Consider the following 140,937-nt stretch of genomic DNA (forward strand, 5'->3'; position numbering starts at 1 on the left):
AGAGATGTTTGGGTGCTGGGGTAAAGCAGAGGAAGCAGCAGCAAAGCAGCAATTTGCAGCACTGGGGGGAAATTAATGACTGCTGAGCAAAGCTGTGAGCATTCTCCAAGCTCTGCTTATGTAAGAGAAAATATCTTAGAGAGCTGAGTGTGTGTGTATAGCTGCAACCCACCAAAAACCCCTAAAAGACAGCTTGGGAGCAATGGTCTGCCTCTCTAGGACACAATGAATCGGGAGAGATTTGTTTATAAACCTCTGAAATCATTCCTCTGCTCAAGTGACTCCTAGACACTTGTCATTGTCTGATCTAAAAAGTCAGCAAGTCAGGCTTGTGGTGTAGGGAAGACTAAATTTGAACACCTTCTACATTGTCTTTGAGGAGCTGCCTGTGAAAGAAAAGACCAACAGATTTCTATAAAAGCTAGGTCTAGTCTGAAATTCCATCACACAATCTGTTGATTTTCATAAAATGAATTAGCAATCTGACTGGATTGGCAATAATTTTTGGTAGTAGTGACACTTTGTTCTCCTGTTACCAGCATTTTTGGAAAATCATGGTACTGAGTCATGAGCTCACCATAAAGTGCTTTTCCATCCTCTGTGCCTGGTCTCTGCAGATCTGCTCTGAGTGCCTTGATCTTTGCACAGCACTGACATCTCATGATCTCCTCCATCATGTATTGAACACCTCAAACACCGAGAACCTGCCTCCCCAAAATGTTTCTTCTCATTTTGCAATATTTTGGGATGGGGTATGCTTTCTTCTGTCCTGAGGGGTAGAGGGCACCAGAGAAGTGGTCACATGAAGTGTGTGAACCTTTCCTTGCATGGTTTTTCTTCTCTCCATCTCTGTTCCACTGGCATCTCTTGGGGCACAAACTGTCTTGAACTGGGAGAACGAAGCACAGTAAAGAGAAAACAGGTACTTCCCACAGGAAAAAAAAAAAAAGGCACATTAATAGTACACAGCTGAACTTGAAAAATGTTATACAAATCACTTTGAAACACTTCAGTGGATTTGTAGCTGTTCTGACCAGTCTTCTCCATCACGGAGTCTTCCCCTACACATTGTTCATTAAACAAAGGTTTTAATTAGAGCAGCATGTGGCATAGATAACATCTCTGGTGCAGAGGAAAGAAGCCCTAAGGAGCCTTTAGAACACACCTTGCTTTTGCGTGAACAGCAGGTACAACACATGCCTGAGGCCTGGGTGCAGGATTCCCCTCATGGGAGCAGGTAGGAGGCAGCCAGTGCCCTGCAGCAGCTGCCACCCACCTCACTGATCTCTGGCTGCTGCTCCTGGGATGCTTTTCCCTCTCATTTACCTGGAATGCTCCATGCAGCGAATGCTCCTCGAGGGTGGCTTTTAAAACCACTATCTTTCACTCCTTTCCTTGGGCACTCCCGAGTGTCTCTGACTTTCAGGGGTCCACCCAAAGGTACAAACACAAAAGCCATCCTCCTGGCAGGCGGGTTTTCATTCAGCATGTAGGAGGCTGCAGAGTCAGTCACTTGGAAGATGTCTCAGTTACAAAGCTAACAGGAGGTTGAAAAACCCAGATTAGGTAAGAGCAGGAAGGTTATACATGTAATTGCGTATGTTTTGGCTGCTGGAATGGTCATAATATGGATCCAAGGCCTTCTCCAAAGAAATCAAATTACGCAGGCAGCATTTCTGATGACACACAGGCTTTTCCTTCAGTTATTTAGATAGGTTGTTCATTTTTTGTACTGATACACATTTTTGTCTTTTAAATTTCTGTGAACTTCTCAGGATATCAGCACAAAAAAGCCACCTTATTAATAAGGATGTTTCTCTCACCCAGAGCTGTTCTTTGCAAATGTCCTGATATTTTGACCAGGAAGCTGAGCTGTTCATGACAGCAGAGTTGTCCTTTAGGCAGGAATGCCACGTACTATCTGTGTATGGACTTATCTGCATGGATATGACTTGGCTTCTGAAAATATGAAACCTACAAGCTTTGGATCTTGATGGAGTATTGAGCTACCTACTGGCATTCTGGTTTTTACATCATCCCAGGTCTTCAGCTCCTTCCTGAAGGCAGTAATGTTCATGAGCAGCTGGAATTTTCCCAGTCTTCCATTATTTCTCCTCTCCCTCACGGTGAGTTGTTCCAAGGTGTCTGTGTTGATGCCTCACTGCTTTATGGAGCCAGCAGATGCCAGCAGCTTAAGCTCAAAAAACTTGTAACCTTCAAATATATAAGGTTCGTATTTGCTGTTGGAGAAAGGTCAGCTACAGGTGCTACTGCAAACAAGTGTTAGCCAAAGGATAAATGAGGTAAAACAGCTCTGAACGGTTCTGGGCAGCCAGTTATTGTGGGAGTAATATATCTGGATACATTGAGAGTAACAAAACCCCTGTTTTTTTAATTTGAAAAAAGGAGTGTCTGTTCAAAGACAAACAGGATATGCTGTTGAAGACTTACAGAAATTTCAGATCTTTTATGGTAATTTTTTGAAAGAATTGTTTCAATAAACAGCAAATATGTAAGGATTTATGATTTCATTGCTTTTAGTCTACTATCAGAGTAATAATGTCATTTATTGAGGTAATTTTGGTGAATGGACTTTAAAGAAGATATTATCATTCCCTATGCCATTACTAGTACACTGCTATTAATACTTAAAATCTATTTTATAGGGCTACTGTAAGTTTGTTCTTCAGGGTACTAAAAACAGTACTTAAAAAAGAAAACAGACTCCCTTAAGGAAGAGCCTTAGCAGCAATAAACAAATTGATCAAAAAACAAATCAAAAATAGAAAATGAAAAATATTAAAGTATTTTTGGAGAAAGTTGAAATCCCTGCAGATGATGCATGTGGACTCTTTAGGCGAAGAGACCACTAGCATTTAAACTTTTAATGATATGAGATGTAGGAATCCTTTTTTGTAATCAGGGAAATGCAGCCAACACTGGCATGGAAAGCAGCAACCCCTTAGCAGCAAGGTCAACAGCAGTCCAAATTTATTAATCACCCAAAATCTTAGAAAGATGCCCAGAGAAATCCTATAAGCAATTCCCTGGACCTGCGTAAGTGACAGATTTGGAAGGGCAAGAGCATGACAGCAAAAAACTACCTGCATCAGTATGTGCAGCAGAGCCCTGCAGAAACAGTGGTGTGTGCAGCTCTTGTGCAGCGTGAGGAACAGGGACCCTCTCTGCAGAGGCCCTGCACGATGGGGGCAATGGGGTGAGAGGGCAGCAACAGCTTCTTGGGTAGATTCCTTGTGCTAGGGACCCCTGGGATTCACACTGCCACTGTGCAGTGTTCTCATGTCCAACAGGAAGGTCACGGGGCAAGAGCCTGTTCCTTTGCCCAGTTCATAGTGAACAATCTACACCAAAATTCATAGTTGCAAAGAAAAGACAGAGATGGATCCTCCTTCAAGCAGCCAATCACTGTTGTAGTTTTGTTCCTACAGACGCTGTGTGGGACCTGCCTGCAAATTCAGCAGCTGAATCAAAGCAGGAACTGTGGGTCCCTGGCATTCTGTACAAACATCCTCAGCCCTCAGGTGCACTGTGTATTCTCAAGGTAAACTCACTGACTGGGATGAAAAACTTCAGCTCTTCCTAAAGAATGCTTCACTCAAAAATTACCCAATGGTAAGTAACCTTATGTTCATTTTGATGTTTTAGCTATTGCAGCTATTTTGCAAAATATTTATCAGCTAGATGCTATGGCATCTAGTGAAAACTAAATATTTGGTGAAAACTAAATATTTCTCACACCAAGACACCATATTGGGATGGTATTTCACCTACCTAGCATAATCACAAATTAATCCAGCAAAGTGAGGCTCTGATGCCATAAGAGGTTCCTCACAGAAGTTTAGTTCCTCGATGTACCATCACCATTTAAAGTCCTCCTACCTGGAATGCAAACTGGATCAAATAGTTCCAGTAAATGGTGATGACCAGCTGGCACTGGAAGACTATGAAGCATGAGCAGTCCCTGAGACTGTGTAGGTTGAAACCCATGGTACTGTGACAGATATAGTGGCAGTAACACGCAAACACAGCTGGCATTTGAACTCGCTTATTGGCACTGTCATTCCCTCAGGCAGGACAGCTGAAGGAGGTATGAGAGCAGTGCCTGCCAGATAGCCCAACCAAGCTACGACTCGATGTGGCTGAAAGTCAAGGTGGAAATGATTTTATAAAACTTCCTTTGGTTTAAACCCTTGCAAGGTGTACCTAAAATCGCATAGCTCAGATCCAAGCTACCCCTCCCAGCCGCGGCCAGAGCAGCAGTTTGGGATGATTCAGGGGAACTGGAGCACGCTCCGGCCAGCCCCAGCACAGCCCTCGCCGGGACCGCTGCATGCCGGAGAAGGGTGTGATGTTTCCTAGTGGCCTCCCAGCTCCTCCAGCACCGGAGCACCTGGAGCAGCATCGTTTCTCCTTGGCACGCGTGAATGCGCTGCTGCCTACACCTGCCCCTTTCTTGTGTCCGTGTGTCTGCCCGGTCGCTATCCCTTGTTCCACTGTGGCTGGGGCCGGGGAGGGGCCCGGGGCCGGGTTGGTTCCGCAGGACACACCGGGGCCGCACGGCAAGGGCAGCGGTGCTGGGCCGGCCTGACGCCGCGCCCCGGGGTGCCCCCGGCGGCCCTGCCGGGCTGGGCTGGGCTCGGGCGGCTCCAGCGGTTCTGGGCGCTGGTTCGCAGCCGGGTTCCGCCCCCGGCCCGCCCGTGCCCGCCCCGCCGGCGTGGCTCCGCGGCCGCGCATTGTGCGCCGTGCGCTGCCCGGGCGGAGCCCCGTGAGGGGTCGCGGCCGCTCAGCGCCCCCGACCCGCCAGGCCGGGCCTCGCCGCCTGCACTGCCCTCAGGGGTGCGGTGAGTGCGGGCCGGGCGCTGCGGGGGAAGCGGGTGGTGCGGGTCCGTCCGGCCGGGGCTCGCCCCGCGGAGCTGCGCGGAAGGGCCGCGGGTCTGTGCCCGGCCCCCCCCGGGCGGACACGGGCTGCGCTGCCGGGGGCTGCGGCTCCGAGCAGCCCCGCGCCGGGCGGCGGCCGAGGCTCGGGGCTCTCGGTGGCAGCCGTGGGCGCGGGGGCTCCCGGCTTTGTTCGTGGCTCTGAGCTGCGCTGGGTGAGACGCAGCCCTGGCAGCCTTTGGGAAGGTGCCTGGGAATGCTGGACGGAGCTCGGCCTCGCGGGTTTTACTGCCTTCAGCGTTTGTGCCGACACTGCTCTCCTTCTCTTCCAGTCTGTAATGGCCATCTCAGGTAACTGGACTTGGCTGTAAATGTGATTCCTGTGCTCTGACTACTGTAAGCCTTACTTACGCGAGTAAGACCTGAATGCATGAGTAAAATGTTCTTGCAGAATGATTTTGGATGTTTCCACCCTGAAATGCACAGTCTGCGATGGCTCATGCAGGAGATGGGCTTGTCCCTTTCAGTCTGTGTGTGTGTGCCGTCGTTGTTAGTTTTGGCAGCTCGTAAGGGATCATTGGTAAAGGTCCGGTGTCTTCGTGTTCTTCAGGAATGCATTAAGCTGTAAGCTTCTGCTTTGATATTGCAGAAGCAACAAGAGAGAACAGCCTTTAAAAAAGGTTAAAGGAAATTGTTTAGCTTTCCTAACGCTTATCGTTTCCAGCTGGCATACTTGTAAGCAAGTCACGGTAAATTGCAGGAAACAATTAGGTTTTGTGTTTACTAGCACGTTGATGAATAATAGAAGATAGGTCTAAAGCTAAATTTTGATGCTTCATTTAAAATAAATTCTTGTCATTTCTTCTCTGTTGCACCTGTTAGCTCTTAGGAAAAGACAATTATTAGGTGATGATTAGGCAGCTTTTTTACAACTTTAATTAAAGGAATACTTCAGTATAGGCCAGCTATAGAATAATGGACCCACTTGTCATCCTGTAGGTAGTTGAGTGTAGAGCAGTGGCACTGCCTGGCAAAACCGTTCTTTGTCTGAAACTTGCCTCGTAGCCAAAACAGAGCTAAAACTTCATTGTGGGAGTCAGGTGAATGCAGTGAATAAATCTAGTTCCTCTGTGGTAGACTAGCGATAAGTGACTTGTTATGAAACACGTATTGACAGGGGTTTCATGTCTGTAATATACGTCGTTGATTGACTTCATGCTTCATCTCATTGTTACTTATTAATAATCTAATTAGGGGAAAACTCTGGAAGGAATATGGAACTAAGACACAGTCCCAGTGGAACTCCATAAAAAAGACATTGCAGAGCAGACAGAGTATAAGAAAAATTTCCAGAGGTACTTACTCATCACCCAAGACATAGCCAGATTTTGAATACTTCTGGCTTGTATTTAGGGTCCAGAGTTAATTGCGAGATTTTCAGGTCTTGCTTTTCAGTATTCAGACTTTTATATCCAGAGTGCTTTGGGAGACAGTGAGGGAAATGTGTCTGTTGTAAGCCAAATTATCTACCTTCAGTGCATAAGAAAATCACACCCTGAGCGCTTTAAAAAATCTGATCCTTGGGTTGCGGTCATAAGTCCTAACACTTCCATTCTGGAGGCACTTTCATTTAATTTGTGTAGATAGAATTATGGTTGTAAAATCTGGCCACAATAAAGCATGCCAGTGAAATTACTTTAATTAATTTTTTTTGTAGTGTAGAAGCTGTTGGGATTGATGAACAGCTCTGTAAATACTGTAATAGTATGTGGCACTTAATCTCTGAACAAAAGTAATAGGTAATGGCTAAAAATAGTATTTCCTCTTTCAACTGTAGAGTTAAATATGGATATTAACTGCAGCAAGATAGATTGGTCCAGAGCTGGAGGCTCAGATCATTCATGCTTGCTGACGTGGCCTACTTCTTCATTTTCCTTTAAAGTATCACTTTTGTGAGTGTGTTTGAAAATAAATCACAAATGCAAATCACAAAGCTGTTCTTTACAGCGCAAACTGGAGCATGTCTTGCTGCAGCATGAAGGCACTGTAATTTCTAGAATGTGTTCTGATCCCATGTGGCTCAGCACAAACTGCTGAGCTGCACTGAGGCTGTGCCTCCATTTACATGAGTGGCTGGTCTCACATGTGGGGAACAAAATCTTTGGGCCAGGGAGAGCTGCTAGGATAGTTCTGATCATTTCAGCAGCATCCTTATGCCAGGGAGAATTGTTAGTCTGGTTCTGGTCATTTCAGCAGCATCCTTGTGCCAGGGAGAACTGTTACTCTGGTTCTGATCATTTCAGCACCATCCTTGTGCCAGGGAGAACTGCTAGGATAGTTCTGATAATTTCAGTGCCATCCTTGTGCCAGGGAGAACTGTTACTCTGGTTCTGATCATTTCAGTGTCATCCTTGTGCCAGGAAGAGCTGCTAGGATGGTTCTGATCATTTCAGTGCCATCCTTGTGCCAGGGAGAATTGTTAGTCTGGTTCTGGTCATTTCAGCACCATCCTTGTGCCAGGGAGAACTGTTACTCTGGTTCTGATCATTTCAGCACCATCCTTGTGCCAGGGAGAGCTGCTAGGGATGGTTCTGATCATTTCAGCAATGTCTTTGTGCCAGGGACAGCTGCTAGGATGGTTCTGATCATTTCAGTGTCATCCTTGTGCCAGGGAGAACTGTTACTCTGGTTCTGATCATTTCAGCAATGTCTTTGTGCCAGGGAGAGCTGTTAGTCTGGTTCTGGTCATTTAACACTGTTGGAAGTGGTGCAATGTCACTGCTCAATAAATGCCTTCATAAAAAGGTCAGTGAAAATTTGCCTCTCCAATAGCCCTGTCACAGCCTCTCAAGAAACTGTTGAATTATGAGAGCTGGTGGTTATCTGCCTCCATCTGTGGCCCGGGACTCACTGGCACTGAGCACAAAGAAGAGACAAAATCCCAGTGCTTGTCCTGCAGCACATCCTCTCGGAGGTGTTGGCTTTCCCTCAGTTTCACAGGATAACACTGGTGAGTTTGAGGTGTCGCTAAAAGAGTGATTAATTAGCCAGTGCATATTTAGCCCTTGGAAGATGAAAAATAACGCATGGGGATGATTTAAATTAAGTGCTTTTATTCGCTACTGTTAAAGAAATTCCTTGCCTGCTCTGTGTCTCAAGTTAGAGCTCTAGGCAATTTTAAAGCATTACTTAAGCTGTGGTTTAGGTTTCTTTAAACAGAAGAGTGAGGAAAAGTCTTTCAACAGGAAAAAATAGTAGATAAAGATTTTCTTGTTTAAGCCTTTTGTTTTTAGCAGCAGCAAATCTGTGTATATGGGAATGAGGAAAAGGGAGTTGAATGGAACTGAGCAAGGAGCTGTCGTGTGAGGTAAAATTCTGATATTGTTCTCTCAAGTCATCTTGGAAATGCATTTGCATTTAAAATTTCCAGGCGAACCAAGCCACAGGAGCAGTGCAGAATGCTAAATGGAACCTGACAGCTGACTGAAAATGCCACTCAGTGGTGCTGGGCATTCCTCTGCTCACACAATTGAGTTGAAGATTGTTTCTTTTAATGACTAGGGATCTGAAACGAAGACTGGTCCTGAAAACAAATGGGATGTCAATTTTATTCTGAGATATTTTTACTTGAAAGATGTTTATTTTCTGTCACATTACCCCGCAACAGCTTGAAAACTCCCAGAAGCTGTAAAGTGCAACTCCCTTTGTGCCCATCAGATAGCCCCAATATCCTCCTTTGTGCTGCTCAGGCTGAAATTCAGTCTGCCTGGGAGGCTGCTGAGTGGCTTGGGGCACAGCTGTGATCCCAAAGATGCTGGTACCCCCACTGAGGTACCTCCATGTTGCTTGTGTGAGCAGAGAAAGCAGCAGCTCTGTCAGGAGGTGTGGTGATGCATTTCCTCAGCAAGGGTAAAGCCTGTTTCTGCTCAGTAGTGGTGAGATGCAGAAGCCAGGATGATGGCCGCTGGGGAGGGAGTGTGCAAGGGACCATGAACGGCATCAAAGGGATGGGTGAGTTTTGCCTTTTCGCGTGTCCAACTCATGTGCCTGCAGTTACTGGCAATACACTGGCTGTGCAGGCACACCAGTGATGCAGAACGATCCAAGGAGACTGAGGGCTGGGAAGAGGAGAGAATGATAGGTGGGTTAATGTGTGCATGGGGTGTGCAAGGGCACCTGCAGTCACAGGGCTGGAGCACATCAGGGGCCTGTGCCTGGCTGTGGCTGCTCAGTGCAGCACTGTATGGACAGCACGGGGTCCAGGATATCCCAGTTATGGACAGAGAATAACAGCTCTTCATTTGCACTTTGGATAAAGCACATTTAGCTCCCTGCCATAACTGTAAACTACTTGCCCTTGGAAAGTTTCTGCAGGAACAGAAAGAGCTGATGAGGAGAGCAAAGGGATGATTTCTGAGGAATGATTAAAAATACTTAATATAGATAATCTGAGAAGCAAAGACTCCATTGATTTCAGGTGTGATTACTCAAGGAACATAATCTCTTAGCCTTTGCATGGGGGTGTGATTAGACATAATGGGCTGCAAAAGAGAAGGTACCTTGAACATCAGGAAAAGCTGCTTGCAACGAAGCTAAGTAATCTTCCATGGAAAATGGTGGTAACATTGTTTGGTGTTGTGTGACGCAAAGAGCTGGGAAAATGTTCTGCAGGGCTGGTCATTTGGAGTCACATCTTTCCTGGCTGGGCTGTGCCTGGGGATTGGGGTGCAGGATTGGAAACAAAGCTCCTCAATCTGCCAGGCCAGCTCCTCTGTTGGAGCTGGCTGCTAAGCCCCCTCTGTGGTCTGCTGCAAGGGCAGTCATGCCCTGGTACCTTGGGTTTGTATGGATGAATTAGTGGGTCTCGTTCCATCTTCAGCTTCTGATGCAGGAAATACATGAGCATCACCTGGCTGCTGTTATTCTGTGAAATAACAAATGCTGGAGCATCTTGAATTCTGTTCTGATCGTGTGGTGAGGGAATATAGGGGAGGCAAGTGATGGAAGGTGCTCCAGTGGTGAGCATAGCAGGCTGGGCTAGAACTACTACTGGGTTTGCATTGACGTCGTTAATTTGTGTTCCTGGACCCATGATGAATTCTCCTCTTAAAGAAAAGCTGGAAGGAAACAGGCCTGGGGTGTTTGCCTGTTTCAAGTTTCAGCCGTAACTGGCAAAGAAAACCTAATGGATAGTCTGGGACAGTAATGGATAACCCAATGGATAGTCTGGGACAGCAGCTGCCTCTTCCCTTGCTGAGCCCAGTAACAGGCACAGCTTGTTGGTGAAATGTGGAGAGCCATCTCAGAGGGTTGTGCAGCTCTGGGTTCTGCTGTGTTACTGCTCTGTTCTGTTTCTCTCCTCAGATCCGAGCTGGGTGAGTCCATGCAAAGTCTGGTCAGACCCCTGAGAAGTACAGTGTGTGATAACGTGTGTCTCCTTGTTGAACAGGCAGTCTCTCCTGCACTAGATTTCTGCTATCCCACAATAAACTAAGAGGTTTTGTAAATTAGACGTGCTCTTCCTGCAGAACTGGTGCAGTTACAGGGGCTCCAAGATGGCATTGTTGCTAGATAGGGAGGAGTATATTTATTCTGATTCATAGTGGCTACTTTAAAAATTGGAGACAGTTTGTCTGTCTTCAGCACAAACGGTTTATTGAAGGACAGGCAGGTAATACGTGGACAAGCATTTACAATGCTGGTTTAAGGATGAACCTCTTTTAATGAAGTGTGATTTGAGTCACAAAAGTTCCTCATCTGGTGATCTGGGGGAAGGGGGTCACATTTTCCATTCCAAGGTAGGTTCCCACCTTCCTTGGCAGATACCTGGGCTTCAGACCAGAACACTTAGCAGTGAAGTCTGGATCAATCCAATTCACAGTACCTGCAAAAATACCTACCTAGGGTAATTCTGGCATCCCTGATAACAGAAAGTATTGGAAAATTTGAGAAAGACTTGGTTCTTATTAAATATCCCAGCCAGTTTTGGGAAATCAGGAAGCAGCTTGCAGAGTTCAGATAAGAAGCCAGATGTTGGCCCGAATTAGTGAGATTTGCTTGCATGAATCAAATTTGGCATTACAGCATGCTTCCCAAATTAATTCTGTCATGTATAATTCCAATGTGAGTTGATTTTCTGTTGTATTCTCCATTACTTCTGTTCATTTATTGTTATTAAGCTATTTCCTGGAGATACTCAGGCATAAGCGTGTGCTTGTGTGACTACCAGAATTGTCTGCAGTTACACAGACAGAAAATATTAATCCAGGTTAAAAGGTGAATTTTTCCTGTGTATACTGTGTTTCAGTCACCATTTCTCAGTTTACCTGAACATTTGATTTGAAGAATTATCCCAGCCCCGAATAAGATACAAGGTTTACACTTAGAATTTACTGTATGTGAGTACAATAAGCTTTCTTTTGCTGGTTTTAACATTGGTAATACACTTCTGGTATCATCTCTTTTTTTTTTGCCGGGAAAAGACTATGCAAAAGAATATTTATTAGCTGATTTAAATTCAATTAACTTCATTTCCCTTTCATGGAGTTTTTAACAATGCCTAATGAGAAATGTAACTGAATTGCAGAGCTATTACTTCTGAATACATTAAGATCTTTACTGAATTCTCATGGAGGTTTCTTGATCATTCACACTTTAATTCTGGCCTTTGTAATTATTTTGTAGCACAAGGAAAGTCCCATGGATGCTAATTCTATTAGCCTTTGTCATGCCTATTTAACCAATAGCTTGAGTTCCTCGTTTATCTGCCTTAGTATCTATTGTTTATTGGTGATTATTTTCTGCCTTTGAAGCCCTGGGCTGAGGCACTGAGACCACCCTGTGGTAGGCAGAGTGTAAACACAAAGCAAAGTGCGTTCCCTGCCTTGCACATTCACACTTTGATTTTATGGCTGTGTGAGGGAGATTCCTCACTGCCTTGTGCTCAGACCTCTACAGACACTCAGTTGCCACTTCAGCCACATTCAGAGAGTAAATCTCCAGCTTAGGGGAAAAAATAATTAAAATGGAGCACCATTGTTGTTGAAAAAAATTCTTGTGCTTGCTGGAAGATGCAACAATTTAAGTTTATGAAGATATCATCTGCGTGCATAGGCAGAAATGTGAATGTCCTTCCTCTCTGCCTTGCCTTTGCTCTCACTCAGGCCAATGGGCTGATAAATGTCGGAAGTTGTGTATCCCCATCAGCTCCTGGCTTGCTTGCCTTCCTTCAACAGCTTCTCCATCCACAGTGTTAAACAGCAGGAGAAGAAAAACACTTAGAAAATGAAAATAATATCGAGTAATCCTGTGAAGAAGGGTGTCCTGCTGCCCCCACAGGTGGTCAAACTAGAGGTCATTTCTTGTCCCAAAGTCTGTTATGGCAAGAAGAATGATAAAAGCACCCTGAAATTGCAGATCATTGCATTGCTGAGCACAGACTCCTGTGTGTGGGCACTCTGAACTCTGCCAAGACTGGCGCCTGGGTTTTGTGGGCAGCAGGGGTTCAGAGGCAGAGCTGGTGGGTGCTAGGGCTGGTAACTGAGCCAGGCTCTTTCCTAAGCATTTCTTAAGCATTCCTTGTTTTTCCTTTGGCTTTCCATGCAGGGACACAGATGTACATGGGTAAACATGCAGACACAGTGTTAACAGACTGAGCATGACAGCTGAGCCTTAAACCAGCACCCTGCTCTGCTGGGTGTGCAGTGTGTCCCTGGGGCCTGGAGTAACCCTGTTTGGGGAATTACACTGCTCCAAAACCAGCACCCTGCTCTGCTGGGTGTGCAGTGGATCTAGATGGATCTAGATGGAAGTATTTCTTTATGGATCTAGATGATGCATTTCTTCTGCTGACACAGCTGCTGGAAAATGTAGATGAGGCTTGCCATCATTTTCAGCCAGGAGATGGCATGTCCGGGCAGAGCCTGGCTGGCCTCTCTGAGGGGATCCCCTCAGCTGCTGGGAGGGTTGGATGGTTGGATGCAGCTCCAAACTCTGGGACATGCCCTTGGATGCTCCTTGCTCCGTGCTGATATGGGGAATGTGGAGAACGTTGCACGGCTGTTGGGATTCCTGCTCAGTCCATCTGAGCTTTGCAACGCCTGGTGGAGCCTTGAGGAGCTCAGAATGGCTTTCTGTCCCTGCCAAACAATGTCCACATAACCTGGGGCAGTGCTCTGATCTGTGGCTGTGACCCAGCTCCTTATGGGATACAGTCGGGGGTGGGATGTGGTTTGGGATGGCCGCGGGGATCAGAGACCTCCTGGAGGGACATGGTGGAGCTTAGGCAGTCATTGCTGCTGCCTGAGCTGGCTGTACAGCTCTGTGCATGCATTCAAAATCCCAGATGGGAGCAAGTAAAAGCTTTTGCTTTGGCTCCCCCTTATTGGTGGGGGTTTTTTACCTCCTGCATCCACTGAGATGCACATTCTCCCACCTGCCTGTATGAGTGAGACAGCAGTGGAGCAGAGTTATTCAGCTGATAAAGAACAGGAAAAATCAGTGGATTCAGTGGAATTTAAGGACAGTTCATGCCACTGAGCAGCACAGAATGCTGTGCTGGAATGAAGTGCTGCAAGATGGTGCCCTTGGTCAGGATTTGCAAAGTCATAGGGGATATTTGAAGCTGTTTAAGAGAGACTGGCTTTGATTATGCTTTAAAATCACTTTCTTTTGCTGACTGCAGCAAAGCCCTTATCTTCCTACTGTGGGAACAGAAATCTCTAGGATGTGAGGGCTGCAGATCCTGCTCAGACCAATATTCAGTTTTGTTGTTAATTTATGATGGTTTTGGCTTACTGTGAGGAAGTGAAATGGATTGTGACTTTTTGGAAAGTGGCAGGAGATGTCTGGGAGTGGTGCCTCCAGCCCTGATGCAAACAGATCTCAGTGTTCATGCATTGACCCTGTGTGGAGAGCACAGCAGAAGGATCTGGCCCATCTTCCCTTGGGAGCTGCTGCCTGATCTTCATCTCAGCGGCGCCTTTGGAATCAGTGAGATGCTGACTCAGCATGGCATACATGGAGTCCACCAGCCTTTTGTGACATCTTGGCTTTTTCTCCCTCATTGCTTGAAAATGAAAGGATATAGGAGTTTCCAGGTCTGTTTTTGAGTCATCTGGCTTCCTGGTGGGAGATTTTGTGGAAACGCTGTCACTGTTCTGTAGTTACCCATAAATGATTGTGCCTAGAGTGTATCCTGGGAGAACACATGCTTCTATTTTTGCTTAATGCTTAATTATCTTTTGTTGTGCTGCATTCCCAGCAGCTCCCTCTGTCAAATTGTGGTCTGTGAGTCTGTGGCTGAGGCTCGACAGTTTGAGAATAATGAAAAAAAACCCACAACAAATAAGAATTCTAGACCTTTCAATACAACTGCTTTTATGCTATTTGGAAAATGCTTAGGAGCCTGCTCAGTAAGGCCTGGGGGAAGAAATTGCCTGACTTGCAGTTAACTTTTACTGAGTGTAATCACACCTTCAAGGTGGGATTGCCCTTGACAGTCAGAGAAAGTTTTTCCTGAATAAAACATCTAAGAAATGGTGCTTAGGTTTGTTCAGGCTTTTGAGCATTTTTCAGGTTTGGGGTTAGTTTTTGGGGAGTTTCCCCTCCTAGATGGCTTTGCCTGGACGCGTGGCAGGTTCCCGGCACTGACCTGCTGGGAAGGAGTGGAGAAACAGTGCTCTCCAATTGAACAGAGGTGATTTTGTGAAGGTTAGAGCCCTTACCGGTTGGTATTGTCCACCATCACAGATTCAGCAAGCTCCCCAGTATGCCCTGAAACACAGATTCCTCCCCCTCTTCAGTTATCACCTAAGTTTTGCTATTGTAATTTTCCAGAGTTTGGTTTCATGTGTAGCAAAATGTTCTGGTTGGGTTGTGCCACTGGATCTAAAATCTAAATCGTGTTGTTCTTCAGTTACTTGTCATATTGGATCTCTAGTGTTTCCTCTGTTTTCATGGTAACTTGAAAGCTCTTCACCTCTACCATCTTTTGTTGAAGAAGCAGTTTTGTCCAGGTTTCAAATGGTATTGTTTTTCTGTCAGCTCTTTTTGCTCTGTAGTGCCTGGTGAGAGGCTGATCCTTGAGGCTGAGTCTGTTTTTCATCCCCGTGCCCTTGTACAGGCTCACAAGGCTCACAGAGTGCTGTATTGGTATCAGGAGGTCATACTCCTCCTTTGCTGCAAACAAACTCATCCATCCATTTGTGTGTGAACATTTCAGTGCTCTTGAAAACTTTGGCAGGAGTGACAGCATGACAGTGAAAGTCTCTGTGGCCAACCTGGCAAATGAAAATGGAGAAACAAAAGACACCACCACTCAGACTGAAAAGGTTTTTATTGTAAAATGCTTGAAGCTGCACAGAACTTCAGCCAAGCTGGCAGCCTGTTGGGTGGTCCAGGATAACTTGTTGCTTTATTGAGTGAAGGAGAATGGGGAAGAAGTCTTAGGTTGTTCTTTACACTGATGAGTTGGGGTTCCTTTTATTACCTTCTTTTGTGGTAAGGTTATTTGTGTTTAATGATTCTAATACCAGTCTTGCCCCCAAGCTGCCCCTGAGGCATTTGTGTTTGTGTGTGCCCACCGCCCCGGCAGCTGGGTGCCACTGAGGCTCTGAGAGCCTCCCTCAGTCCTCCAGCAAAGGCCCAGTGCCAGCTGGCACCATCCAGGAATTAGTGGGCTCATCCATTAGGCTCTTTGCTGATTAAACCAGCAGCCGCCGTGCTGGAGCAGCTTCCAAACCACACTGCCCTCTGCAGCAGGCAGGGATTTCCTCCTGGATTTCTTGGCAGCTCATGAGCCAAACCAGCACCACACCTGCCTGCCCTGCCATTGATCTGCCAGCCTGCTGGTGCCAGAGCAGCTGTGCAGCTGCTGTCTATCTGTCTGTCTGGGTGAGGACAGATTGCCGCTGCAGAGATCCAGGAAGCAATTGCATCAAAAATATCATTTGCTCTTTCAGAACACTGAAGTCCAAGTGGATCTCCTTCCCCCCACTGAAAGAACTGGGTGGAGGAGAAGGGGGTTGCATAAAATAAGATAGGAGGGAAATAAAGAGAGGAAAGAACTGAGCTGCATCCTGGCCATCTGTGTGCTGGGAGTGGAGCAGCTGCTCTGCCACTGACAGGCTGCTGTCTCTCCACTCAGTGCACACAGACAAATGACAAATTTGTATCATGAACAAGACAGCTGAGGATTAATGCTACTAAATAGCCAGATCACAAAATCTACCCTGAGGAAAAGCCTCCAGCTGCTTGAAAACCTTCAGAATCCTCTCCCTCTCGATTCACACTTCTCTTCAGAAACTTACTCTGTTTGGGAGCCAAACAGAAAAAGCACACATGATTCTTCTGGATCAAATCCGGTGTCTTTGCAGCACAGTCAGTTTTGGAATGTTGATAGGTTATCTAGAAACAAAGAGGAATGGCCAGCTGGAGTTACAGTGGTACTACTACTGTGCTTCAGATTAGTTAAGGATGTGTTTAATGCTTCATTAGCTCAGGGTCTGTCTGCTCCCCAGGGCTGCACAGTTTCTCACAGTCCCAGGGATTTGTGGAAGATGCTCTCCTTTTTGAAGAAAATGCTCTTTGCATCAAGTGCTGTGGAAAACAGGCAAGCATGAACTGCAGGGTAACAGACACAAAACTAAACAAAAATGCCAAAGGTAGGGTGTGCTCTTGTGAATGGCTGTAAATGCCTTTGTTGAAATATCAGCTGGGCGCTCAAGGGGTATCTGAGGGATTCACCCGGGGCAGGGAATGCAGGGTTTACTTTTCCTCTCCCAGACCACAGGCTTTTTGAGGGGTCTCATGACAACCTGCATCCTGATCAGTGCTGGTGACATCCATAGAAGAATACATTGTGTGCCCAACCTAAAATAATAAAATCCAGCACAACACAATTGTGGATACTCCTCTCCTGCAGTTATTAATGATGATAAAGATTTTCCAGAGATGAGTCACTGGCAAGTGTCCCTTGCTGAGCCTGAAGGACCATTCAGGCAGCTGTTAAGCCCTGAGAATAGCTCTGCACCTGAGTCATTACAGAAAATCTGAATGTGGTTTAGGGGCTCAAGGTGTCTCTCAGGGCTGTTCAGAGAGGTCATGATGGGATGGCAGTCTTTACATCACATATATTTGCAGTGTGGGACTGTAAATTAGTGATAGCAGGAGCACAAAAAGATAGCTGAGTTGAATCCAAGTGCTTTTGTGATAGCCCTGTAACTGCTGCTGCTTCTGTTCAGCTCTTCTTTTTGTGTTAGTCTATCTCCCACAAAGCCATCCCCTCCATGCTGCCTGCAGCACAGCAAGTCCTGATTGTGGTGCACAGCTTCTCCAGCTTCTGGCTGCTTTCACTTGTGGAGAATCAGTGGAGCCTGAACTTGCCACCCTCTGCAGAGGTCCCAGGCCTGTACTCACCCCACCCCAGACTCTGTGAGCTGAGAGATGAGACACCTGCTCTGTCTGCTGCCACAGTAACTTCTTCTCTGATGTCCAGGCATGTCAGCCTCACTGCAGAGGAGGCACAAGCTTCTTTTAGATCCTTTTCTTCTGTTGTTCTCAAGGGCTTCAGGCTGGAGTGTGTGCTCTGAGAATGGCAGCAGATGCAGGCTGTGCTCTCATATTTCTGGGTTTCCTGGGGAAGCTTTTGACTAAGCAGCTGCCATCTCATGCAGAGTCAGAATCTGAGTCTCACAATGTGGTAGAAATGTCAGAGGAAATATAAGAAGTTGCTGCCCCCAGCTATTTGCTGCCTTTCTTCAAACTGCAAGGCTGCTGGAGCAGGAAGTTAGCTTGCTATTGCATCTGGCAGCTTCAGCAAACTTCACCTCCTGGGCAGCAGAGCTGATGCCACTGGATTTACACAGGAGACCCCGTGACCATCCTTGCTTTTTGGGCAGGAGGGACAGTAGTGGCATCATTGCTTAAATTTCTCTTTGCAGACTTGAAAGCAGTCTCTAATGAGCTTAGGATGAACTGCCTACTTCATATTCTTATTCAGTTTTTTTCCTGTTTCCCTCATACTATTAAATGCAAGTGACAATTATTTCTGTTTTCAGGATTCATGACAGTAGAGTGCTGTCCATATAAGGATTCAACTCTTTATTTTTTTTCTTTTTTTTTTTTTTTTGTTTCCCTGTAGTCATAGTGGCCATGGGAATTGAGAATTAAAATGTTTGCAATTGCTTTGGCCCAATCCTTGCCATCCATTCAGAGTTTTTGTTCGCCACTGGGGCCTTGTGAGCATCTCTTGTAAAACTCGGCTGCATTTCTCCACATGCCTGTACCTGGTGCCATTGCTGGCATTGTCTGTGATCCCCACCGTGGAAATGGAGCCATGTGAGAGGTGAATTCCTGAAAGGTGATGTGCCAGGAGCCTCGTGGTGTGAGTAGAGATGTTCATGACAACCCTGGTGATCCTTGGAGCATGTTCAGCCAAGTCTACACAAGTGTGAGAAGGGACAGATAAAATTGTCAAGGGGGTTTGTGAGTTGTGACTTAATAATTCCTGTTTTGCCATGCAGACTGTGCATTCCTGCTGCACTGGAGGTCGCTCCTGGCTCTGCTCTGCTGCCTCTCTCCCTCTCCTCATGCTCCTTCAAGGCTGGTTGCTGCTGCCGTGCCAGGAGCAGTGCCTTGGGTGAGAAGGGCGAGATCTGTTTCTCAGAGCTGGCTGTGAGTCCAGCTTGCCCAGGGCCCATCACTGTCCCAATCTCCTCAGAGGGTTGCTATTGTTCCTGATAGGAAGCTGCTGTTCCTGAAGGTGTTTTCCCCTGGGGTCTGACCCCTCAGCAGACAGGCTGGGCTCGGGGCGAGGATGGCTCTGAGCAGGCCCTCCCCAGCTATTCCTGGAGGTGTTTCCCACGTGGAGTCTGACCCCTCAGCAGACAGGCTGGGCACGGGGCTCAGGGCGAGGATGGCTCTGAGCAGGGCCTCCCCAGCTATTCCTGGAGGTGTTTCCCACATGGAGTCTGACCCCTCAGCAGACCCCTGGGCTCAGGGTGAGGATGGCTCTGAGCAGGCCCTCCCCAGCTGTTCCTGGAGGTGTTTCCCACATGGAGTCTGACCCCTCAGCAGACCCCTGGGCTCAGGGTGAGGATGGCTCTGAGCAGGCCCTCCCCAGCTGTTCCTGGAGGTGTTTCCCACATGGGGTCTGACCCCTCAGCAGACCCCTGGGCTCGGGGCGAGGATGGCTCTGAGCAGGCCCTCCCCAGCTATTCCTGGAGGTGTTTCCCACGTGGAGTCTGACCCCTCAGCAGACAGGCTGGGCACGGGGCTCAGGGCGAGGATGGCTCTGAGCAGGGCCTCCCCAGCTATTCCTGGAGGTGTTTCCCACATGGAGTCTGACCCCTCAGCAGACCCCTGGGCTCAGGGTGAGGATGGCTCTGAGCAGGCCCTCCCCAGCTGTTCCTGGAGGTGTTTCCCACATGGGGTCTGACCCCTCAGCAGACCCCTGGGCTCGGGGCGAGGATGGCTCTGAGCAGGGCCTCCCCAGCTATTCCTGGAGGTGTTTCCCACATGGGGTCTGACCCCTCAGCAGACCCCTGGGCTCGGGGCGAGGATGGCTCTGAGCAGGGCCTCCCCACCCTGCAGGAATTGTTCGTAAATAGGAGCACAAACTGACATGTTCCCATTTTCTTTTCCCACCTCCCACAGCTCCTGGGAATGAGGAAGGAAGCCAGTAAGAAATGTTGATGTTGGCATTTGGCATTTCAGTCAAAAGCAAAGATGAAGTAGAATGCTTTTTATGCTTTTATTTTGTGGTGGGCAGAAAAGTGTTGCTGCAGAGGTAATGCCAGGCTGCTGCCTGGATTTATTCAGTTCTCAGATTCAGGGGGAAAACAGTTGGCAGTTTCCGTCTCTGAGATCCCTGAAGTGACTGAGCCAGGAAAGGAGATCCAGCATGTTCTCAGCTGAAATTCTGAATACAGAATGACCTCGTTTACACTCACTGCATCCTCTAGCATGAAAACCCTTTAAATGCTACTTCAAAAATTCATGAGTGCTTTAATGGAAGCAAAGGAAAGACCTTTCTGTTTTGTCCTGAAAGGGCTCCTGGAGAGTTCAGAGGAAACTTTTAGTGCCTGGTTATGCCGTGCCCACCCGTCCAAGAGCTCATCTCCTTGAGTTAACCTGGAGCTTTAACATTTTATTGAAATCACTCTGGGACATTGACTTTAATGTAAGACTTATAAATGGGCAGCCTGTAAACCAAAGCAGTGATACATCAAAGGTGAATTTAACTTCAAATTATGCACACTAGGAATAGGATTTTCTGGCCTTTTCCTGCTGAAATTGTTCAATATTTTTCTATGATTTTCATTAAGACAGAGCTAAGACAGTGCCGAATGAGAGATTCTAAATATAAATTCCTGGAGCTGGGAGTGTGACGAGAGCTTTTAAGCAGGAGCCTTGAGTATTGAAAAAGTCATAATCTGAGATAAGATGTGGGATATATTGATGCTTTTAGACCGTGTCAATCCTGTAATTAGTCCCTTAAATTTACAATTTTGTTTGTAGTACATTCTAGCTTTCTCTTTGTCTCCAGAGTTAAATTTGACACTTTCTAATCCAGAGCTTTCTGTAACTTTTTCATCTGGCTTCTTTTAAGCGTAGCACAAAGGATTTTCAGGAGAATTATTTCCTTCAGGTTTTAATCTTCATTAGTTTATGTCCTCAGAGATATAAAAGCAGTCTCAGTGTAACTAATGCAAAGGAAAAGAAACTCAGAATGTATGCAACAGAAACGGGCTGCCAGGAGTAACATTTTGGTTTTGAACAAATTCACAAACAGCATCACTAACCACACTGCACCCTTTGCTCCTCTGCTTCACATGTAGAATTTACCTGGAAATTGTACTGCCTGTGGCTCAGAGCAGTTTGGGATGAGTTTGGATTGTGTGGCAGCTTCAGGGTCCAAAAGCCTCTGTAGTCCTGTTTGTTTCCATGCTGGTCAGGAGGTCTCTAAAGCTACAGAATTCCTGAAGGTAGTTTTGGGTCATGAACAGAGATTCTTCTGAGAGCCTCATGTGTCTGCTGTCCCTGGAGCCAAGTGTAGGCCAGCAGTGTGTGCCTGAGAAAACTGCCATGCAATTCTGAAATCGTGCTGCTGGGAAATGCTTGGCTTAAGGAAAGGCATCAATACTTGATGACAAGTGAAATCTTCATTGCTTTATCTGCCAAAGAATGCACCAACTGCTCAGCTGGAGAAAGGAATATTTCATTACAGTCTCCCAGAACTTCTATGCAGCAGCATCATGAGTTGGGTTTTTCTAGGCATTCTCTTTTTCTCCTGAACCTGTAAGTATTTTAGGTGTACTGAATGTTTAATAAAGGCAAGATAAATGTATTTCAACAAGTTTAAAAAAAAAAATTTACTTCACGCTTGCATTGATGGAATAGCTGGGCTTTAATCATCAAAGTTAAGTGTCAGTTTAAGTAAAAAAGGCAGTGCAATTTTATTTTGAAATGACCCCCTTAAATCCTAAAGAGTAGCACTATGATGTAGGTTTGTTATCCTGGCTGATCAAATTATCACTGATTATAGGCAAAATGGAGGATTTATTTTTTAGTCTGCTAGCATAGAAATGTTAAAGCAGGTTCTCCAAGAAAAAATGTTTTCATACCCATAAGCACTTCATTTTTTGGGAACAAATCAGCTATTATTGTGCTCTCTGTTGATAATATCTCTCTGAAGTCAGGAGGTGTTCTGCCATTGATAGGGGTGATTTAAAGGGCACAGACGCCAGTGGAAAGAATGGTCTCATTTTATTGTGAGTTTTAAGGCAGCACAAAAGTAAAGCGATACATCTGATAAAACTACATGCTTGGCTTTAGCAGCAAGCAGAAGTCAGAAAGGTAATGCACCTAGTCTGTACAAGAGAAAGATTAGTGATTGAGAGAGATGGAAACATCACCGAGTGCCTCAATACTCCAGCACCATGCGGAGCCCACAGTCCCTGGGGAGCCCTTCCTGGCAACTAGGGAAATGCTACCCAGTGCTTCCACCCACAGGAGGGGTCTCTGAACTCACCCCAAAATGGGCCCAGCGTTTATGGGCACAAACCAGCAATCAAAGTGGCTGGATTGCATTTTACCACAGAAACTCCTGGATCTGATAGCACACATCCCAACACAGGGACCAGGGCGTGGCTGGGAGAGTTTCCCATAAAATACCCCACAGCCAAGTCTCTGCTCATGTCAGCTGGGAAAGGTTCTTGAAATGCTGCGTTTCTTGCAGGTAACTGCACAGGTGATGTCAAAGTCTCTGAAGCAGTGGGTTTGGTGTTAAACAGAGAGCCCCAGCATCTCAGCCATGGATTTTTAGCTCAGTCATACTGGTGGTGTCAGCCACACATTGCCCAGGGTGCATCGTGTGAGGCAGCTCAGCACACAGTGGGATCTCTCTGGGTGACCATGTTTGTACCTTGGGTTTTGCACCACGTCCCTGTGTGGTTTGGTTGCTGTGTTATCTCCTGTGTGCTGCTGATGCATTTTGTTGCTGTGTTATCTCCTGGTTGCTGTCCTGACCCTGGCCCAGGGGCTCAGACCAGCAGTGCAGGGCTCTGCAGCTCCGAGCTGAGCGTGATTTCTGCAGTGCTCTGTGAGCTGCTGTGCTCGTGCTCCTCAATGCATTGCAGGCAGAATGCACTGACTTTGCCCAGTGCTCTATGTTCACCTACAATTAGTGGTAACAGAGTGAAGGAGCAGACAAAGGGGGAATATAAGGGGATTGTTTTGTTCTCTGAAGTGCAGCAAACATTAACTTTAAAATACATATTTTTAAATGCGTGCAGTCACGTCCTTGCAAAGTGAGTGTGAAATGTTACGAAACAAAACCCAGAGTGATTTATAGCGAGGACGAACTAAACCAAAAAGGACATACATGTATTTTAGTTAAATTTAGCAGTGTGTTAGAATTGGTACTAAAAACTGCAAAGTGCAAGGCATGAAGAACTGTACTCAGAATGTGGGTGCATGTGAATACCACTGTGTATCTGTGTGTATGGTATGTGCATGTATATATATCTATATATATAGATATATATAGATATATATACACATATATATATGTATATATAGATATATATATATATATACATATATATATATGTATATGTATATATATCTATATATGTGTGTGTGTGAGTATATACGCACACACATATTTTACTTGACTAATAGTGTTCTATATTTATTGGCCAGGTATTTGAAAAAAATAATCTTTTAATTATGAAGGTGTTTATGTTGGGGTTAGAAGTCACATAATTCTTAATTCTGTCCTATTTACCCACTCTGGGTTTGTTAGTTGTGTTAATAGTCACCACAGAGGGGCACTTGAGGACCAGCCCGGGGCAGGCAGGGATATTGTACCCATCATTTGAAGCCCTAAAGAAAGAATTCCTAGTATTTCGAAATTTTTCATGTAAGACTTTCTTGGGCCTTCCAGCACAGCTGCTCTCCAAAGCAGATCACAGTAGATCATGCAGCATATTTCAAACCCTCTTCTGTCACCTCCTTGATGTTGGGACACAAAACTGCTTGCACTGTCCTGTGCCGCCTTTAGAGGTAAGTGAAGCTTTTAATGATAGTGGCAACGAATTGTTCCCCATGAAGAAAATAAAACAGAAAAGGGAAAAGTGCAAGAAGAAATATTTGAGTCAGCAATGAAGTGGAACAGCACTGATTATTGTGCTTATTTTACTTCTGTGTGTGTCATTATGGGTTTATTAGTGCACTCCTGAAACATACTGTAGAATAGCAATATTTACAATACTGATTTTTTGTTGATCTTTTCTTGCAGAGGTGACTTTTTTGCAAGGGCCTGACTTTTTTCAACCAGTTTGTGTTGCCTGTCAAGAATTTCCATGTTGACTCTGGGAAACCTGCTGCAGAGTCTCCCCTGTTTGCTATTCAGTCCTGTTTACTTCTCCCTTTAGCAGGTAAGTATATATTTCTGCAATACTTATTCCAGCTGGAAAATGTTTCCCAATTCAGACACCTGGAGAGTTCATTTTGTTGGACTCTGTAGGGTTAACGTCTCTCCTCCAAAATTTGTGCCACAGGAAAATACCTGAATAATAGTGCAGTGCCTTGGAGTCTTTAGCATCAGTGCATGTCAGTCTGCATCCATCCGGCTTTAATGCAACTCAGAAAATGCTATGCAGGAACTTTCAGCTGGGAATCTATTTACAGCTGAATCAGGATTGTGAGCAAGCAATACAGAAAATTGCTTGAGTTGTTGCTGCCTGAGAGGAGCCTCTAAATAACTTTGTGTCCTTGAGGGAAAAAGGAAAGAGGAGAGGCAGAGTGGGTGATGGCAGGGCTGGGGTGTCACCCCCACAGTGCCCTCGAGGTGAACGAGAGGAGCATTCAGCTGCTGTTCACCAGATCAGGCAGTGCTGCAGAAATAGATTTCGCTGCCCTGGCTGGCCATATGTGAGATAGATATAGATATAATTTTATATTTTTACATATATATATAATTTTATATACATATATATATGGGTGTTGCAAGAAGGGACACGGAACAGCTGAGCTGTAGGAATGTCTTACACAGCTGCAGCTTTCCTGCAGGGGGGGCTGGCCAGACCCTCAATATTCATTGTTAGAATTGGATTTGTGTTTGAGATTCAAGGTTTTAAGGAAGAAACAGATTTTTAATGATTTCTTGAAATCTCTTTTGTTAAATGCTGGTTGTCAAAGGAGAGTGTGTATGGGGGTGTGCAAGTGCATTTATGTGAAAAGAAAGTTAATGTGCTTACTCTGTCTTTGATATTGTTCTGTTTTCCTTTTAACGTTATCATCGCATGTAGGAAATCTTGTTTTTTTGGAAAAAACATAGAAATTTTCCCAGAAAATAGTTGTCAGTTTTGTCCTGCAAAAGGATTTTCTTTCTGAATGTATAGCAATTTATTTACTTCACTAAACTGCAGAATGTAACCCTTGTCATGGCTTTGGCTTTTTTCCTTTGTTTTTTAAGGAATGAGGTGTTTTCTAAAGGGTTGGCTCTTGAAAATTTTTATTTTGATTTCCTTGGTAGTAATGCATGCTTTGTTCCCAATGTGTGTGGGGTGGGAATGGTGGGAATTACTGTTCTGTGCTACTTTATTCCAGTGGTAGCTGCCCTTTCCTACAGTGTCCCCATTTTTAAGTTCCTGTGGAAGTTCCATCACACCGAGTGCTGCAGGGTCCAAGTGCACAGGTAGATGTTGCAATTTGGGATTGTGTTTTAAATCTCTCTGGCAATTATTCTATTCAGAAACATATCCTTGGGGGGCAAAGGGAGAAGGATGAATTTTCTGAAAGAATCCATTTGTGTCGAGCACTAGGCTTTTGTTGATTCTTGCAGGGCTGCAGGATTTGTTCCACAGAGCTGTATAGCACCATGCAAATCACAGTAGAGTCAGAGATTGCCCAGGTTCACAGAGCTGGCTCCTGCACTGCTCCCTCCCTGCCGTGGGCACGGGAGGGGACAGGAATCTGTCATGTTCGTGTTCTAGCCATGCTCAGAGAGAACACTGCACAGGAATGTCATGGCTTTGAGAGAAAGGCAGGATATCCCTTGTGACCAACAGCTGCCCACCAGTGCAGCTCATCAGAAACCCAGTGAGTTGCTGCAGTGGGCTCTGTCTTGGTGACCTTCCTAGGCAATCAGAACCTTCTTGGGAGACCTTGAATCAGAAATGTTTGTATGTAAGAAAAATAGTACTGTGCAGCATGTGCTTCTGATCTCTCAGGGCTCACAGATTTGGAAGGCAGGGTACCATGTATAACTGTAGAGGACAGCACTGAGATACTGTGGCTGCTGCATTGAGGTCATGGTGTTCTGGGAGCCAACTGAAATTATGCAAGATGGCAATTTAGGAAAGAATTGACACAGATCAGGAAGGCAAAAAATCATGTGTATTATAAGCTCAATTACTTTGTAAGATTAATTTTCCACTGTCTCGTGATCCTGTAATAAGAGCACAGAGTATTTTAAATGTTTGATTTACTTACTGATCAGAACTCTTGAGACCTTGCTTTCTAAAGCAAAATGTAAGATTTGACTCCCGTTTAAGTGCAAAGTTGTGAGCTTGTGTTGGAGTATACCCTGGTTACTGGGCTAATGGGTTGTTAATTCACTGGGTGGGCAGCAGGAATTCCTGAAACAGGTATGTTTGGCACTCAGGACCCCATCCATCTCCTTTCCTGAGGCATGTGAGTGGAAGGTGGTCATGCCACAGGTGTGTAATCCAGAGCATTGGTCCTCACTCCTCCAGCAGAACCACTGCATTTTTGGGACCACTGCACTGTCTTTAATGCCCAGAACCTTTACAGAGATAACTAGGAGCTGTACTACAAGCCAGGAGAATTGATTTATCATGAAAGCTTGATATTTTGGATGGGGGTAGAAAAGGCCTATTCCTGTCCTGATTCTCTCCTGGTGCCTTTATCCTGAAGAACAAGACAAAGCAGATTTAGCTGTCTCCTGTATTTCAAGAACCGCTTGTGTTGCTGTGCTCTGTAAAGCCAGAACTGCTGGCAGAGAGGGTGGGATTTCATGGGTGCTTTCAGCAGGTGTTGCTCAGTTCACAGCCTGTGTTAGATTGTGCTGGGGACTGGGGTCTGAGTGCAAAGGGAGGCAGCTGAGGCCATGCAGGCATGGCTGGTCTCAGGATGCAGAGGTACAGGAGGTGTTCCAGAGGGTGGGAAGATTTCCCAGTAAGGCCAAGTCCTCTCTTACAAATCAGTACTTGGCTGTGGTGAGGGCAAAAATAAGATAAAGGTGTCCTAGGACTAGCCTGAATAAACAAAAGGCATCCTTAGGAATGCCTTTATCTCCAGAGGGTGCAGAGAGTCGGTGGGATGGAAGAGGAAGGGTGGAAGTAGACCCTGTTTGGTTTCATGCTTTCTTTGCTTTCTTCATTCTCTGTTTTCTGATGATAAAGGAGCTTTATTTAGATACTGTAGCAAAAGAATTGATGAGTCATAAGGTTTACAACTTCATTTCCTCCTGGCTGTTTTTATTTTTTCCTGGTGACTGCATCTCCTTCCTTTCTGCCTCATCCCTTGTCTGCTGGTGTGGCAGGCTGTGCTGTGCCTTTAACAGGGCTGTGCTGCTCTGTCAGGCTAATTCCTGAGCTCTGGCATGTGTCAAGGCATGCCCTGAGCTTTGTGGTGCAGTTCATTAAAAACTGAAATGCATTTCTCTAGGGAGATTTTTAACTCCTTTCTGCCACAGAGACACTTTACTATTCTCTTCTTTGGCTGCAAAGTGCACACCACTCAACAGCACTATGGGAAGTTCTGCTCTCTTCTCCAAAAGAGAGATGAAGGGAAGTAGTGGGCTGCTTTTTTCTTTTCCAGTTGAAATCTGTATTTATTGAGCTGTTTTGTTTCATGGCAGAGCTCTGAAGGGTGGATAAAGCTGAGAGGGCACTCTGTTACTGTTTGTATCTTCCCCCTGGTACTGATCCCACTGCAGTGCTCATCTGTCATTGCAGCAGCAGAGTGGTGTGGTCTAAAACATGCTGACCCACAGCAGTCACAGCTTTATTAGGGATTTCATATAGTGGGAATTTCTTAATGCTTCCCATTGTGAACATCACTTTTTGCTTCTTTTTCCCTCTCCTCATGATCAAAAAGAAACTTTTAAGTAGACAGTACAATTAAACTGTAAAAATTAACATTAGTGAATAAAATGTATGGTTATTTCTTTTTCCTTGATTTTTTTTCAGCAAATCTCATTCTTTTGAAATCAAATGTACGCTTGGGGATGACTGCCCAGATTTTTTTTTTCTGATGTTTTCTAGGCACAGCAGTACAGTCTTTAAAGCACAGGTCCCAGTAGGAATATTGCAGACATAAATGACATATCAGGAGGGAACTGTGGAGTAACCCTTGTGATTTTAAAAGCAGTGTCTAATACAAGGTCCTGGATGTGTATGTTAACATGGCTTTCTAGTGAAAGCATAAATCCTCTTCAACTTCCAGGTATTTACTTAGCAATATATTGTCTCAGGCCTTGAGATGGAAGTGAGTCCAGGTGAGCAGAAATTCCCCTGTGGCTCTGGGACTTGCTGTGCAGTCACTTGCAGGACGTGGGCCCCACAGATCAGAGAATTCTTTCTAGTAGAGACTGGCCTGTTTTTACAGGAGAAATGTTGGAGGGAAGAGAAGGAGCTCGAGCTGGCAGTGCCTTCCTCACTGAGGTAGCTGTGTGCTAAACTACTTAACCTTTGAGCTGCAGCTTTTGTGTGATCTAAGCAGTGGTGTTAGTACCATGTACAGCATGCTGGGTTGGAATGAGTTAACCCGCCAGTGCTTCACAGCCTCCGCTCTGGGATTGTGCTGAGTGCAGCTGTTCTGTTTAAGAAGCTTGTAGTACTCCTTACTGAGCCTTTGGGAGGTCTCCCCTCCCTCCCAGAAAGTCCAGCAGGGCTCTCATCCCTCTCCATGGCCAGTGGCGAGCAGTCTGTGCTGTGGAATTGCTCTGGAAGCAGCACTGCATGGAGAGCTCTGCATGGAGAGCTCTGCCCCAGGGCTGCATGGACGGAGAGCTCTGCCCCAGGGCTGCATGGATGGAGAGCTCTGCCCCAGGGCTGCATGCATGGAGAGCTCTGCATGGAGAGCTCTGCCCCAGGGCTGCATGGAGAGCTCTGTCCCAGGGCTGCATGGACGGAGAGCTCTGCATGGAGAGCTCTGCCCCAGGGCTGCATGGACGGAGAGCTCTGCCCCAGGGCTGCATGGATGGAGAGCTCTGCCCCAGGTCTGCATGGATGGAGAGCTCTGCCCCAGGGCTGCATGGACGGAGAGCTCTGCATGGAGAGCTCTGCCCCAGGGCTGCATGGACGGAGAGCTCTGCATGGAGAGCTCTGTCCCAGGGCTGCATGGACGGAGAGCTCTGCATGGAGAGCTCTGCCCCAGGGCTGCATGGACGGAAAGCTCTGCATGGAGCTCTGTCCCAGGGCTGCATGGACAGAGAGCTCTGCATGGAGAGCTCTGCCCCAGGGCTGCATGGATGGAGAGCTCTGCATGGAGCTCTGCCCCAGGGCTGCATGGATGGAGAGCTCTGCATGGAGCTCTGCCCCAGGGCTGCATGGACGGAGAGCTCTGCCCCAGGGCTGCAGAGGTGCAGCTCAGCACAAGCCCTTCCAGGAGTGCTGTTCTCTCCCACACTGCCCTCTGACCCCAGAAATCCCCAGCTACCTGTGCCCTGCAGGATCCACTCGTTCCTCTGCTGGGACAGGAAACAGGGGCCCAGGATCTCCTGGTGTCCCTGCCACCTGCTCATGGGGTGGCCTGGGCACATCACCCCACCTCTCTCTTCACTTGTAGTGCTGAAGTGCAGATTTTATCTTCGCCATTCGTACCCAAGAGCTGCTCAGGTCAAGTTAATGACTGACGTGAAGTCAGGCATGTCAATGGACTCATAGTTTAAGTATGAAGTATTAGTTTAAGTATGAAGCATAGTTTAAGTATGAAGTATTACTCTGCAGTTAGGGGTGGAGATAGCCCTTGTTGAAAATTCTTTATTTTGTCATTTGGTCAGGTGTAATCATAAAAGGAAGAAAGGAGTGTAGAGAAAGCCTGTCCCCTGTTAAAAATGTTTCAGGAGATTGAGATGCTGGCTCGCCTGTGGTTTTGGTGCATGTGTTGACTCTGAGTCTAGTACTGGTTACTGCAGTTGATGGGGTGGTAAATAAATAGAGTGATTTCTGCAGGTGTAGTATTTCACCATGCAGATGGAATCAAAGAGTTAAAAAGTCCAAGGATCTAATCCAGTATAATAACATTTTGCAAAACCTATCTAATTCACAGCAAGTGACAAGCAGAAAAGCTCCTGAGCTAGGTGGAAAATGAAATTAGAGAGAATTAGATTGCCCCTTGTTTATCTAACTCGTTGTTTCACTTAACAGGGCAAACAAACATTTTATCTGAGCCCTTAGCAGAAGCTTAGGCTGAGTTGTGTTCCGCTGCTCTCCCCAGCCATATTGTCCACAGAAATGGAGTACCCTGCATCCTGGTTGGATAAAGCAGTGTTCAGCTGGAGGTGTGTTTGCTCCCTCACTTATATGCTGTAGAAGGCATCTCATCCCTTACAATATGAAAATATATATATATATATATATATATATATATATATTTGTTTTCCTCTTGCTGCCATATACACAATAGATTGTTGTTTGTTTGAAGGATTTAAACATCTGGCAGAGACTGGGGATAGTAATGTCTTTGTCCATAGGTTAGATGTGTGAAATGTTACATGCCATTTACCGTGATGCTGGTTTGTATACTTGAGAATTTTGGTGTGGGAAGGGCAATTAATACAGTGCTAATTCAAGCAGCTGGATAAAACAACTATGGCTAAAACTGGCACGAGGTAAAAATATATTTATTTCTCTAAGTCGTTCTGCAGTTGGTCCCCATGGAGCTAACACCAAATTCAAATTTTGGAAGTAAATATTTATATGAAATAATCTTATCTGACCTCAATTGAATAGTGAGAGGAATTGTTTTTTACTAAAACATGTCAGTATATGATGCACATGGGGCAGATCTCTCTGTGAAAAATTGAGTTTTCCTGTATTGTAAGCTTTGTCTTGTTTAACACCAAATCTGGTTATAGCCTGAATCTGGACAACAGGCTATCACACATGAAAAGGGTAAGGAGAAAACAGAAAGAAAAAAAAAAGCAAAGGCTGTGTTCTTGTATTGCAGCCCCTTTGCAGTGAGTGCAGGTTACTCTGCAAGCAGCCTTTGTGGCTTTTACCAGACCGTTTGCAGATCAATGCAGTAGCCACAGAAGAGCCATTCTGATGTTCTGGCTCCATCTGTTCAAGCTTTCCCAAAGGTGAGCCAGGCACTCCTGGGTTTGAAACAGAGCTGCAAGTGAGTGACAGTGAACTAAGCATGGGCTGGAGTCTGGTGGCAGCACATCCTTCAGCTGCAGTCAGGGAGAGATTTTCCCTTTGAAGATAAGACACATGGGGCTTTTGTAGAAACACAGTGTGCCCCACGTCGTGCAGCTGTTAGCACAATTTAAAATAAAACCAGTAAAAGGCAGAGAAAGGCAAAGCATCTGGCTCTCGTGTGGGCCACCAAGAATTCCTGCAAATGCTCAAGCCCAGCCCATCGCTTTTCATTCGGCAGTTAAATTGCTGGTGAATCCTCTCTGCGAGGCTCTGAGCCAGAGCAGCTTCTGAGGGTGTGGATGTGTGAGTGTGAGCATTCAGTGTCCTAACGTGGCCAGGCACAGGAGTTACGAAACTTCACAGTAAAGTCTCAGTGCGTCAGTGCTGGTTCTTAGGTTTGCTGGTTTGGTTTGCTTTTGTTCCTGTCCGTGGCCCTGCAGTTTTGTTTCCATTTATGAGTGCAGGAAGAGGGGGAGAGGTTGGGAAGCACTGCAGGAGCCCCCCAGGCTGCTGGAGGAGCCCAGCAGTTGCTGTGACAGGTGGAGCAGCGCAGTGCTGAGCGAGATTCCCGGGACAGGGAAGGGAAGGGAAGGGAAGCCTTCGTTCCTGGGGCAGCTGCGGTTACAGGGGCCCCTTCAGTGCACTGTGGCAGCAGCCAGAAGTTTGACTTATTTCTTGAAAGGACTGAAGAAATGATTAACCACAGTTGGTGACGTCAGAGTTGATCTGATTAAAGGTTTGTATTCTTGCTGGCAGAGGTGTGCTCCGTAGAGACCGGTTCTCTCTTCTTTCTTTTTGAAGTTTGTTTTTTGCCCAGCAGCTGGAGGGAACCGCTCGCGCTGCGCCGCTGCCCCAGCCACGTGTGTGTGCGTGTGAACAGGATGGCGTGTGCGTAGCTGCCACACGCACACACACCTCTGACCATGAGGACTCTTCGCAGGTTGAAGTTCATGAGTTCGCCCAGCCTCAGTGACCTGGGCAAGAGAGAGCAGGCAGCCTTGGACGAGCGGGGGACGCAGCAGCGCCGGGCCTGCTCCAACGCCGCCTGGAACAGGTAAGGGCACGCGTGGGCTGGCTCCGGCAGGGGGACTGGAGTGCGAGGGGCTGCTCCGAGGGCTGCCTGGCTCCGGCAGGGGGACTGGAGTGCGAGGGGCTGCTCCGAGGGCTGCTCCCTGGGCTGCAGGCTGGCTGCCCGCTCAGATAAACACAGGAGTGCCTTTTTCCCCGTGCTCTTAATCTTTCTCTAAAGGCTTATAACAAACAGGGGTCCCTGCCTTCCCTTCAGCCTTTGTGACAACAACTTGTTTCATAGGGTCCAGCTACAAACATACCTTTGTGTCTATCTAGATATTCTCATTCAAAGTTTATTTGGCTTAGGTTTGTTTTTTTTTTTAAGTTACATACTTTTTACCTGCATATCTATGGCTGTCGCTGGTAGTTGATACACTTAGGACAAAGTCTGCTAAGTTTACTCATGCTAGTACAAATAGATCTGTGCATGTGTGTATGTACACATGCGAGCAGCTGCACTTTGGACGGGGAAAATAAGCCCTGGTTGTTTACTTTATTGTGTTTATACATTTTAATCCTGTGGCTGTTTTACAAGAAAACCTATGCAAACATATTGTGAATGTATCAATCATTCAGCTATTCAGAAAGTCCATTTTGGCAACAATCTTAAAAGATGAATCATTAGGAATTAAATTATTAGGTGATTTTTGAAAATGAAATGTCACCTCCTGGATCATGGCGTGGAAAGTGTCATCTGTAGTATTTTATAAGTGTAAGGTGGTTCAACTGTAGGAAGAAAAATACCAGTGAACTACAGACAAATTTGCTAAAATTCTGAGAAAAATAAAATATATTAAATAGCATATCTTCTGTCCTTCTCACCACTTGATTTGTGGTTTCATGTCTGTATTAAGAATTAGTTGTTTAATGCCAACAGTGCACTAAACTCTGAAACTGTGCTGGTCACAAAAGAGACTGATTTTCCTCTCAAATATAATGCTGTTTGTGTGACCCTGAGTTGTAGCTGATGTGCAGATGGATGGTGGTGGTAGTTCAAGGATAGATTGGGCCATCCTGAGTTGTGCCAGCTGGGACTTTATTTGGCCAGTAGCCCTAGGGGAGGCAGCAGGGAGTAAGAGACTCCTGGGAGGGGATCAGGGTGGCAGAACAGAGTCCCCAGAGCCTTTTTGCGGTGGTGTGCTGACAGCTTTGGCTGGCAGAGCTTGGTTTTTCCAGGCTTTGCATGTGGGGAGGGAGCTGTGGAGGCCGCTGTGAATGGAGAGCAGGTCAGGCACCCAGCTTGCTGGGAGGCACAGAGTTCCAGGCCTGGGCCTGCTGACACTCAAACTAGAGGATTTCCCTAGCTGGAATGCGTTTGCTAGCAAGAGGAGTTTGTAACTTTTAATTTTCACAGGACAGCTCTTGCAGGCATGAGCGGGGTCACTGCACGGGCAAAGGGAAGGCCCTTGGTTTCTTGTTTAACAGGGCAAGGCTTTCTTCTGAGTGAAAGAGTGAGGGTAATTCTTTTTTCAGGCTCAGAAAGACTTGTGTCATCTGTTGCTGTTAAGAAACTCAGATATTCTACAGACTGAAAAACTGGGTCTTTGTCCTGAGGAAGGCCAGGTCTTAAATGACACTGAATTAGATAGATTAGGAAATGATCTACTGTACCTTCTGCCTATAACCAGTGCATGTCCGTCTTGACAAATATAGCAGGGTCAAGTCTTGAGGGAACCTGTGTTCATCTCTCCTGGGGAGACTGATGTTCCTGGACATCTGAAGTTTGACTCACCAGAAATCTGGTCTGGCTTTTTTAAATCTTGGGCTGTGGAATTTCTTTTCTTTTTCTGCTGCAAAATTGAAACAATGCAACGTGGGACAGTTTGCATACTTTGGTTTACAGAAGTATTTTTCCTTCCCAATGAAATGATTGCTTGTGTTGTTTCATTCTGTGTAAGCATAACAGCCTGCTGATCAGGGAAGGCAGGCTGCACCAGCAGAGCTCTCCCTTCTCTCCAGGGCTGGCTGCTCTATATTAACATGCCTGCTGTGTTCTTGCCTGGTGTTAGCAGCTGTGCCTGGGTGTGGCACGTGTGTATCTGCTGTTCAAAGAGCCTTTGATCGAGTCTGAGAGAGCTGAGGTCGGGAGAGTGGAGGTGCAGCATGCAGCAGGTTCAGCCCCACACGAACAGATCCTGTGCTGAAAGGCAGATCTGGAGGCTGAGCAAGGATGCTGCCCTGGCCATGCAGGGACTGGGAAGCTGAGGTGCTGCTCGTGGGGTCTGTCCTGTGCAGGACAGCAGCTCTGTCCCTGCTGCTCGTGGGGTCTGTCTCTCACAGCACAGCAGCTCTGTCCCTGTGGGTGTTTTCAGAGGGGTGCATGCATGGCTGCCCCTCTGCACTCGCTGTGTGGCCACCATGGTCCAGTGGTGTCCCCTCCCCTGCCTCTGCCCCCTTCACACCAGTCCCAGCTCAGGCTGAATTCTCATACCTGAGGATTATTTCTGCATTTGCACACCAGGGCAGGACAGCGTGAAGGAGCCAGATTCAGCTTGCTGGGGGAGCAAGGAAGGTCACTTTGTCCCTGAGTGCTTTTCTTCACGTCTGAACTACAATGCAATGATGCTTCTCAGTACTGTAACACCAAAGGGCAATTGGTGCCAAGCTGCTGCCTGCTGTTAGGCAAATGAGACTTTGTATCATGGCTTTTCAGAGCCTGCTTTCCCGTGGACCCTGGATCTGTGCAGCAAACACTGACGGTGCAGTTCACTAGCAGCCAATGGCAACATAGCGGAACAATTTACTGAATTACAGCTCACACAATTTGCATTGCACTAAAATAGTTCCGATTTTTTTCACTAGCCCTGTCTTCAGTTCTTGTTCTCCCCCTCAGCCCCATTTCTGCTTCAGGGAAGAAATGAAGGCTGAATGCTGACTGAACCAATTGGGCTGAGAAACGCAGGGTTTAATCCTGGGCTCACACACCAGGGGCCCACTGAGGCCGGATAAATCCACGACAGGGTGTTCATTCTGACTGAGCCAGCACACGCTGCCTTGTGCTCTGGGAAAGCCTCTAGCCAAAGGCTCTCAGATCCTCTTGGATGTAAAAAAATATGGGAAATTCACAGAGACATGAAGGCATAGGAGATAGCAAAGGAAAGGTGAAGAAAACAGGTAAGTTTCTTGTGACATCAGTGAGATCAGCAGTAAATCCCAGGGGATGTACCATATCTGGAAGGATTTTATGGCCTGGGCTGATTTTTTTACAGGGTTGTAAAAAGCACAACAACTTCCTGTAAAATAACTTTTACAGCCATAAAACCCATATTTCGTCTCGTCATTTAAGATTAATGTTTTTTCAGATCACAGGAAGACTTTTCCAGTGGAGAAAATATTCCAGATCAGCATATTTTTCTCTTTCTTCCGTTATTCAGTTTTTATTTAGAAATATTTTAAAATATTTCTGCCTCCCTGAGGATAATCTTTTTTTCCCCTGACCCTTTATTTGAAGCCCTGTGTGGAGTGTTTGGCGCACTGTGTGCATGGAGGGCACACAGAAATCTCACTGTGGGGTGGGAGGGAGAGCAGGGCTGGTGAAGGAGACTTCAAGAAGGTTTTGATGCAAGTATATCAGGTTAATTATTGTTAATTAGCTGTTCATGTAACTGTGAAGAGGAAATTTGCCCTAACTAATGTAGTCCCTTTTGAAAGCGAAAATGTTGTCTTTAACTGCCTGGTAGTCAGAGGGTGTGATTATTCACACAGCATTGTTTTTTCTCCTGGACTTCACCTGGAGCTCTGGGAAGGGCAGAATCTGCAAGCACTGCATAAAAAATCACGGCGGTATTTTCCCTGTGCTGTTTGCACACAAAGGCTGTGGCTGCTGTAGAGAACTGAAATGATCTGTGTGATGTGTGATATGGAGTATCAACATTGGCCAGTGCTGCTGCTTTGCCAGGAAATGCCCAGCTGGGAGGGCCATGGCCATGGCTGAGACACACACAAGATCAGGACTTAAAGAGCTTGCAAGCCCAGCTTTGGAGTAATTCCTCATCTCTGGCCAGACTGAGTCTGACCTGCAGAAAACTGCTTTAATCCCAATAGTTTTTCCTTCTTGGCTTCCAGATGTCAGTGAAAGAACAGCTCTGGGTGGTACTGGAGGGAGCCAGCCTCCCACCTCAGAGGTGTCTGGATGGACAAAGAGCAGCTCAGGAGAAATGTCTGTTTTGGTGGTGATGAGCTCTGGAGGCAGCAGCCTATAATTGATAATACTGTGTAAATATCAGAATAATCCGCCCCGCCCTGCCCACCTGGACCCTGTTGGGCTGGCTGGGGGTGCCATCAGCCAGCACCCAGCTCTGTGCTTCAGGGGTCTGCACCTTCCAGTTCCCTTCATGTTGAAGCCAGTGGTGGGGAAGGTCTGTGCTGTGTGTGCTGGAGCTGCCATTCCCCACGTGTTGGTCAGCTGGAGCCACCCCATCCTCTGGAGTTCAGTCCAATGTGCAATGAGCTGTCTTTTGGATGAGATGAAGTTTCTCAGGCTGCTGAGTTGGATTTTGTGGCTGCGAGGGCTGCCTTGGGTGTTGGCAGTTTCCTTTGGCAATCTGTAGTGGGATAGATAAGTGCAGTACATTGCTGGAGCCATCTGACATTTTGTTACTCTAAAGGCAACCCCCAAAAAGGGTCTCTCCAGTTTCCACCTCCTGATTTCCCCTCCTCCAGCGCGCCTGCTCACTGAGGTTTTGGGCTCTATTGGACTCTGTTTTGTTTCCGGCAGCGCCATGTACCTGTGCACACACCCTTACACACACAGCAGGCACTCACAGCAATATTAGTGCATGAGGGCACTCATTATTAATTAACCCATTTAACACCATTATCTGTTGGACTCTCTTTGTTTCCTGCAGTGCCATGTTCCTGTGCACACACACACACACAAAGCAAGTACACAGGAGGCGCTCACAGCAATATTAGTGCACGAGGGCACCCATTATTAACTTCCATGTTGTAAAAGAGTTAGAGAAGAGAGTTTACAGGCATTTTCCATTCAGGTTAACTACTGCAGTATAAGTTTCATTGTGTACATCACTGCCTTAAGCCTCAGTGAAAGCTGGTTGCAGGCACAGGTTAAGCCATCCACCCACCTCAAGCATCTTGCAGGACTGCTGTGTGTGAGCAGCAGCTCAGATTTTCTTTACACCAAAAGGTTGAACTATTCCGACCAAACCTTTTAAAGCAATCACTTGTTATAGAAACCTCTTGATTTAATCAGGGTCTAGGTCTGTTTTATTTCACTAGTTTAAGGTAACTAGGAAGATTTAAGCAAACTTTTCATTATCCTTGCACAAACTGAGGCCACAGCAGCATCCCACATAACCTGCAGGCTGGGGGTGTATCCTGCACCTTCCATACCAGCACTGCTGTCTGTGATGAGAAGGAAAGGCAGGTGGTCAGATAATGAGACCAGGGCTTGTTTTCCAGACAAGGATCTTGTCCCTCACTACAAGGGACATCAGGGCAGATTGAAAGTTCACTGTTAGGATGTTTTATGTAGATGCTGTTCTGCTATACAGACAATAAGTTAAATGCTCACAACCTCTCCCTTTTAATTCTGGTTAAAATAGCTTGCTCTCTCTTATTTCTTTGAGGAATAATGATGGACCTCTTAAGCTGGGGAGAGAAGACCTCTCTCTCATTTAGAAAGGGGTGCCAGAGGGAAAGACAGGGAGCACGTTGCCTTTTAGGAGAGATATTGAGTCATTCTTCCCTGCAGATGTCTGGCAGGCAATATTGCAGAGTTCATTTCTGAATCAGAAGAGTGTGTAAGGACTGCTTGTTTCATTCACTGCATTGATCTTATTTCCCATATTACTCATAATGTTAAAATACCCACGTCACTTCACTGTGTACCAGGGACATTTATCTGCTGATTTTCAGGTAATTGTAAATTGAGTGTGTCTGTGTGAGCCAGCCAAAATAATCTGGGTTAGATCGTGGATGTTATCTGTGCTTGTGGGTGTAGGGGGAAGGAGGGACTGCTGCGGCACAGTCGTGTGTGAGGCCCTGGAAACATCTTCAGAGAAACAAAAGAGAGAAGAGGACAGTGGTTCTTATTTCTGGCTATGTCTTATTTCCCCACAGCTGTTCAGACCCTTCACTGCCACTTGCAGTTTCCTTCCTCCTCAGGTGAAGGTGGCTGAGCTTTTCTCATAGTGCATCTCTTTGCTGTTGTGTGCCTGGGGACGGCTAGGGAGCTGTCCTAGCATGGGCCTGGGCAATGCCAGTGCCCACGTTAACCTTCCCAAGGGAATCCCTGCTGCTGCCTGGCACAGCTCCTGCAGGGACAGCCCCTTGCAGTGGGAGTACTTGAAAATAAATACTTGCAGTACTTAAAAATACTGGCCCAAGTTTTTGAAATTGCTGATTTCAGATGTGCAGCTGTTGAAGCCACTGAGCTGGAACAGATCAAAAGGAGCAGATTTTCAAAGTTGTTATCTATTCTCTAGGCAGTAATTTCCTTTTAGGCATCTGGGATAGGGGGAGTACCAGAAGTCATCTATGACTTTTAAAAGGACCTGAAGTGTCTAGACAGAAATGCTGGGATAATTGTGGAGGTGTTACCTTCTCAAATCATGCTGGGCACTATGACTCTTCATGTCCTCTTTCAGCATCCACAATGGAGTGATAGCAGTGTTCCAGCGCAAGGGTCTGCCAGACCATGAGCTCTACAACCTCAATGAAGGAGTCAGGTAAGAGCTTGGGGCTGCAGGGCCTTCTCAGCCAGTGCTCAGTGCTGTGTGCCAGCCCAGGCACCTACAGCTGCTGCAGAGGGTTCAGGTTTGTCCCACTGCCAGTTTGTCTGCAACAGATTAACTGTAGGCCAGTGAGATGTATGATGGGAACTTTCTTCCCTTTAAAAAAAAAGTGAAATTTCTACCATTTGAGTTATTTAAGTTACAGTTGAAAAGAAAATATACCAAGATATAAGCTGATATCTGGATTTACAACACTTCACATGTTACTACTTTTTCAGCACTTATTATTACTTACCCAACCCTCTCACTGGCAAGGGCAAAGCAGCAGACTTCCTTATGGAAATTTGTCCAATGCTTTATAAAATAAATGGTGGGAAAGAATCTGCACTTACAAAAGACAGCTTATTATATTCCCTAGCTGTCTCCAGATATGATCCTCAGTTATTCCCTTTCCCTTACTGCTTATTGCTGCTCTGGCTGGGCACTGGAGGCAGACACTTCAGTATATTCCCCAGAATACACAGATATTCTGGCTTCATCTGTCTCTGTCTGATTCCCAGTCTAGTTCCTTTCATTGTGGAAATATCTTCAGAAAAGTCCAGCTAGATGATACTGGGCCTGTGTTTGCTCTTCTTGAAATGAACATAAACTCACTCTTCAGTTATTTCGTACATGGCTGGTGAGAAAATGACATACAAGGAGTAGCTTTTCTAGGTGTCTGTCAGCAAGCATGATCCATCAATCATGTTGAGTTACTTGCTGGAATAATGGTTAATCAGTGTTATTATTGTAAGTGCCTTTAGGATTGTTCAGCTTTATCTGACTGACAAAAAAGGGACTTTTGGACTGAGATTGCTTGGCCCAGTGCATTTCCCTTAATGTGCTCATCTGCTGCTGAGGGACAGAAGAGAAAAAAATTTCTGCTGATTTGTCAGACAAATATAATCTGGTATGAACCAACAAACAGACAGAAATGTGCCCAAATTTTGCTTTAATTTACTTGGCTATAAACCCTGCACCACAGTGATGCTTGGTGACATTGTTGAGTTGAATTTATTGCAGCATCTCATTTGGCTGAACATGCAAGCTGACTAGAAATGCACTGATGGAAAGCATGATTCTTTTCTTGCTCTTTTTAATACAGGCAATTACTGAAAACAGAGCTGGGATCATTTTTCACTGAGTATCTACAGGTAGGCCTGTGTTTTCTTTATTTAAAGACAACTCTGTTTTATGCTACTGAGAACAATAATTTTACCCACTCTAAATGATGACCTGGAGACCCTTGAAAGTATTCAGAGATGTCCAGTGACTCCTCTGTGGTTTTGAAATGAACGGATTAACGAGATTGGGATTTTGAATACACACGGATAGTTAGACGGGGAAAGCCCACCCTACCACGGGGTTTCTGTAGGTCACTGCTGTCTTTCTTTTGGTTTCAGACCTTGGTTTTTAGCTTAAAATTGAAGTCCTTGAGTAAACCAGGGAAGTTCATTGCAATAGAGTTACTAGGAAAGACTTTTGGAAGTCAGTACCACTGTCTGTTGAAGCAATATTGTTTCTGCTTCTCTAAGTACATGTTTTGTAGGTCAGGCATTTGAAGTTCGAGAAGCACTTTGTACTGCACAAAATAGATCCTTTGTCCTAATAACAGCAGGTGATTATAGCAGAATTTCACAAGGGTCCCAAGTGAGTTAAATAAGATGGACACAGCAAGAGCTCTTTGATTAATTTTTAAAATAAAAGACCCCCTTCACTGTCTAAAGTTAAGAATGAACAAAATGTGAAATATGATGGCTGTAGGGAAGTACAGGATTGAGTAAATGTAGTGTGTGCTTTATTTACAGAATCAGCTGCTCACAAAAGGCATGGTGATCCTAAGGGACAAGATCTGGTTTTATGAAGGTAACTTGGATTTTAGCATGGCTATGTGTGTCACAGGTGTTTTAGCAAATGCATTCTGAAGACACTGGCATGCTCTTCATCTCTGTTCCTGGCACTGTGGGTCAGCATGTCTCAGTCCATCCCTCAGTCCATCCCTCAATCCATGCTGTGCACTCTGTTCCTGGCACTGTGGTTTACCATGTCTCAGTCCATTCCTCAATCCATTCTCTCCACTCTGTTCCTGTGGGTCAGCCTGTCCCAGTCCATTCCTCAATCCATTCCTCAATCCATGCTCTCCCTCTCTTCTTGGCACTGCGGGTCGGCATGTCTCAGTCCATCCCTGCAGTCTGCTGTTGGGCCCTGCCCTGGTGCTCTCATTAATCTTTTCAAAGGAGAGGTGCTTGCCCAGAGCAGCACTGAGGGAGTCAGGGAAGGATTGTCTCCAGCAAGGACGCCTCCATCTCCTTCAGTGACATCCTGCTCAGGAGAAGTGAAAATAGACCCCTCCCAATTCCTTGTGTCCCCCCCAGGCCCTCACTGGGGGGTGGGAGAGGAGCAGAAAAGGTCTTGGCTCTGTGCACACCCTGCCCAGCAATAACTGAAACATCCCTGTGTCATCAGCACTGTTCCAGCCCCTGCCAGCTCCTGGGAAGAAACTGATCCCAGCCAAAACCAGCACATGTTTATTATTACTGTTACTACTACTGCCACCATTGTTATTATTGCTACTACTACTACTGTTACAGCTGCTAGAAATCTTTTAGTTGGTCTCCTGCTGTATTTCATTAAAACTAATGAAAAACAGATTTTTTTAAAATGTTTTAAAAATTAAAACAGAACACCCTTTTCAGTCTTGTGCAGGATGGAGAGAACTCCTGCCTGGTGGTGCTGAAAAACGATCTTGGTGTGTTCCACAAGCCAGCAGCTGGTGGAACACAGTATAGCATGATGATCCATCTGTCACTGAAAGCACTTAGAGTCATCAGCAAGGAAATCATTCAGGAGCTGCAGATTCACCACAGCTGATGTTATTCATCATGTGCTTAAAAAGGTAGAGGGATCAAGTATCCCATAGTGAAGACTGGCTAACTCTGAGTGCAGTCACCAGTGTCAGTGCTTTCATGCAGAATTGCATTGTGATATGTGTGTAATTCTGGACAAAATATTCCCTGGATGAGGCTCCAAGTAATGCTCTAATACAAAAATTGAGAATAGCATCACGTTCTGACACCAATAGCAATATTGATTGATTGCTACTGAATTTGCGTCCTGGTAAGTCCTATTGTCTTGTCTGAATAGGTCAAGATCTCTGATGTCTTCTCCTCCATAACACTTGCTGGTGGAGGTGCAGGCATTGCTCTGCTCTCACAGCTGGCTTGGGGTCACAGGCATGGTAGAGAGCTTGTCCAGGGTCACATGGGCCCTTTTGGGGAACAGGGATCTGAAGCCAGAGCCCACCTGTTGAACCATATCTCCTCTGTGGATCTTGGTCCTGCGTTTGCCTCTGTGTTGTGTAAAATGTTCTGTGAGGAGCTCAATATCCAGCTTGGTTGTACAGCCTGGCCAGAGCTTCTCCAGATTCTGCTGGGGAGGATTCCAGGTGGCTGCAGCTGGGGAAGGACATGGAGGGGGCCTTGTTGTGAGGATTCCAGGACATGGAGGGGGCCTTGTTGTGAGGATTGGGACGGAATGGGTTGGAGGTGGCCTTGTGATGAGGGCCGCGGGGAACTCTCCCCATAGCAAATTCTAACTGCATTGCATGAAAGTGAGAGTAAAAATTACAGCCCTAACACGATTGTTCTTTCCATGGACTTGGGTGAGTTTTTCTGTGTAAGTGAGAAAGGTAACAGTGGAAAAGCTGCAAGGGATCAGTTTGAGAGGATGCTTTGCAGAGCATCTCCACCGAGTGTGGTTTGCTCCACTGCCCCGCCACAGTAGAGAGGATGCCATTTGGGAGGATGCAGTTTGAGAGGATGCTTTACACAGAGCATCTCCACAGAGTGTGCTTTGCTCTGCTGCCCTGCAGTTGAAAGGCAGGAGGGAGCACAGTGGGGCGAGTTCCTCTGCAGGAATGCTCCCACACCTACTGTGCTGTGCTCTCAAACTGCATCCTCCCCCTGCTCCCCTCCACAGTCCTGTCCAGTAAGTGTTACTGCAAGAGGAAGATGTAACCTGGGCCATTACTCTTCATTCTTCACAGGGTTCTCCTGAGTCACCTCAGACTCTGAGTTTATTAAGAATATTAGGTGAGTCACCTGGAAAGACACAAATATGGAAGGATCCGATACACCACTGTGGAAAACTAACAAGTAGCTGCTGCATGGTTTATCCTAGCATATAGCAGGGTCACATTGTTTCCTGCACATTTTACTTTTTGCAGCCATCTGATTACAACCAAAACTCTTCACTAGTTTGTTTTGTGTTTTTGCAGGGCAGAAGCTACTGGATACCTTAGCTGAAACCTGGGATTTTTTCTTCAGTGATGTCCTGCCCATGCTGCAGGCTATTTTCTATCCTGTGCAGGTGAAAAAATTACTGTGTTATCAAAGAATCTTAGAAAACTGGAAAAAGCAGCTTTACAGGTTCATCAGCAGATTGATGCAATCCTTCAGTCTCTCTCCTTGGGCCAGCCTCCAGTGCAGCTGTTCTGTTTAGCCATGTCATACAAATAAGTTACTTATGCACGTGGTTTGAGGTGCTCAGATGGAAAAGATGAAGGGGAACTTGGAAAACAAAAGTAGAGTGCAGAAAGGCTGGTTAGTCCATCTGCCAATCACACTAAAAGTCAAAAAATGTCATGAATGATAAACTGAAGTGTTGCAGAGTGGAATAAATGGAGTTGTGTTGACTTAAATATATGCATTTCCTTCTCTGCACTGTGAATTTTGTCCTAGAAGTATCTCCATTTTTGAAAAGGAAGTGTGTTTCTGAGATCAGATTCTCTGCTATGGTAAGTGGACCGCAAAAGTCAGTGGAGTTTGATGAGCACAGATTTTGAGTGCAGTAATTTTAAATACACCATAGGTGCTTGATTTTCTAATGCAGTGATAGCCAGAGAGTATTGTTTGTCACTGAAGTCTCAAGGAAATCTGTACCACAGGTGCCGGTGATCGTTGCAGTTGCTCATAGATGCCCACAGGTTTTAGTGGGAACTGGGTGCCCGAATATATCGGGGGAAACTTGAGAAACCTTCTCCCATTTGTTCAAGTGGACTTCATGGCTCAAATGATTTCCCAGATGTAAACGATATTACTGTTTGCATCTTCAGACAGTCACAGCTATGAAGTCTGAATTAAACTCTGTTGTGTATCTGAGGCCTTTGACAATATTTCAGTAACACAAATCTTATCCCCTGTCAGATGGAAATAATTACTTGAATTTCCAAAGGAACCTTGAGGATTTAAGAATCCTAAGTCCCGTGTAAATTCAAATAGATCTTGTTGCCCATGTTCTGACATTTCTTCCAAAAGCCCGATTGGTGCTTATGTGCTCTTGTAAATTCTATTCATTAGCAACTGAAGCTGATATGGGACCTTCTTTACTTCAGTGTAAATAATTTAGGAAGTGAGAAGGAATGGGTTGGGTCAGGCTTATTTATTCCAAACTTAAGTCAACCCCAGTTGAACACCAAAGCTGCCATAGGTACAGCCAAGTATAGCCAAGGAAAAACCCCTCATGGCAGAGAGAGAAAGTTTCACAGCTCTGCATGAGCCCTGCAGACAGAGTTGGATTGTGTTCTTATATATCACAACTCCTGCAGACAGAGCTGGAGTTGTGTTCTGCAGCTGGAGTCCTCCTCAGTGAGCAGGCATTGCTGAACCAAAGACAGATGGCTTTGAAAATGCAGCAGCAAACTTCAGCTCTGCTCCTGCTTTATAGTGAATCTCTCAAACTGTACAGAGAGGAGCATCCGCAGTTGGGCTGAGTCAGGATTCCTGCCAAATTTGGAGAGAGTAAACAGAGAATACTCAAAATCTTACAAAATAATGGAAATTCAACTAACTTGCAGTTGTGCCTCTTTTTTTAACTTATGATACAATTAATTTGTGACAAACTGTTAAAATACAAAATATTCCTATCTCATGCAGCTCCCATCCCACCCCAGCCCTTCATCCTTTGCACGTGCAGTCAGACACAGTCACATCTGTAGAGTTCATTGGTGCCAAATCGAATTTACTGTGCAGCCTTGGGGGCTGCTCTCTGTCCTTTGGGATGTTTCCTTCATGTTTCATTTGGGTTTGCCATTCCTGTAATCCCTCAGGAGTGGAGGAAGGAGTTTGAACAGAGGATTTTGGAACTCATTTCACACTGCTTATAATCTTTCTTGCTGTCTTTGTGTTTCCAAGGGAAAGGAGCCCTCTGTTCGGCAGTTGGCTCTTCTGCACTTTAGGAATATAATCACCCTCAATATCAAATTGGAGGATGCATTATCCCGTTCCAGAGCCAGAGTTCCACCCTCTATTATTCAGATGCTGCTCATACTTCAGGTAAATTGGTTACTTTTCTCAGCCTGTCTTTCTCTACTGCATTGCTGAAGTCTTCTTAAACAGTCTCTGATTTTGCTCATTCGTTGGAAATATCCTACCCAGAGTGCCAGAGCTTCTGTGCTACCATGGTCATAATATCTAAATCCTAATATTCTAGTACCCAAATATCCCAATGTCTAGTGTCTAAAAAATCTTGTTAGCCTAATATCTTAATTATCCAATAGTTTAATAGTAATAATGTACTCTATATTAATATGTCATCTAGTATAGAATATCTAATAATAATGTGACATATAATGGTGTAATAAAATAATAATTGTAATAATTAAACTATCAAATATCTTAAAGTAGGGACATAAGATAAAGAGAGTGTGAGAGTACCGGCTTGTTTTGCAACTAGGCCCTGAAACATGAAGCTTTGCAAGCTGGCAGGTGTGTGGTGGTGCCATAGTTTCCATTGGATGCTCTGTGTTGCTGTACTAGCAGCTCAGGGTATGAAGGGTCACATCTGGAACAGGCATCAAGTGAATATGCAATTCATACAGCAATGGTTGAATCCTGGGAACCACATTCTATCAAAACTGATGATATAAAAACATTAGGACCAGATACTGGTATTTGACTTCAGTGTTAGATTTTTTTCTCTCTGTGTAGTAGTAGGAGAAACAAAATTAGAAAATCCAGGCAAAAGGCAATTTTAAGATATTTTCACTTGCTTAATTAAATAAAAGCATGAAGTATGATGTGGAGAAAAGGAATGAGGCAGAAGGGAAAGAGAGAACCAGGGGTGGATTTTTAAAGGGTGAGGGAATTGAGATTTTCATGGCTTCTGATTTTTTTATAAATCTTTCTTTGCTCTTCATCCCAGTATGAATTAGTTCTGTATCCAAAATTGTTTTGAAGAGCAAGATAATCTAATGAGGCCAATTTTGAAAATGACGGAAAGGAGCAAGATTCTGTCTGCTGGGTCAAGAAATGGGATTTCAACTCTCAGAGGAATTAGTGATATCTCAGTGTCCATTTGTTGGAGCGTTCAATGGTGTGTTTAGCCTGATTGTCTCAGGAAAAACATCCTTATCATGTAGGAATTGTCTGCTTGGTCTTGTCTCCCTTCTCATAGCCCCCACCTTCCAGAAGCTTCTGGAAACTGCTGGCTGATTGTGACACAGTGACAGCAGTTTGGGTCTCATGGAGACTGGTGTCTGGAGAGAGGAGAGGAGCCCCAGGGTGAAGCTGGAGCATGGACCTAAATGTGTAATGAGGCATCAAGGGATTGACAGGGACTGAGCCATGAGCCCAGCTGCCTTAGCAGACACCAGGGACTCCACACAAGGCAGTGCCAGTGCAGAAACCTTCTTCAGGGAGATGGTCTGAGGCCTCAGCCCCTCTGAGGTGTGTTAGCAGACACCAGGGACTGCACACAGGACAGTGCCACTGCAAAACCCTTCCTTACGGGGAGGTTCTGAGGCCTCAGCCCCTCTGAGGTGTGAGGTGAACTGCCCCTTCTCCATCAGCCTTCAGCAGCTGACAGCTCTGAAAGCTTCCTGTGATCATTTAGGAGTCAGTGCTGGCTGGGCAGGATCTGGCTTTGAGTGGATTCAGTGCTGGGCTGGCAGCTGAGTTCCATCCTGATTTCTTCTTTGCAAATCTGCTTTCTTCAGCAGAATGGTCGCATCCATTCTTGTTGCAAAGCTCTTCATGGAAATCAATAACCAAGTGAGAGGGAATTTGCCCCTGGGTGTTTATTTCTGCATACTTTGCCTATGGTTCCATGGTGGGGATGGTGGAAGTCTTTTCTTGGCAATAGCTCTGCTAATCTTGTGGTTTAAAACCTAATGGGAATTGTGGGAAAAGGTCAGAAGAAAATCTGGGAATTAGCTACTTACATTCTTAGTCGTGTTAGTGAGTAGTTGGAATTCAGAGCAAAGACTTTTTCTGAACTCAAATGTCGTGTTAAACAAAATCAAATTTTATACATTAGTGACATCATGGAATTTTCTCAATGTAGTCGAACTCCATTTGTTAATACGGCTGGAAGAGAGCAATTCAGCTGTCCAGTGAGCACATGGTGGTCTTGTGGGCTTTGATTTCCTGGACTGAGACATGGTGTCCTGATGGGAATGTTGCCTAATCCTGGTTTGTGACCACTGTGAATAGCTCTGCCATAAGAAACCTGGTGACTGGAGCAGACTCCCATGGATAGGAGATCAGCCAGTGATAGCATCTGGAGCAGGTGTTGAACTTAGTGCTGAGATTGCCTGTTTCTGTCCTGGACAGCCCCGTGCAGCTGTGGGATGTAGGTAAGGAGTAGCTCATGTTCTTTAAGGCAGCAGCTGTAATGTCAGAGGTTGGAGTGCACCACTCTGTTGGACTGGATTAAAGTGGCAGAGCTTTTGGAATTAGTGCAGGGTGCATCTGGTGTTATGTTTTGGCTTCTCAGGGTGCAGGGGAAAAGCTCTGTTACTTTGTCAGGAGAAGACACTTTCCTTATGGGACAGAAATAGAAATTTTTTAAAGAGGAAATGGAACTGCTCCATTTAAAGAAGCAGAGATCAGTTCTCAGGTTAATTATTAGACTTGGGTTCTGCAATTCAATAGAGCTCCTTCTCACCAGGGCTGTAACCTGGTGTAATTACAAACCAGCAATCTTTCAGCAAAGAGAGAACTCTGGGAGGAATAACGTTCGTGTTCTGGCAGTCAGGGGTAGCTTCATCGGGGCTTGCAAGAAGAGTGCTTGTATCACTCACACTGTGAGCTGCCAGCACAGCCTGCCTCAATTACAGAGCACAAACTGCAGTGTTGATCCTCTGTGGCTGCTCACAGGCAGCACAGGCTGCAGTGCCTCCAGGATGCTCCTGTTTGAGCTGCAGGGAGCTCAGGAGCAGAGTCATGGATGAAGGAAGGAAAAGAACTAACCCTGCTTTTCAGCTCTGAATGATGCACAGGAGCTGAGGCTGCTTTAAATGAGGCTACTGGAGAGAGGAGGGGTGAGTGGAGGAAGAGTTTAGAAAAGAACTTTCTGAACCAAAAAGCAAAACTATCCACTATCCAACCTGCTTCCCAAAGTATGTTGTCGAAGATTACCCTGGCTGCTGAAACTGGAATATCTTATCTGCAGGTAACTCTCCTGAGGCCTGAGAAAGCCAAAAGAGAGGAATTAGAGAGTGTTCACCTGCATCTTTCAGTTAACATCAGATTATTTGAATTCACAGAACCTCTTAGGGTGACCTGACATATTTGCACAATATCTCTTGTGCTGAGGGAGGAGGCCTCACAAACATAACACAGTTATCTCTCATGCTGGGGGCTGAGTCCTCACTAAATACAGGCTCTGAAGGAAAAAATGAAACCTGTGGTTTCCTCTGTGTCTCTCTGTGCCTCGTTTGAAGTTCCCTACCCATTGTCTCTCTCTGTTGAGGAAGACAAAATGAGCTGCCCAGTGTGACCTTTTTGTTATTTCTGCAAAGTTCCTTCCATTTTAAAGGAGTGGAAAAGTGCATTGCAGATCTGAGAGTAAAATGCAGAGGGTGCTGTTCTTCCATCCCAGCAGCCACATGTGACACTAAGGACAGCACAGTGGTTAAAAACAAAATAATCTTTGCTATCAGAAAGCTGCAGCTATGGAGGGGCTGTAGCACCCTGATGCCAGTTGTAGTCAGTTCTTTATGGCCACAGGTTTCCACAGCTGGTGAAAGTGCTTTTGGGAAGTTTTCTTACTAAGTCTCTCAGACCTGAAGCACAGGTTGAACAAAGTGGTGTGGGTGTGAGGTTTCCACGTGCTTTAATTTATCTTTATATTTGTCTGAGTTCCTGGTTTAAAAAACACAAAACGCATCAATCAGTAAATAAATGTATTGTAGACCTTATTTAAATGTAAATCACCATATCAAAAACCTGTACTTTTTCTGGGTGGTGCATAAATTGGGATGTTTTCTTCCTTCCTGGTGGAAGGGTGGTTTGTTGGTGTTGTTTGCATCATCCCCATGAGGTGTCAGGTAAGAAATCTTGCAGCCAGGACACAAAGGGAAGAGCCCTCTGTGGCATTGTGTTCACACGTGCAGAACTGAGAGTCTGGCCCTCACCATTCATGCTGCAGAGCGCTTTGTAGGTCCATTTAATTTTGTGCATTATTCTCTCTTTTTCTAGTTTGTTTATTGTCTCTATCAGCAAGTGCAGTTTGCAGCAGTTAAATTGACACAAATTTGTTATCGTGGAGTGAATTTGTATTGCTGGGATTTGTAACATGGCACAGCGTCTGATGAGGAGTACTTGTCACATTTGATTTTGAGTTTGTTCATGTTGCTGTGTCTCTAGGGGAGGTTGGGGGCACTGGTGGTCACTCCTGACCATTCCTGACTGCTGGGGTTTGTTCGGGAGTAACTCCAACACAGCCCGTGCTTCTGCACCACAGACCCCGATAGTTATGCACTCGTGTGCACCCTCCTTGTAACTAAGGACAGGGGAAGGCCATTGCCACCTGAAAAGAGGTTTTATTTTCAGATCCAGTACTCTCCAAAACTAGCTCTCAGCATATTTCCAGCACCATGTGTTGTTGCCAGTTTTGTAAACTTAGGCAGTGGAAAAACAGGGAAGCAACATAAAAAGATACAGTTCTCCTTTGATAGATGTGAACCTGTCTCATGCACACCATGTCACAGTAATTTAAATGTGCATCTTGTCCCTCATCTTTAGCAGAAGGATGGGGGGGTTTTTTGGTGTTTTATTGAACACAACTATAACTTTATCTGCACCAATTAAACACAATTATTTTTGAAGGCAGTTTGCAGTGTCCAGATTCCCTTTGGGTATTACAGTCATGGTGCATTTTAAGAGAACCTCATATTAGGTAAAGAATCACTTCTGCGAAGGATAACGGTTACTTAACCAAAGGTGCATCTTTGGGTAGAGTTGGTTAAACTAAAATAAATGTCTTCTGGAATTTGCCTCTAGTGATGAAACCAGTTGGTTAAAACCAGTACAAGTACATTGCTGGGCAAATCCTTAATCCCTACCAAAGTAAGAGTGAAATCAGTGAAATCATTCTTACCTTGAATTAGTGTGTTGTTGCAGACCCTATGACTTTGTTGAGTGAGAGAAGGAGAAGATTTTAACTAATTGCATTCATCTGTACAGATTCTTTTGTGGACCCATTTGGGCTAGTAGACTAAATCTGGCATAAAAGACAGCATAGAAATTTGAAGTGTTGAAAAACTCTGAGCAGGAAGTGTTCCCACAGCGCAAGAATCCTTTGAGTCAGGATGCTTTAACACTGTAATTCATGAGTTGTCTACAGGAGGAATAGAAGAAAGTTAATGCAGTATAATACTGCTGTATAAATGTGTATAATACTGGAGGGTTTGCTCTGCAGGACTGACATCCTGGGCATTGGAGGGGAGAGAGCCCAGTACAAGAGGAGTCCTCCTTCTTGTGTGTGAGTTCCTACAGTGGGTACAAGAGGGAGATCTTTGAGCTTTTCCTCAGAGTGCTGTGCATGGCCACTGGGGATGGAGGGCAGTGAGCAGGAGACTCCCAGGACGATGCAGTGTGCTGCAGTGAGAGCAGCAGCTCCTCTGTGCTAGGGGAAGGCTTCAGCTCTTGGGCAACACCTGCTTCTCCAAGAACCACTGTGATCCTGTCCAGAGCATGTGCTGGATGGGTTCAGACAACCAAACAGTGCTTAGAGCAAACTAAAGCTGTGCAGAGCTGGCAGCAGCTCCTGAGGCCTCTCCTCAACCAGGTAAACCATAACATAACTCGCTGCCACAGGTTTAGCTGTGAGCAGTCTGTGATTCTGTCTGGAAGATCGGTGCAAATTGGGTGATTGGCTGTGAAGTTTGTGCATCCATCTCTTCTGAGGAAGATAGAGGGCTGCAGATCTGCATCCTGAATGTGACCCACAGTGTACCTGGGAGCATGTGCTGTGCTGCATGTGGCCAGGACGAGTGACCCACTTGTCTCCAGCTTGTCCCCATGGTGGTTTCCTGCCTGCCCTGAGGCAGGGCTGGTCAGTGTTACTCAGGTTCCAGAAGGCTGGGATGCAGTGAAGGAGGGATAACAGGTACTCCTGTAAGGGCACTGGTTTCCAAATGCCTCATTCCAAATGCAAGGCTGCTGCTCTCTCTTTGGCCATGCCAAGCAGCACATCTTGCTGTCTGTGTGCTCACCAGGGTGTGCAGGCTGCACTGCACCAAAAGCCTCCACCACCAGTGTTGGATGAATGGTGTGTTTTCACAACAGATAGTATTCTGCGTCTGCCTTGTGACTTTTAATTTCAGTTTTCTGTGGGAGCGTCTGGGCAGTGATTGTTATCCAGTGTGTGTCAGATTATCACCATTGCCTGTGTGTCTCTTTCTGTCATATTGAGTTCTCCTTTGCTCTGAGGACTCTGCTGCTTTAAAGCAGAGAATAGTAACATTTCTTGGCTGTGTGCCTGTGTGGTTAGACAGGGCAATGCATGAGGCCAAGACCTCTGCTTTCAGAACTGAGCCTGTAAATGCCTCTGGCAGTGTTTCCTTTCACAGAGCACCAGGTCAGGACTGTTCCAGCATTTTGTGGTAGATAAGGGTGAGTGCAGCCATCACGGGTGCCCCTGATGTCCCCATGTGGAGGATGCTCCAGCAGACTGAGATCCAGATTGTTTATCTGGCCATGAGCTGAGCCATACACGGTCACTCCTTGTCTGTGGGCAGAGGGCTTTGCTCTCTGTTCCATTAAGTTACCAAGAGCGATCATTGCTGAATTACTTTGTTAAATAACCCAGAAGTTTGCCTTTTCCTCTTTTCTTTACCGAGTTCAGAAGTTGCAGCAAGCCCCAAGCCACGCTGTGTCTTTTACTGGCAGGGCCTGGGGCTTGGGTCCGCAAGGTCTGCTTTGTTTGTTCCCCTGGGTCTGGAGGAATACAGATTTTATTTATGTTTTATTTTATTCTTTTTCATTTTTTTTCATTTAAAAGCTATGGAGCAGTTTATCAGTTGAAGCAGAAGACAATCCTTTGCAGCAATATTACTCATGTACACATGCTGATCAACTGAAGTGTTAAAGCTCCAGGTGAGTGCTCCAGCCTTTAATCAATGGCCAGTCATTGATTCAGCACATGCACAAGCCTCAGGTGGGCATGAAGTGGCTCCTCCATTGCATCCAGTTTTAGGGTACCTTTAGACACTAGAGATACTTTCCAATGTATAATTTATTAGGTGAATGGTCTGCTAATAGCCTGTGCTAAAGAGGAATGTGAAAAGCAGCTGGGCAATGCTGCTATTTCTAGGTGCTACAGGTGGTGGGTACTGATAACCAGAACTGGAAAACACAGAACCTGTGACCTTTTATCAGTACTGAGTGAAACCCTGAGTTATTGCTGGTCAGTTAAAAGCTGTTTGGGTGTTCAGTAGTTGTTGATGATGATATTCATGTACAGATGAGGCAGTGTGTATGCAGCTGTTGAGCCAGAACTGAAGCAGCCTCTGGTAAAGGTGAATGCAGAGAGGAGCTCAGCAATGATGGGGGCTTGTTATCAAAATAGGTTATGTTTCTGGAAGCTTTACAAGTCAGGTAGCCTGTGCCTACATACAATGTTAATAAGGGCTTAGGGGTACTTTTTTGTCAGAATTTATGTACATTTAAAAACAGCATATAAAAGGTTAAAGTAATGAACATTGAATATGTTTTAAGGTTATCTTTGAGAGGGACCCTTTACATCCTTAAATGCCTGCCTGAGGTCACCTCTGCTTTAGGACTTTTAAAGAAATCCTATATCCAGAAGAAATTCTTCCCTGTTGCAGTGGTGAGGCCTTAGCACGGGTTGCTCAGGGAAGCTGTGGCTGTCCCGCCCATGGAATTGTCCAAGGCCAGGCTGGATGGGGTTTGGAACAGCCTGGGACAGTGGAAGGTGTCCCTGCAGGGGATGGCATGGAATGGGATAAGCTTTGAGATCCCTTCCAACCCAAACCATTCTCTGATTCTGTGATTGTACATACTGAAAAAGGAGACTGTGGCCTTATGTGCTCAGGTACAAATCCCCCAAGTTCTATTATTCTGAACATTCCTGTTTGCTCATTTATTCTTCCCTTTGTGCTTTCACAAGAAGCCCTTGTGCCCTCAAAAGCTCAGGAGGAGTTTGTAGTTAGTTTACACAATTAAGAGATGGAAATCTGGGCAGTTGGGTGCATCCCTGCTTGCTGGAATGGTTGTGGATGTGACTTACAGGGTTTTGTTCCTAAATACAAGAAGAGTTTTATTCCAGTGCCACACTCAAGCGTTGCAGTGGGCCCCGTGCGTGCGGCTGGTCCAGCAGATGGGGCAGTATCCTCATAAAGGAAACAGAGAAATAACTGTAGGCTTTAGGGATGGGGCCCTTCTAGAGTGCTTGCATGTTTACAACATATAAAAACATGGGGCAATGTGGTCATAAAGTAAATGTATAAATAACCTGTAGGCTTTAAGGATGTGGCCCTTCTGGGAGTGCTTGCATGTTTACTTATAAAAACCAGTCATGCATAGGCCCCTTTTAATGCATTTGAACTACTACAGGAAAACTTTGGTTTCAAAACCATTTAATTAAGGCTAATGAAGTTTAGGATTTGGGTACTTTATCTCATGCAGTCATACTGTCTCTGTTCCTGATAGGTGCCTTCCATATTCAGGACTGCGATCCCCATGATGCCCACGCCTTCAGAGCAGGACAGACTCTTGTCATGATATTACATTATGATCCTTTCCAAATGCAAGCACACTGAGGTGACCCTTGTTGGGTTTTGGAACAGTGTGATCAGCATGAGGATGTGATCCAGCACTTCCACTCTTCCAAAATACTAAAGTGCTTGCAGATATTTGATATTGAGCTATTTTGGCCCTCAACTGCAAAACAAATAGGTTAGGCAAGGCCTTTGAAAGGAATTTAATAGATACATCCCACAGTCATAGAGAAGCATAAAACTCTTCTGCTAAAATGAGACTAGGTTTATGAAAGGCCACAGTTATCTTTTAAAGTAAGTTCTTGCCAGTCTGCAGAGCAAATATTGCACTAAAGATACAGGTAGAATTTCTGTTTTACTGGTAATGCTTCAAGTTTTATTTTTTCTCCAAATTGTGATAGAGCTTCTTGTAAGCTAAGCATTCAGCCTTATGACTTTGGTTTTATTGCTTCATAGCAAAATACTGAGATAGTAAGGCATTGAGCAGTAAGTACAAGAAGAAGCATAAGCTGCTAAAATAACAGCACAATATTTCATTATCATTATTATTATTACTATTTTTTTATGACTTTTAAGTCCTGTCATCATTTTTTCAGAAACAGTTGTGACACAAATACCCATCCAAGTTGACTTAACTCTAAGGCTAAATTTGTTTGCCTTTATAAGCACCAATCACTTAGAAATTTGGGGAAGGGTCTAAAAAGGACTTTGTATAGAGACCGATGTAGGTGGGTGTACAGATGTCTGTACATACTCAGCCATCCATTTATCTGTCCTTACATGCAGATATATGAAACATTTATAGCTATACTTTCCTCCATTCCTAAGCCTCTACTAGAAGTGCTTTTCTACTGAATTTGGTGTTACACGAACAGGCCGTTGCATGTGTGGCACAGGAGATAGGTTAGAAACCTCTGGTGGGGAGACAGGAGTTCAAATGCGCTCTTGGGCCTGGCATGTAAATCAAAACAAGCTTCTTGCAGGCTCCCAAAGCTTGCTCTGAGCCTGCAGACACTTCTCTAGGCCACGTGGGCTGATTCATAAATAAGCAACATTGTCTTTATATCATATGGAAAGTTTAGACTGGGAAGGCTGAAATTGTCCTTGCTACACTTTGGGATGTGCTTGTATTTGGTAAGACAAAGGCCTAGAGGATGCTTGTCATTGAGAATCACATCAGGAAAGAAGCAGGAAAACTGCTGGTTTGTGGGTCAGGACGGGATCTGCACCCTGGTACTGCTCCTGCTCTGACAGGAGCTCCACAGCCAGTAAAAACTTTAAGGGGTTGCTCCATCAGCCCCCTGCAGAAAACCTGTGAACAATGGTCACTGCAGGAAGGATGTCACAGGTAACAGAGCATGTTTGTGCCAAGGCACGGTGCAGGGTCAGCACTGGCTCCAGTGAACACCACATATTTTATGAGTTTTCAGTATATGTTTTTAAAAGTATCCCGCCTGCGGCCGGGGAGCCCTGCCTGTGGGACCGCCCCTGCCTGTGGGGCCTCGCCCGTGAGGCCGCCCGTGCCCGTAAGGGCGGCCGTGCCCGTGGGGGCGGCCGTGCCTGTGGGGCCGGCTGTGCCTGTGGAGAAGAGCCTGTGGGGCCGGCCGTACCTGTGGGGCTGTGCCCGTGGGGCCGGCCGTGCCTGTGGGGCAGTGCCTGTAGGGCCGGCAGTGCCTGTGGGACACTGCCTGTGGGGCCGCGCCCGTGGGGCCGGCCGTGCCTGTGGGGCAGAGTCTGTGGGGCCGGCCGTGCCCGTGGGGCCGGCCGTGCCTGTGGGGCAGTGCCCGTGGGGCCGGCCGTGCCTGTGGGACACTGCCCGTGGGGCCGGCCGTGCCTGTGGGGCAGGCACAGCTCACACCCCACTGCCTGCACCTCGCAGCCACTTCTCGTCCTGCTGGCCTTAATGCCGCTTTCCCTCTCGGTCTCTCTCTCCCCACTAGACTTTTCAATTTTCCTTCCTCTTTCTTTGTCTTTCTAGCCCTCTTTAGTCGGTCAGCTTCTTTTGTTGTTCTTGGTTTTGGTTACCAAGGAACACTTCTCATGTGTAAGGTTGTCTCAGTTCACTTAATTTCGTTCTAGACCATCCATTTTTAAAAGAACTCCTCGCAGTGTGCAATGCAGCGGGGTTCTTTACCCACAGCTGATATTCAGCTACTTGTCTTTCACAAGTACAAAAAATACTAAAATGGTAGAAAAGTAAATAAAGTTCTGTAGCAAAGCCTGGCATGAGCACTGGCTTCTGCCCTTCATATATGTCATGTTTAGTTCCAGAGGTATTTGGTGTGGGAGCCTGCTGCGGGATGTCCCCAGCCCTGGCCTTTGCTTGATGTGCTCATGATGGGTTTGTGAATATGTGGTAAGGTAGTAGGCATGGTGCCTTTCTGAGGGCTTGGCTAAATTCCAGCAGATTTAGAAACCCTGAACAGATCTCAATAAGCCAGGAATGACTTGGAAATAATACATGCACCTTCATTAAGTCTTCTGAATTATTCCAGTGTTAATTTTACCTGGAGGAACAACTGTGGGCTCGTTCTATTGTTCCTTTGATGTTTGCAAGCTTTTGGATCCACTGGATATGTCTTTCTCTTCACATTTGTATTTGTGGCTGTCCCAAAGCTTTTCAGGACATAGCACATCACCAAAGATCATTATTTGTTATTTAAAAACTGCTGTACTGGAATTGAAATTCTGTCCAAATGTGAATTGTCTGTTAGCCATTATTCATTTTTCATTCGTAAACCTTTATCAAGTGATGAGGCCGGGCAGCGAGCAGGGTGTAGAGTCAGCCATTCAGAAACACATCTGAGAGTCACTCTGGACTCTGGCTGGTGAATCACACTGAGCTGTGAACACATCCTGAATGTCAGGATCCTTTCACACGCTGAAGGAAGTGTTGCACCTTTACTCATCTGCTCTTTATATTGCTCTCTGGAGCCTTTCATCCCAATTGGTTTCTTTGTACAGTAGCTCAGGAACACATCATAAAATCTCCTAAATTCTGGCAGAGTACTCGCTGAGTATGGCATTTAGGATCTTAATTCTGCGACATGATGTGTTGAGCACATGGGAAATGTGAATTTGCTCCATATTGCAAGAGGTGTCCTACTCAGGAGTGTAGAGGACTCTGCTCAGAGCACATGGAGCACACGCTCTGCAGCTGTGAGATGAAGGGAGAATGCAATTCTGCAAAGTTTTCCTGTCATCTCTGCACCTCTCTGGCTCTGCTCAGAGCACATGGAGCACACACTCTGCAGCTGTGAGATGAAGGGACAATACAGTTTTGCAAGGTTTTTCTGTCCCCTCTGCAGCCTAACAAGTGTGCTTGTGGGTGGAAGTGCAGAGTTAACAGCTAAAGGCTAAACATTCTGGCTGTGGATGATTCTTACCATGCTGATTACAATGTGACTTTTGCCTGGAACATGATGGGTGCCAGGGCATGGATGAGGAAAGAGAACAAATTTCTTTACTGTAAATATTGGTTGTTGAAAATATCCTGGAAGTATTTCTGAGGGTTTCCGTTTCAACTTTCTCTTAATGCTGTTGGTATTGCTGAGATGGCAGTGACACCCTGTGGTACCAGATGCCATCATTCAGGAAGTCACTGTAAGATTGCAACAGCAAAAAGTCCGGGGATTTAATTCCTCCTTACAGATCATGGCTCTGTCCTTCCCTGAGTGCTGTGCACTAGGTAGGATGTACTTTGCTGGATTTACATGTCCTGGAGGTAGCTCTGGTCTGATCCACATCTCTTGGTTTTACAGAGGAGGAATCAGCTGTAGCAGCACACCAGGCTCACATTGCAGGGCACCTTTGCTTTCATCAGTGAAAATGCTCGTTCTGCTCTGCCTGCCCAGGTGAGCCAGGAGAGCTCGTGATTGAAGAGGCAGTGCTCATGCTGGGTGTTCGCTCTTTTTCAGGGGGTCCATGAGTCCAAAGGTGTGTCTGAAGATTATTTGAAGCTGGAATCCCTGCTCCAGAAGGTTGTTTCTCCTTACCTGGGCACATACGGGCTGTACTCCAGCGAGGGACCCTTCACGCACTCTGCCTGTATCCTGGGTAAGGACAGTGCACACTCACTTGGCACAGCACACAGAGCTTCCCAAAACCTTCTCAGAACCTTGCTCCACGTAGGGCCAGGGCCTGCACCAGAGGTGCTGCCAGTACTCACATGAGTACATCAGCCTTCTTTTTTAACACCATTCTAGGTGCAGAGTCACAGTGAAACTTGCAGTGGCAAAAGATGGAAACATTTAGTAAAATTATTCAAGAGTGTTTAGCATTTCCACTCTACCTTTTAGCAAGAGGGCTTCAACACAGGATGCTTTATGGACAGTGAGAGGAAGAAGCAAGAGGCCACTTTTAAAGTACTCAGTAGTTCATTTTCATGAGTGTTCATGAGTACACAAAGATTGTAGAAGGCAGTTAAAATTAGGGAAGAGAGCCGGAATTTGTCTTAGAAAAGACCAACATGTAAGCCGTCAAGCATGTAAAAGCTTTCTGCAGAGTAGAAGGTTATAAGCTGTTCTCCATCCCAGTGGAGGTGAGCAATACAGAGTGGGTCTTACACAGCAGTGAGAATTCCTATTACATGGAAGGAAAAATCTCTTTATTTCCCATGCATTGCTCCTGGAGATTATTGACTCTTCCCTGCTGAGAAGCTTTTTACCTGTCAGAAACATCAGCATCCATAAGGAGCAAGGGGGAAACATGGGCTGGCCTGGTGGCAGCTTGAGTTCCCTCCAGCTTAATTTCTGATTCTTGGAGCTCTGGAGCCTTTGGTGACTTCTGTGATGGCAACATTTAGCCAGGATGAAGGTGCAATATCCTACATACCAATGCAATTTGGTCAAAATACAAGGGAGATACTACCAGTGTAAATGACAAAGGAAATGGGGTAGTACCTGAGTATTCTATTGTAAATACTGGCATGGTCTGATTAAATAGAGCAAACAGAAGGGAAGATCAGTTCAATTGCATGTTCTCTCTGCAGTCAATTCATCCTGTTTGCCTGTCAGAAATGGTCAGTAAAGCAGTTGTTTTTCTCTTGGAGCTGGATGGCAAAATGGTTGTGTTGCAGCAGGTGTTCAAGACACAAATGAGTTTTAAGTGACTAAATATAGGCTGGTTATGTCCTGAAAATGGTTCAGGATTACTGCTTTGTGTTCACTGCTTGCCATTAAAAGACCACAAGCATTTAAATGGAGCCTCAAACTGACATTTTTTAAATACTAGCTTTTGTATGTCAGGATAGAAAAAATGCACCCAAAGAGAACAAAGCATCAGTGAAAGGAATTGTTAGCAAATAAATGTCTGAGTACATGACTGCATAAGATAGGGAGGTTTTGGTGGGCTGGGCACTTCCTCTTGCTGTGGTCTGGGTTGTAGATGTAGCAATACTCCTGAAATGGGGCTCACTGTAATCACTGAGCCTGTATACTCCTGAAATTTCCTGTATACTCGTGAAGTGGGTCTGACTGCAGTCACTGAACCGGATCCAAGGGAGCTTAGTGTGCAAGTGGCTGCTGCTTTTGAACTAATTCTCTTCAACTATTTTGGTAGCATGTTGCATGTTGTTAGCAGAGTTCATAGCCCTAGGAACCTTTTCTCATTACCAGCTCAAACTCCTAACAATGAAAAAGTCCAGAAAGGAACTTGGATCAGATGATTTCACTGCTGAGGCAGACACGGCTGCAAAATGCAGTCTTAAATACAGAAACTGGCTTTTTTAGTAGTACAGCATGTGATTGGAATTTGTGTCTAGGTGAGCACATAACTGCACAATAGCATGATTTGAAGGGATTGGAATATGTTTGAGGGAACATGTACCAGCATCCTGATTTAAAGCAGACAGGTTATTTGCAGTAGCTGTGTGACTTCCAGAGGGTAATTTGATCCCCTGCTCCAGTTGTGCCTCCTTCATGGGATGGCAAAGTGAGAGCAGCAGGAAGAAAGCTCCAAAAGTGAGACCTAATTCCAGTACCTGTTATTCACACCACCTTTTCTTCTGATAGCAGGAGTAAATCTGAGCACTGAGACTGCTCAGAGTTAGAGTGGTGGTTGTTTTGCTCATGATGCTCATTTCATTCACACTGCCAGGACGTTCCAGCACTAAACTACTGCCAGAGAGGGAGCTCAGTGCTCACTTGCTGCCATCTGCTGCCTATTTTTTTGAAACTCCCACTTGGTTAACAGCATTCAAGCAATCGCTGCTGGATTTAAGGCAGATTTGCGCCCCCAAAAGAGAGGTTTCTGTGGGCACTGCCCTCTAGTTAACATTCTCAGTCACTCTTGGTGGTCTCCCCCATGTGGTCTCTGAACTTTGAAGGGTTTTCCAGAATCAGTAGAAAAACTGCCTGTCTTAATCCTCATGCTCCAAATTTGAAGAGACTTTATTTTCCCAGGATGAATGGAAAAGTTAGATTTCAGCTACTAAAAATGTTTATAACCTGAAAAAGAACAGAATTTCACTTTCTGTTCCTGTCTAAAGGAGGTACTTACAACTATCACCTCTCACTGTATTTACTGTTTTAGTTCAGCCACTGAAGGTATGTGAATATAAGGGAATCTCAGTTATCATTTGTAAAGATGGATTTGGGGTCTACAGTATGCTAAAGAAATCTAGGCAATCTGAATCTCCAAAATCAGCAACTTCTTCTAGAGAAGTTTCATTGCAGAAAAGCTTATGAATAATCAGGACTTCGCATTTCCTTTGAACACTGATAGTTAAGAGTACCATCCCAGGAGGCTGTGCAGGTGTGACTGTGGTTCTCTGTTCACAGAGAAGCGGTTCTTCAGGCGCTCCAGGTCGGGGGAGATCCTGGCCAAGAACCCTGTGGTGCGCTCCAAGAGCTACAACAACCCGCTGCTGACGCCCGTGGCCGAGTACGACAGCGAGAGCGCGGCCGCCAACGGGGCGGGCATCCGCAGGCACTCGGTGTCGGAAATGACCTCCTGCCTGCAGCTCCAGGGCTACCCCGGCCTCGCCCCCATCACGGACAGCGGCTCCAGGGGCTCCGTGAAAGGCTCGCTGCCCGGAGAGCCGGAGAGGCCCGGCGCCGCGCCGGGGCAGTGCTCCAGCAAACTGGGCACGGCCGAGCCCCAGAAGGGGCTCTTCCGCTCCACTGGCGACCCACACAGCTCCTTGGAGCTGGACACAGACACTGCCTTACTGCCAGCTCCCTCCTCCAGCCCTGAGAACATGGTGGATCAGATCTTGGAGTCCATCGACTCTGACTCTGAAGGCATCTTCATTGATTTTGGCCGAGGCTGTTCCAGTTCATCGGCGTACAGTGTGGATGTGAACAGGCAGAGCATTGTGTGAAGGATGTTAGGAGACAAACTCTGGAGTTCAATGATATATGACAGTTACCAAGACAGTGTGTTGGACTGTGGTCAATACAACTCCACAAACTGTGGGGTCTAATGATACATGAAAGTTACTGAGAGGGTGTATTGGACTGTGGGCAATACAGCCCCACAAACTGTGGGGTTTAATGATATATGACAGTTACTGAGGCAGTGTGTTGGACTGTGGGCAAGCTGTCTGTGCCTGGGCAGATTTCAGGCAGATTAGCCAGGGCACCATGGCTGTACTGAACACACAAAGTTTGGTTATAGCAGGTGGGAATCTGCTGAGGGGGAAGCAACTCCAACTGCCTTTCCCCACGCCTGGCACCCTGCAGATGGATTTCCTGTTTCTTTATAAACCTAGGGGATCACAAACTCACAAGTGTCTGCTAAAATGCTGTTAGTGCAGCTGGCAGTGATTGTTTAGGAAAACAGCTCAGCAATAGCTGTGCTCACTTCTGATTTTCTAAAGAGGTTTCCTGCAGATGGTAGGTTGTTCTCTGAAGTGAAACACCTCAGCCAGAGGAGAAACAGCTCCTTTAAAAACAAACAAACAAATACAAAAGGCTTTTGGCTTTCATGCCACAGAATACAATAATGAAGAAGTCTCTTTTAATCTTTTTCTTGTACATCCTTGTATGTACTCCTTTGCCTAATGGTGACTTGGAGTTCTTGAAGAAAGGCAAATAAACAGAAATTTGCTTCCTGATGTCACACAATGCCCAGTGTCTCCTTTTCTGTTTCACTGTGTCCTCAGCCAGTACCTTGTGTCTGGGAGGATTGTCTCAAAATTGGCTTCCAAGACCAAAATTCATTTGCTCTGAATGTGGCACTTGGAGAAATCTGTACTGTCAGCTCCTGAAGCATCTGTTGTGTGGAGAGATTCCACCATGTTTCAACTTCCTTGTTTCCTAAATAAGTGAAAATCTGGCCTCTCAGGAAAATCCTCAGTATATATTTATATTCTTACGGAAATGCCATAATGCATCTGCTGTCAGTGACGGTTTTGGGAAGTGCGAACCTTGCAGCTCTCCTTATCCTGAGCACACCCAGCCCTTGGATTCTCTCTTGCGGTAACACAGTGGGTAAGAGCTGGATCAGTGGTTTTGCAGAGGATTGGTGCATGTGCTCCCAAGGTGGAGCAGAAATTCTGCTGCACAGTCCAGTTTTGGTCAGGGGTTTGCAGTGAAATCCTGCTGCACAGCTTGAGCAGGGGTTTGCAGTGAAATCCTGCTGCACATCCAGGTTTGAGCAGGGGTTTGCAGTGAAGGCAGCTCCATTTTGTGTCTCTGCTTTGGTGGAAGGAGTCAGTCGATGCCTCCTGAGCTGGATGCCATCAGGAGCCTTCACTCACAGGGAACTCTTGGAAAGCACAGGAGAGAGTGGAACTCCTGCTGAAATTGGCTCCAGTACATGACAGGAGCGATGATTCCCAAAAGTGTCTGAGAGTGGTACAAGCCACCACGCTGGCACCATCAGTCCCTACCCTTGTTCTTTCTGACAAACACTGCTCTGTCTCCTAAATTATTTTTGTATTTGGAGAAAAGGAGTGTCCACAGCCTTGTTCTAAGGACACAGTGCAGGGAGGAAAAGATTCAAACCCTTCCATAAAAATATTACATAACCCCAAAGGAAACAAATACAGTGCCTCTACACACCTTCATCCCTCAAGGAACTTGAAATGCTTTAAGAGCCACGAGCATACCTAATTACTGGGGAATGGTTAAGCACAGGTCCAATGGAGGAGAGAAGAGACTGCCAGGACCCTTCCCACCGCAGGTTTTGTGTGCTTAGTGCCTTCTGCTCTGATGGAAGGCCTTGGTCTCCAGGATTGCTCTGATGGAATCCTCTGCCATGCTGGCAGTTAACGAGCTTTTCCCACCTTGCACACATGGAGATAGTGAATAAAGATCCTTCTCTGTTTGTTTTAGAAGATTATTTACAGACTGGGTTCAGGAGTGTGAATGCATGAGAGAAATTCTCCTATGGCAAAGGCATAGGAAAAGGCGAGAAAGGCAAGAAAAAAGGGAAAAAAAGGAATAAAAAAGGCAGGAAGAAAGGGGAAAAAAAGCCAGAAAAAAGGTAAGAAGAAAGGCATGAAAACAGGCAAGAAAAGGAATAAAAAAGGCAAGAAGAAAGGCAAGAAAGAGGCAAAAAATGTAAGAAAAGAGGCAGGAAAAAAAAGCAGGGAGAAAGGCAATTAAGACAAGAAAAAAGGGGAAAAAAGCAAAAAAAAAACACAAGAAAAAAAGCAAGAAAATGGCAAGAAGAAATGCTAAAAAAGGCAAGGAGCAAAGCCAGAAACAGGCCAAGAAAAGGGGAAAAAAGGCAAGAAAGGCAAGAAAAGAGGCAAAAAAGAGGCAAGAAAAAAGAGAAAAAAAAAAAAGAAAGGAAAAAGGGCAAAATGACCGCAAGAAAAAAGGCAAGAAAGGCCAGAAAAAAGGGCAAGAAAAAAGGGAGTAAAGGCAAGAAGAAAGGGCAAAAAGAAAGCCCAAAAAAGGGCAAAAAAGCCCAAAAAAGGCAAGAAGAAAGCCCAAAAAAAAGGGCAAAAAAGGCAAAAAGAAAGCCCAAAAAAGGCAAAAAGGCCAAAAACTGGCCAAAAAATACAGGGGAAAATGCCAAAAAATGGCCAAAATGGCCAAAAAAGACAGGGAGAAAGGCCAAAAAATGGCCAAAAAAGTCAGGCAGAAATGCCAAAAATGGCCAAAGAAGGCAGGCAGGCCCAAAAAATCAAGAAAGACCAGCCAGAAAGGCAAGAAAGAAAGGCCAGAAAAACAGGAGCGAAAGGCCAGAAAGGCAAGCAAAGAAAAAAGGAGGGAAGAAAGGGATGGCACTGTCCTGTGTGGGATTGGTGCTGATTATCAATTCCAGGCTGTGGCTGTAAAACACCCCTGAGGTGCCATGGAGCTCCATTCCTGGAGGTGAGGTGGGAGGTTCACACCCAGTCATTTCCTGCCATCAGTGAGTGCAGATGGCAGCAAACACATCCAAAGCACACAGAGCAGGAGCCCTTAGAGGAGAAACCCCAGATCCTGATGGCAAAATGCTGTGAAGGCTGCATGCTGCATCGAAGGGTGTGCTTCCTGCTTGCTCTGGGGCTGATCTCTGCTCATTGCTGGATTTTGTTTTACCTGGAAGGGCTCAGGGCAGGCCTGACCACCAGAGTCACTTGTGCCTGCACAGGGTCTCTCAGGCACCCTGTAATGCTCTGGAGAGATGAATTTTCCCTCTGGTTGTTCTTTGTACGCAGCTTCCCTGACACAGTGAGACACAAAGATGTGTGTACAGAATTTACCCCAACTTTGCATGGCCTGGTGGGCAGGATCATCCCTGTCTCAATAAATGGGAGCAGCCCCGTGCATTTCAGCTCAGGTAGATAATTCCTGCTGAGAGGGAATTGCTGGAGCCCTCTGTCAGCTGGAGTAGCCTCCGTGGCCTGAGGTCACAGTTTGTGGGGTAGAGCCAGGAATGGGTGCTCATGGCCAGGGGTGTGAGGGGTTCGAGTGCTGTGACACACCCTGGACTGTCAGTGCTAACACAGGCTGCTCTCTGCTTCTCTCCCATCCCCTCAGAGTGTGTGGTGGCCTGTCACAAGTTTGTGGAAGTCAATGCCCTGGGTCTCATCATGGCTGCCCTGAGCAGCTACGACCCCAGCATGAGAGCGGCGGCGTATTTTGTGCTGGCCTCTTTCCGCTGCCACCTGGACGGGGCTCGCTGTCGGGAGCAGAGCCAGGTGAGCAGTGCCAGGCTGGGCTTTGGGGAGCAGAGCCAGGTGAGCCGTGCCAGGCTGGGCTCTGGGCTGGCTGTCGGGAGCAGAGCCAGGTGAGCAGTGCCAGGCTGGGCTCTGGGCTTGCTTTGGGGAGCAGAGCCAGGTGAGCAGTGCCAGGCTGGGCTCTGGGGAGCAGAGCCAGGTGAGCCGCGCCAGGGTGGGCTCTGGGCTCGCTGTCGGGAGCGGAGCCAGGTGAGCAGTGCCAGGCTGGGCTCTGGGGAGCAGAGCCAGGTGAGCAGTGCCAGGGTGGGCTCTGGGCTGGCTCTGGGGAGCAGAGCCAGGTGAGCAGTGCCAGGCTGGGCTGGCTCTGGGGAGCAGAGCCAGGTGAGCAGTGCCAGGGTGGGCTCTGGGCTGGCTCTGGGGAGCAGAGCCAGGTGAGCAGTGCCAGGCTGGGCTCTGGGCTGGCTGTCGGGAGCAGAGCCAGGTGAGCAGTGCCAGGCTGGGCTCTGGGCTGGCTCTGGGGAGCAGAGCCAGGTGAGCAGTGCCAGGCTGGGCTCTGGGCTGGCTGTCGGGAGCAGAGCCAGGTGAGCAGTGCCAGGCTGGGCTCTGGGCTGGCTCTGGGGAGCAGAGCCAGGTGAGCAGTGCCAGGGTGGGCTCTGGGCTGGCTGTCGGGAGCAGAGCCAGGTGAGCAGTGCCAGGCTGGGCTCTGGGCTGGCTCTGGGGAGCAGAGCCAGGTGAGCAGTGCCAGGGTGGGCTCTGGGCTGGCTGTCGGGAGCAGAGCCAGGTGAGCAGTGCCAGGCTGGGCTCTGGGCTGGCTCTGGGGAGCAGAGCCAGGTGAGCAGTGCCAGGGTGGGCTCTGGGCTGGCTTTGGGGAGCAGAGCCAGGTGAGCAGTGCCAGGCTGGGCTCTGGGCTGGCTCTGGGTAGCAGAGCCAGGTGAGCAGTGCCAGGGTGGGCTCTGGGCTGGCTTTGGGGAGCAGAGCCAGGTGAGCAGTGCCAGGCTGGGCTCTGGGCTGGCTCTGGGTAGCAGAGCCAGGTGAGCAGTGCCAGGCTGGGCTCTGGGCTGGCTGTCGGGAGCAGAGCCAGGTGAGCAGTGCCAGGCTGGGCTCTGGGCTGGCTCTGGGTAGCAGAGCCAGGTGAGCAGTGCCAGGCTGGGCTCTGGGCTGGCTGTCGGGAGCAGAGCCAGGTGAGCAGTGCCAGGCTGGGCTCTGGGCTGGCTCTGGGGAGCAGAGCCAGGTGAGCAGTGCCAGGCTAGGCTGGCTGTCGGGAGCAGAGCCAGGTGAGCTGTGCCAAGGTGGGCTCAGGGCTGGCTCTGGGGAGCAGAGCCAGGTGAGCAGTGCCAGGCTGGGCTCCCTTTGGGGAGCAGAGCCAGGTGAGCTGTGCCAAGGTGGGCTCAGGGCTCCCTTTGGGGAGCAGAGCCAGGTGAGCTGTGCCAAGGTGGGAAGCATGAATGGAAGACTGGACTCGGGAATCAGGATGGTCTTCTTGGGTTTAAAAAGCCTGAATGGCTTTTAAAGGCATTTATATCAGACCTTGTTTATTTTTATTACCCTTTTTGTAAACTGAAAAACAAACAAAAAAACCAAGCCTAATCCATTGCTGCTGCGGCCACGTGCAACACAAACCCATCTTCCCTCTGCCTGGAACAGGTGAGAGATGGAACTGAACCCCAAAGGATTTTTAGCTCAGTGATTATCCGTGAGTTTTATTGGGAACTCTCAGGGAAATCTTGTTCTTTAGTGTGGCTGTGAGCGTGGTTGAGCAGCCAGTCTAGACCTGCAAACACAGCAGTGCCACAGTGAGAACCTTTGAATTGTAAACCAGGGTTTATTCAACTGAATCACAGCTGTGTGCTGTGCCCAGGTCCTTTGTACAAATAGTGTACGGGGAAAAACCAGAACTGCACATTGCTTGTGATATGGATGGAATTTTGGCGGGGTTAAATAAAATCGAGATGCATATGATGGAATTGCTTGTACGCGTAAATATTGTTACCCTAAAGGAGCTCTCAGCTCTGTCCCAAGAGATGAGTTAAAATTACATTTCTTTACAAACCCGCAAGCCTTTTGGAGGCTGCAGTTTGTGTCATGTAGAATTCCCAGGGGGTGCCAGCAGGAAATCTGTGGGCGGAATCCAGCTGGGCTCGGCCGAACCGAGCCGAGCTCTGCCGCATAGCCGAACCGAGTTGGGTTCAACTGAGCTGGGCCGAGTGCAGCCGAAACAAGCCGAGCTCCGCCGAACCGAGCCTCCTGCTTTCATGAGCATTAATTAGCGCGAGTGCGGTCACAGCCTAATGAACTCCTGTGCCACCCCGTGCTCCCGATCGTGTCCGTGCGATGGCCGGGCCGCCCGCGGGACGCGGCAGCAGGAGAGCCCCGAGCCGGGCTAGTTTAACGTGAGGCGGCGCCGCTTGCCCGCCCTCAGGGAGCCGAGCGGAGCCGAGCTCAGCCGAACGCGCAGAGAGCGGCTCCGAGTTGGGCCGAAGCCAGCCGGGCCGCGCCGAGTGCACTGAGCGGCTCCGAGTTCGGCCGAAACGAGCCGAGCCGCGCCGAGCGCAGAGAGCGGCTCCGAGTTGGGCCGAAGCGAGCCGAGGCGCGCCGAGCGCAGAGAGCGGCTCCGAGTTGGGTCGAAGCGAGCCGAGGCGCGCCGAGCGCAGAGAGCGGCTCCGAGTTGGGCCGAAGCGAGCCGAGGCGCGCCGAGCGCAGAGAGCGGCTCCGAGTTCGGCCGAAACGAGCCGAGGCGCGCCGAAGAGGCAAGTCCAGCCGAATGCAGCCGACAATAGCCGATTACAGCCGAGTTTAGCCGAGCAGCTGTGAGCCTTGCGCGCTTGAGGTGAGCGTGCATCATTGCCGGCTTGGGATTGAGTGAAATGCGCTAAGCAAACCAGCTCTGGGGAGGGAGGCAGGGAAATCCTCTCTTAACGTTTACCAATTCTTCCGTCAAACTCATCACGGCAGGACAGCGTGAAGACTGAAAGTGTAAGAAGATGTGGAGGGAAACAGAGAATCTGACAGGAGCATCGAATACGCAAGTCCACGAATTTTGCTTTTTGCTTGGATTTAAACTCAGAAGTTGTAAGGAATTTGGGAAGGAGAAGGGACATTTCAAGAGGGAGAAGAAGTTGTTGTTATAGGCCCGGCAAAATCTTTTGTTCTAGCTAATAAAAGAAGTTAGTTTAAATTAAAAAAAGAGACAAAAAGTGGGTTTTTTTCTTCACTATTATATTCATTGGTGGTATATGGTGTGTTATTTTATTTCTTGGTGTTACTAACTTTGTGTAAATTGTTTTTTGAGTGAAGCTGACTTTCTGGATGGGTTGGTTTGTATTTGAGGTAGGATTAATTTTAAAAGGTTTCTTTAATAGACTTCTGATAAGTATTACTGAGATTTTGGTTTTGTTTTACTGTATGTATAAACATAGAGATTTGGTAGGGCGAGCTGGGCTGCTGGAGTTTTGGGTGTGAATTTATTAGAGGGCTTTTGTTAATCACAGAATAATTATGTGAGTTAACAGCAAATTACCCAATCACCCAATTTATCTAGCTATGCTACCTAAACACAAAGTTTTATGTCTTATCAGTTTTCTGTTCTTCTGCTCCAGGTAGTTGTTGCAAAAACAAAGCACTGTTATTTTTCTGAAGAGTTTTCTTCTATAACAAGCCCTTTACTCCCCTTGAATTCAAGTCAGAGCAGCCAAACAGCTGCAGCTGCTCTGAGGGCTTTTATACCCCGTGGGATTTGCCCCCTCCCTTTTCCTGGGTGCCATGGGAACGAGAGGCGGGCACCATCAGGGGTATATTAACCCCAGCCGTGGCTGAGGGGCTTCATTCCCTCTCTGGGATGTGCTGGGGTAAGAGCTCTCCCCTCATTTTAGTGAAGAGGCTCTTTCAGCTCGTCTCAGCTTGTTTTCAGCAGGTGTTTCTGGCCATCTAAAGCACAGAGGCTTGGAAGATTCTGTGAAGAAAACAGCATAGAACACAGGGACAGGGAATATTTAGGTTTGTGGTTTTGGGTTTTGTGTTTAGGGGTGGTAAGGTGCTTTTGTAATTTTTGGTTTTGCTCTGGTTTTTTTCTTGGGGTGTTTTTTTTTTTTTTTTTTTTTTTTGGTGGGATTTTTTTTTAGTGGAATTTTTGGGTTTCTTTTGTTTTCTTTTTGGGGTTTTTGGGGGGTTTTGTTCGGTTTTCGTTGGTTTTTTTGGTTTTTGGAGGTTTGGTTTTTTGGGGGGTTTTTGTTGCTTCTTTTTCTGTTTGTGGGGTTTTTTGTGGTTTTGGGGTTTCTTTCTTTTTGGGGGTTTTTTGGTTTGGTTTTTTTTGTTTGTGGGGTTGTTTTAAGTGTTTAGGGGTTTTTTTGGGGTTTGTTTTTTTGTATTTGAGGAGTGCAACTCCCTGAAATTCCAAGCTGCATCAAGCAAAAATTTTTTCAGCAGATGCATCATATCACAAGAGGCATCTGCCCAGTGTGAAGGATGATGTTTGAGACTGGGACTTCAGGTGAGTTGAGGATTGTGATTAGGAGAGGGAGGGTGATCAGGTATCCAGTTAGGAGTTATTGTGGGCAGGGGGAGGTTTGAAGGCAACAGGGTGAGAAAGGGTGTTTATTTGTTATTTGAGGCCCCCCCCCCCCCCACAAGGCTGTTCAGAAGCCTAGCAGAGGCATTCCCATGTCTTAGAGCACACAAGGTCATCCACTGCACTCACAGCAATGCCATTTAACTTTGCCTTTCTCTTACACAGGTACCACCCCTAATGAAGGGCACAGCCTTGGAATCAGGATGAAGCTGGAGCCTGAGGGAGCCAGGCACACTCAGGAAAGGGCAAGTAGCTGCCTTACTGGGATTTGGCCCACATAACTCAGGACTCACACTTTGGCTTTGGTTTTCTTTATTGTAGGTGTCTGAAAGGCTCACAGGCCATCACAGGGCCCTCCGAGGCAGACTCATTTCAGGTGCAGCGTGGATTCCCTTCACCGATCATCCAAAAGATAAGTCGGGGGCCACAGCCTGGAGATGGGAGAGTAGCAGGTTGGGAGTTCTTGGGGCAGATTTAAAAATTGGCAGCAGGAAAAGCAATCTTCTCCAAGGGCCTCTTAGGACAGCTAAAGGGAGAGGCTCTACTTTTGATGGCAGCTTTCAGGCAGGCAGTGCAGAACAGCTCTGGTCTGTGTCGTGTTGTCCGGTGTGCCGTGTTCCCTAGTGTGTCTTTGGGGTCCCTTTTGCCTTCTTCCCTCGAGGCCCTCACCACAAGCATGATGTGTCGTGTTTCATGTCCCCCTGTTTGTCACGTTCTGTGTCATGGGTGTGTGCACACGTTTGTGCCGGAGCTGTTCTGCCCTGCCCATTGCCTGCTGCAATAGGACAAACCTTGGGGAGTTGAAATTTGTAATGTGGGGTGTACTTGGGCTCTAGATGCTGTTCCTAGATTGACATAAGGTGTTTGCAGCTTGTGAGTTACCCTGGTGGTGTTTGACATATGTTCTAACTTTCTTTCAGGTGCAGATGCATTCCATGTGTGGCAGAGGGTCAGGGTTAGGAGGTGCCGGGCCTTCTTAGGAGCGCGGTGAGTAGCAGAGTGGTGGGGTTTTGGCCGATGTGGTGCCAAGGTCAGGCACTGATGTTTGGTTCTCTTTAATGTAGGTGTCTGAGAGACCCCAGCCCCGGTGCCAGCAGGACCTTCCCAGCTGACGAGGTGGCCTTTCTATGCACCTGGCACAGACTGGCATCCCCAGATGTCTGAGAGATAAGTAGAGGGCTGTGACCCACAGAGGGGATGAAGGCATGGTGCTGGTTTGGGAATTACTGGGAGGGGTTTTTGAGTCCAATTTGGAGTTGGGGGGTGTTCATGAAGTGGCCCCTTAGGCCCCATAAAAGCCACGTCTCACTTTTGATCCCAGTGCTGAGGAGCGCAGGGCAGAGCAGTCCCGGTGTGTCTCATGTCACTTGTCTGTTGTGCATTATGTGTTGTTTGTGTATCCCATGTCTTTTACCTTAGGGGGGCCTGTCAGAAACCTTGGCATCCTTGTTAGCATCTGTGATCACTGCATTCCCTGGCCTGGCACCCAGGCCATAGTTGCGATTCTGATACCTGTCTGAGCTCCCCGGTCAAAAGTTCTCTCTTTGGAAGCATCCAGTCAGATGTCTTGTCAGGTCTTGTTCTCAGCTGTATGGACGGCTATGCCCCACCTGGAGCCATTTTCGTGGATTAGGACTTGTAAGAATGTGAGGGCAGGCAGAGGATTCTGAGCATAGGATTCCTAGGCATCGATCTTTGCTGTTCTTGGAATCAATCATCCAGTTTAGCATCACCTTCCTTCAGGGTTCTCGGGGCCTCATCAGCTCACCATCGGTCTCAGCTCGGTCATCTCCTTTTGCATTCTCTCAGTCCTTGCAGCCATTTTCCTTGCCAAGACATTTCTGTCCCTGTTGTGTCCCCGTTGTCTGTCCTGTCTGTCCTGTGTCACGGGTGTCAGCACACATTTGTGCCGGAGCTGCTCTGCCCTGCCGCATAGCCAGCTGCAATAGAAGAAGCCCCGGGGATTAGGAATTTGTAATGTGGGGGGTAGTTGGACTCTAGATGGGTTTTGTAGATGGACACATCAGATCTGGAGCTCTTACCTTATCCTGCAACAGTTTGACTCTTGTCCTAACTTTCTTTTCAGATTCAGATGGATTAAATCTGTGCCAGAGGGCCCCATGCCGGGTGAGGGGATTCCCCCGAGCAGGTGAGGCCCCATTTGTCTCTGCAGCAGAAGTGTTATGGTGACTGTGTTTCATCTCTGTTCTCTGTCTTTCTTTTTAGGAAGTAAGTCTGGATACCAGCAGCCAAGGTGAGCAGTGGAAGGAAGTAGTTCTTATTACTCAGCTCTCAAGAAAAAAATTTTTCAGCAGATTCATCATGTCACAAGAGGCATCTGCCCAGTGTCAAGGATGATGTTTGAGATTGAGGCTTCAGGTGAGTTGAGGATTGTGACTGGGAGCGGGAGGGTGATTGGGTATCCAGTTAGGAGTTCTTGGGAGGGGGTTTACAGGCAGCAGGGTGAGAAAGGGTGTTTATTTGAGGGCCCCCCGACACAAGGCTGTTCAGAAGCCTAGCAGAGGCATTCCCATGTCTTAGAGCACACAAGGTCATCCACTGCACTCACAGCAATGCCATTAAACTTTGCCTTTCTCTAACCCAGGTACCACCCCTAATGAAGGCCCCAGCCTTGGAATCAGGATGAAGCTGGAGCCTGAAGGAGCCAGGCACACTCAGGAAAGGGCAAGTAGCTGCCTTACTGGGATTTGGCCCACATAACTCAGGACTCACACTTTGGCTTTGGTTTTCTTCATTGTAGCTGACCAAGAGACTCACAGGCCATCACGGGGCCCTCTGAGGCAGAGTCATTTCAGGTGCAGCGTGGATTCCCATCACCGATCATCCAAAAGATAAGTCGGGGGCCACAGCCTGGAGATGGGATGATGGGAGAGTAGTGGGTTGGGAGTTCTTGGGGCAGATTTAAAGATTAGCAGAGGGAAAAGCAGTCTTTTAGAAGGGCCTCTTAGGACAGCCAAAGAGAGAGGCTCTACTTTTGATGGCAGCATTCATGGCGGGCAGTGCAGAACAGCTCTGGTCTGTGTCGTGTTGTCCGGTGTGCCGTGTTCCCTAGTGTGTCTTTGGGGTCCCTTTTGCCTTCTCCCCTCGAGGCCCTCACCACAAGCATGATGTGTCGTGTTTCACGTCCCCCTGTTTGTCACGTTCTGTGTCACGGGTGTCTGCAGGTATTTGTGCCAGAGCTGTTCTGCCCTGCCGCGTAACCTGGTGCAATGGGGACAAGCCTGGGGAGTTGAAATTTGTACTGTGGGGTGTACTTGGACTATAGATCTGTTTCTAGATTGACATAAGGTGTTTGCAGCTTTTGATTTATCCTGGTGGTGTTTGACATATGTTCTATCTTTCAGGTGCAGATGCATTGCATCCATGGCAGAGGGTCAGGGTTAGGAGGTGCCGGGCCTTCTTAGGAGCGCGGTGAGTAGTAGACTGGTGGGGTTTTGGCCGATGTGGTGCCAAGATCAGGCACTGATCTTTGGTTTTGTTTAATACAGCTGTCTGAGAGCCACCAGCCCAGTGCCAGCAGGACCTTCCTAGCTGACGAGGTGGCCTTTCTTTGCACCTGAGACCAGCATCCCCTGATATCTGAGAGATAAGTAGAGGGCCATGACCCACAGAGGGGCTGGAAGCAGATTGCTGGGTCAGGACTCTCTGTGGTGGGGGTTTGAGTTGGCTCTGGAAATGAGGGTAGCCAAGACATGGCCCCTTAGGCACCATAAAAGCCAAGTCTCACTTTTGATCACAGTGCTGAGGTGTGCAGCAGGGCAGAGCAGTCCTGGTGTGTCTTGTGTCATTTGTCTCTTCTGTATTGTGTGTTCTCTGGATACCTCATGTCTCTTATCTTAGCCCCCTGTGAGGGGCCTGTCAGAAACCTTGGCACCTTTCCTAGCATCTGTGATCTCAGCGCTCCTTGCCCTGGCACCCATGCCACAGAACTTTTGACTTGGGAGCTCAGACAGGCATCAGAAATGCATCTCTCTTTGGAAGCATCCAGTCAGTTCTTGTTCTGAGCTGTACGGACAGCCATGCTCCGCAATGATCCATTATGGCGGATTAGGACTTGAAAGAATGTGAGGGCAGGGAGAGGATTCTGAGCATAGGATTCCTGGGCATCCATCTTTGCAGTTTTTGGAAAAAATCATTCCGTTAGCATCTTCTTCCTCCCGGGTTCTCTGGGCCTCTGCAGTCCACCATCAGTCTTACCTTGGTCATCTCCTTTTGCATTCTCTCAGTCTTTGCAGCCATTTTCCTTGCCAAGAGGTTTCTGTTCCTGTTGTGTCCATGTTGTCTGTCCTGTCCTGTCTATCCTGTGTCACGGGTGTCAGCACACGTTTGTGCCGGAGCTGCTCTGCCCTGCCGCGTAGCCTGGTGCAATAGGAGGCATCTCGGGGACTTGGAATGGGTAATGTGTGGTGCTGTTGGACTCTAGATGGGATTTGTAGATGGACACAGGATATCTGGAGCCCATAAATTATGCTGCAGCCCTTTGACTTTCATCCTAACTTTCTTTCAGTTGCAGAAGGATAAAATCCAGGGCAGAGCCACCCTTCCTGGGTGAGGGGATTGCCCTGAACAGGTGAGGCACCATTTGTCTCTGCAGCAGAATTGTACATGGTGACTGTGTTACAGCAGTGTTCTTTGTCTTTATTTTTAGCAAGTCAATATGGATACCAGCAGCCAAGGTGAGCAGTGGAGAGAAGTGGTTGTTAGTGCTCAGCTCTCAAGCACAACAAATTTTCAGCAGATTCATCATGTCACAAGAGGGATCCGCCCAGTGTCAAGGATGATATTTGAGATTGAGGCTTCAGGTGAGTTGAGGATTGTGACTGGGAGAGGGAGGGTGAAGTAGGTATCCAGTTAGGAGTTATTGGGAGGGAGTTTGCAGGCAGCAGGGTGAGAAAGGGTGTTTATTTGTTTGAGGGCCTCCCTACACAAGGCTGTTCAGAAGCCTATCAGATGCATTGCCATGTCTTAGAGCACACAAGGTCATCCGCTGCACTCAGAGGAATGCCTTTTAAATTTGTCTTTGTGGAACCCACGTGCCACTCCTAATAAAGGCCACAGCCTTGGAATCAGGATGAAGCTGGAGCCTGAGGGAGCCAGGCACGCTCAGGAAAGGGCAAGTAGCTGACTTGCTGGGATTTGGCCCACATAACTCAGGACTCATGCTTTGGTTTTCTTCATTGTAGCTGACCAAGAGGCTCACAGGCCATCACGGGGCCCTCCAAGGCAGACTCATTCCAGGTGCAGCGTGGATCCACATCACCGATCATCCAAAAGATAAGTTGGGGGCCACAGCCTGGAGATGGGAGAGTAGTGGGTTGGGAGTTGTTGGGGCAGATTTAGAAATGAGCAGAGGGAAAGGCAATCTTGTCCAAGGGCCTCTTAGGACAGCTAAAGGGAGAGGCTCTACTTTTGATGGCAGCTTTCAGGCAGGCAGTGCAGAACAGCTCCGGTGTGCATTGTGTTGTCCGGTGCGCGTCGTGTTGTCCGGTGTGCCATGTTCCCTAGTGTGTCTTTGGGGCCCCTTTTGCCCTCTTCCCTCGATGCCCTCACCACAAGCATGATGTGTCGTGTTTCATGTCCCCCTGTTTGTCACGTTCTGTGTCACGGGTGTGTGCACACATTTGTGCTGGAGCTGTTCTGCCCTGCTGCATGGGGTGCTTCAGTAGGACAAACCATGGGGGGTTGGAATTTGTAATGTGGGCTGTACTTGAGCTCTAGATGCTCTTCCTAGATTAACATAAGGTGTTTGCAGCTTTGGAGTTACCCTGGTGGTGTTTGACATATGTTCTAACTTTCTTTCAGGTGCAGATGCATTCCAGGTGTGGCAGAGGGTCAGAGTCAGGAGGTGCCGGGCCTTCTTAGGAGCGTGGTGAGTAGCAGAGTGGTGGGGTTTTGGCCGATGCGGTGCCAAGGTCAGGCACTGATGTTTGGTTCTCTTTAATGTAGGTGTCTGAGAGACCCCAGCCCCGGTGCCAGCAGGACCTTCCCAGCTGACGAGGTGGCCTTTCTATGCCCCTGACAGGGACCGGCATCCCCAGATGTCTGAGAGATAAGTAGAGGGCTGTGACCCACAGAGGGGATGAAGGCATGGTGCTGGTTTGGGAATTACTGGGAGGGGTTTTTGAGTCCAATTTGGAGTTGGGGGGTGTTCATGAAGTGGCCCCTTAGGCCCCATAAAAGCCACGTCTCACTTTTGATCCCAGTGCTGAGGAGCGCAGGGCAGAGCAGTCCCGGTGTGTCTCATGTCACTTGTCTGTTGTGCATTATGTGTTGTTTGTGTATCCCATGTCTTTTACCTTAGGGGGGCCTGTCAGAAACCTTGGCATCCTTGTTAGCATCTGTGATCACTGCATTCCCTGGCCTGGCACCCAGGCCATAGATGCGATTCTGATACCTGTCTGAGCTCCCCGGTCAAAAGTTCTCTCTTTGGAAGCATCCAGTCAGATGTCTTGTCAGGTCTTGTTCTCAGCTGTATGGACGGCTATGCCCCACCTGGAGCCATTTTGGTGGATTAGGACTTGTAAGAATGTGAGGGCAGGCAGAGGATTCTGAGCATAGGATTCCTAGGCATCGATCTTTGCTGTTCTTGGAATCAATCATCCAGTTTAGCATCACCTTCCTTCAGGGTTCTCGGGGCCTCATCAGCTCACCATCGGTCTCAGCTCGGTCATCTCCTTTTGCATTCTCTCAGTCCTTGCAGCCATTTTCCTTGCCAAGACATTTCTGTCCCTGTTGTGTCCCCGTTGTCTGTCATATCCTGTCCTGGTGTCACGGGTGTCAGCACACATTTGTGCCGGAGCTGCTCTGCCCTGCTGCCATAGCCTGGTGCAATAGAAGAAGCCCCGGGGATTTGGAATTTGTAATGTGGGGGTAGTTGGACTCTAGATGGGTTTTGTACATGGACACATCAGATCTGGAGCTCTTGAGTTATGCTGCAACATTTTGACACTTGTCCTAACTTTTTTCAGATTGAGATGGGTTAAATCTGTGCCAGAGGGCCCCGTCTTTGGTGAGGGGCTTTCCCCGAGCAGTGAGGCCCCATTTGTCTCTGCAGCAGAAGCGTTTATGGTGACTGTGTTACCGCTCTGTTCTTTGTCTTTCTTTTTAGGATATAAATCTGGATACCGGCAGTCAAGGTGAGCAGTGGAGAGAAGTAGTTCTTATTACTCAGCTCTCAAGAAAAAAATTTTTCAGCAGATTCATCATGTCACAAGAGGCATCTGCCCAGTGTGAAGCATGATGCTTGAGATTGAGGCTTCAGGTGAGTTGAGGATTGTGATTAGGAGAGGGAGGGTGATCAGGTATCCAGTTAGGAGTTACTGTGGGCAGGGGGAGGTTTGCAGACAGCGGGGTGAGAAAGGGTGTTTATTTGTTTATTTGAGGACCCTTTCCAAGGCTGTTCAGAAGCCTATCAGAGGCATTCCCATGTCTTACAGCACACAAGGTCATCCAGTGCACTCAGAGGAATGCCTTTTAACTTTGCCTTTCTCTAACCCAGGTGCCACCCCTAATGAAGGCCCCAGCCTTGGAATCAGGATGAAGCTGGAGCCTGAAGGAGCCAGGCACACTCAGGAAAGGGGGAGTAGCTGCCTTGCAGGGATTTGGCCCACATAACTCTGGACTCACACTTTGGTTTTGGTTTTCTTTATTGTAGGTGTCTGAGAGGCTCACAGGCCATCACGGGGCCCTCCGAGGCAGACTCATTTCAGGTGCAGCGTGGATTCCCATCACCGATCATCCAAAAGATAAGTTGGTGTCCACAGCCTGGAGATGGGAGAGTAGCAGGTTGGGAGTTCTTGGGGCAGATTTAAAAATGAGCAGAGGGAAAGGCAATCTTGTCCAAGGGCCTCTTAGGACAGCTAAAGGGAGAGGCTCTACTTTTGATGGCAGCTTTCAGGCGGGCAGTGCAGAACAGCTCCGGTGTGCATCGTGTTGTCCGGTGTGCCGTGTTCCCTAGTGTGTCCTTGGGTCCTTTGGTCCTTTTTGCCTTCTCCCCTCGAGGCCCTCACCACAAGCATGATGTGTCGTGTTTCATGTCCCCCTGTTTGTCACGTTCTGTGTCACGGGTGTGTGCACACGTTTGTGCCGGAGCTGTTCTGCCCTGCCGCATGGTCTGCTGCAATAGGACAAGCCTTGGGGAGTTGAAGTTTGTAATGTGGGGTGTACTTGGCCTCTAGATGCTCTTCCTAGATTGACATAAGGTGTTTGCAGCTTGTGAGTTACCCTGGTGGTGTTTGACATATGTTCTAACTTTCTTTCAGGTGCAGATGCATTCCATGTGTGGCAGAGGGTCAGGGTTAGGAGGTGGCGGGCCTCCTTTGGAGGACAGTGAGTAGCAGAGTGGTGGGGTTTTAGGCAAAGTGGTGGCACGATCAGGCCCTGATGTTTGGTTTTCTTTAATCTAGCTGTCTGAGAGACACCAGCCCGGATCCAGCAGGACCTTCCCATCTGATGAGGTGGCCTTTCTATGCATCTGACACAGACTGGCATCCCCAGATGTATGAGAGATAAGTAGAGGGCTGTGACCCACAGAGGGGATGAACGTGGGGTGCTGGGTCAGGACTCCCTAAGGTGGGGGTCTGAGTTGGCTCTGGCAATGAGGGTAGCCAAGATGTTGCCCCTTATGCTCAATAAAAGCATAGTCTCCCTTTTGATCACAGTGCTGAGGTGCGCAGCAGGGCAGAGCAGTCCTGGTGTGTCTCGTGTCACTTGTCTTTTGTGTATTGTGTGTTGTCTGGATATCTCATGTCTCTTATCTTAGCCCTGTGAGGGGCCTCTCAGAAACCTTTCCTAGTATCTGTGATCTCAGCGTTCCTCGTCCTGGCACCCATGCCATAGAACTTTTGACTGGGGAGCTCACACAGGCATCAGAAATACATCTCTCTTTAGAAGCATCCAGTCAGATGTCTTGTCAGGTCTTGTTCTGAGCTGTACGGACAGCCATGCTGCGCAATGATCCATTATAGCAGACTGGGACTTGTAAGGATGTGAGGTTAGGGAGAGGATTCTGACTGTAGGATTCTCGAGCATCCATCTTTGCAGTTTTTGGAATAAATCATTCAGTTTGCATCTTCTTTCTCCAGGGTTCTCTGAGCCTCATCAGCTCACCATCATCTTCAACTCTTCTTCTTTTGCATTCTCTCAGTCCTTGCAGCCATTTTCCTTGCTAAGAGATTTCTGTTCCTGTTGTGTCCCCAGTGTTTGTCATGTCTTGTCTGTCCTGTTTCACGGGTGTCTGCACAGATTTGTGCCGGTGCTGTTCTGCCCTGCTGCACAGCCTGGTGCAATAGGAGAAGTCCTGGGGACTTGGAATGTGTAATGTGGGGTGTAGTTGGACTCTAGGTGGGATTTGTAGATGGACACAGGATATCTGGAGCTCTTAAATTATCCTGCCACATTTTGACTCTTGTCCTAACTTTCTTTTCAGATTCAGATGGATTAAATCTGTGCCAGAGGGCCCCATCCCGGGTGAGGGGATTCTCCAGAGCAGATGAGGCCCCATTTGTCTCTGCAGCAGAAGTGTGTATGGTGACTGTGTTACAGCTCTGTTCTTTGTCTTTCTTTTTAGGAAGTAAAACTGGATGCCAGCAGCCAAGGTGAGCAGCGGAGAGAAGTGGTTGTTATTGCTCAGCTCTCAAGAACAACAATTTTTCAGCAGATTCATCATGTCACAAGAGATATCTGCCCAGTGTCAAGGATGATGTTTGAGATTGAGGCTTCAGGTGAGTTGAGGGTTGTGACTGGGAGAGGGCGGGTGATCAGGTATCCAGTTAGGAGTTCTTGGGAGGGGGTTTACAGGCAGCAGGGTGAGAAAGGGTATTTATTTGAGGGCCCCCCCACACAAGGCTGTTCAGAAGACTATCAGAGGCATTCCCATGTCTTACAGCACACAAGGTCATCCACTGCACTCACAGCAATGCCATTTAACTTTGCCTTTCTCAAACCCAGGTGCCACTCCTAATAAAGGCCCCAGCCTTGGAATCAGGATGAAGCTGGAGCCTGAAGGAGCCAGGCACACTCAGGAAAGGGGGAGTAGCTGCCTTGCAGGGATTTGGCCCACATAACTCTGGACTCACACTTTGGTTTTGGTTTTCTTTATTGCAGCTGACCGAGAGGCTCACAGGCCATCACGGGGCCCTCTGAGGCAGGCTCATTTCAGGTGCAACGTGGATTTCCATCACCCATCATCCAAAAGATAAGTCGAGTGCCATGGCCTGGAGATGGGGGAGTAGCGGGTTGGGAGTTGTTGGGGTAGATGTAAAACATAGCGGAGGGAAAAGCAATCTTCTCCAAGGGCCTCTTAGGACAGCTAAAGGGAGAGGCTGTACTTTTGATGGCAGCTTTCAGGCGGGCAGTACAGAACAGCTCTGGTCTGTGTCGTGTTGTCCGGTGTGCCGTGTTCCCTAGTGTGTCTTTGGGGTCCCTTTTGCCTTCTCCCCTCGAGGCCCTCACCACAAGCATGATGTGTCGTGTTTCATGTCCCCCTGTTTGTCACATTCTGTGTCACGGGTGTGTGCACACATTTGTGCTGGAGCTGTTCTGCCCTGCCGCATGGCCTGCGGCAATAGGACAAGCCTTGGGGAGTTGAAATTTGTAATGTGGGGTGTACTTGGGCTCTAGATGCTGTTCCTAGATTGACATAAGGTGTTTGCAGCTTGTGAGTTACCCTGGTGGTGTTTGACATATGTTGTAACTTTCTTTCAGGTGCAGATGCATTCCATGTGTGGCAGAGGGTCAGGGTTAGGAGGTGGCGGGCCTCCTTTGGAGGACAGTGAGTAGCAGAGTGGTGGGTCTTAGGCAAAGTGGTGGCACGATCAGGCACTGATGTTTGGTTTTCGTTAATCTAGCTGTCTGAGAGACACCAGCCCAGTGCCAGCAGGACCTTCCCATCTGATGAGGTGGCCTTTCTTTGCACCTGACAGGGACCAGCATCCCCAGATGTATGAGAGATAAGTAGGAGGGCTGTGACCTACAGAGGGGATGAACGTGGGGTGCTGGTTTGGGGATTCTGGGAGGGGTTTTTGAGTCCAATTTGGAGGTGGAGGGTGTCCATGAAGTGGCCCCTTAGGCCCCATGAAAGCAAAGTCTCACTCTTGACCACAGTGCTGAGGTGCGCAGGGCAGAGCAGTCCCGGTGTGTCTCATGTCACTTGTCTGTTGTGCATTGTGTGTTGTTTGTGTATCCCATGTCTTTTACGTTAGCCTTTGAGAGTCCTGTCAGACACCCTGGCATCATTGTTGGCATCTGTGATCTCTGTATTCCCAGGCCTGGCACCCAGGCCATAGATGCGATTCTGACACCTGTGTGAGCTCTTCAGTCAGACGTTCTCTCTTTGGAAGCATCCAGTCAGATGTCTTTTCAGGTCTTGTTCTGAGCTGTAGGGACAGCTATGCCCCACCTGGATCCATTTTGGTGGATTAGGACTTGTAACAATGTGAGGGCAGGCAGAGGATTCTGACCATAGGATTCCTGGGCATCGATCTTTGCTGTTCTTGGAATAAATGCTTCAGTTAGCATCTTCTTCCTCCAGGGTTCTCTGAGCCTCATCAGCTGACTGTCAGTTTGAACTCAGTCATCTCCTTTTGCATTCTCTCAGTCCTTGCAGCCATTTTCCTTGCCAAGAGATTTCTGTCAATGTTGTGTCCCCATTGTCCGTCCTGTCTTGTCCTGCCTGTCCTGTGTCACGGGTGTCTGCACAGATTTGTGCCGGAGCTGCTCTGCCCTGCCGCACGGCCTGGTGCAATAGGAGAGGGCCCGGGGACCTGGAATGTGTAATGTGGGGTGTCCTTGGACTCTAGATGGGATTTGTAGATGGACTCATCACATCTGGAGCTCATCAGTTATGCCGCAACAGTTTGACTCTTGTCCTAACTTTCTTTTCAGATTCAGATGGATTAAATCTGTGCCAGAGGGCCCCATCCCGGGTGAGGGGATTGCCCCGAGCAGGTGAGGCCCCATTTGTCTCTGCAGCAGAAGTGTGTATGGTGACTGTGTTACAGTACTGTTCTTTGTCTTTCTTTTTAGGAAGTCAATCTGGGTACCAGCAGCCAAGGTGAGCAACGGAGAGAAGTGGTTGTTATTGCTCAGCTCTCAAGCACAACATATTTTCAGCAGATTCATCATGACACAAGAGGGATCTTCCCAGTGTCAATGATGATGTTTGAGATTGAGGCTTCAGGTGAGTTGGGGATTGTGACTGGGAGAGGGAGGGTGAGCAGGTGTCCTTTTAGGAATTATTGGGGGGGGGGGGGGTTGCAGGCAGCAGGGTGAGAAAGGGTGTTTATTTGTTTATTTGAGGGCCCCCCCACACAAGGCTGTTCAGAAGCCTGTCAGAGGCATTGCCATGTCTTAGAGCACACAAGGTCATCCACTGCACTCACAGCAATGCCATTTAACTTTGCCTTTCTCTTACCCAGGTGCCACCCCTAATGAAGGCCCCAGCCTTGGAATCAGGATGAAGCTGGAGCCTGAGGGAGCCAGGCACACTCAGGAAAGGGGAAGTAGCTGACTTGCAGGGATTTGGCCCACATAACTCTGGACTCATACTTTGGATTTGGTTTTCTTTATTGCAGCTGACCGAGAGGCTCACAGGCCATCACGGGGCCCTCCAAGGCAGACTCATTTCAGGTGCAGCGTGGATTCTCATGACTGACCATCCAAAAGATAAGTTGAGGGCCACGGCCTGGAGATGGCGGAGTAGCAGGTTGGGAATCCCTGGGACAGATTTAAAAATGAGCAGAGGGGAAAGCAATCTTCTCCAAGGGCCTCTTAGGACAGCTAAAGGGAGAGGCTCTGCTTTTGATGGCAGCTTTCAGCCGGGCAGTGCAGAACAGCTCTGGTCTGTGTCGTGTTGTCCGGTGTGCCGTGTTCCCTAGTGTGTCTTTGGGGTCCCTTTTGCCTTTTTCCCCTCGAGGCCCTCACCACAAGCATGATGTGTCATGTTTCATGTTCCCCTGTTTGTCACGTTCTGTGTCACGGGTGTGTGCTCACATTTGTGCTGGAGCTGTTCTGCCCTGCCGCATGGCCTTCTGCCGTAGTAAAAATTCCAGAAATAAAAATCTTGACGCAGAAATATTTAATCAAATATAAAAAAATATGAATAAAAAGATATAAAAAATATGAAAAACTACTCGCATCAGATCTAATATAGAATATAAATTTAGTTTTAAATTGACATTGGTAAAGATAAATATGTAAGTAAGCAATATACATTAATATACATTATAAATACAAATATGAATATAAAAATTGAATATTAGGATAAAACCTATTTAAATTCTGTTTAAAATAAAGGGTTGGGGTTTTTTTATTCTTATTGTGTTAGAGGCAGGGTTTTTATTTCAAATAATATGAATGTAGATATTATTGTCATATATTTCTAAATATTGAGATATAGAAAGAAGATATAAATATATATAAACACAAAATGGAAAGAAACACAAATAATAGGAAGAGATGTAATGAAGAATACAAATAACAGTATACATAAGTATACATTTTAAATGTACATGTGAATATGAACCTGAGAAATAGAATTTTAAAAAATATTTAAATACACTTTAGAAAAAAGGGGTTCTTTTTGGCTTTAATTTGGATGGAGGTAAAGGTTTTATTTTAAATCATCCAAGTGTTACAGAAGTAAAAATCGTAACAGAACTATATACTTACTATGTAAAAATATGTATAAAAATACACAAATAAATTAAAGTTTTAGGGATATATACAATATGGAATAGAAATGTATTTATAAAAAGAAATGTGTAAATGGACAGTGTGCATCAATATACATTGTAAATAGAAATGTGAATATTAATATGAAAAAATACTTAAAAAAATATTTAAATATTTTTAAAATACATTGATGTCTTTTTGTTTTTTTGGTTTTTTTTTTTTGTGTAGTGTTTTGTTTTGCCTTTTATCCTATTAGATTACAGGCAGAAGTTTTTTTTCCCTCTTCCCGGTTGTTTTGGGGCATTTATTTCAGAGCAGTTTTCGGCGGGGGTCGCCCCTGTTCTTTTTTGCTGCCTTCGCTGCCGCAGCCCCGAGGCACGCTGCGCCCCCGGCTGGGGCGGGCGGCAGTGCTGCCGCCTTGTGGGCAGAGCGCGGTACTGCAGCCGTGCACCGAGAGGCCGCCAGCTTGGGAGTGGCGCGTGGGCCATGTAGCGGACTTTTGGTTGACCTTCTCAAGATGGCGGCGAAAAGGGCGGGGAAGTGGAGGACGGGGTGGGTGTAACTGGACTGCCTGCATGGAATACCGATGTCATGGCGGCCCCGACGGATTTTTCTGTGGCGTTTCATGTATACTCAAGACATGCTGTGGGCTCAGGGGCGCCGCGGGCAAGCGTATTTTGGCGGGTTTGTGAGAGGCATCTGGGTAAACGCCTCGCTGTGCTGGGGTCCTCTCGCGTCCACTTTCCCGCCCTGAGGGAGCCGAGCCGGGCCGAATAGAGCCAAAGAGCCGAGTGTGGCCGGAAAGAGCCGAGTTTACACCAAGAGCCGATGATAGCCGACTGGAACCGACAGCCGAGTGTAGCCGACTTGAGCCGCATTTAGATAACGTGCCGAATACGACCGAGTTTAGCCGAAGAGCCGAACTGAAACGAGTTTAGACCAAGAGCCGAACCAAGCCGAATTCAGCCGAGTTTAATTAAACAGAACTGAATGACGCCGCAGCGCTCTGCATGCAGTGCGCCTGTGCAGACGGCAGGTGCCGCTGTATAAAGTATAAAATATCAACTATCTATAAGAAGGAATAAAAGCTCTATGTCATGTGCAGCAGTAGAAAATTTCAGGCTCCCAGGGAATGAATAGTTTTCTTTAAATAATTTTCGTTTTGGAGTTTTTTTTTTACTCCCAGGTAGCCTGAAAGTTACTACTGCTGCTCTTTTATTCTAAAGCTAGAAAGGAAAACCAAGATTAGAAATGCAGGGAAAGAAAGAAAGAAAGAAAAAGAAAAAAAGAAAATAAAGGAAGGAAATGCAAGGAAGAAAGAAGGAAGGACAGGAAGAAAGGAAGGAAGGAAGACAGACAAAAAAAGCCAAAAACCAGGAGGGCAAGGAGAAACCTAGGGGAAAAAAAAAAAAAAAGAAAAAGAAAAGAAAAAAAACCCCCCAAAAAAAACAACAAAAAAAAACCCCACAGAAAAAAAACTCGGGATGGGCAAGAAACACCCCCCCCTCCCTGAAAAATCCAGGATGGGCAAGAAAAGTCCCAGAAATACCACAGAAAAAAACCAGGAAAATACAAAATAAAGACAAAACCAAAAATACCCATAAAACAACAACAAGGGCAAGAAAAAAACGCAGAAGAAAACCCCAAGATGGGCATGAAAAAGCCCAGGGGAAAAAACAAAAAAAAACCAAAAAACAAGAAACAAAAAACAAAAAAAACAGAAAACTATGTAAGAAAGGCAGAGGAAAAAAAAAAACACAGAAAACAACCAAGATGGGCAAGAAAAATCCCTGAAACCAGACCAGAGAAAAATTCCAAGATGGGCAAGAAAAAAAATCACAACAAAAAACCAAGAGGGGGAAGAAAAAATCCAGAAAAGAAAAACCCAGGGAAAAAAAAAAAAAACCTGAAAAAAAACCCCAAGGGGAGCAAGGAAAAACCAGAAAAAACACCAGGAGGGGCAAGAAGCATCCTAGAAAAAAAAAATGCTAGATGGACCAGAAAAAACCCCGGAAAACCCAGGAAAAAAAAACACAGGGAAAAAAAATGGAAAAAAATCCCAAGATGGGCAAGGAAAAACCCAGAAAAAACCAATAAAAAAGCCCCCAAGATGGGCAAGGAGAAGATCTACAAAAAACCCAGAAAATCACAGAAAAAACCCCCAAGAAGGGCAAGGAAAAAACAGAAAAAACGCCAAGAGAGGCAAGAAAAAATTGTCGTAAAAAATGCCATAAAGCGCGACTGTCGTGAAAGGTGCCGTAAAGCACGACTGTCGTAAAGACTGCCGTAAAGCGCGACTGTTGCAAAAGGTGCCGTAAAGCGCGACTTGCAAAAGGTGCCGTAAAGCGCGACTGTCGTAAAACCGGCCGTAAAGCGCGACTGTCGTAAATATTGCTGTAAAGCGCGACTGTCGTAAAAGGTGCCGTAAAGCGCGACTGTCGTAAAAGGTGCCGTAAAGCGCGACTGTCGTAAATACGGCCGTAAAGCGCGACTGTCGAAAAAGGTGCCGTAAAGCGCGACTGTCGTAAAAGGTGCCGTAAAGCGCGACTGTCGTAAAGACGGCCGTAAAGCGCGACTGTCGTAAAGACGGCCGTAACGCGCGACTGTCGTAAAGACGGCCGTAAAGCGCAACTGTCGTAAATACGGCCGTAAAGCGCGACTGTCGTAAAAGGTGCCGTAAAGCGCGACTGTCGTAAATACGGCCGTAAAGCGCGATTGTCGTAAAAGGTGCCGTAAAGCGCGACTGTCGTAAAAGGCGCCGTAAAGCGCGACTGTCGTAAATACAGCCGTAAAGCGCGACTGTCGTAAAAGGTGCCGTAAAGCGCGACTGTCGTAAATACGGCCGTAAAGCGCGACTGTCGTAAATACGGCCGTAAAGCGCGACTGTCGTAAAAGGCGCCGTAAAGCGCGACTGTCGTAAAAGGTGCCGTAAAGCGCGACTGTCGTAAAAGGTGCCGTAAAGCGCGACTGTCGTAAAAGGCGCCGTAAAGCGCGACTGTCGTAAATACGGCCGTAAAGCGCGACTGTCGCAAAAGGTGCCGTAAAGCGCGACTGTCGTAAATACGGCCGTAAAGCGCGACTGTCGTAAATACGGCCGTAAAGCGCGACTGTCGTAAAAGGTGCCGTAAAGCGCGACTGTCGTAAAAGGTGCCGTAAAGCGCGACTGTCGTAAAAGGTGCCGTAAAGCGCGACTGTCGTAAATACGGCCGTAAAGCGCGACTGTCGTAAAAGGTGCCGTAAAGCGCGACTGTCGTAAAGACGGCCGTAAAGCGCGACTGTCGTAAATACGGCCGTAAAGCGCGACTGTCGTAAAAGGTGCCGTAAAGCGCGACTGTCGTAAATACGGCCGTAAAGCGCGACTGTCGTAAAAGGTGCCGTAAAGCGCGACTGTCGTAAAAGGCGCCGTAAAGCGCGACTGTCGTAAAAGGTGCCGTAAAGCGCGACTGTCGTAAATACGGCCGTAAAGCGCGACTGTCGTAAAGACGGCCGTAAAGCGCGACTGTCGTAAATACGGCCGTAAAGCGCGACTGTCGTAAAAGGTGCCTTAAAGCGCGACTGTCGTAAATACGGCCGTAAAGCGCGACTGTCGAAAAAGGTGCCGTAAAGCGCGACTGTCGTAAATACGGCCGTAAAGCGCGACTGTCGTAAAAGGTGCCGTAAAGCGCGACTGTCGTAAAAGGTGCCGTAAAGCGCGACTGTCGTAAAGACGGCCGTAAAGCGCGACTGTCGTAAAGACGGCCGTAAAGCGCGACTGTCGTAAAAGGTGCCGTAAAGCGCGACTGTCGTAAAAGGTGCCGTAAAGCGCAACTGTCGTAAATACGGCCGTAAAGCGCGACTGTCGTAAAAGGTGCCGTAAAGCGCGACTGTCGTAAATACGGCCGTAAAGCGCGACTGTCGTAAAAGGTGCCGTAAAGCGCGACTGTCCTAAATACGGCCGTAAAGCGCGACTGTCGTAAATACGGCCGTAAAGCGCGACTGTCGTAAAAGGTGCCGTAAAGCGCGACTGTCGTAAAAGGTGCCGTAAAGCGCGACTGTCGTAAATACGGCCGTAAAGCGCAACTGTCGTAAATACGGCCGTAAAGCGCGACTGTCGTAAAGACGGCCGTAAAGCGCGACGGTCGTAAAAGGTGCCGTAAAGCGCGACTGTCGTAAATACGGCCGTAAAGCGCGACTGTCGAAAAAGGTGCGGTAAAGCGCGACTGTCGTAAATACGGCCGTAAAGCGCGACTGTCGTAAAAGGTGCCGTAAAGCGCGACTGTCGTAAAAGGTGCCGTAAAGCGCAACTGTCGTAAAAGGTGCCGTAAAGCACGACTGTCGTAAAGACGGCCGTAAAGCGCGACTGTCGTAAAGACGGCCGTAAAGCGCGACTGTCGTAAATACGGCCGTAAAGCGCGACTGTCGTAAATACGGCCGTAAAGCGCGACTGTCGTAAAAGGTGCCGTAAAGCGCGACTGTCGTAAATACGGCCGTAAAGCGCGACTGTCGTAAAAGGTGCCGTAAAGCGCGACTGTCGTAAAAGGTGCCGTAAAGCGCGACTGTCGTAAAAGGTGCCGTAAAGCGCGACTGTCGTAAAGACGGCCGTAAAGCGCGACTGTCGTAAATACGGCCGTAAAGCGCGACTGTCGTAAATACGGCCGTAAAGCGCGACTGTCGTAAAAGGTGCCGTAAAGCGCGACTGTCGTAAATACGGCCGTAAAGCGCGACTGTCGTAAATACGGCCGTAAAGCGCGACTGTCGTAAAAGGTGCCGTAAAGCGCGACTGTCGTAAAAGGTGCCGTAAAGCGCGACTGTCGTAAAGACGGCCGTAAAGCGCGACTGTCGTAAAAGGTGCCGTAAAGCGCGACTGTCGTAAAAGGTGCCGTAAAGCGCGACTGTCGTAAAAGGCGCCGTAAAGCGCGACTGTCGTAAAAGGCGCCGTAAAGCGCGACTGTCGTAAAGACTGCCGTAAAGCGCGACTGTCGTAAAAGGCGCCGTAAAGCGCGACTGTCGTAAAAGGTGCCGTTAAGCGCGACTGTCGTAAAGACGGCCGTAAAGCGCGACTGTCGTAAATACGGCCGTAAAGCGCGACTGTCGTAAAAGGTGCCGTAAAGCGCGACTGTCGTAAATACGGCCGTAAAGCGCGACTGTCGTAAATACGGCCGTAAAGCGCGACTGTCGTAAAAGGCGCCGTAAAGCGCGACTGTCGTAAATATGGCCGTAAAGCGCGACTGTCGTAAATACGGCCGTAAAGCGCGACTGTCGTAAATACGGCCGTAAGGCGTGACTGTCGTAAAAGGTGCCGTAAAGCGCGACTGTCGTAAATACGGCCGTAAAGCGCGACTGTCGTAAATACGGCCGTAAAGCGCGACTGTCGTAAAAGGTGCCGTAAAGCGCGACTGTCGTAAATACGGCCGTAAAGCGCGACTGTCGTAAAGACGGCCGTAAAGCGCGACTGTCGTAAATACGGCCGTAAAGCGCGACTGTCGTAAATACGGCCGTAAAGCGCGACTGTCGTAAATACGGCCGTAAAGCGCGACTGTCGAAAAAGGTGCTGTAAAGCGCGACTGTCGTAAATACGGCCGTAAAGCGCGACTGTCGTAAATACGGCCGTAAAGCGCGACTGTCGTAAAGACGGCCGTAAAGCGCGACTGTCGTAAAGACGGCCGTAAAGCGCGACTGTCGTAAATACGGCCGTAAAGCGCGACTGTCGTAAAAGGTGCCGTAAAGCGCGACTGTCGTAAAGACGGCCGTAAAGCGCGACTGTCGTAAAAGGTGCCGTAAAGCGCGACTGTCGTAAAAGGTGCCGTAAAGCGCGACTGTCGTAAATACGGCCGTAAAGCGCGACTGTCGTAAATACGGCCGTAAAGCGCGACTGTCGTAAATACGGCCGTAAAGCGCGACTGTCGTAAAAGGTGCCGTAAAGCGCGACTGTCGTAAAAGGCGCCGTAAAGCGCGACTGTCGTAAAGACGGCCGTAAAGCGCGACTGTCGTAAAAGGCGCCGTAAAGCGCGACTGTCGTAAAAGGTGCCGTAAAGCGCGACTGTCGTAAAAGGTGCCGTAAAGCGCGACTGTCGTAAAAGGTGCCGTAAAGCGCGACTGTCGTAAAAGGCGCCGTAAAGCGCGACTGTCGTAAATACGGCCGTAAAGCGCGACTGTCGTAAAAGGTGCCGTAAAGCGCGACTGTCGTAAATACGGCCGTAAAGCGCGACTGTCGTAAAAGGCGCCGTAAAGCGCGACTGTCGTAAAAGGCGCCGTAAAGCGCGACTGTCGTAAAAGGTGCCGTAAAGCGCGACTGTCGTAAATACGGCCGTAAAGCGCGACTGTCGTAAATACGGCCGTAAAGCGCGACTGTCGTAAAAGGTGCCGTAAAGCGCGACTGTCGTAAATACGGCCGTAAAGCGCGACTGTCGTAAAGACGGCCGTAAAGCGCGACTGTCGTAAATACGGCCGTAAAGCGCGACTGTCGTAAAAGGTGCCGTAAAGCGCGACTGTCGTAAAAGGTGCCGTAAAGCGCGACTGTCGTAAAAGGTGCCGTAAAGCGCGACTGTCGTAAATACGGCCGTAAAGCGCGACTGTCGTAAATACGGCCGTAAAGCGCGACTGTCGTAAATACGGCCGTAAAGCGCGACTGTCGTAAATACGGCCGTAAAGCGCGACTGTCGTAAAAGGGGCCGTAAAGCGCGACTGTCGTAAAAGGTGCCGTAAAGCGCGACTGTCGTAAAAGGTGCCGTAAAGCGCGACTGTCGTAAATACGGCCGTAAAGCGCGACTGTCGTAAATACGGCCGTAAAGCGCGACTGTCGTAAAAGGTGCCGTAAAGCGCGACTGTCGTAAAGACGGCCGTAAAGCGCGACTGTCGTAAAGACGGCCGTAAAGCGCGACTGTCGTAAAAGGTGCCGTAAAGCGCGACTGTCGTAAAAGGTGCCGTAAAGCGCGACTGTCGTAAAAGGTGCCGTAAAGCGCGACTGTCGTAAAAGGTGCCGTAAAGCGCGACTGTCGTAAAAGGTGCCGTAAAGCGCGACTGTCGTAAATACGGCCGTAAAGCGCGACTGTCGTAAATACGGCCGTAAAGCGCGACTGTCGTAAAGACGGCCGTAAAGCGCGACTGTCGTAAAGACGGCCGTAAAGCGCGACTGTCGTAAAGACGGCCGTAAAGCGCGACTGTCGTAAAAGGTGCCGTAAAGCGCGACTGTCGTAAAAGGTGCCGTAAAGCGCGACTGTCGTAAATACGGCCGTAAAGCGCGACTGTCGTAAATACGGCCGTAAAGCGCGACTGTCGTAAAAGGTGCCGTAAAGCGCGACTGTCGTAAATTTGGCCGTAAAGCGCGACTGTCGTAAAGACGGCCGTAAAGCGCGACTGTCGTAAATACGGCCGTAAAGCGCGACTGTCGTAAAAGGTGCCGTAAAGCGCGACTGTCGTAAAAGGTGCCGTAAAGCGCGACTGTCGTAAAAGGTGCCGTAAAGCGCGACTGTCGTAAAGACGGCCGTAAAGCGCGACTGTCGTAAAAGGTGCCGTAAAGCGCGACTGTCGTAAAGACGGCCGTAAAGCGCGACTGTCGTAAATACGGCCGTAAAGCGCGACTGTCGTAAAGACGGCCGTAAAGCGCGACTGTCGTAAAGACGGCCGTAAAGCGCGACTGTCGTAAAGACGGCCGTAAAGCGTGACTGTCGTAAAAGGTGCCGTAAAGCGCGACTGTCGTAAAAGGTGCCGTAAAGCGCGACTGTCGTAAATACGGCCGTAAAGCGCGACTGTCGTAAATACGGCCGTAAAGCGCGACTGTCGTAAATACGGCCGTAAAGCGCGACTGTCGTAAAAGGTGCCGTAAAGCGCGACTGTCGTAAAAGGTGCCGTAAAGCGCGACTGTCGTAAAAGGTGCCGTAAAGCGCGACTGTCGTAAAGACGGCCGTAAAGCGCGACTGTCGTAAAAGGTGCCGTAAAGCGCGACTGTCGTAAATACGGCCGTAAAGCGCGACTGTCGTAAATACGGCCGTAAAGCGCGACTGTCGTAAAGACGGCCGTAAAGCGCGACTGTCGTAAAAGGTGCCGTAAAGTGCGACTGTCGTAAATACGGCCGTAAAGCGCGACTGTCGTAAAAGGTGCCGTAAAGCCCGACTGTCGTAAAAGGTGCCGTAAAGCGCGACTGTCGTAAAAGGTGCCGTAAAGCGCGACTGTCGTAAATACGGCCGTAAAGCGCGACTGTCGTAAATACGGCCGTAAAGCGCGACTGTCGTAAATACGGCCGTAAAGCGCGACTGTCGTAAAGACGGCCGTAAAGCGCGACTGTCGTAAAGACGGCCGTAAAGCGCGACTGTCGTAAAAGGTGCCGTAAAGCGCGACTGTCGTAAAGACGGCCGTAAAGCGCGACTGTCGTAAAAGGTGCCGTAAAGCGCGACTGTCGTAAATACGGCCGTAAAGCGCGACTGTCGTAAAAGGTGCCGTAAAGCGCGACTGTCGTAAATACGGCCGTAAAGCGCGACTGTCGTAAAAGGTGCCGTAAAGCGCGACTGTCGTAAAAGGTGCCGTAAAGCGCGACTGTCGTAAAAGGTGCCGTAAAGCGCGACTGTCGTAAATACGGCCGTAAAGCGCGACTGTCGTAAAAGGTGCCGTAAAGCGCGACTGTCGTAAAAGGTGCCGTAAAGCGCGACTGTCGTAAAGACGGCCGTAAAGCGCGACTGTCGTAAAAGGTGCCGTAAAGCGCGACTGTCGTAAATACGGCCGTAAAGCGCGACTGTCGTAAAAGGTGCCGTAAAGCGCGACTGTCGTAAAGACGGCCTTAAAGCGCGACTGTCGTAAAGACGGCCGTAAAGCGCGACTGTCGTAAAAGGTGCCGTAAAGCGCGACTGTCGTAAAAGGCGCCGTAAAGCGCGACTGTCGTAAATACGGCCGTAAAGCGCGACTGTCGTAAAGACGGCCGTAAAGCGCGACTGTCGTAAAAGGTGCCGTAAAGCGCGACTGTCGTAAATACGGCCGTAAAGCGCGACTGTCGTAAATACGGCCGTAAAGAAAAAACCAGGAGGGCAAGGAGTAACCTAGGGGCTAAAAAAAGAAAAAGAAAAGAAAGAAAATGCAACAAAAAACAAACCCACAGAGAAAACCTCGAGATGGGCGAGAAAACCGCCCCCCCCCCCGAAAAAAACCCCAAGATGGGTAAGAAAAATCCCAGAAATACCTCAGGGAAAAAAAAAAAAACCAGGAAAAAAAACCCCAAAACCAAACAAACAAAAAAACCCAAACAACAACAACAACAATATGGGTAAGAAAACAACGCAGAAGAAAACCCCAAGATGGGCAAGAAAAAGCCCACAATAGAACCCCGAGATGGGCGAGAAAAATCCCAGAAAAAAAAAAATACGGACAAAAACCCTAAGTAAAACCCAGAAAAAAAAAAAACCAGAAAAGAACCCAAGATGGGCAAGAAAAATCCCCTGAAACTGACCAGGGAAAAACCCCAAGATGGGCAAGAAATAAAATCAGAACAAAATACTAAGATGGGGAAGAAAAATCCAGGAAAAAAAAAAAAAAACCAAAATGGCAAAGAAAAACCCAGAAAAAAAAATAAACAGAAAAAAAAAAATCCCATGGGGCAAGGAAAAACCAGAAAAAACACCAAAATGGGCAAGAAGAAACAAAGAAAAAACTCCAAGAAATGCCAGAAAAAAATCAAGGAAAAAGGGAGTAAAAGCCCCAAGAAACAAGGCAAGAAAGAGAGGCAAAAAAGGCCACAAAAACTCAAGACAAAAAAAACAAAAACAAGACATGCCAGAAAAAGGTATGAAAATGGTTCTGCCAGGTGCGATCAAGGTGAGCGGGTTCAGATTCAGGTCCAGGAGATGAACAAGTGTCAGATTAGCTTGGGGCACTGCTGTGCAATGCAGCTGTGACAGGATTTATGTTTAAATATAGTTTAAATAAATTGGGGATTGTTTGGCTTTTATAGGGGGATAGGCTGGAGATTTCATAAAAAATATAAAACTAGAAATCCAAATATATCATATATATGTCAATATCAATAAATATTTAATATATATAGATATAAGTAAAAGAAATATATTGTGTCAAAAGAATATATCTATTATTATATAAAAAGGTATTCTCTCCAATATATATAATATCTATAAATATAACAAATGGAAATTACAAATATAGATGTGAATAGAATGATGACAAACAAAATTATTTTTAAAATTTTAAATGTGTTTTAAAGAAAGGGGTGTCTTTGCTTTTTATTTCATTAGAGGCAGAGGTTTTATTTTAAATAATGTAAGTACTATAGAAATGTAAATCGACATACAGAAATATATAATAAATATATAGAGATATAAAGATATAATACCAAACTATGAATAGAAATAGAAATAGAAATCTATGTAAGTAACATAAAGAGATGCAATATATAATATAATTTTTATTATACAGTAATATAAATTCCAAATATACATGCGAATATAAATATGAAAAATATATGATGGGGGGCTCGGAGCAACCCAGGTGTGAGTGTGAGGATGATGGGGGCTCAGAGCAGCCCAGGTGTGAGTGTGAGGATGATGAGGGGCCGGCTCCTGCCGGGGCGAGGCTTTGCCTCAGCTCCCTTTTGCATGGAGCTGCTGAGTGGAGGGGTTTATGGGGCGCTCCCGGCGCTGTCTCATGGAAGGACTGCGGGAGCTTCCCACAGGGTCGGGGGAACGCCTGGATCCGCGCTTGGGTACGTGGAGCATCGCTTAAAGGAGGTGCCGAGGGATGAATCTTTGTGCCGGGGAGCAGCAGCCGAACAGGTGAGCCCGTGTGGGTTTGGAGCGGGGACTTTTCTCCTTCCCCTTTGCAATTTCATCTTGGCAGTCCCTCCCCGGTTCCCCAGGAACAAAAGTGGAGCTTATGAGGACAAAAGGAATTACGGAGAAGGAAGCAGCTCCTCTTCTCTTATTGTCTGTGTTTGAACTGAGGGGATCCCTCTTCACTTGTGGTTTTAAGGGTGTTGATTGCAGGAAAAGCTGCCTTTTCCAGGCTGTTAGGGGTATCCCGGGGGTGACAGGGAATCCCTGCGTTCTATTTTAAGGGGAATGGGAAAAGTATTCTTGTGGTATTATGGGTTTGATTTGAAGGCAGCCCACCCCATTTTCATCACCCTAGGGTTTAAATGGAGGGGGCAGCCCTGGTGTCCCTCCTTTTCAAGGGTTTGAAATCGCCCTTTCCCATCAGTCGAAGGCTTTCATTTGAGGAGCACCCCTTCTTTTCTGCTCTCCTAGGGGGTGAAATTGGAGGGGAGAACACATTTCTTTGCCCTTGTTGAAGTGAGGTGAGCCCCGCCTGCGGCGTAGGTTTCGGGGTTGGCTTGCGGGAAGCCGCAGCTCCGGCAGCGTTTGCAGGGCTGCAATGGGGCTGTGCCGCTGCATTGGAGGGCGCTCCTCGTGCCCGCGGCCCGGCCCGGAACGTTCCCGCTCGGGAGTGCTGCTGGCACGGCCCGAGCAGCTGCCGGGGCGCACGGGGTTTTGGCGCGGCCAGGGCGGCAGTGGCGGAGCCGCGCCGGTGCGAGCCATGCGGAGCCGAGTGGAGCCAGGCCGGGCCGGCCAAGGGCGGCAGAGGCGGCGCGGGCGCTGCTGCGCCGGCCCGGGCGGTGCCGGCCGCTCCGTCCGCTCCGGGCGCGGGGCTCGGGCGCCGCCGGTAGCCCCGGGCCCGGTGCCGGCCCCGCCGGGCAGGGGCAGCGGGCGGGGCTCCCTGGGACGGCGCCGGCCCCGCGTGCCGGAGCGGCCGCCGCAGGAGCCGCTTTCCTGCCGGGAGCTGCGCTCCGTCCGGGGCCGGCAGCGAGCGCGGGGTTCGGCCGCTCATAGTTCGGCGGTGCCGTGGCTCGGAGGCGCTTTGGAGGCGTTGATTGCATCGCTGTGTTCAGTTTGCAGCGGGTGTACGCTAAGGGATACGGTGTTCTTCCTGAGTGGTACGGTTCTCGGTGCCGGTAGGGATGATAAAGGTTTGTTTTGGATTGAGTTTTGTAGTCGGAGTTTTTTTTTTTTTCCCGGGGTATTATGTTTAGAAGGGCGTGCAATGTTTTTTACGGGTCATAGCGTGAAGCAGCGGTTCGGATTTTAATTCTGTTGCGGTGGCTTTTATTAGCGTGAGTGTGTAGTGTTTGTTTTGGAGGGCTTGAGGTAGCGTCGTGTCGTTCATAGCAGCGGGTTTTTAATCTTTATAATTGCATGTGTGTTTATCGTCTTCCAGGGCTTTTATTTGGTTGGTTTATTTGATTGTAGTGTATGTTTTATGGTTACGGATAATTTGGGGGACATTGTTTATGGTTACGTTTGTCTTTAGTCTTTGTGTTTGTTTCTAGGTGGTATTTTTATTTTGATAGCTTGAGGCACTATGGGTTTATTCAGTTGGGAATAATTTTTTTGTTGCAGTTTTAAGTTTATCTGGTTTTTGGTATTATTCTTGTTGGTTTCTTTATTTTCTTTTTTTTTGTTGTTGTTGTTGTTGTCTTTTAATTTTTTTGAGTATTGTTTATCAGGGTTTATTTTGGGAACATGGGTATTTATATGGTGGTTTTTAAAACTATTTATTTATTTGGGTAGTTAATTTCTTAGTTTTTAGTGGTTAAGATGTTTTTCCATTTAGTTAATTAGTTCAGGTTTTAAAGTTACTTTTACAGAGGATTGTTTATTCGTTAAGTTAGCGTAGAGGTAGAATTTTGTTGGTTTTTTCTTTTTTAGTAATGTCGTTCAGGGTGAGTGGCACTGGCTTGAGTTTAGTAGATTGGTTTGACTTTTTTTTAGTACTTTTTGTAATTTGCTGTGTGTGTTTCTATAGGATTTTCTTTTATTTTGGTTCCATTTTTCTGTCGTGATGAGAATTGTTATTGAAAAGAGTGTTCTTGGTTTTTTCGCTGACACTTGTTTGGCTGTTGGAGGTATCTTGATGTTTTTGGAAGATATTGGTGGGAATTTGATGCTGTTTGTTTTGTCATTTCATTTAGGAATTGGATTTTAAATATGCAATTATGACTCTAACTATATTGAAACAAAAGAAATAGATGTGTAGCAATGGGAATGAGCCAATTTTATTTTTATATATTCGGTCAATTTTTAAAATTTAACATGTAACATAAGTCATTATATGTTACAATAAGTTACTCTAATTTTAATAGAGTATTGTGTATGTTTATAGATATATGAATAGAGAATATAAATGTAAATACAAGCCAAGCAAAAATACAAATATATAAATGTATTGCAACTATATGCAGATCTATAAAAAATTAATAATAAATTGTAAATGTAAAATAACATAAATTGATACAATATATAATACACGTAATACTGCATATATTTTATGAAAAATATTATAGGAAATGGATATAAAATAGATATAAATGCGGGTGTGATATATCTATCTACTTATATCTATCATTTGTTGTATATTATGATAAATATAAATATAAAAAAAATTTAGGTAGTTTAAAATAATGGATGGTTTTGTTTTTTCTTTGCCAAAGCAGGGGTTTTAGTGTAAAAATTACAAATACAAATAATATAAAGGTAGAAATATAAGTATAGAAATATATCATAAACACATTAAAGATTTATATAAAAATTAGAAATATAAGGAAAAATAAGTTGTAGCAGTAGATATGGTAAATAATTTAAAAAATAATTCCCGTATATTTTTTGAATAAGGTGCATATTATATGTAGTTATTAATATAATGCATCAACATAAACTATAAATATATATAAAATATCAACTATCTATAAGAAGGAATAAAAGCTCTGTGTCACATGCAGCAGTAGAAAATTTCAGGCTCCCAGGGAATAAATCGTTTTCTTTAAAGCATTTTCGTTTTGGAGTTTTTTTTTTACTCCCGGGTAGCCTGAAAGTTTCTACTGCTGCTTTTTTAATCTGAAGGTGGAAAGGTAAACCAAGATCAGAAATAGAAGAAAGGCAAAGGGAAGGGAAGGAAAGGAAAGGAAATGAAAGGAAGCAGGAGAGCAAGGGGGAAGGGAAGTGGTGAAAAAAAAAACAGAGTGAAAAAAGTAAAAAGAGTTGGAGGAAAAAAGAGAGGGCATCCGGGAGGAGCGGTGCTGCCTCAGGTCCTTCCCCGCCCTGGGGCGAAGGACCCGTTTGATGCCCAGAAGGGACTGCAGCTCCCGGTGGCGGGGGACGGAGCCGTGGCTGTCAGCCCGAGACTACAACTCCCGGCAGGCCCTGTTGCCGGCGCGGCGTGTGACGCAGCGGCTGACGCGGCACGTGAGTGGCTGCCAGCCCGAGACTCCAACTCCCGGCAGGCCCTGCTGCCGGCGCGGCGTGTGACGCAACGGCCGACGCGGCCCGGCATTTTTCTCTAAATCGGCAGTAAATACAGCTGAGTAAAATTAGCTTGGTTTTCTTCCTTCTTTTGTAACTGAACTGTTTTTATTAAAAATTCTATTTGAATATGTAGAAAAAGTGGGGATGTCCTGTAATATATCGTAGCTTTTCTTGTTTACAGGGTGCTCAGAAAGCATGCGTCCCTTAGAGTCCCACAGAAAGGTTCTCAGTGTGCTCTCTATCAAGGTATGTATTTACAAATAAGTGATCCCTTTAGATATTTGCCTGTGTACCTTTTCCTGTAATTCAGAGCTTGCGTTCTGTGGGTTGTATGATAAAGCTGTAAAACATGTAAGAATGGTTTTGCAAGTCTGAATCGTTGAAGGCAGCAATAAGTGGATTTAGAGCCTGTTCTTGAGCAGACAAAGGGAAAAAGTGTGACTCTGATGCTGAACTTGTCATTTTTCATTTGACTTGTCTTGAATGATTTAGGAATAGAGAGAACTAGAAAAAGAGAGAAATAGAATCGATTATTGAGCAGTCCTCAAATGCTCACCATAATTCAGTGTAGAGCCAAAGGGAAGGGTGATGGAACAGAGCTCTGTGCTTTGGAAGGAAATAAATTTAAACCTGATCTCCGCACAGAGTCTCACTAACTTCTGTGGTTTTAAAATACAAAATACGTTTAGGAAGTGTTGGAAGTTAGTATTTTGGGAAAGAAACGGCAGTTCCACAGAACATTCCATTTCACAGAGGCTCTAGGAAGGATTCATGTTGTAACTGCTGTCACTGCAATCAGTTGGTGGTTCAGCCTTGAAACGTGCACTTGGCCTTCTATAAAGCGCTGTTTTGTTTGCCTTTCATTGCTATGAGTCTTGATAAATTGGAGAAGAGCCCAAGAGAAATTTTTCATCCCTTGATATAAAAGGTAGGAAGTGACTTTTTTTGGTTTGGTTCTTTTTCTTTATTATTTCCTGGAAATAAAAGTAATTAAGTATAGGTACTACTGGTTTGTTTCTTCCAGTAGCAGATGATAACAATAGCAGTAGTAATAGTAAAAATAATAATAGAAATAATAATAATAGCAATGTAATACTACCTAAACTGTCTTTATCCATTGGACTGGCCATTTCAAATCAAAACTTCTAAACACAAATCAAACCATCATCCTTGTAGAATCTTTCACAGCAGCGGGCTAAAGATCCTGGTTTTGTTGACAGGATTTATTGGTTCTGGAAGAGCAAGAGGGAAGTACAAGCCTAACTACTTCTAGCTCACAGACCCGTCCAGTGAACCCAGCTTTGTGTTTTGGTGGGCTTTTGATGACTTTGAAATCAATTGCTCATTCCAGTAAAAAAAATTCATGTTTTTTTGAACGTGACAGCAGAAATAACTTTAAGCACCAACTTAATAATAATAGATCACCAGTTTAAGTTAAAAATTCATGCTATACTAACAAAGTTCAAAGGTAAATTATTACCTATTAGGAGATGGTATAAAGTGTATGTTCTAATGTGTAATGCAAAGATACATACATACCAGATAGTCCTTAGAGGAAACAAATTTTTATGACTGCTGTTTGATTGTTTACCATACGATATTTGGTTTTATTTCCCAGGGATCGGTGAATTTTAACTTTGGAGTCCTCTATGCTAAGGATGCTCAGCTTACAGATGATGAAATGTTCAGTAATGGTGAGTTTTTCACGTTCTCTTTAATTGCTGTGCTGATCTGAATAAGAAAAAAACAAAAGCAAGAGGGAAAAAAAAGGATGGTTTATTATTTTTTACGCTGTTATGTTTGTTTCCTCAGTATTTGCTGCAGCTCTGCTTACCCAAGCTTTGTGTTCCTTCTGTCCCACTGGGAGTTGCCCAGTTTGGTTGCATCTGGTGAAATTCACCCTGAGACCTTACACAACTAGCTCAAACTACGTGAGAGCCATTTGCAGTTCTCTCCAGACACCTGGAGAATGGGTGACGTTTCTGAGGGTCTGGCAAGTGTACTTCTATCAAAACTCAGTCTGTGAAGTTTCTGGGGAAAACCCTTCTGTGTCCTGAAGGGTTCAAACTCCTGTGAGGATCCATTTATCAGGTGCTCACCTGGATGGTTCCAGCTCTTAAAGTGAACACTTGTACTCTTACCCTGTAGTTTACATCTATTGTATTTTTGTTATTTTGCAAGATTTTTTGTCTTTGCAAAATATTGTGCATTTCACTCTTTGGAACCTCTCAGATGGTTCTTTGGTGCAGCACCACCCCATGGGACACTTGGCTGCTGTCCTGAAGGGGATGGTCGCTAGAATTGTAAATTCTGGAGAGTTTATAAGTCTTCTGTCCCCAGGGAGGTACCATGCTTTGTTTACTTTTGTTCTGTTTGTTAGGCGCTGCTTCTCGTTGCAAGTATGAATTTCAAACTGCCCTGTTCTTATTTTAACTGTTTTCCTGGTTCTCTCCGTCCGACAGGGAAAGACTCTCATATCCTCGTCGTCGGGCTCGGTGCTGTCCAAGAAGATACAGAGACTAAAAAAATCATAAGAAGCAAAATATGACTGCAGGGAAAAGAAGCTGGAGAGAACAGAATGTGATATTGTTATCCTTACCCTGTATTAGAAACATCCGCTGTGCTTTGATGCTGGCAGCTGCCAGGGGCTTGTTAGCTCTTTGTAGGCAGGTGTAGGTGTTCACTTGTAGGTTTTTTCTCTGGACAAGTCAATTCAAACTTTGCTAAGCTTATATATGCAAATTACTCTCTAGCACAGTCCAGCATGACATTTTTGAATGTTGTAAAAATACCATGTTACTTGGAAATTGCTAATGATGAGAAGCTTTAGGGGAAAATAAGATGTCAGTGTTGGGAGATGTGAGAAGAATTTTGAGGGGATGTTAGACTGAAATAAAGCACACTTGAAGCTGGACTGGCATGCTGGCAGATCCCCTATTAAACAGTAGTGCTGAGATTAGCCTGGGGGTTGCCCATTGTTTCTGTAGAAATAAATGTTTTCTGGTCTTCAGAAGTAAGCTGCTTTGAAAAGCTGGAAGGTGCAGCATAGTGACAATCCGTGTGCTTCGCATTAAAAATAGATTTCAGAAGGGTCCTAGGCTTTTGTCTTTTCCTAGAAGTCGATGTAATCCTGTCGAGGAGTTTTTAATTCTGTGCTGCCATGTCATCAATCAGGGCCCTGTCGTACTAATCATCATCCAGATGCAAAACAAAAAATCAGACCCCGTCCCAAGCACTTAGAGCCCAGAATACGATTTCCTCAGGCTGCCATTTGTGTGCCATCGGTACTCACCATGGAAGCGAGCTGGGGATTGTTGCACCCGTTGGGAACAAACCGCTTCTTGTCACACAGAAATGGAATTGGGACGACACCTCGGCCAGCCCCTCTCTGCCATCGTCTCCTGAATCTGCAGCAGAGCAGTTCCAGTCCATCCGGGCACGTGCAATCCAGTTCCTGATGATCTGAGCACACGGAGCAGCGCTCAGCTGCTGTGGGGGGCTCAGGGAAGGCAGAGTGTGCATTGTCATCTTCCTGAACCTACAGACAAATCAAAGTGAGAAGCCACAGGGTGGAAATCAGTTGCATATATGCTAAACAAAACTTGCAGGTTGTTTTTAAGAATTGTTTTTGCTTGTTCTTTGTTGTGCTTCTGTGCTTAGAAAACCTCCCTTTAAAATCAGTTCAGTTCATCAGTTGAACCTTTGTTTGCAGACCCTCAGTGAGCAGAATTTGTTGCAGACTCAGTGCACGCTGTGCCGGCCTCCCGGGAGTGTGAGGAGCTCATGTGTGCTACTTTTTGCTTTAGGACGCTCTGAGGTATTTATTCCTTTTGGGATACGTGATGAGAATTCCCAAGAGAGGTAGTTATAAGGTATGACATTGGGAAAAAGCTTGTGTGGTTGGAATGTTGTTGCTGTCAAAAGTTAATTTTTCCTTCATTCTTAGCCAGTAGTTAGCTTTTTGCTTTATTTTTGTGGTATCAGTATTTTATTGTTTAAAAAATTCCTTCAAAATAACTTCAGTGGTTGCCCACCAGTATCTTGTTCAGATTTGCCTATTTGCTTGTAGCTGAAATGTTCACATCTTGTTTATCATTCTGTTTAAGAAACTGCTGCCCAGCCAACTAATAACTGAATATCCATCTGTCTGGGACACGGGGAGAGGATTTAGGTAATGTCTTTGTTTCCAGAAAAAAGTTCCAGTGAAGTTTCTAAATAGAGGAGAAGGGGGTGAAGACTCAGGGCTCTGATGCCGTTGGGGCACCCCAAGGTCCCCAGGAGAGGGAGCGGTGCAGGAGCAGGTGTGTTCTCATCTAATATTGAACAAATTATAAATATAAATATGAAAATTATAAACATGAAAATATTTTTAAAATACTTAAATAAAGCGGGTTTTCTTTATTGGTCAATAGGCAGGGTTTTGATTGTAAAATGTATAAATACAAATAATATAAAAGTAGAAATCTAAGTTTAGAAATATATAATAAATACATACAGATAAATATAAAAATTAAAAATATAAGAAAAAATTAGTTGTAGCAGTAGATATTATACATAATTTAAATAATAATTTAAATCTATTTAAAAATTTTATATATATAATATGTCATTATTAATGTAATACATCCAAAGAAACGATAAATTAAAATATGAATGTATAATTATACAAAGTATAAATAAAAAATATTTCAATATCCTTTAAAAGAATGGGGTTTTTTTTATTTATTTGGTTAGAGACGGGGTTTTTATTTGGAATAATGGAAGTATTATAGAAGTATAAAACTAAATATAGAAATATACAGTCAATATAGAAAGATATTTGTAAAAAACACGAGAGAACGACGCCTCCTTCGGCCGAATGGAACGAGCTCAGCCGAACCAAGGCGAGACCGGCGGAACCTGACGGCCTCGAGCGAACCGAGGCCAGGCTTGCGAGGCTGCCTGAACCGAGCCGAGCTTAGCCGAACCGAGCCCGCTGCTCTCGTGCGCGCTAATTAGCGCGAGTGCGGTCACAGCCCAATGAGCTCCTGTGCCACGCCGCGCTCCCGATCGTGTCCGTGGGATGGCCGGGCCGCCCGCGGGACGCGGCAGCAGGAGAGCCCCGAGCCGGGCGAGTTTAACGTGAGGCGGCGACGGGAGCCGAGCGGAGCCGAGCTCAGCCGAACGCGCAGAGCGCGGCTCCGAGTTGGGCCGAAGCGAGCCGGGCCGCGCCGAGCGCACAGAGCGGCTCCGAGTTCGGCCGAAGCGAGCCGAGCCTCGCCGAGCGCAGAGAGCGGCTCCGAGTTCGGCCGAAGAGAGCCGAGGCGCGCCGAGCGCACTGATCGGCTCCGAGTGCGGCCGAAGAGAGCCGAGCCGCGCCGAGCGCACTGAGCGGCTCCGAGTTAGGCCGAAGCGAGCCGAGCCCCGCCGAGCGCACGGAGAGGCTCCGAGTTCGGCCGAATGAAGCCGAGCCGCGCCGAGCGCACAGAACGGCTCCGAGTTCGGCCGAAGCGAGCCGAGCCGTGCCGAGCGCACTGAGCGGCTCCGAGTTCGGCCGTAGCGAGCCTCGCCTCGCCGAGCGCACTAAGCGGCTCCGAGTTCGGCCGAATGAAGCCGAGCCGCGCCGAGCGCACAGAACGGCTCCGAGTTCGGCCGAAGCGAGCCGAGCCGTGCCGAGCGCACTGAGCGGCTCCGAGTTCGGCCGTAGCGAGCCGAGCCGCACCGAGCGCACTGAGCGGCTCCGAGTTAGGCCGAAGCGAGCCGAGCCCCGCCGAGCGCACGGAGAGGCTCCGAGTTCGGCCGAAGCGAGCCGAGCCCCGCCGAGCGCACTGATCGGCTCCGAGTTGGGCCGAAGAGAGCCGAGGCGCGCCGAGCGCACTGATCGGCTCCGAGTTGGGCCGAAGTGAGCCGAGGCGCGCCGAGCGCACTGAGCGGCTCCGAGTTCGGCCGAAGCGAGCCGAGCCGCACCGAGCGCAGAGAGCGGCTCCGAGTTCGGCCGAAGCGAGCCGAGCCGTGCCGAAGGGTAGAGTCCAGCCGAATGCAGATGACAATGCCCGAGTTTAGCCGATTACAGCCGAATTTAGCCGAGCATCTGTGAGCCCTGCGCGCTTCAGGTGAGCGTGCATCGTTGCCGGCCTGGGATTGAGTGAAATGCGCTAAGGAAACCAGCTCTGGGGAGGGAGGCAGGGAAATCCTCTCTTAACGTTTACCAATTCTTCCGTCAAACTCATCACGGCAGGACAGCCTGAAGACTGAAAGTGTAAGAAGATGTGAAGAGAAACAGAGAATCTGACAGGAGCATCGAACGCACAAGTGCACGAATTTTGCTTTTTGCTTGGATGTGAACTCAGAAGTTGTAAGGAATTTGGGAAGGAGAAGGGACATTTCAGAAGGAGAAGAAGGAAAAGAAGTTGTTGTTGCAGTCCTGGCAAAAGCTTTTGTTCTAGCTAATAAAAGAAGTTAGTTTAAATTAAGGAAAAAAAAAAAAAGTGGTTTCTTTTTTCTTCACTATTATATTCTTTGGTGGTATATGGTGTGTTGTTTTATTTCTTGGTGTTATTAGCTCTGTGTAAATTGTTTTTTGAGTCAAGCTAACTTTGCATGGGATGTTTTGTATTTGAGGTAGGATCAATTTCAAGAGGTTTCTTTCACAGATAGGTATTACTGGGATTTTGGTTTTGTTTACTGTATGCATAAACATAGAGATTTGGTAGGGCCAGCTGGGCTGCTGGAGCTTTGGGTGTGAATTTATTAGATGGCTTTTGTTAAACACAGAATAATTATGTAAGGTAACAGCAAATTACCCAATTACCCAATTGATCTAGCTATGTAACCTTACCACAAAGTTTTATATCTTGCCAGGTTTCTGTTCTTCTGCTCCAAGTAGTTGTTGTAAAAAAGAAAGCACTGTTATTTTTCTGAAGAGTTTTCTTCTATAACAAGCCCTTTACTGCCCTTGAATGTGAGTCAGAGGAGCCAAACAGCTGCAGCTGCTCTGAGGGTTTGGTGGGATTAGCCCCCTCCCTTTTCCTGGGTGCCATGGGAACGAGAGGCGGGCACCATCAGGGGTATATTAACCCCAGCCGTGGCTGAGGGGCTTCATTCCCTCTCTGGGATATGCTGGGTTAAGAGCTCTCCTCATTTCAGTGAAGAGGCTTTTTCAGCCCATCTCAGCTTCATTCCAGCAGGTGTTTCTGGACATCTAAAGCACAGAGGCTTGGAAAATTCTGTGAAGAAAACAGCATGGAATACAGGGAGTATTTAGGTTTGTGATTTTGGGTTTTGTGTTTAGGAGTGGTAAGGTGCTTTTGTAATGTTTAGTTTTGCTCTGGTTTTTTTTTTGGTTGGATTTGTTTTTTTGGAGTATTTGGGTTTTTTGGGTTTTTTGGGGGTTTTTGGTTGGTTTTCGTGGGTTTTTTGGATTTTTTTATGTTTTCTGTGGTTTTTTTGTTTCTGTGGGGAGTTAGGTGTTTTGGGTTTTATGGTTTTTGGTTTTTTTTTTGTTTTTTTTTTTTTTTTTTTTATTTAAGGAGTGCAACTCCCTGAAATTCCAAGCTGTGTCAAGCACAACATTTTTTTCAGCAGATTGATCATGACACAAGAGGGATCTGCCCAGTGTCCAAGAAGATGTTTGAGATTGAGGCTTCACGTGAGTTGAGGATTGTAATTGGGAGAGGGAGGGTGAGCAGGTGTCCAGTTAGGAGTTCTTGGGAGGGGGTTTGAAGGCAGCAGGGTGAGAAAGGGTGTTTATTTGAGGGCCCCTCCACACAAGGCTGTTCACAAGCCTATCAGAGGCATTCCCATGTCTTAGAGCACACAAGGTCATCTAGTGCACTCACAGGAATGCCATTGAACTTTGCCTTTCTCTAACCCAGGTGGCACTCCTAATGAAGGCCACAGCCTTGGAATCAGGATGAAGCTGGAGCCTGAAGGAGCCAGGCACACTCAGGAGAGGGCAAGTAGCTGCCTTGGTGGGATTTGGCCCAGATAACTCTGGACTCACACTTTGGTTTTGGTTTTCTTCATTGCAGCTGACCGAGAGGCTCACAGGCCATCACAGAGCCCTCCGAGGCAGACTCATTTCAGGTGCAACGTGGATTCCCCTCACCGATCATCCAAAAGATAAATCGGGGGCCAGGGCCTGGAGATGGGGGAGTAGCAGGTTGGAAATCCCTGGGACAGATTTAAAAATTGGCAGCGGCAAAAGCAATCTTCTGCAAGGGCCTCTTAGGACAGCTAAAGGGAGAGGCTCTGCTTTTGATGGCAGCTTTCAGGCGGGCAGTGCAGAACAGCTCCGGTCTGTGTCGTGTTGTCCGGTGTGCCGTGTTCCCTAGTGTGTCTTTGGGGTCCCTTTTGCCTTCTCCCCTCGAGGTCTTCACCACAAGCATGATGTGCCGTGTTTCACGTCTCCCTCTTTGTCACGTTCTGTGTCACGGGTGTCTGCACACATTTGGGACGGGGCTGCTCTGCACTGCCGCATAGCCTGGTGCGACTGGAGAAGTCCCAGGGACTTGGAATTTGTAATGTGGGGTGTAGTTGGACTCTAGATGGGATTTGTAGATGGACACAGGATATCTGGAGCTGTTCAGTTATCCTGCAAGAGTTTGACTCTTGTCCTAACTTTTTTTTCAGATTGAGATGGATTAAATCTGTGCCAGAGGGCCCCATCCCGGGTTAGGGGATTGCCCCGAGCAGGTGAGGCCCCATTTGTCTCTGCAGCAGAAGTGTGTATGGTGACTCTGTTACAGCTCTGTTCTTTGTCTTTCTTTTTAGGAAGTCAATCTGGATACCAGCAGCCAAGGTGAGCAGCGGAGAGAAGTGGTTGTTATTGCTCAGCTCTCAAGAACAACAATTTTTCAGCAGATTCATCATGACACAAGAGGGATCTGCCCAGTGTCAAGGATGATGTTTGAGATTGAGGCTTCAGGTGAGTTGGGGATTGTGACTGGGAGAGGGAGGGTGAGCAGGTATCCAGTTAGGAGTTCTTGGGAGGGGTTTTGAAGGCAGCAGGGTGAGAAAACGTGTTTATTTGAGGACCCCCCCTACAAGGCTGTTTAGAAGCCTAGCAGAGGCATTCCCGTGCCTTACGGCACACAAGGTCATCCAATGCACTCACAGGAATGCCTTTTAACTTTGCCTTTCTCTTACCCAGGTGCCACTCCCAAGGAAGGCCACAGCCTTGGAATCAGGATGAAGCTGGAGCCTGAAGGAGCCAGGCACACTCAGGCAAGGGCAAGTAGCTGCCTTGGTGGGATTTGGCCCAGATAACTCTGGACTCACACTTTGGTTTTGGTTTTCTTCATTGCAGCTGACCGAGAGGCTCACAGGCCATCACAGAGCCCTCCGAGGCAGACTCATTTCAGGTGCAACGTGGATTCCCCTCACCGATCATCCAAAAGATAAGTCGGGGGCCAGGGCCTGGAGATGGGGGAGTAGCAGGTTGGAAATCCCTGGGACAGATTTAAAAATTGGCAGCGGCAAAAGCAATCTTCTGCAAGGGCCTCTTAGGACAGCTAAAGGGAGAGGCTCTACTTTTGATGGCAGCTTTCAGGCGGGCAGTGCAGAACAGCTCCGCTCTGTGTCGTGTTGTCCGGTGTGCCGTGTTCCCTAGTGTGTCTTTGGGGTCCCTTTTGCCTTCTCCCCTCGAGGTCCTCACCACAAGCATGATGTGCCGTGTTTCACGTCTCCCTCTTTGTCACGTTCTGTGTCACGGGTGTCTGCACACATTTGGGACGGGGCTGCTCTGCACTGCCGCATAGCCTGGTGCGACAGGAGAAGTCCCAGGGACTTGGAATTTGTAATGTGGGGTGTAGTTGGACTCTAGATGGGATTTGTAGATGGACACAGGATATCTGGAGCTGTTCAGTTATCCTGCAAGAGTTTGACTCTTGTCCTAACTTTTTGTTCAGATTCAGATGGATTAAATCTGTGCCAGAGGGCCCCATCCCGGGTTAGGGGATTGCCCCGAGCAGGTGAGGCCCCATTTGTCTCTGCAGCAGAAGTGTGTATGGTGACTCTGTTACAGCTCTGTTCTTTGTCTTTCTTTTTAGGAAGTCAATCTGGATACCAGCAGCCAAGGTGAGCAGCGGAGAGAAGTGGTTGTTATTGCTCAGCTCTCAAGAACAACAATTTCTCAGCAGATTCATCATGACACAAGAGGGATCTGCCCAGTGTCAAGGATGATGTTTGAGATTGAGGCTTCAGGTGAGTTGGGGATTGTGACTGGGAGAGGGAGGGTGAGCAGGTATCCAGTTAGGAGTTCTTGGGAGGGGTTTTGAAGGCAGCAGGGTGAGAAAACGTGTTTATTTGAGGACCCCCCCTACAAGGCTGTTTAGAAGCCTAGCAGAGGCATTCCCGTGCCTTACGGCACACAAGGTCATCCAATGCACTCACAGGAATGCCATTTAACTTTGCCTTTCTCTTACCCAGGTGCCACTCCTAAGGAAGGCCACAGCCTTGGAATCAGGATGAAGCTGGAGCCTGAAGGAGCCAGGCACACTCAGGCAAGGGCAAGTAGCTGCCTTGGTGGGATTTGGCCCAGATAACTCTGGACTCACACTTTGGTTTTGGTTTTCTTCATTGCAGCTGACCGAGAGGCTCACAGGCAAACACAGAGCCCTCCGAGGCAGACTCATTTCAGGTGCAGCGTGGATTCCCCTCACCGATCATCCAAAAGATAAGTCGGGGGCCAGGGCCTGGAGATGGCGGAGTAGCAGGTTGGGAGTTCTTGGGACAGATTCAAAAATGAGCAGCGGGGAGAGCAATCTTGTCAAGGGCCTCTTAGGACAGCTAAAGGGAGAGGCTCTGCTTTTGATGGCAGCTTTCAGGCGGGCAGTGCAGAACAGCTCCGCTCTGTGTCGTGTTGTCCGGTGTGCCGTGTTCCCTAGTGTGTCTTTGGGGTCCCTTTTGCCTTTTCCCTTCGAGGCCCTCACCACAAGCATGATGTGTCGTGTTTAATGTCCCCCTGTTTGTCACGTTCTGTGTCACGGGTGTGTGCACACGTTTGTGCCGGAGCTGTTCTGCCCTGCCGTATGGCCTGCTGCAATAGGACAAACCATAGGGAGTGGGAATTTGTAATGTGGGCTGTACTTGGGCTCTAGATGCTGTTCCTAGATTGACATAAGGTGTTTGCAGCTTGTGAGTTACCCTGGTGGTGTTTGACATATGTTGTAACTTTCTTTCAGGTGCAGATGCATTCCATGTGTGGCAGAGGGTCAGGGTTAGGAGGTGCCGGGCCTTCTTAGGAGCGCGGTGAGTAGCAGAGTGGTGGGGTTTTGGCCGATGCGGTGCCAAGATCAGGCACTGATGTTTGGTTCTCTTTAATACAGCTGTCTGAGAGACCCCAGCCCGGTGCCAGCAGGACCTTCCCAGGTGACGAGGTGGCCTTTCTTTGCACCAGAGACCAGCATCCCCAGATGTCTGAGAGATAAGTAGAGGGCTGGGACCCACAGAGGGGATGAAGGCATGGTGCTTGTTTGGGAATTACTGGGAGGGGTTTTTGAGTCCAATTTTGGGCGGGGGTGGTGGTGTGTCCATGAAGTGGCACCTTCGGCCCCATGAAAGCCAAGTCTCACTTTTGATCTCAGTGCTGAGGTGTGTAGCAGGGCAGAGCAGTCCCGGTGTGTCTCGTGTCACTTGTCTATTGTGCATTATGTGTTGTTTGTGTATCCCATGTCTTTATATTAGGGGGCCCTCTCAGAAACCCTGGCATCCTTGTTAGCATCTGTGATCTCTGCATTCCCTGGCCTGGCACCCGGGCCACAGAACTTTTGACTGGGGAGCTCAGACAGGCATCAGACTCTCTTCTCTCTTTGGAAGCATCCAGTCAGGTGTCTTGTCAGGTCTTCTTCGGAGCTGTACAGACAGCTGTGCCCCACCTGGATCCATTATGGTGGATTAGGACTTGCAATAATATGAGGTTAGGTGCAGCATTCTGACAGTAGGATTCCTGGGCATCCATCATTGCTGTCCTTGGAATAAATCATTCAGTTATCATCTTCTTCCTTCATGGTTCTCTGAGCCTCATCAGCTCACCATTGGTCTCAGCTCGGTCATCTCCTTTTGCATTCTCTCAGTCCTTGCAGCCATTTTCCTTGCCTAGAGATTTCTGTCTGTGTCTTGTGCCCATTGTTTGTCACGTCCTGTCCTGTGTCACGGGTGTCTGCACACATTTGGGACGGGGCTGCTCTGCCGTGCCGCACAGCCTGTTGCGATAGGAGAAGTCTTGGAGACTTGGAATTTGTAATGTGGGTTGTAGTTGGACTCCAGGTGCGATTTGTAGATGGACACATCATATCTGGAGCTCATCAGTTATCCTGCAACAGTGTGACTCTTCTCCTAACTTTTTTTTCAGATTGAGATGGATTAAATCTGTGCCAGAGGCCTCATCCTGGGTGAGGGGATTGCCCCGAGCAGGTGAGGCCCCATTTGTCTCTGCAGCAGAAGTGTGTATGGTGACTGTGTTACAGCTCTCTTCTTTGTCTTTCTTTTTAGGAAGTCAATCTGGATGCCAGCAGTCAAGGTGAGCAGTGGAGAGAAGTGGTTGTTATCGCTCAGCTCTCAAGAACAACAATTTCTCAGCAGATTCATCGTGTCACAAGAGGGATCTGCCCAGTGTCAAGGATGATGTTTGAGATTGAGGCTTCAGGTGAGTTGAGGATGGTGACTGGGAGAGGGAGGGTGATCAGGTATCCAGTTAGGAGTTCTTGGGAGGGGGTTTGCAGGCAGCAGGGTGAGAAAGGGTGTTTATTTGAGGGCCCCCCCCACACAAGGCTGTTCAGAAGCCTAGCAGAGGCATTGCCATGTCTTAGAGCACACAAGGTCATCCAGTGCACTCACAGGAATGCCATTAAACTTTGCCTTTCTCTAACCCAGGTTCCACCCCTAATGAAGGCCACAGCCTTGGAACCAGGATGAAGCTGGAGCCTGAAGGAGCCAGGCACACTCAGGCAAGGGCAAGTAGCTGACTTGCAGGGATTTGGCTCACATAACTCTGGACTCACACTTTGGTTTTGATTTTCTTTATTGCAGCTGACCGAGAGGCTCACAGGCCATCACAGAGCCCTCCGAGGCAGACTCATTTCAGGTGCAGCGTGGATTCCCCTCACCGATCATCCAAAAGATAAGTCGGGGGCCAGGGCCTGGAGATGAGAGAATAGTGGGTTTGAAGTTCTTGGGGCAGATGTAAAAATTGGCAGCAGAAAAAGCAATCTTCTGCAAGGGCCTCTTAGGACAGCTAAAGGGAGAGGCTCTACTTTTGATGGCAGCTTTCAGGCGGGCAGTGCAGAACAGCTCCGCTCTGTGTCGTGTTGTCCGGTGTGCCGTGTTCCCTAGTGTGTCTTTGGGGTCCCTTTTGCCTTCTCCCCTCGAGGTCCTCACCACAAGCATGATGTGCCGTGTTTCACGTCTCCCTCTTTGTCACGTTCTGTGTCACGGGTGTCTGCACACATTTGGGACGGGGCTGCTCTGCACTGCCGCATAGCCTGGTGCGACAGGAGAAGTCCCAGGGACTTGGAATTTGTAATGTGGGGTGTAGTTGGACTCTAGGTGGGATTTGTAGATGGACACAGGATATCTGGAGCTGTTCAGTTATCCTGCAAGAGTTTGACTCTTGTCCTACCTTTTTTTTCAGATTGAGATGGATTAAATCTGTGCCAGAGGGCCCCATCCCGGGTTAGGGGATTGCCCCGAGCAGGTGAGGCCCCATTTGTCTCTGCAGCAGAAGTGTGTATGGTGACTCTGTTACAGCTCTGTTCTTTGTCTTTCTTTTTAGGAAGTCAATCTGGATACCAGCAGCCAAGGTGAGCAGCGGAGAGAAGTGGTTGTTATTGCTCAGCTCTCAAGAACAACAATTTCTCAGCAGATTCATCATGACACAAGAGGGATCTGCCCAGTGTCAAGGATGATGTTTGAGATTGAGGCTTCAGGTGAGTTGGGGATTGTGACTGGGAGAGGGAGGGTGATCAGGTATCCAGTTAGGATTTCTTGGGAGGGGTTTTGAAGGCAGCAGGGTGAGAAAGGGTGTTTATTTGAGGACCCCCCCTACAAGGCTGTTCAGAAGCCTAGCAGAGGCATTCCCGTGCCTTACGGCACACAAGGTCATCCACTGCACTCACAGGAATGCCTTTTAACTTTGCCTTTCTCTTACCCAGGTGCCACTCCCAAGGAAGGCCACAGCCTTGGAATCAGGCTGAAGCTGGAGCCTGAAGGAGCCAGGCACACTCAGGAAAGGGCAAGTAGCTGCCTTGGTGGGATTTGGCCCAGATAACTCTGGACTCACACTTTGGTTTTGGTTTTCTTCATTGCAGCTGACCGAGAGGCTCACAGGCCATCACAGAGCCCTCCGAGGCAGACTCATTTCAGGTGCAACGTGGATTCCCCTCACCGATCATCCAAAAGATAAGTCGGGGGCCAGGGCCTGGAGATGGGGGAGTAGCAGGTTGGAAATCCCTGGGACAGATTTAAAAATTGGCAGCGGCAAAAGCAATCTTCTGCAAGGGCCTCTTAGGACAGCTAAAGGGAGAGGCTCTACTTTTGATGGCAGCTTTCAGGCGGGCAGTGCAGAACAGCTCCGCTCTGTGTCGTGTTGTCCGGTGTGCCGTGTTCCCTAGTGTGTCTTTGGGGTCCCTTTTGCCTTCTCCCCTCGAGGTCCTCACCACAAGCATGATGTGCCGTGTTTCACGTCTCCCTCTTTGTCACGTTCTGTGTCACGGGTGTCTGCACACATTTGGGACGGGGCTGCTCTGCACTGCCGCATAGCCTGGTGCGACAGGAGAAGTCCCAGGGACTTGGAATTTGTAATGTGGGGTGTAGTTGGACTCTAGGTGGGATTTGTAGATGGACACAGGATATCTGGAGCTGTTCAGTTATCCTGCAAGAGTTTGACTCTTGTCCTACCTTTTTTTTCAGATTGAGATGGATTAAATCTGTGCCAGAGGGCCCCATCCCGGGTTAGGGGATTGCCCCGAGCAGGTGAGGCCCCATTTGTCTCTGCAGCAGAAGTGTGTATGGTGACTCTGTTACAGCTCTGTTCTTTGTCTTTCTTTTTAGGAAGTCAATCTGGATACCAGCAGCCAAGGTGAGCAGCGGAGAGAAGTGGTTGTTATTGCTCAGCTCTCAAGAACAACAATTTCTCAGCAGATTCATCATGACACAAGAGGGATCTGCCCAGTGTCAAGGATGATGTTTGAGATTGAGGCTTCAGGTGAGTTGGGGATTGTGACTGGGAGAGGGAGGGTGATCAGGTATCCAGTTAGGATTTCTTGGGAGGGGTTTTGAAGGCAGCAGGGTGAGAAAGGGTGTTTATTTGAGGACCCCCCCTACAAGGCTGTTCAGAAGCCTAGCAGAGGCATTCCCGTGCCTTACGGCACACAAGGTCATCCACTGCACTCACAGGAATGCCTTTTAACTTTGCCTTTCTCTTACCCAGGTGCCACTCCCAAGGAAGGCCACAGCCTTGGAATCAGGCTGAAGCTGGAGCCTGAAGGAGCCAGGCACACTCAGGCAAGGGCAAGTAGCTGCCTTGGTGGGATTTGGCCCAGATAACTCTGGACTCACACTTTGGTTTTGGTTTTCTTCATTGCAGCTGACCGAGAGGCTCACAGGCCATCACAGAGCCCTCCGAGGCAGACTCATTTCAGGTGCAACGTGGATTCCCCTCACCGATCATCCAAAAGATAAGTCGGGGGCCAGGGCCTGGAGATGGGGGAGTAGCAGGTTGGAAATCCCTGGGACAGATTTAAAAATTGGCAGCGGCAAAAGCAATCTTCTGCAAGGGCCTCTTAGGACAGCTAAAGGGAGAGGCTCTACTTTTGATGGCAGCTTTCAGGCGGGCAGTGCAGAACAGCTCCGCTCTGTGTCGTGTTGTCCGGTGTGCCGTGTTCCCTAGTGTGTCTTTGGGGTCCCTTTTGCCTTCTCCCCTCGAGGTCCTCACCACAAGCATGATGTGCCGTGTTTCACGTCTCCCTCTTTGTCACGTTCTGTGTCACGGGTGTCTGCACACATTTGGGACGGGGCTGCTCTGCACTGCCGCATAGCCTGGTGCGACAGGAGAAGTCCCAGGGACTTGGAATTTGTAATGTGGGGTGTAGTTGGACTCTAGGTGGGATTTGTAGATGGACACAGGATATCTGGAGCTGTTCAGTTATCCTGCAAGAGTTTGACTCTTGTCCTACCTTTTTTTTCAGATTGAGATGGATTAAATCTGTGCCAGAGGGCCCCATCCCGGGTTAGGGGATTGCCCCGAGCAGGTGAGGCCCCATTTGTCTCTGCAGCAGAAGTGTGTATGGTGACTCTGTTACAGCTCTGTTCTTTGTCTTTCTTTTTAGGAAGTCAATCTGGATACCAGCAGCCAAGGTGAGCAGCGGAGAGAAGTGGTTGTTATTGCTCAGCTCTCAAGAACAACAATTTCTCAGCAGATTCATCATGACACAAGAGGGATCTGCCCAGTGTCAAGGATGATGTTTGAGATTGAGGCTTCAGGTGAGTTGGGGATTGTGACTGGGAGAGGGAGGGTGATCAGGTATCCAGTTAGGATTTCTTGGGAGGGGTTTTGAAGGCAGCAGGGTGAGAAAGGGTGTTTATTTGAGGACCCCCCCTACAAGGCTGTTCAGAAGCCTAGCAGAGGCATTCCCGTGCCTTACGGCACACAAGGTCATCCACTGCACTCACAGGAATGCCTTTTAACTTTGCCTTTCTCTTACCCAGGTGCCACTCCCAAGGAAGGCCACAGCCTTGGAATCAGGCTGAAGCTGGAGCCTGAAGGAGCCAGGCACACTCAGGAAAGGGCAAGTAGCTGCCTTGGTGGGATTTGGCCCAGATAACTCTGGACTCACACTTTGGTTTTGGTTTTCTTCATTGCAGCTGACCGAGAGGCTCACAGGCCATCACAGAGCCCTCCGAGGCAGACTCATTTCAGGTGCAACGTGGATTCCCCTCACCGATCATCCAAAAGATAAGTCGGGGGCCAGGGCCTGGAGATGGGGGAGTAGCAGGTTGGAAATCCCTGGGACAGATTTAAAAATTGGCAGCGGCAAAAGCAATCTTCTGCAAGGGCCTCTTAGGACAGCTAAAGGGAGAGGCTCTACTTTTGATGGCAGCTTTCAGGCGGGCAGTGCAGAACAGCTCCGCTCTGTGTCGTGTTGTCCGGTGTGCCGTGTTCCCTAGTGTGTCTTTGGGGTCCCTTTTGCCTTCTCCCCTCGAGGTCCTCACCACAAGCATGATGTGCCGTGTTTCACGTCTCCCTCTTTGTCACGTTCTGTGTCACGGGTGTCTGCACACATTTGGGACGGGGCTGCTCTGCACTGCCGCATAGCCTGGTGCGACAGGAGAAGTCCCAGGGACTTGGAATTTGTAATGTGGGGTGTAGTTGGACTCTAGATGGGATTTGTAGATGGACACAGGATATCTGGAGCTGTTCAGTTATCCTGCAAGAGTTTGACTCTTGTCCTAACTTTTTGTTCAGATTCAGATGGATTAAATCTGTGCCAGAGGGCCCCATCCCGGGTTAGGGGATTGCCCCGAGCAGGTGAGGCCCCATTTGTCTCTGCAGCAGAAGTGTGTATGGTGACTCTGTTACAGCTCTGTTCTTTGTCTTTCTTTTTAGGAAGTCAATCTGGATACCAGCAGCCAAGGTGAGCAGCGGAGAGAAGTGGTTGTTATTGCTCAGCTCTCAAGAACAACAATTTCTCAGCAGATTCATCATGACACAAGAGGGATCTGCCCAGTGTCAAGGATGATGTTTGAGATTGAGGCTTCAGGTGAGTTGGGGATTGTGACTGGGAGAGGGAGGGTGAGCAGGTATCCAGTTAGGAGTTCTTGGGAGGAGTTTTGAAGGCAGCAGGGTGAGAAAACGTGTTTATTTGAGGACCCCCCCTACAAGGCTGTTTAGAAGCCTAGCAGAGGCATTCCCGTGCCTTACGGCACACAAGGTCATCCACTGCACTCACAGGAATGCCTTTTAACTTTGCCTTTCTCTTACCCAGGTGCCACTCCTAAGGAAGGCCACAGCCTTGGAATCAGGATGAAGCTGGAGCCTGAAGGAGCCAGGCACACTCAGGCAAGGGCAAGTAGCTGCCTTGGTGGGATTTGGCTCACATAACTCTGGACTCACACTTTGGTTTTGGTTTTCTTCATTGCAGCTGACCGAGAGGCTCACAGGCAAACACAGAGCCCTCCGAGGCAGACTCATTTCAGGTGCAGCGTGGATTCCCCTCACCGATCATCCAAAAGATAAGTCGGGGGCCAGGGCCTGGAGATGGCGGAGTAGCAGGTTGGGAGTTCTTGGGACAGATTCAAAAATGAGCAGCGGGGAGAGCAATCTTGTCAAGGGCCTCTTAGGACAGCTAAAGGGAGAGGCTCTGCTTTTGATGGCAGCTTTCAGGCGGGCAGTGCAGAACAGCTCCGCTCTGTGTCGTGTTGTCCGGTGTGCCGTGTTCCCTAGTGTGTCTTTGGGGTCCCTTTTGCCTTTTCCCTTCGAGGCCCTCACCACAAGCATGATGTGTCGTGTTTAATGTCCCCCTGTTTGTCACGTTCTGTGTCACGGGTGTGTGCACACGTTTGTGCCGGAGCTGTTCTGCCCTGCCGTATGGCCTGCTGCAATAGGACAAACCATAGGGAGTGGGAATTTGTAATGTGGGCTGTACTTGGGCTCTAGATGCTGTTCCTAGATTGACATAAGGTGTTTGCAGCTTGTGAGTTACCCTGGTGGTGTTTGACATATGTTGTAACTTTCTTTCAGGTGCAGATGCATTCCATGTGTGGCAGAGGGTCAGGGTTAGGAGGTGCCGGGCCTTCTTAGGAGCGCGGTGAGTAGCAGAGTGGTGGGGTTTTGGCCGATGCGGTGCCAAGATCAGGCACTGATGTTTGGTTCTCTTTAATACAGCTGTCTGAGAGACCCCAGCCCGGTGCCAGCAGGACCTTCCCAGGTGACGAGGTGGCCTTTCTTTGCACCAGAGACCAGCATCCCCAGATGTCTGAGAGATAAGTAGAGGGCTGGGACCCACAGAGGGGATGAAGGCATGGTGCTTGTTTGGGAATTACTGGGAGGGGTTTTTGAGTCCAGTTTGGAGCGGGGGGTGTTCATTAAACGGCTCGTTAGGCCCCATGAAAGCCAAGTCTCACTTTTGATCACAGTGCTGACGTGTGCAGGGCAGAGCAGTCCCGGTGTGTCTCGTGTCACTTGTCTATTGTGCCTTGTGTGTTGTTTGTGTATCTCATCTCCTGTCTTTTGCCTTAGGGGGGCCTGTCAGAATCCTTGGCATCCTTGTTAGCATCTGTGATCTCTGCATTCCTTGGCCTGGCACCCGAGCCACAGAACTTTTGACTCGGGAGCTCAGACAGGCATCAGACTCTCTTCTCTCTTTTGAAGCATCCCATCTGATGTCTTGTCAGGTCTTGTTCTGGGCTGTATGGACAGCTATGCCCACCTGGATCCATTCAGGTGGATTAGGACTTGGTGTAATATGAGGTTAGGTAGAGGATTCTGACCGTAGGATTCCTAGGCATCCATCTTTGCAGTTTTTGGAAGAAATCATTCAGTTATCATCTTTTTCCTTCGGGGTTCTCTGAGCCTCATCAGCTCACTATCAGTTTGAACTCAGTCGTCTCCTTTTGCATTCTCTCAGTCCTTGCAGCCATTTTCCTGGCCTAGAATTTTCTGTCTGTGTTGTGTCCCCATTGTCTGTCCTGTCCTGTCTGTCCTGTGTCACTGGTGTCTGCACACATTTGTGCCCGAGCTGCTCTGCCCTGTCGCATAGCCTGGTGCAATAGGAGAGGGCCCGGGGATTTGGAATGTGTAATGTGGGGTGTAGTTGGACTCTAGATGGGAATTGTAGATGGACACAGGATATATGGAGCTCTTCAGTTATCATTGAACTGTCTGACTGTTGTCCTAACTTTTTTTTCAGATGCACCTCCTCAGATGACTGCAGTAGTTCTGTAGATTCCTTCTTCTGAAAGGGAATAGGGCTCAAGAATTCATCTACCAGAGAATTTTTGCAAGTCCTGGCTTGTATTGTATCTGCCTATGGTGGCTTATGTTCTATGTACCTATACATCTATCTTCTATTGGATTTTGGGTAGAAAATTTATCAGTCCAGAGTGGGGACAAGTCCTAGCTGTCAGATAGCCACTCGTTGACCCTTCCTGTCGTCTCACAGGTCCCCGAGGCTGCTGATTTCCCCAGGATCTGCCATTTTACCTCACGGAGTGGCAGCCAGAAGATGTGTCACATCACGTTCTTCAGCATCTCGAGTAAGGGCCGCAGTGAGCGTTTAAGTGGAAAGATTGTGTGAGCGTGTGTGAGAGCACGTGGCTGTGTCTGTCTGTGTCTGCTCGTCTCTGCGTGTGTGAGCGCATGCTGACTGGATTTAACCTTGTGTGTGTGACTTTTGCTTTCCAGGTTTTGCGACTCCTTGTTAAATTCAGAATAAAAAATCCCCAGCCGGGTTGTATTGCATGAACTGACATGGTATGTACCGATGTTGGCTTAAAACCCAGAAAACCAGACGAAGATGAGCAGGAAAAAACCAGAAAAAAACCCTATGATGGACAAGAAAAAAACCCAGAAAAAGCCCAGGATGGGCAAGAAAGAAATGAGAAAAAAACCCCAGAAAATAATCCCAGATGGGGAAGAAAAAAACCTAGAAAAAACCCCAGAAAATCACCCAAGATGGGCAAGAAAAAACCCAGAAAAAACCACAAGAAAAAAACTCTGAGATGGGCAAGAAAAAAACCAGAAAAAAGTCTGAAGATGGGCAAGAAAAAACCTGGAAAAAACCCCCAAGATGGACAAGAAATAACCCAGAAAAAAATTCGAAGAAGGGAAGAAAAGACCCAGAAAACACCCAGAAAAAAATCGCAACTCAAGTATAAATATAGAAATGCTTGTCAAGTATATGCAGATATATAAAGAAATGTTAAATTATTTGAAATATAAAATAACATAAATATAACATATATACAGTATTACTTGTATTTTGGATCGTATTGATTTATGTTTATTTCCTATAATACACTACAATATTTATATCAATTTTACATCTATCATCTCTATCATTTGTTATATGTTACACCATATTGATATACTCTAGGTTTTTTTAAGTAGTTTAAAATAAAGGGGAGTTTTTTTTTATTTGGCAAAAGCAGGTGTTTTAGTATAGAAATTATAAATACAAATAATATAAAGGTAGAAATCTAAGAATAGAAATAGATCATAAATAGCTGAAGGTTAATATAAAAATTAAAAATGTAAGAAAAAATAAGTTGTAGCAGTAGATATGGTACATAATTAGGAAAATAATTTATCTCTATTATTTGAATAGGATACATATTATACATAATTATTAATATAATACTTAAGTATAAACTATAAATATAAATGTGAATATAGTCATGAGCGCTATAAATATAAAAATATTTCAATGTAGTTTAAAAGAATAGAGCTTTTTTGTATTTAGTTAGGATGGGATTTTTATTTTAAATAATGAAAGCATGATAGAAATGTAATGTTAGACATAGAAATATACAATCAATATGGCAAGATATTTATAAAACCACAAAATATAAGTAAATATAAATAATAGAAATAGACAGAATATATTATATAAATTACATGCTACATCAATGTCCAGTATAGCTATGAATGTGAATATAAATACGAAAAATGGAAATAAAAAATTTATTTAAACATGGCTTTAAATCAAGGGGGCTTGTTTGGTTCTGGTGGGGTAAGAGGCAGGTTTTTGGCATTTATTTCAGAGCAGTTTTTGGCGGGAGTCGGCCCTGTTCTTTTTTGCCACCTTGCCTGCCCGCAGCCCCGAGGCGCGCTGCGCCCCCGGCTGGGGCAGGCGGCAGTGCTGCCGCCTTGTGGGCAGAGCGCGGTACTGCAGCTCTGTCGCTACCGGCAGCCGCGAGGCCGCCATCTTGGGAGTGGCGAGTCGCGGGTGTCACGGACTTTTCCTTGACCTTCTTAACGTGGCAGCGAGAAGGGCGGGGAAGTCGAGGGCCCGCCTCGGTCTAATTGGCTGCCTGCATGAAACACCGACGCCATGGCGGCCTCGATGGATTTTTATGTGGCATTTTAAGTGTATAAGACACGGTCTATGGGGTCAGCGGCGCCGTGGGCGGGCATATTTAGGCGGGTTGCTGAGAGGCATCTGGGTAAAACCCTATTTCTTCCGAGGGTCCTCCTCGGCCGCCATCTTGGGAAGGGCGCGTCACAAATGTCGCGGGCTTCCTTTGACCTTCTCAAGATGGCGGCGAAATGGGCGGGCAAATCGCACACCCCGATAAATCTCCTCCCCCTGTGGCCACAGAGCGGGATCGCACCCCCCCACCCGAGCCAGCGCCCTGCCCCTCGCTGCTTAGTGCCGGGGGCGGGGCAAGGACGCGGCTGCCGAGCGAGGGAAGGGCGAGGGGCGGGAGCCAGCGGCGGTCGCCCCAGGGTCTGTAAATGGCGGGGACGGGTGAAGGACATTCGGTCATGCAAAGGGATGCGATGGCCGAGGAGAACGCCCGCGGCGGGGGCGGCCGGGCGGGGCCGGTTTCGGCGGGCGGCGGAGGTGCGGTCGCAGCGCTGCGCGGGCCGGGGCAGCGGGCGGGGGCGGGCGAGTGGCGTCGGAACAGGACGGCAGCCCCCGAGCCCGCGCCCGCCCCGCTCCAGGCGCGACCGCGGGCCGGACAATCCCGGCGGGGCGGCGGGCAGGCGGCGGAGCGGGGCCGTGGCGCTCCCCGCCCTCGCTGCCGCCAGCTTTGGAAGGTCGGGCCGGGCGCCCGCCCCGTCCCGCTGCCTCCTGGTCTCTGTAAACTCCTCTCTGGCTTCACAGGTCCATGCTGGAGAGTGGGACAAAGGGCCCTGCTGGTTGCCGTGTCCTCGGGGGGCAGAGAGTTCTGACCTTGGCCGCATGGGCTGCTGAGTGTTGGAACAATGGGGATGCGCTTTTATGTATTTAGTGACATTTATGTATTTTTATTTGTGTCCATTTTATGTATTTAGTGACATTTAGAGATTTATTCCCCTGCTTCAGGTAAGCGTGCATCATTGCCGGTATGGGATTGAGTGAAATGGCTGAGGAAACCAGCTCTGGGGAGGGAGGCAGGGAAATCCTCTCTTTACCCATTCTTCCGACAAACTCATCACGGCAGGACAGCCTGAAGACTGAAAGTGTAAGAAGATGTGGAGGGAAACAGAGAATCTGGCAGGAGCATCGAATGCACAAGTGCACGAATTTTGCATTTTGCTTGGATTTAAACTCAGAAGTTGTGAGGAATTTGGGAGTGAGAAGGGATATTTCAGAAGGAGAAGAAGAAAAAGAAGTTGTTGTTACAGTCTTGGCAAAAGCTTTTGTTCTAGCTAATAGAAGAAGTTAGTTTAAATAAAAAAAAGAAAAAAAAAAGTGGAGTATTTTTTTCCTTCACTATGATATTCCTTGGTGGTATATGGTGTGTTGTTTTATTTCTTGGTATTATTAACTCTGTGTAAAGTGTTTTTTGAGTGAAGCTGACTTTCTGGATGGGTTGGTTTGTATTTGAGCTAGGATTAATTTCAAGAGGTTTCTTTCATAGACTTCTTTCATAGACAGGTATTACTGGCATTTTGGTTTTGTTTAACGTATGTATAAACATACAGCTTTGGTAGGGCCAGCTGGGCTGCTGGAGTTTTGGGTGTGAATTTATTAGATGGCTTTTGTTAAATGCAGTTTTTCATTTTTGAAATATTTTTCAATGTAGTGGTTTTAAGGTGGTTTTTAAGAATTCACTGTATTGTTTTATGTTGTTTGTAGTTGGTGTATGATAAGGGATGTGTGTGACTTCTTGAACACTCTGGTTTTAGTGTTCCTAAGTTCTGATTTCTTTCTGGTTTGTTAGGTGTTTTTAGTTTTATTGTTGGGGAGAGGGGCATTTATGTGGTGGGTTTTTATAGGCAATATTTTTTAAATTTAGTTAGTGATATTTTGTAGTATTTTAATAGTTTAGATTTTTTTATTTTCATGCTTTTAGTTAATTTGTAAAATTTTTTCAAATAGCTTTTCCAGATTATTGGTTATTATTTGTGCATAAAGATATAGCTTTTTTTTGTTAGTACTGTTTTGGGTCAGTTGTACAGTTTTGAGTGTAGTGAGTTGGTTAGATTTAATTTTTAATGGGTGTTTGTTTTTATTAGTAGTTGTGTCATTTTCAAGGTGTATTTGAGTTTTTTGGGTGTTTGAGATATTGGTTTAGGAGGAAGTTTATGATGAGAATGTGTGGAGGCTTTGGGCTGCTTATAGTGGGATTTAAAATTTATTTACAGTTAGGTTTATTTGAGTTTTTATTAGGATTCAATGTTGTGGGATGTTTGTTCCGTTAGTAATAGAAATAGGTTTTGTTTTGATGTCCTGCAATGGGATGAGCGCGGGCTGCGTACAGGTGCTGACAAAGGTACAGTCTTGTTGTGGTTCTGATGTGTCGGGTTAATGAAGTTATATGGTCTAACATATACATGAAAACAGAAATAAATATAAATTTAAAAATAAATATGAAATTAGAGTGGTAGACATAGATAACAGATACATACATAAAAGTATAACATATGGTATATAATTGTAACATTATATATAGAGTGGAGTATAATTTATATATATTAAGAAAGATATATAAACATAGAATGTAAATATAAAAAGGTTAAAATAAATTGGAGATTTTTTTCGTTTTTTTTAGGTTATAGGCTGTTTTTTTAAATAAATAATATAAATAGAAACAATATAAAAGTAGAAATCCAGATATACAAATATGTAATTTATATACTGATATCTATAAATATCTAATATGAATAAATATAAGTAAAAGAACTACATAATATAAAAATAATACATCTATTATTATAATAAAAGGTATTCTCTCTAATATATATCTATAAATATAATAAATAAAAATTTTAAAGGTAGATGTGAATAGAATTTTAACTATTGTTGAAATCAAGGGGTGTCCTCAGTTTTTATAGAGGCAGGAGTTTTATTTTAAATACCATAAGTCTTATAAAAATGTGAATCTTAAGTTAGAAATATATAATAATTATATGAAGAGAAATTGCTAAACTATGAATATAAATTTAAATATAAACATAAGTAAGTAAAATGCAGATTTGTAATATAGAATATAAATAACATTATACAGCACTATAAATTATAAATAGGAATAAAAATATAAAAATATGTAAATATATTTCAAAGGAAAGGAATTTTTTTGGCTTTTATTTAAGTAGAGGCAGATATTATTTAAAATAAAACATAAGTGTTACAGAAGTAAAAATCTTGAAAGGGGAATATATAATCAATATGTAAAAATAGGTATAAAATAGATAAATAAGTGCTTGGAGTAGATATAATATAGAATAAAAATTTATTTATAAATTGACATTGATAAAGATAAATGTATAAGTAAGCAATATACATTTATATTTTTAATGCATATTGTGAATGTAAATATGAAAACAAGGATATATATATTTGAATATTTTTTAGAAGAAAGGGTTGGGGTTTTTTTTGGTTCTTACTGGGTTAGAGGATGCCTCCCAGACCCAAGCTGCCACCTCAGCCGACTCAAGCAATCTGCAACAAGGAATCTGGGGGGCTGAGTTTTGCTTACCTGGGGAAAGCATCAGCACTAGTGTTCAGGAGCCTCTGGCCAAGAGGGGCCGGCCGTCTGCCTGCTGAAATTCTGCATGGCACAGGATGCCTCCCAGACCCAAGCTGGCAGCACCGCAGAGTCAGGCTGGTTTGAGGGTCCCCAAATGTGTCCAGCAATCTCCCATCAGGAACCTGGGTTGCTGAGTTTTCTTCTTCTGGGAAAGGGCAGCATTGGTGTTCAGGACATAGGGGCCCTTCGTGGCAGGCTGCCTGGTGAAATTCCGCAGGATGCCTCCCAGACCCAAGCTGCCACCTCAGCCGAGTCGAGCTCGTTTGAGAGTCCCAAGCGCTTTGAGCAATATGCCACCAAGAACTTGGGCTGCTGAGTTTTGCTTACCTGGGAAAAAGGTCAGCCCTAATGTTCAGGGGCCTGTGGCCCGAGCAGCCGGCCGTCTGCCTGCTGGAGTTCTCCATTGCGCAGGATGCCTCGCGGACCCAAGCTGCCACCACTGCAAAGTCAGGCTGGTTTGAGCGTCCCAAATGGCTCCAGCAATCTCCCATCAGGAGCCTGGGCTGCTGAGTTTTCTTCTTCTGGGAAAGGGCTGGCATTTGTGTTCAGGAGGCCTCGCCTGGACTGGCTGGCTGCCTGCTGATCTTTCTGCATTGCCAAATGTGCCTCCCAGACCCAAGCCGGCACCAGTTCCAACTCCAGCTGCTTTTGTCGCGCCACGTGTCTCCTGCCATCTGCCATCAGGAACCTGAGCTGCTGATTTACACTTCCCTGTGTAATGGGCAACATTGGTGTCCAGGGCCCAGGGGCCCTTACTGGCCAGTTGCCTGCTCAAATTCTGCATTGCGCAGGATGCCTCCCCGACCCAAGCTGCCACCACCGCAGAGTCTGGCTGGTTTGAGGGTCCCAAATGGCCCCAGCAATCTTCCATCACGAACCTGAGCTGGTGAGTTACACTTACCTGTGTCAAGGGCAGCATTTCTGTTCAGAGCCCAGGGGCCTTTCGTGGCTGGCTGCCTGCTGAAATTCTCCATTGCGCAGGATGCCTCCCGGATCCAAGCTGCCACCTCAGCCGAGTTGAGCTCGTTTGAGAGTCCCAAGCGCCTTGAGCAATCTGCCACCAGGAACTTGGGCTGCTGAGTTTTGCTTACATGGGGGAAGGGTACGCCCTAATGATCAGGGGCCTGTGGCCCAGAGTCGCCATCCATCTGCCTGCTGAAGTTCTCCATTGCACAGGAGGCCTCCCACACCCAAGCTGCCACCACCGAAAAGTCAGGCTGGTTTGAGGATCCCAAATGGATCCAGCAATCTTCCATCAGGAACCTGGGCGTCTGAGTTTTCTTCTTCTTGGAAAGGGCTGGCATTGGTGTTAAGGAGGCCTCAGCTGAAGTGGCTGGCTGTCTGGTCAAATTCTGCATTGCCAAATGTGCCTCCCAGACTCAAGCTGGCAACAGTGGTAACTCCAGGTGTTTTTGCCTCGGCACCTGTCTCCTGCCATCTGCCATCAGGAACCTGGAAGCTGAGTTACACTTCCTTGTGCAATGGGCGGCATTTGTGCCCAGTGCCCAGGGGCCCGTAGCGGCCGGCTGTCTGCTGAAATTCCGCGTTGCGCAGGATGCCTCCCAGCCCCAAGCTGCCACCTCAGCCGAGTCGAGTTTATTTGAGAGTCCCAAACGCCTCCACCAATCTGCAACAAGGAACCTGGGGGGCTGAGTTTTGCTTACCTGGGGGAAAGTGTCAGCATTAGTGTTCAGGAGCCTGGGGACTGGAGTGGGCGGCTGCCTGCTGAAATTTAACATGGTGCAGGATGCCTCCCAGACCCAAGCTGCCACCACCGCAAAGTCAGGCTGGTTTAAGGATCCCCAATGGCCCCAGCAATCTGCCATCAGGAACCTGAGCTGGTGAGTTACACTTCCCTGTGTAAAGGGCGGCATTGGTTTTCAGGGCCCAGGGGCCCTTAGTGACCGGCTGTCTGCTGAAATTCTGCATTGTGCAGGATGCCTCCCAGACCCAAGCTGCCACCTAAGCGGAGTCGAGCTCGTTTGAGAGTCCCAAGCGCCTCCACCAATCTGCAATAAGGAACCTGGGGGGCTGTGTTTTGCTTACCTGGGCAAAGGGTCAGCATGTGTCTTCAGGAGCCTGGGGACAGGAGTGGCCGGCTGCCTGCTGAAATTTAACATTGCGCAGGATGCCTCCCAGACCCAAGCTGCCACCTCAGCCGAGTCGAGCTCGTTTGAGAGTCCAAAGCGGATCCAGCAATCTGCAACAAGGAACCTGGCGGCTGAGTTTTGCTCACCTGGGCAAAGGGTCAGCATGTGTCTTCAGGAGGCTGGGGACAGGAGTGGCCGGCTGCCTGCTGAAATTTCACATTGCGCAGGATGCCTTCTCAACCCAAGCTGCCACCACCGCAAAGTCAGGCTGGTTTGAGGGTCCCAAATGGCTCCACCAATCTGACATCAGGAACCTGAGCTGGTGAGTTACACTTCCCTGTGTAAAGGGCAGCATTGGTGTACAGGGCCCAGGGGCCCTTAGTGACCGGCTGCCTTCTGAAATTCTGCGTTGCGCAGGATGCCTCCCAGACCCAAGCTGCCACCTCACCTGAGTCGAACTTGTTTGAGAGTCCGAAGCTCCTCCAACAATATGCCACCAGGAACTTGGGCTGCTGACTTTTGCTTACCTGGGGAAAGGGTCAGCAGTAGTGGTCAGGAGCCTGGGGATGGGAGCAGCCGGCTGTCTGCTCTAATTCCGCATTGGGCAGGATGCCTCCCAGACCCAAGCTGCCACCACCGAAAATTAAGGCTGGTTTGAAGGTCCCAAATGGCTCCAGCAATCTTCCATCAGGAACCTGGGATGCTGAGTTATCTTCTTCTGGGAAAGGGCTGGCAGCGGTGTTCCGGAGGTCTTGCCTGGAGTGGCTGTCTGCCTGCTGAAATTCTGCATTGCGCAGGATGCCTCCCAGACCCAAGCTCCCCCCACCACAGAGTCAGGCTGCTTTGAGGGTCCCAAATGGCCCCAGCAATCTGCCATCAGGAACCTGAGCTGGTGAGTTACACTTCCCTGTCTAAAGGGCGGCTTTGGTTTTCAGGGCCCAGGGGCCCTTAGTGACCGGCTGTCTTCTGAAATTCCTCATTGCGCAGGATGCCTCCGAGACCCAAGCTGCCAGTCAGCCGAGTCGAGCTCGTTTGAGAGTCCCAAGCGCCTCCACCAATCTGCAACAAGGAACCTGGGGGGCTGAGTTTTGCTTACCTGTGGAAAGGGTCAGCATTAGTGTTCAGGAGCCTGGGGACAGGAGTGGCTGGCTGTCTGCTGAAATCTAACATTGCACAGGATGCCTGCTGGACCCAAGCTGACACCACCGCAGAGTCAGGCTGGTTTGAAGGTCTCAACTGGCCCCAGAAATCTGCCATCAAGAACCTGAGCTGGTGAGTTACACTTCCCTGTGTAAAGGGCAGCATTGGTGTCGAGGACTCAGGGGCCCTTAGTGACTGGCTGTCTGCTGAAATTCTGCATTGTGCAGGATGCCTCCCAGACCCAAGCTGCCACCGCTGCAGAGTGAGGAGGCTTTGAGGCTCCCAAATGGCTTCAGCAATCTCCCATCAGGAACCTGGGCTGCTGAGTTTTCCTCTTCTGGGAAAGGGCTGGCATTTGTGTTCAGGAGGCCCTGCCTGGATTGGCTGGCTGCCTGCTGATATTTCTGCTTTGCCAAATGTGCCTCCCAGACCCAAGCCGGCACCAGTTCCAAGTCCAGCTTCTTTTCCCTTGGCACGTGTCTCCTGCCATCTGCCATCAGGAACCTGGGTGGCTGATTTACATTTCCCTGTGTAATGGGCGGCATTTTTGTCCAGTGCCCAGGGGCCCTAAGTGGCCGGCTGCCTGGTGAAATTCTGCATTGCGCAGGATGCCTCCCAGACCCCAGCTGCCACCACCGCAAAGTCAAGCTGGTTTGAGAGTCTCAAGTGGCTCCAGCAATCTTCCGTCAGGAACCTGAGCTGCTGAGTTACACTTCCCTGTGTAATGGGCAGCATTGGTGTCCAGGGCCCTTAGTGGCCCGTAGTGGCCTGCTGTGTCCTGAAATTCTGCATTGGTCTGGATGCGTCCCAGCCCAAGCTGCCACCTGTGCCTAGTTGATCTTTTTGAGAGTCCCAAGCGCCTCGAACAATATGCCACCAGGAACTTGGGTGGCTGAGTTTTCCTTACCTGGGAAAAGGCACAGGACTAATTTTCAGGATCCTGTGGCCCGGAGTGGCCACCTGTCTGCCTGCTGAAGGTCTGCATTGCTCAGGATGCCTCCCCGACCGAAGCTGCCACCTCAGCCACGTCGAGCTCGTTTGAGAGTCCCAAGTGCCTCCACTAATCTGCATCAAGGAACCTGTGGGGCTGAGTTTTGCTTACCTGGGAAAAGGGACAGCACTAGTGTTTAGGAGCCTCTGGTCCGGAGGGGCTGGCTGTCTGCCATCTGAAAATCTGCATTGCACACTATGCCTCCCTGACCCTAGCTGCCTGCACTGCAAAGTCAGGCTGGTTTGAAGGTTCAGAATGTCCCCAGCAATCTTCCATGAAGAACCCGAGCTGGTGAGTTACACTTACCTGGGGTAATGGGCGGCATTTGTGTCCAGGGCGCAGGGGCCCTTTGTGGACGGCTGTCTGCTGAAATTCTGTATTGCACAGGATCCCTCCCGGACCCAAGCTGCCACCGCCGCAAAGTCAGGCTGGTTTGAGGGTCCCAAATAGCTCCAGCAATATTCCATCAGGAACCTGGGCTGCTGAGTTTTCTTCTTCTGGGACAGGGCTGGCGTTGTTCAGGAGGCCTTGCCTTGAGTGGCTGACTGCCTCCTGAAATTCTGCATTGCCAAATGTGCCTCCCAGACCCAAGCCGGCACCAGTTCCAAGTCCAGCTCCTTTTCCCTTGGCACGTGTCTCCTGCCATCTGCCATCCGGAACCCGGGTGGCTGAGTAACGCTTCCCTGAGAAATGAGCTGGCGTTCCTGTTCAGGGGCCGGGGGCCCTTAGTGGATGGCTAGCTCCTGAAATTCTGCATTGCGCAGGATGCCTCCAAGATCCAAGTTGCCATAGGTGCTGAGTCGAGATGGTTTGAGACTCCCAAGCGCCTCCAGCAATTTGAAATCAGGAACCGGGGTTGCTCGGTTTTCTTTACCTGGTAAAAGGGTCAGCATTAGTGTTCAGGGGCGTTTGGCCCGGAGTGGCCGGCTGTTTGCCTTCTGAACTTCTGCATTTCCCAATCTGCCTCCCAGGCCCAGTTGGCCCCTGTCCCAATACCAGCTGCTTTGGCCTCGGCACGTGTCTCCTATCTCCCATCAGGAACCTGGCAGCTGAGTCACGCTTACCTGGCAAAAGGGCTGGTGTTCACATTCAGGGCCCAGGGGCCCTTCGTGGCCATCAGCCGGCTAAAATTCTGCATTGTGCAGGATGGCTCCCAGACCCAAGCTGCCACCACTGTACAGTCAGTCTCGTTTGAGGGTCCCAAATGGCTCCAGCAATATTCCATCAGGAACCTGGGCTGCTGAGTTTTCTTCTTCTGGGAAAGGGCTGGCAGTGGTGTTCCGGAGGCCTTGCCTGGAGTTGCTGGCTGCCTGCTGAAATTTCTGTATTGCCAAATATGCCTCTTAGAGCTAAGGTGGCACGAGTTCCAACTCCAGCTGCTTTTTCCTCAGCACGCGTCTCCTGCCGTCTGCCATCAGGAACCTCGGCCGGTGAGTTACACTTCCCTGTGTAAAGGGCTGCCTATTGTGTTCAGGTCCTAGGGGCCGTCCGCCTACTGACCTTTTGCCTTGCGCAGGTGCCCCCTAGACCTCAGGTGGAATCAGTTCCAACTCTAGCTGGTTTCACAGTGCTAAGTGGCTTCTGTAATCTGCCATCTGGAACGTGATCCGGTGAGTGTGGATTGATAGGGGAAAAGGCCGGTCTCCGTGTTGAGGGGCCAGTTGTCAGGAGAGGCCCATCGCCTGCTGAACTTCTGCATTGCAGAGGATGCCTCCCAGACCCAAGCTGCCACCACCGAAAAGTCAGGCTGGTTTGACAGCGCCCAGCATCTCCCGGAATCTGCCCTCAGGACCCTGCGCTGTTGAGTGTTGTTTCCCAGGGCAACGGGTCAGCATTTTTTTTCAGGTGCCTCAGGCCCAGTGTGTTCCGCTGCCTGTTGAAATTCCCTATTGCACAGGATGCTTCCAGGTCGTAAGCTGGCACAACTTGCAGGTCAGGCTGGTTTGAGCGTCTTAAGGCGCTCCCGCAATCTGCCATCAGGAACGTAGTCTGTTGCATTTTCTTTCCAGAGAAAAGACCTAGCTTTGGTGTTTGGGTGCCCGCGGCCTGGAGCGGCTGTTTGGCTCCTAAAATTCTGCATTGCGCCAGATGCCTTGCAGACCCAAGCCGGCAGCGGTGAACACTCAGGCTGCATTAACAATAACAAGCGCCTCCTGCAAAGGGACACCAGGAACCCGGAACGGTTAGTTTTGTTTACCTAGGAAATGGGGTGGCATTTTTGGTAAGGACTCAGCCGCCATGAGTGCCCAGCCGGCTCCTCATATTTTGCATGGCACAGGATGCCTCTCAAGCCCACACCGGCACCTCTGCAAAATCAGGCCGCGTAGTCAGTCCCAAGCGCCTCCTCTGAACCAACCTGGGCAGGTGAGTTTCGTTTGCCAGGGGAAAGGGCCGGTGTTTGCGTTCACGGGCCTGTAGGCCGGAGCGGTGCGGTGTCTGCTGAAATTCTATTTTGTGAAGTATGCCTTCCAGATTCCAGCTGGCACCAGGGACACCTCAAGGTACTTTGGTAGTGCCAAGTGCCTCTTGCAAATTGCCATCTTGAACCTGAGTTAGTTAGCTGTCATTGCTAGGGAAAAAGGCCAGTACCGGTGTTCAGAGGTCTACGGACCAGAGCGGCCGGCCGCTTGCTGAAAAACGTGCCTCGCGCCAGACGTCTCACAGACACAAGCCGTCACCACCGCAAAGTCAGGTCGCTTTGTGAGTCTTAAGTGCCTCCTGCAAACCTTCCCCAGCTGTCCCTCGTTGTTAAGGGTTTTGATTGACAGAAAAAATTCTGTTTTTTCATTGCTTGTGGGATTTAAATTGAGGAGAACCCTTCGTTTCACAATATTTTTGGAGAACGAATTATAGGGTAGAATCAGTTTATTTGTCATGTTATCAGTTTCAGTGGACCTAACTGCCCCGCTGTCTAATTTTTATGGGTTCACTTGAAGGAAGCTGTGTCTTTTTCAGCATTTTTAGGATTTAAGTATTCATTTCTGGCCACTTTTTTTCCGTGCCTTTGGAGCAGGTATCTTAGAGAAGAGCGAGCCCGGCGTGTATTTAACACATAAGCCACCCAGGAGGTTTTTTTTCTCATTTTTATTTCTAATGCAGTTAGGCCTAATTAGGAGTCCCAATGAGACTTAGACTATTTATGTCATTATCATTCTTCTCCACCCTACTTTGTCCTACATGATGTTCTACTTAGCAATTACCAAAGACTAATTGTGTAAGGCAGCAGCATATCACCCAATGTATCTATCTATGTAACCTTAAGAAAAAGTTTAACGTCTTACCAGTTTTTTGTTCTTCTGCTGCAAGTAGTCGCTGTGAAAATGGAAAGCACTGTTTTTTCTATGAAGAGCTTTCTTCTTTAACAAGTCCTTTGCTCCTCTTGAATCTGAGTCAGAGGAGCCAAACTGCTGCAGCTCTTCTGAGGGCTTTTATACCCGGTGGGATTAGTCCCCTCCCTTTTCCAGGGCATCATGGGAACGAGAGGCGGGCACTATCAGGGGTATATTAACCCCAGCCTTGGCTGGGGGCCTTCATTCCCTCCCTGGGAACTGCTGGGGTAAGAGCTCTCCTCTCATTTCAGTGAAGAGTCTCTTTTAGCTTATCTCAGCTCATTTTCAGTAGGTGTTTCTGGGCATCTAAAGTAACAGAGGCCTGGGAAATACAGTGAAGAAACCACCATGGAATACAGGGAGTATTTAGGTTTGTGGTTTTGAGTTTTGTGTTTAGGGGGGGTAAAGTACATTTGTAGTTTCTGGTTTTGTTCTTGTGTTTGTTTTTTTTTTTTTTTTTTTTGTTCCATTGTTTTTAGTAGGAGGGCAGCTTTCACAGATTCCAGGGTGTGTCAACTCCAGTACGGTGTTCAGCAGAGTAATCATGTCATGAGAGGGATCGTCTCTGTGTCCAAGAAGATGCGTGAGATTGGGGCTTCAGGGGATTTGAGAATTGAGAGTAGGTGAAGTGAGGGTGAGTAGGTATCCAGTTGGGAGTTTTTGGGGGGGGTGTTTGTAGGCAGCAGGGTTAGAAAGGGTGTTTATTTGAGGGCTCCCCCACCCAAGGTTTTCAGAAGCATAGCAGGAGCATTTTCATGTCTTTCTCACACAAGGTCATCCACTGCAGTCACAGGAATGCCATTCAACATCCCCTTTGTCTAACCCAGGTGCCATTCTGAATAAAGGCCGCAGCCTTGGAGTCAGGATGAAGCTGGAGCCTGACGGAGCCAGGCCCACTCAGGAGAGGGCAAGAAGCTGCCTTGCTGGGATTTGGCCCACATAACTCTGGACTCACACTTTGGTTTCGGTTTACTTTATTGTAGCTGACTGAGAGGCACGCAGGCCATTACGAGGCCCTCGGAGGCAGACTTATTTCAGGTGCAACGTGGATTCCCATCACCCATCATTGAAAAGATAAGTCGGGGGCCACGGCCTGGAGATGGGAGAGTAGCAGATTTGGAGTTCTTGGGTAAGATTTAAAAATTAGCAGAGGGGAAAGCAATCTTGTCCAAGGGCCTCTTAGGACAGCTAAAGGGAGAGGCTCTAATTTTGATGGCAGCTTTCAGGCGGGCAGCGCAGAACAGCTCCGGTGTGCGTCATGTTGTCCAGTGTGCCGTGTTTCCTAGTGTGTCTTTGGCATGCCTTTTGCCTTCTCCCCTTAGAGGCCCTCAAAACAAGCATGATGTCTCGTGTTTCTCGTTCCCCTGTTTCTCACGTTCTGTGTCACGGGTGTCCGTACATATTTGTGCCGGAGCTGTTCTGCCCTGCCGTGTAGCCTGCTGCAATAGGACAAGCCCTGGGGAGTTGGAATTTATAATGTGGGCTGTACTTGAGCTCTAGATGCTCTTCCTAGATTGACATAAGGTGTTTGCAGCTTTTGAGTTATCCTGGTGTTGTTTGACATATGTTCTAACTTTCTTTCAGGTGCAGATGCATTCCAGGTGTGGCAGAGGGTCAGGGTTAGGAGGTGCCGGGCCTTCTTAGGAGCGCGGTGAGTAGCAGAGTGGTGGGGTTTTGGCCGATGCAGTGCTAAGGTCAGGCCCTGATGTTTGGTTCTGTTTAATCTAGCTGTCTGAGAGACACCGGCCCGGTGCCAGCAGGACCTTCCCAGCTGACGAGGTGGCCTTTCTACGCACCTGAGACGGACTGGCATCCCCAGATGTCTGAGAGATAAGTAGAGGGCTGTGACCCACAGAGGGGATGAAGGCATGGTGCTGGTTTGGGAATTACTGGGAGGGGTTTTTGAGTCCGATTTGGAGGTGAGGGGTGTTCATGAAGTGGCCCCTTAGGCCCCATAAAAGCCACGTCTCACTTTTGATCCCAGTGCTGAGGAGCGCAGGGCAGAGCAGTCCCGGTGTGTCTCGTGTCCTTTGTCTGTTGTGCATTATGTGTTGTTTGTGTATCCCGTGTCTTTTACCTTAGTGGGGCCTGTCAGAAACACTGGCATCCTTGTTAGCACCTGTGATCACTGCATTCCCTGGCCTGGCAGCCCGGCCACAGAACTTTGGACTGGGGAGCTCAGACAGGCATCAGACTCTCTTTTTTCTTTGGAAGCATCCAGTCAGGTGTCTTGTCAGGTCTTGTTCTGAGCTGTCCGGACAGCTATGCCCCACCTGGATCCATTTTGGTGGATTAGGACTTGTAAGAATGTGAGGGCAGGCAGAGGATTCTGACCATAGGATTCTTAGGCATCCAGTTTTGCTGTTCTTGGAATAAATCCTTCAGTTACCTTCTTCCTCCAGGGTTCTCTGAGCTTCATCAGCTCACCATCAGTTTCAACTCGGTCATGTCCTTTTGCATTCTATCAGTCCTTGTGACCATTTTCTTTGCTGGTAGATTTCTGTTCCTGTTGTGTCCCCGTTGTCTGTCCTGTCCTGCCTGTCCTGTGTCACGGGTGTCAGCACACATATGTGCCGGAGCTGCTCTGCCCTGCCGCACAGCCTGGTGCGATAGGAGAGGGCCCGGGGACTTGGAATGTGTAATGTGGGGTGTAGTTGGACTCTAGGTGGGATTTGTAGATGGACACAGGATATCTGGAGCTCCTCAGTTATCCTGCAACAGTTTGACTCTTGTCCTATCTTTTTTTTCAGATTGAGATGGATTAAATATGTGCTAGAGGGCCCTATCCCGTTGAGGCGATTGCCCCGAGCAGGTGAGGCCCCATTTGTCTCTGCAGCAGAAGTGTGTATGGTGACTGTGTTACCGCACTGTTCTTTGTCTTTCTTTTTAGGAAGTCACTCTGGATACCAGCAGCCAAGGTGAGCAGCGGAGAGAAGTGGTTGTTATTGCTCAGCTCTCAAGAACAACAATTTTTCAGCAGATCGATCATGTCGCAAGAGAGATTTGCCCAGTGTCAAGGATGATGTTTGAGATTGAGGCTTCAGGTGGGTTGAGGGTTGTGACTGGGAGAGAGAGGGTGATCAGGTATCCAGTTAGGAGTTCTTGGGAGGGGGTTTGCAGGCAGCAGGGTGAGAAAGGGTGTTTATTTGAGGGCCCCCCCTACAAGGCTGTTCAGAAGCCTAGCAGAGGCATTCCCATGTCTCGCAGCACACAAGGTCCTCCACTGCAGTCAGAGGAATGCCATTTAACTTTGCCTTTCTCTTACCCAGGTGCCACCCCTAATGAAGGCCACAGCCTTGGAATCAGGATGAAGCTGGAGCCTGAGGGAGCCAGGCACACTCAGGAGAGGGCAAGTAGCTGACTGGCTGGGATATGGCCCCCATAATTCTGGACTCATACTTTTGTTTTGGTTTTCTTTATTGTAGCTGACCAAGAGGCTAACAGGCTATCAGGGGCCCTCCGAGGCAGACTCATTTCAGGACCAACGTGGATTGCCATCACTCTTCATCCAAAAGATAAGTCGGGGGCCTCGGCCTGGAGATGGGAGTGTAGCAGACTGGGAGTTTTTGGGCCAGATTTAACAAATAGCGGAGGGAAAAGCAATCTTGTCCAAGGGCATGTTAGGACAAGTGAAGGGAGAGACTCTACTTCTGATGGCAGCTTTTAGGCGGGCAGTGCGGAACAGCTCCGGTCTGTCTGTTGTTGTCCCGTGTGCCTGTTACCTGGTGTGTCTTTGGGGTCCCTTTTGCCCTCTTCCCTCGAGGCCCTCACCGCAAGCATGATGTGTCGTGTTTCACGTCCCCCTGTTGGTCACGTTCCGTGTCACGGGTGTCTGCACATATTTGTGCCGGAGCTCTTTTGCCCTGCCGCCTGGCCTGCTGCAATAGGACAAATCATGGGGAGTTGAAATTTCTAATGTGGGCTGTACTTGGGCTCTAGATGCTCTTCCTAGATTGCCATAAGGTGTTTGCATCTTTTGAGTTATCCTGGTGGTGTTTGACATGTGTTGTAACTTTCTTTCAGGTGCAGATGCATTCCAGGTGTGGCAGAGGGTCAGGGTTAGGAGGTGCCGGGCCTTCTTAGGAGCGCGGTGAGTAGCAGAGTGGTGGGGTTTCGGCCGATGCGGTGCCAAGGTCAGGCCCTGATGTTTGGTTCTGTTTAATCTAGCTGTCTGAGAGACACCGGCCCGGTGCCAGCAGGACCTTCCCAGCTGACGAGGTGGCCTTTCTACGCACCTGAGACGGACTGGCATCCCCAGATGTCTGAGAGATAAGTAGAGGGCTGTGACCCACAGAGGGGACAAGGCATGGTGCTGGTTTGGGAATCACCGGGAGGGGTTTTTGAGTCCGATTTGGAGGTGGGAGGTGTTCATGGGGTGGCCCCTTAGGCCCCATAAATGGCCACGTCTCACTTTTGATCCCAGTGCTGCGGTGCGCAGGGCAGAGCAGTCCCGGTGTGTCTCGTGTCCTTTGTCTGTTGTGCATTATGTGTTGTTTGCGTATGCCATGTCTTTTACCTTAGTGGGGCCTGTCAGAAACCCTGGCATCCTTGTTAGCATCTGTGATCACTGCATTCCCTGGCCTGGCAGCCCGGCCACAGAACTTTTGACTGGGGAGCTCAGACAGGCATCAGACTCTCTTCTCTCTTTGGAAGCATCCAGTTAGGTGTCTTGCCAGGTCTTGTTTGGAGCTGTAGGGACAGCTGTGCCCCACCTGGATCCATTTTGGTGGATTAGGACTTGTAAGAATGTGAGGGCAGGCAGAGGATTCTGAGCATAGGATTCCTAGGCATCGATCTTTGCTGTTCTTGGAATAAATGCTTCAGTTAGCATCTTCTTCCTCCAGGGTTCTCTGAGCCTCATCAGCTGACCGTCAGTTTGAACTCAGTCATCTCCTTTTGCATTCTCTCAGTCCTTGCAGCCATTTTCCTTGCCAAGAGATTTCTGTTCCTGTTGTGTCCCCGTTGTCTGTCCTGTCCTGCCTGTCCTGTGTCACGGGTGTCAGCACACATATGTGCCGGAGCTGCTCTGCCCTGCCGCACAGCCTGGTGCGATAGGAGAGGGCCCGGGGACTTGGAATGTGTAATGTGGGGTGTAGTTGGACTCTAGGTGGGATTTGTAGATGGACACAGGATATCTGGAGCTCCTCAGTTATCCTGCAACAGTTTGACTCTTGTCCTATCTTTTTTTTCAGATTGAGATGGATTAAATATGTGCTAGAGGGCCCTATCCCGTTGAGGCGATTGCCCCGAGCAGGTGAGGCCCCATTTGTCTCTGCAGCAGAAGTGTGTATGGTGACTGTGTTACAGCACTGTTCTTTGTCTTTCTTTTTAGGAAGTCAATCTGGATACCAGCAGCCAAGGTGAGCAGCGGAGAGAAGTGGTTGTTATTGCTCAGCTCTCAAGAACAACAATATTTCAGCGGATCGATCATGTCGCAAGAGAGGTCTGCCCAGTGTCAAGGATGATGTTTGAGATTGAGGCTTCAGGTGAGTTGAGGGTTGTGACTGGGAGAGGGAGGGTGATCAGGTATCCAGTTAGGAGTTCTTGGGAGGGGGTTTGCAGGCAGCAGGGTGAGAAAGGGTGTTTATTTGAGGCCCCCCCCCCCCCCCCACAAGGCTTTTCAGAAGCCTAGCAGAGGCATTCCCATGTCTCGCAGCACACAAGGTCCTCCACTGCAGTCAGAGGAATGCCATTTAACTTTGCCTTTCTCTTACCCAGGTGCCACCCCTACTGAAGGCCACAGCCTTGGAATCAGGATGAAGCTGGAGCCTGAGGGAGCCAGGCACACTCAGGAGAGGGCAAGTAGCTGACTGGCTGGGATATGGCCCCCATAATTCTGGACTCATACTTTTGTTTTGGTTTTCTTTATTGTAGCTGACCAAGAGGCTAACAGGCTATCAGGGGCCCTCCGAGGCAGACTCATGTCAGGACCAACATGGATTGCCATCACTCTTCATCCAAAAGATAAGTCGGGGGCCTCGGCCTGGAGATGGGAGTGTAGCAGACTGGGAGTTTTTGGGCCAGATTTAACAAATAGCGGAGGGAAAAGCAATCTTGTCCAAGGGCATGTTAGGACAAGTGAAGGGAGAGACTCTACTTCTGATGGCAGCTTTTAGGCGGGCAGTGCGGAACAGCTCCGGTCTGTCTGTTGTTGTCCCGTGTGCCTGTTACCTGGTGTCTTTGGGGTCCCTTTTGCCCTCTTCCCTCGAGGCCCTCACCGCAAGCATGATGTGTCGTGTTTCACGTCCCCCTGTTGGTCACGTTCCGTGTCACGGGTGTCTGCATGTATTTGTGCCGGAGCTCTTTTGCCCTGCCGCCTGGCCTGCTGCAATAGGACAAATCATGGGGAGTTGAAATTTCTAATGTGGGCTGTACTTGGGCTCTAGATGCTCTTCCTAGATTGCCATAAGGTGTTTGCATCTTTTGAGTTACCCTGGTGGTGTTTGACATGTGTTGTAACTTTCTTTCAGGTGCAGATGCATTCCAGGTGTGGCAGAGGGTCAGGGTTAGGAGGTGCCGGGCCTTCTTAGGAGCGCGGTGAGTAGCAGAGTGGTGGGGTTTTCGGCCGATGCGGTGCCAAGGTCAGGCCCTGATGTTTGGTTCTGTTTAATCTAGCTGTCTGAGAGACACCGGCCCGGTGCCAGCAGGACCTTCCCAGCTGACGAGGTGGCCTTTCTACGCACCTGAGACGGACTGGCATCCCCAGATGTCTGAGAGATAAGTAGAGGGCTGTGACCCACAGAGGGGATGAAGGCATGGTGCTGGTTTGGGAATTACTGGGAGGGGTTTTTGAGTCCAGTTTGGAGGTGGGGGGTGTTCATGAAGTGGCCCCTTAGGCCCCATAAAAGCCCCGTCTCACTTTTGCTTCCAGTGCTGCGGTATGCAGGGCAGAGCAGTCCCGGTGTGTCTCGTGTCCTTTGTTGTGCATTATGTGTTGTTTGCGTATGCCATGTCTTTTACCTTAGTGGGGCCTGTCAGAAACCTTGGCATCCTTGTTAGCATCTGTGATCTCTGCATTCCCTGGCCTGGCACCCAGCCCATACATGCGATTCTGATACCTGTCTGAGCTCCCCGGTCAAAAATTCTCTCTTTGGAAGCATCCAGTCAGGTGTCTTGTCAGGTCTTGTTCTGAGCTGTACGGACAGCTGTGCCCCACCTGGATCCATTTTGGTGGATTAGGACTTGTAAGAATGTGAGGGTAGGCAGAGGATTCTGAGCATAGGATTCCTAGGCATCGATCTTTGCTGTTCTTGGAATAAATCCTTCAGTTAGCATCTTCTTCCTCCAGGGTTCTCTGAGCCTCATCAGCTGACCGTCAGTTTGGACTCAGTCATCTCTTTTTGCGTTCTCTCAGTCCTTGCAGCCATTTTCCTTGCCAAGAGATTTTTGTCTGTGTGTTGTGCCCTTTGTTTGTCCTGTCATGTCTGTCCTGTGTCACGGGTGTCTGCACACATTTGTGCCGGAGCTGCTCTGCCCTGTTGCCTAGCCTGGTGTAGTTGGAGTAATCCTGCGGACCTGGAATTTGTAATGTTGGGTGTACTTGGACTCTAGATGATATTCCTAGGTCGATCAAAGGTTTTTGCAGATTTTGAGTTATCCTCCTGGTATTTGCCCTATGTTCTTACTTTCTTTCAGGTTCAGGTGCATTGCATCCATGGCTGAGCACCCCATCCTGGGTGGGGGGCTTCCTGAAATCAGGTCAGTCAACAGTTGTCTGTGCAGGGTGTGTGGTAAGTGTGCCCCTGTTACAGGTCTGTTCTTTGTCTTTGTTTTTACGATGCAAAGCTGGATCTCAGCAGTCAAGTTCAAGAAGGCAAGGTGAGCAGTGACCAGTAGCCTTTATTGTTGCTGAGGTCTCAATTCCTGGGGTGAGTCTAAGTCTCCATTCTTGTTGTGGTGCCTTAGTCAAGCTGCTCTGAGCACGTCAAGCCGCCATCCCCCACCAGATGACGGACCGGGTTTGCTGCCCTTGTCAGCCCTGTCTTCTGGGTAGGTGTCCGGATCCACTGAGGAGTTGTGGTAAGTCGGGCAAGTAGGGATGAGGAGCGTGGGTCCATGCAGTTTTCAGCAATCCCACATCATCTCCTGTCCTCTTCATGCAGGTGTCCTCTGTGATGGTGGCATCGGTGTCTGAGCATGGCTGACGTGTATGACTGCAGGCGATCGGCCATTGTTCGGAGAACAGTGAGTAGCAGACTTGTGGCTTTTGGCCGATGCGGTGACAAGATCAGGCACCGATGTTTGGTTTTGTTTAATCTAGCTGTCTGAGAGACACCAGCCCGGTGGCAGCAGGAACTCTGCAGCTGCTGAGGCGGCCTTCCTTCGCACCCGATACAGAGCAGTATCGCCAGATGTCTGTGAGATAAGTAGAGGGCTATGAACCACAGAGGGGATTAAAGTGGGGTGCTAGGTCAGACTCCCAGGGTGGGGGGTTTGATTTGGCTCTGGAGATGTGGGTAGCCAACATGTGGCCCCTTAGGCCTCATAAAAGCAAAGCCTCAGTTTTGGTTACGGTGCTGAGGTGGGCAGCAGGGCAGAGCAGTCCCGGTGTGTCTTGTGTCACTTGTCTTTTGTGTGTTGTCTGTCTGGATATGTCCTGTCTCTTTATCGTAGCACTATGAGGGGCCTCTCAGAAACCTTTCCTAGCATCCGTGATCTCAGCGTTCTTTTCCCTGGCAGCCGTGCCACGGAACTCTTCACCTGGGAGCCCAGACAGGCATCAGAATTGCATCTCTTTTTAGAAGCAGCCCGTCAGAAGTCTTTTCAGGTCTTGTTCTCAGCTGTATGGAGACTTGCACCCTGCAAGGTTCTGTTATGGCTGATTAGGACTTGTGAGAAAGTGAGCTGAGGTAGAGCATTGTGACTGTAGGGCTCCTGGGCATTCCTCTTTGCAGTTCTTGGACTGAATCATTAAGTTTAGCATTTTCTTTTGCCAGGGATCTCTGAGCCTCATCAGCTCACCATCAGTCTCACCTTGGTCATCTCATTTTTCATCTTTTCAGTCCTTGCAGTCATTTTCCTTGCCTACAGGTTTCTGTGTGTGTTTTGTCCTTGTTGTTTGTCTTGTCCTGTCCCGTGTCACGGGTGTCTGCACACATTTGTGCTGGAGCTGCTCCGCCCTGCCCCGTAGCCGGGCGCAATCGGAGGCGTCTCGGGGGCTTGTAATTTGTAATGTGGGGTCTAGTTGGCCTCTAGATGGGATTTGTAAATGGACATGACATGTCTGGAGCCTATAAGTTATCCTGCAGCCCTTTGACTTTTCTCCTAACTGTCTTTCAGATTCAGAAGGATGAGATCCAGGGCAGAGCCCTGCATCTAGGGTGAGGGGATTCCCCCAAGCAGGTCAGTCACTGTTTTCCTCGGAAGAGGAAGCATAAATGATGGCTGTCACAGCTCTTTTGCCTTTCCTTTTAGGAAGTCAAGGCAGAGAGCTGCAGTCCAGGCCAGTGGGCAAGGTGAGCATTGCGTAGCGTACACACGCGGTCTTATTGCTGAGGTCTCAGTTTCTGGTGCAGCTCTAACTATCTCCTCTTGTTTTTTTTCTTTTTTTATTCTTTTAGGTGGTCCACTTGTGATCTATCCTGGCCGAGGATGCTCATGCCAGGCGGGTGCAAGCCTAAGGTATCGGTGTGGCATACTTGTCACGGTAGGGAGGTTGTGTTTTCCCAGTATCTCAACATGCTTTTTTGCTTTGTTTCCTTGCAGGTGCTGTCGCTCCCCTAAGCATGACCAAGGAACAGAGGAGGGCAGGTGAGTCGGTGTTTAGGCAGGCTGAGTCACAGGGGACTGTTATGCAGCAGCATGCTAAGTGTGTACATTTTCTTTTTGCAGGTGTCTTCTGGGCACCCTCCTGAGTCAAATGAAGTTTTGAGGTGAGCTGGGGCAGTGGTGCGGAGGACTCCCGGGGATTACTGTTTTTGAGGGCAATAGTCACCTTTTCTGTTGTATCTTAGGTACCCTGAGCAGGCTTGTAGCCACAGCTGGGAAGCGGCAGCACCGAATCACACACATCGAGAACATCTCAACGCGCATGTCTGACCGAGGATGGATTTTGTCCGCTCGTCTTCCAAAAGCTAAGTGTCGGGGCAGCGGTCGGGAGAAGGGGAAAAGCCTTTACTATCACAGGGGGCAGTTTCACGTCAGCTTAGCTGAGAGGTCTGCAGTGGGACGGGCTCTTTGGAATTAAAGAGAGAGGGTTTGTCCTCAGCCTCATGAGAGCCTTTGCTGGGCAGGGCAGTTCCGACCCATGTCCACGTTCTCGTGGACTTTGTGTCGTCAGCTGTCCTCGACACGGCATCGTCACGGCCGTTTCCCCCGAGGGGCTCGCCTTCGGGTCCGGAGCTATCGCCACGGTCCTCTGGCAGTCTGCTTCCTTCTGTAGGCCGGCCGAGCGTCTTGAGGGTCTTCCTAAGTGCTTTGACACTAACTTCTTTTTGCGAGCTACATTTCATCATCACGTGCCATCATCATAGGTCTTCCTTTTCTCTGGCTCATCTTGCGTTTGCAATATCAGATCCCTAAGGGG

General features: G+C 47.8%; 1 protein-coding gene and 3 long non-coding RNA genes across 14 annotated transcripts; all 4 read left to right on the forward strand.

Annotated features, from left to right (window-relative positions):
- The first annotated feature begins 2,026 nt into the window (after positions 1–2,026).
- Positions 2,027–61,687, forward strand: PRR5 (proline rich 5). 10 transcript variants are annotated; one of them, XM_063155753.1, is made up of 11 exons: positions 2,027–2,126; positions 3,450–3,633; positions 23,699–23,837; positions 31,735–31,848; positions 38,474–38,554; positions 39,705–39,753; positions 40,408–40,465; positions 42,876–42,967; positions 44,791–44,931; positions 57,539–57,677; positions 60,401–61,687. In XM_063155753.1, the coding sequence occupies exons 4-11, from the start codon at positions 31,745–31,747 to the stop codon at positions 60,940–60,942; spliced, it is 1,206 nt and encodes a 401-aa protein (XP_063011823.1). In that variant the 5' UTR covers positions 2,027–2,126; positions 3,450–3,633; positions 23,699–23,837; positions 31,735–31,744; the 3' UTR covers positions 60,943–61,687. The 10 variants fall into 10 exon arrangements, with proteins under 10 accessions (XP_063011823.1, XP_063011826.1, XP_063011825.1 ...); XM_063155757.1 differs by lacking the exons at positions 2,027–2,126; positions 3,450–3,633 and adding exons at positions 5,106–5,247; positions 18,038–18,280; XM_063155756.1 differs by lacking the exons at positions 2,027–2,126; positions 3,450–3,633 and adding an exon at positions 4,774–4,862.
- Positions 61,688–80,180: 18,493 nt separating this feature from the next.
- Positions 80,181–82,180, forward strand: LOC134418123 (uncharacterized). 2 transcript variants are annotated; one of them, XR_010027711.1, is made up of 4 exons: positions 80,181–80,205; positions 81,149–81,211; positions 81,290–81,443; positions 81,682–82,180. It is a non-coding gene; the product is annotated as an uncharacterized LOC134418123 (long non-coding RNA). The 2 variants fall into 2 exon arrangements; XR_010027710.1 differs by having other exon boundaries at positions 80,188–80,205; positions 81,290–81,317.
- Positions 82,181–97,499: 15,319 nt separating this feature from the next.
- On the forward strand, positions 97,500–101,089 carry LOC134417889 (uncharacterized). Its single transcript, XR_010027643.1, has 3 exons — positions 97,500–98,137; positions 98,828–98,903; positions 99,672–101,089. It is a non-coding gene; the product is annotated as an uncharacterized LOC134417889 (long non-coding RNA).
- A 14,260-nt stretch (positions 101,090–115,349) lies between these two features.
- Positions 115,350–118,161, forward strand: LOC134418124 (uncharacterized). The gene is made up of 3 exons (XR_010027712.1): positions 115,350–115,991; positions 116,069–117,438; positions 117,587–118,161. It is a non-coding gene; the product is annotated as an uncharacterized LOC134418124 (long non-coding RNA).
- The last annotated feature ends 22,776 nt before the right edge of the window (positions 118,162–140,937 follow it).

Source organism: Melospiza melodia, chromosome 4, assembly GCF_035770615.1.
Source record: "Melospiza melodia melodia isolate bMelMel2 chromosome 4, bMelMel2.pri, whole genome shotgun sequence".
Taxonomy (NCBI): domain Eukaryota; kingdom Metazoa; phylum Chordata; class Aves; order Passeriformes; family Passerellidae; genus Melospiza; species Melospiza melodia.

Bases quoted from the DNA above. Each gene is read 5' to 3' on its own strand.
- PRR5 (XM_063155750.1), top strand. From the start codon at position 31,718: ATGAGGACTCTTCGCAGGTTGAAGTTCATGAGTTCGCCCAGCCTCAGT. The intron at 38,555-39,704 runs GTAAGAGCTTGG...TTTTTAATACAG, and splicing joins AACCTCAATGAAGGAGTCAG to GCAATTACTGAAAACAGAGC. The intron at 39,754-40,407 runs GTAGGCCTGTGT...CTTTATTTACAG, and splicing joins TTTTCACTGAGTATCTACAG to AATCAGCTGCTCACAAAAGG.